General features: G+C 44.7%; 3 protein-coding genes across 7 annotated transcripts in view; 2 read left to right on the top strand and 1 right to left on the bottom strand.

Annotated features, from left to right (window-relative positions):
- TERB2 (telomere repeat binding bouquet formation protein 2) overlaps positions 1-31,762 on the top strand; it is a 38,062-nt gene extending 6,300 nt beyond the window's left edge. The window contains exons 1-7 of one of the 2 annotated variants that reach the window (XM_068272564.1): positions 8,533-8,629; positions 13,328-13,409; positions 16,635-16,774; positions 16,958-17,019; positions 22,320-22,381; positions 25,588-25,676; positions 31,463-31,762. In XM_068272564.1, the coding sequence (XP_068128665.1) occupies positions 8,551-8,629; positions 13,328-13,409; positions 16,635-16,774; positions 16,958-17,019; positions 22,320-22,381; positions 25,588-25,676; positions 31,463-31,614 (666 nt within the window). In that variant the 5' untranslated portion in view covers positions 8,533-8,550 and the 3' untranslated portion in view covers positions 31,615-31,762. Of the gene's footprint in view, positions 1-8,532; positions 8,630-13,327; positions 13,410-16,634; positions 16,775-16,957; positions 17,020-22,319; positions 22,382-25,587; positions 25,677-31,462 lie in introns of those variants that run through there. The other variant, XM_068272565.1, reaches the window with a different exon arrangement.
- Positions 31,763-36,624: 4,862 nt separating this feature from the next.
- Positions 36,625-44,851, bottom strand: LOC137563319 (zinc finger protein 879-like). Of its 2 annotated transcripts, none has more exons than XM_068275624.1 (6): positions 44,749-44,851; positions 42,019-42,147; positions 40,368-40,466; positions 40,166-40,289; positions 38,745-38,849; positions 36,625-37,751 (listed from the first exon to the last, which is right to left on the bottom strand). In XM_068275624.1, the coding sequence occupies exons 3-6, from the start codon at positions 40,461-40,463 to the stop codon at positions 36,805-36,807; spliced, it is 1,272 nt and encodes a 423-aa protein (XP_068131725.1). In that variant the 5' UTR covers positions 40,464-40,466; positions 42,019-42,147; positions 44,749-44,851; the 3' UTR covers positions 36,625-36,804. The 2 variants fall into 2 exon arrangements, with proteins under 2 accessions (XP_068131725.1, XP_068131726.1); XM_068275625.1 differs by having other exon boundaries at positions 36,625-37,748.
- A 25,461-nt stretch (positions 44,852-70,312) lies between these two features.
- Positions 70,313-124,757, top strand: SCAMP5 (secretory carrier membrane protein 5). 3 transcript variants are annotated; one of them, XM_068275622.1, is made up of 7 exons: positions 70,313-70,333; positions 96,605-96,649; positions 106,245-106,373; positions 110,642-110,798; positions 112,314-112,415; positions 113,806-113,923; positions 118,309-124,757. In XM_068275622.1, exons 2-7 carry the CDS (start codon positions 96,643-96,645, stop codon positions 118,501-118,503), a joined length of 708 nt encoding a protein of 235 aa, XP_068131723.1. In that variant the 5' UTR covers positions 70,313-70,333; positions 96,605-96,642; the 3' UTR covers positions 118,504-124,757. The 3 variants fall into 3 exon arrangements, with proteins under 3 accessions (XP_068131723.1, XP_068131724.1, XP_068131722.1); XM_068275623.1 differs by lacking the exon at positions 70,313-70,333 and adding an exon at positions 70,378-70,396; XM_068275621.1 differs by lacking the exon at positions 70,313-70,333 and adding an exon at positions 86,733-86,818.
- The last annotated feature ends 19,422 nt before the right edge of the window (positions 124,758-144,179 follow it).

Raw genomic sequence — 144,179 nt, 5'->3', positions numbered from 1 at the left:
GTGTCTGCTGGGAATAGTAGTACACCGCCCACCCGCCACTGTATAGCATTGTGCTCTGTGTCACTGCTGGGAATAGTGGTACACCGCTCACCCGCCACTGTATAGCATTGTGCTCTGTGTTGCTGCTGGGAATAGTGGTACACCGCTCAGCCACACTATATAGCATTCTGTTTACTGTTCTGTGTCTGCTGGGAATAGTAGTACACCGCTCGCTCAGCCACACTATATAGCATTCTGTTTACTGCCGGAGGCATCGTCACAGATCGGCATATCCGCCTCTCCACAGAAAATGCAGACCGTCTGACTCAAATTAAAATGAATCAATCCTGGATTGGAAACGACTACGCAACACTCCTGGACCCCAACCAAGCAACATGAACAATGACCATCTGTGATGGGTTAGCCTTTTCGGTCCCTGTTTATTGAACCTCTCATCTTTATTACATTTATGACTGCATGGCGGCAAAAAGCATTGCTATATCCGCACGCTATTTGTCCTCATGCAAGGCCTGGGATGCTGTGTCTCAAAAAGCGTGGCCTTCTCCTCCTGCGGCTCCTCCTGTTCCCTCACGTGTGCTGCTGCTGCTGCTGCTGGGTTAGCGTTTCCGGTCCCTGTTTATTGAACCTCTCATCTTTATTACATTTATGACTGCATGGCGGCAAAAAGCTTTGCTATATCCGCACGCTATTTGTCCTCATGCAAGGCCTGGGATGCTGTGTCTCAAGCGTGGCATTCTCCTCCTGCGCCTCCTCCTGTTCCATCACGTGTGCTGCTGCTGCTGGGTTAGCGTTTCCGGTCCCTGTTTATTGAACCTCTCATCTTTATTACATTTATGACTGCATGGCGGCAAAAAGCATTGCTATATCCGCACGCTATTTGTCCTCATGCAAGGCCTGGGATGCTGTGTCTCAAAAAGCGTGGCATTCTCCTCCTGCGCTTCCTCCTGTTCCATCACGTGTGCTGCTGCTGCTGCTGCTGGGTTAGCGTTTCCGGTCCCTGTTTATTGAACCTCTCATCTTTATTACATTTATGACTGCATGGCGGCAAAAAGCATTGCTATATCCGCACGCTATTTGTCCTCATGCAAGGCCTGGGATGTTGTGTCTCAAAAAGCGTGGCCTTCTCCTCCTGCGGCTCCTCCTGTTCCATCACGTGTGCTGCTGCTGCTGCTGCTGGGTTAGCGTTTCCGGTCCCTGTTTATTGAACCTCTCATCTTTATTACATTTATGACTGCATGGCGGCAAAAAGCATTGCTATCCGCACGCTTCTTGTCCTCATGCAAGGCCTGGGTTGTGTCTCAAAGCGTGGCCTTCTCCTCCTGCGCCGCCCTCCTCCTGTTCCATCACGTGTGCTGCTGCTGGGTTAGCGTTACGGTTACCGGTCCCTTTTCCTGGAACCTCTTCTCTGTATTACATTTATGACTGCATGGCGACAAAAAGCATGTTACCTGTGCAAAGAAACATGACATTTTCCGCATATAAAAGACAGTTTTTCCTTTGAAATTTTACAATCAATTTTCTCAAAAACTATAAGCTCTTTTTCAAATATTTTTTTTCCTCTTGTACCCACTCCCAAGGTGCACATACCCTGCAAATTTGGGGTATGTAGCATGTAAGGAAGCTTTACAAAGCACGAAAGTTCGGGTCCCCATTGACTTCCATTATGTTCGGAGTTCGGCGCGAACACCCGAACATCGCGGCGATGTTCGGCGAACGTTCGCGAACCCGAACATCTAGGTGTTCGCCCAACACTACTCCCAAGGCATCACTGCTGAATATATTTGCATATATTCAGCAGGATGAGGATGATGGGGGAAGCCTTTGGACTATCCAGAGGCTTTCCACTACTGAGGTAAGTATTCAATTTTACTTCTTTTTTTCCCTTCAGGTACCCTTTAACACATTCTGTTTTTACTAAATCCAAGCCTCTGTGATCTGTTTATACTAGTGTAATTAAGGGTATTTTCAAAGTGAGGCGTTGCAGTGCGCTGGACAATATAATCGCATCGGTAGCACGATGCAATTATGTTGTGATGGTATATTCACATCACCATGGTGCAATGTGATTGATTCATTGGCATAACGTGAGGCATGACGGTGGCGTAGTGGTTAGCGCTCTCGCCTTGCAGCGCTGGGTCCCTGGTTCGAATCCCAGCCAGAGCACTATCTGCAAAGAGTTTGTATGTTCTCTCTGTGTCTGCGTGGGTTTCCTCCGGGCACTCTGGTTTCCTCCCACACTCCAAAAACATACGGATAAGTTAATTGGCTACCCCTAAAATTGGCCCTAGACTACAGTACTTACACTACATAATATAGACATATGGCAATGGTAGGGATTAGATTGTGAGCTCCTTTGAGGGACAGTTAGTGACAAGATCTATATATATATACACTGTACAGCGCTGCGTAATATGTCAGCGCTATATAAATACTAAATAATAATAATAATGATGTGTGGTAACGCATAACGCATGTATGTTCAGTTGCAGTTAAGGTGAACCAAGCACCATTTTAGTACCCAGGGTATCTCTCAATAGCACATTAAACATGCATGCCAACAAAATGGCTCGTTACTAAAAAAAATAATTAAATTTAGCCTCTTAATTTTACACTTAAAAGTTTAGCAGAGTTCTTTATTATCCTACATCCTCCTATCTCCCAGCCCTGTCTGACCTCAGAAATTTCAGACAAATAAGGACTGCTGTAATTATTTTATTGCACACATTATCAATGGGGGAGAGGTAGATTTTCTCGTACTGCGCATACACAGGATGCTCCTGGCAACGGGAGCATGATCGAGGATGCGCCTGGCCATGGGTGCGCAGGCACAGTAGCCATTGACTGGCCGAGTCACCAAAAACAAAACTTCATTGGTGTGAGGGACTGGAGGACTGGTTTGTCCCGGCACGGGCACAGGAGGGCTGCAGAGGGGCAGTAGAAGCTCCAGGTAAGTTAAATTGGCTTTTTTTATTTACTTCAGGTGTCCTTTAAAGAGAATCTGTACTGTGAAAATCTTACATAAATAAAAGTACCAGCCTGTTTGTAGTCTTCTCCTATCCCCCTCTGTGACATTTTCGCTGCTCCTGCTGCTTTCTTGGTGATAAAATCACTGTTTTATTCATCATTTTGTAAACAATGAAGATGGCTGCCAAACAGGAAATACATCATCAGAGCAGGTGCTTGCAGAGGCTCCTCTCAAACGTGACTTCACTGCTGTAATATTTCTCCCACTTGTTGCCAGCACACACACACACAGAGCCTGCAGGGGGCGTGGGGGAGGTGTTCATAACTTCTCCCTATCGCAGCACATTCCTCTCTGGGCTGACAAGGCTCGACAAACGAAAGAAGATTAGCTATATTACAGAGACAGTGCAACTAGAAAAGGCTGCAGTAAGCCAGACCACATTAGAACAGGTATAGGAACTTATAGGATAAAAGAAATAAGGCTAAACATTTTGTTACAGAGTCTCTTTAAAGGGAACCTGGACAGAATAAAATTATTTAAAATAAACACATGATGTACCTGCAGATTAACCTGCTGAGCGGTCTGGACGAGCTCAGCTCGTCCAACACCGCCAGAGGCTGCCGCTCAGGCCCTGCTGGGCCGATTTTAATGAAATAAAAAGCAGCACACGCAGCCGGCACTTTGCCAGCCGCGTGTGCTGCCTGATCGCCGCTGCAGCGCGGCGATCCGCCGCGTGCAGCGGCGAAAGAGGGTCCCCCCAGCTGCCCGAGCCCAGCGTAGCCGGAACAAACAGTTCCGGCCAGCGCTAAGGGCTGGATCGGAGGCGGCTGACGTCAGGATGTCGGCTGACGTCCATGACATCACTCCGCTCGTCGCCATGGCGACGAGGTAAGTGAAACATGGAAGGCCGCTTATTGCGGCCTTCCGTGTTACTTCTGGCCGCCGGAAGCGATCGGAAGAACGCCTCCGGAGCGCCCTCTAGTGGGCTTTCATGCAGCCAACTTTCAGTTGGCTGCATGAAATAGTTTTTTTTTTATTTAAAAAAAACCCTCCCGCAGCCACCCTGGCGATTTAATCAGAACGCCAGGGTGGTTAATATTACATACTTACCTTGGCATCATTTTCTCTCAAAAGCTCACCATTTACTTCTAACAATGATTCCTTTCAGTTCTGACATTGCCATTTTTAAAAAATAGAGGACAGAGAATTCCATCCATCACAGTGGGCAAACAGGACGTGGGAGAGCAGAAAGAGATTGAGGAGCAGACTACACGGGAGGTACGTATGACCTGTGTATGTTTACTTTGATGCCTAATTTTCAGTTCAGGTTTGCTTTAGGGCAAAATGGTGAGGGGGTCTGTAGCATGCAAATTTCCCATATCTCAGTCCAGTGGAGCATCAATGAGATGTGCTGGAGAAACAAGTGTGATTCATGAAAGCTTTGCATACAGGACTAAAGGGGATGCTGACATCTTGGTGCCAGAAACCACAGGCCATTCTCAGACCTCTTAGAAATTCTATGCATCAACAGTTCAGAGATGTTGTGGGCGAACACGGTAAATCCAGCGCTGGACACTTGGGCGCAGCAGCGCAGGAGACTTGCGCGCAGCCGGCGCCACCATAGGCCATAATAGGAACTACGGCTATCGCAGGCACAGGGAGTAACTTCAGCGCCGTCAGAAGACGGACCTGAAGTTGCTTTTAAAACAATAATTCGGCTTCCAGCAATTGCTGGAAGCTGAATTATTTCATTCCCCCACTATCCATGTCGGCTTGGAGGGGGAATAGTAATTAACACGGCTGGGACTTGTGCGGCAGCAGGATCAGCCATATACTGGCTGTGGCCTGCGCCGTTCTCTCTCGTACGCGTTGTGGGAGCACAAGGGGACTTACACAGGTGGATTTCATTGATTAGTGAATGAAGAATAAGGCAGGAAGCAGAATTGTCTGTCAGTTTTCTGTGTGTGTGTGTTTTTTTTTTTTTGTATGTGTTTTCTGCACACCATGCACATTTGCATATGGGGAAACGCACACTTTTTTTTTTTGTTACAGAAGTTAGTATAATTGTTAGAGAAAATGCACACAGGGCTGCACTGCTGTCATTTTTCTTCTGTATGCAAATAACACATAGAAGTGTGAACCAGTCCACTGATTCATATGGGTTTTCAGATTTTCTGTGCAGAAAACGAGCACAAAAACAGACAAACTTGTTCCCTGCCTCGAATTCCAAGAAAGGCCAGGTTCAGATTGGGAGCTGCCGCTTTGCATTCCTTGTAAAAACAGGAACATGACACAACAGAACAAAACAAGTCCCATTTCACGTTATGTGACAATGCTTTACATTCGGTGAAGCATGCAGTCAATATAAAGTATGCTTCACTGCCACTAATAATGCAGTCGTTAAGCCATAATACTGTGTTGGAATACCGTAGTTTGTTAGATGGCATCTCACACTCTTTGAATGTCGCACTAATGCTATGCACCTTTCTGTGTTAAGATGCCTCAATCAATGCCCCTCTGTGAATGGGGCCTAAGACAACAACAACAACAACAACAAATAACATTTGTAAAGCGCTTTTCTCCCGTGGGACTCAAAGCGCATAAGCATGGCTCCGACCATCGTGGTACAGAGGAAGAATTTTATAAATCTGGAAATGCCAGGCTAAACAGGTGGCTTTTCAGTCTGGATTTGAATAGCTCCAGGGATGGTGCTGTCTTTACTGGGTGTGGTAGGGAGTTCCAAAGAGTAGGGGCAGCATGACAGAAGGCTCTGTCTCCAGATTTTTTGAGGTGCACTCTGGGAGTGACCAAGTTTATAGAACTTGCTGATCTGAGGTTGTGAGAGGTGTGGTGCAGCTTCAGCAAGTCCTTCATGTATCCAGGGCCCAGATTATGCAGGGATTTGAATGTCAGCAGTCCAATCTTGAAGAGTATTCTCCATTCTACTGGTAGCCAGTGCAGTGAGCGAAGGATCGGTGTAATGTGACAGTGGCGAGGCTGGTTTGTTAGCAATCTGGCAGCAGCATTCTGCACTAATTGCAGGCGACGCAGGTCCTTTTTGGGGAGGCCAGCATAAAGGGCATTGCAGTAGTCCAGCCGTGATGTGATGAAGGCGTGGACTAGGGTTTGAAGATCCTCTGGGGGAATCAGATGTTTAATCTTTGCAATGTTCTTCAGATGAAAGAAGGAAGATTTAACTACAGATGAAATTTGGTTTCTGAAACTCAATTCCCCATCGATTAGTACGCCAAGGCTGCGCACAAGGTTGGAGCTGTTTATGTCTGAATTCCCAATCCTGATTGGTGTTGCTTTAGGATAGAGCTGTTTTGATGGCGAGCACTGGCTTTGGACAAACAGGACCTCAGTTTTGTCAGCATTCAGTTTCAACCAGTTATCATTCATCCATGCCTGAAGCTCAGCTAAGCAAGAGTTTATTTTTGGGGTAGGGTCTGTTCCACCAGGTTTAAAGGACAGGTATAGCTGTGTGTCATCGGCGTAGCAGTGGTACGTCAGGCCATGTCGTTGGATAAGTGTACCGATTGGCAACATGTAGATTGCAAACAGCAGAGGGGATAGGATTGATCCTTGTGGCACTCCGAATTGTAGAGGTGCAGGTTTGGACATTATAGGTCCTAGGGATACTCTCTGTGTTCTGTCAGTCAGGAATGATCTGAACCACTGGAGGACTGATCCACTGATGCCACAGTACTCCTGCAGTCTGTTAAGCAGGATTTTATGGTCAGCTGTATCAAAAGCAGCTGAGAGATCCAACAGGATTAGGATGGAGCATTCCCCTCTGTCCCTTGCCATGAGCAGATCGTTGCAGACTTGGATGAGGGCTGTTTCACAGCTGTGGTGTTTCTTAAAGCCAGATTGTAGAGGGTCCAGGATGTTGTTTACTGACAGCCTGGTTTCAAGTTGCAGATAGACAGCCTTTTCAATAACTTTACCTAAGAAGGGGAGGCTGGAGACAGGTCTGTAGCTGCTAATAGCATCTGGATCCATGGAAGGTTTTTTAAGAAGGGGCTTGATGATTCCTTCTTTTAGAGAGGTAGGAAACCTCCCTGCTTGCAGAGAGCAATTTACTATTTTGTGAAATGCTGGACCAAGCAGGTCAGGGCATTTCAGCATATGTTTAGTTGGTCCAGGGTCCAGGTCGCAGGTTGTCTGGCGGAGACGACAGAGGATGTCTGAGATCTCTTCCTCACTAATACTTTTGAAGTCAGTCCAGGGTGTTAGGTTGTTTTTGCAGCTATTTCCATTAGTTGCATGAGTCTTGGGTGCTGTGGACTGAATGAGAGACCGAATAGAAGATACTTTGTCAGCAAAGTAGCAAGCAAATTTCTCACATAGCTCCTTTGAGGGAGTTATAGTGGGTTTTAGACAGGATGGATTACATAGTCTATCAACTGTGCGGAATAGTTGGGCTGGTCTGTTGGCGGCCTTTGCGATCTCCTGTGATAGGTAGGAGGATTTTTTCTTGGTGATCGCATTTTGGTAGCTTTCCAGGTGAGAGACAAGGGTGTGTTTATCTTTTGAATTCTGAGATTTTCGCCACTTCCTTTCTAGTCTGCGCACTTCTTTCTTTATGTCCTTTAGTGAGCTGTCAAACCACCGTGCATGGTGAAGTGGTGTAGACATTCACCAAAAGAACACTAGGGAAATATACAATGTGTTGTGGGAAGAAAGAACATAAGAGAAGCCGGCACTACTGCAAAAACGCTGGTTCAGCTGGTGCAGTCTCTGTAGATGCACAGACGTGAGCAAAATGGCCGTCAGGCTTAACGCACCCAGCACCCACTGCACCAACTATAGCCCTATGTCTTTCATTCAGCATCATGATTTTTTATGTGTGTTTTGCAATGGCACTCGCATTCAATTTCTGAACACAATAAACCAGCGTTTTTTTTCAGTAGTGCCGGCTTCTCTTTTGCTCTTTCTTCCCACAATATATCTATAAGCTGTGTATCAGAGCACACTGCAGCTGAGGCTTGAATGGGCTATGTGAGCACACTGCGCACCACAACACAGCTGGATGAGGGTCTATCAGCTGTAGTGCCAGCCTACTACACTTCTTCCTTTGAAATATACAATGCGCATGCCTTTTTTAGCCACTAGATGGTGCTGTGTATAGCAATTATGTAAAGTACCAATACATGTACTGTGTCTGCAAAAAAAAAAAAAAAAATAGTGGATACAGTTATTTATAATAGACTGCTGTGGTAGGCTTTATTTGTCAGTGAGCTCATTTGATCAACAACAAACTGTTAGGTTAATTGGTTTCAATGCAAAATTGCATCTAAGTTGCAAATGAATTATTTTTTATATTCAGAACTTGTGTATTTTTTTTTTTTATGAAATGCCTGTGCAGTTACTACTGTCCTACAAATACAATATACATACACAAGGTCTCCGCTAGATATATCTTTTAGCATTACTTCAGATATCTGCATAGAATTTCTTTACATTACATTATGGGCTGCTTCTTACAGACAGCTGGACATAGTTCATCCATTGTCAGACTCCGCCTCCACTCATTCACCCTAATCACATGACTGACTTCCTGCTTCATCACACTCCTCCTTATGCCAACCTGTAGCATGTTCAAGCACCTGAAGGCCTGGTTCTCCCAGAGTGTGGACAGCAGCCTGGTCAACTTCTGGGGTTAGAAATCACACATCTAATCTTGTGAACACGCTTATTATGTGCTATGTGTAGTCTTGTTAAAACATGATATTATATGGAGGGAGTGGAAAATGGAATGTGGAGTGGAAATGTTATTAATGACTTGTTTGCATATATTTTAAATAATAGAAAGGCCATATTCACTGCAATGAAGTTTATTTAAAGGACAACTGAAGTGAGAAGTATATGGAGACTGCAATATGTATTTCCTTTGAAACAATACCAGTTGCCTGGCAGTCCTGATCTATTTGCAGTAGTGTTTGAATAACACCAGAAACAAGCATGCAGCTAATCTTGTCAGCTCTGACAATAAAGTCAGAGACACCTGATCTGCTTAATGCTTATTCGTGGTCTATGGCTAATTGTATTAAGGGGCACATACACCTAACTATTTTTCCGCCGATATACAGCAGTTTTGATCACTGTGGTCGAATATGCTGTGAAATCGTTGCACAAATGCTGACAGAATGATCGATTTCCGTCCGAAATTATTATTATTATTATTTATTGTATTTATAAAGCGCCAACATATTACACTAATTTAGGTTACAGACAATATTTAGGGGTGACATACAGCAATATGACAATACAGAAATACAAGAAAACCACATCACACAGCACAGTATGAGTACAAGGTAATGCTTAGTCAGTCACTGGATGGGAGCATGGAGATTAGGAAAGTTAGGTTCACTCAACTGCATGGGTTTACAGTAATGGAGGTGCATGATCAGGTAGGACACAAAAGGAGGAGGACCCTGCCCAAAGGCTTACAATCTAGAGGGAGAGGTAGGGACACGAGAGGTAGGGGACCAGAGTTCAGCTGTGGGTTTAGAGCAATTGTGAGGGGTGGTAGGCCAGAGTGAAAATGTGAGTTTTGAGGGCCTTCTTGCAGGTGTTGAAGGAGGGGGCTGCCCTAATTGGTGGAGGTAGGGAGTTCCATAGTGTTGGAGCGGCTCTTGAGAAGTCCTGGAGGCGTGCATGGGACTGGGTGATGCGGAGGACGGTCAGGCGAAGTTCATTGGAGGAGCGGAGTGAGCAGCTTGGTGTGTATCTCTGAGTAAGATCAGAAATGTAGGTTGGACAGGTTTTGTGGATGGATTTGTAGGTCAGACACAATATTTTGAATCTGATTCTGGACTGGATAGGAAGCCAGTGGAGGGATTCACGGAGGGGAGCCACCCTCGTGGAGCGATGGGAGGAGTGGATAATTATGGCTGCCGCATTCATGATGGACTGCAGTGGGGCTATTCGGGTCATAGGGAGACCAGACAGAAGGGCATTGCAGTAGTCGAGGTGGGAAATTATGAGGGCATGGATGAGGAGTTTGGTGGTGGCAGAGGTTAGGAAAGGGCGAATCTTACAGATGTTACGAAGGTGGAAGTTGCAGGACTTTGTGAGGTTTTGGACGTGGGAAGTGAAGGAGAGTGCGGAGTCCAGGGTGACACCCAGACAGCGGGCTTGAGAGGTAGGGAGAATGGTAGCGGGGTTAACAGTGACCTGCACATCTGGGAGGTCCAGGGATGACCAGGGTGGGAAGATCATAAATTCCGTTTTGTCTAGATTTAGTTTCAGGAACCTAGCGGACATCCAGGAGGAGATGGCAGATAGGCAGAAGGAGACCTTGTCCATGGTAGTGGTGGATATGTCAGGGGTGTGGAGGTAGATTTGGGTGTCATCTGCATACAGATGATAGTTAAAACCCATGGAGGAGATAACCTTGCCAATGGAGGATGTGTATAGGGAGAACAGGAGGGGGCCAAGGACCCCAAGCCTTTGGGGGACTCCCACTGAGAGGTGGTTGGAGGTGGACAAGGACTCATTGAAGGAGGTCGTGAAGGAGCGGTTGGAGAGGTTGGATGAAAGCCAGGTCAGGGCGAGATCGTGAATGCCCATGGACTGGAGGGACTGGAGGAGTAGGGAATGATCTACTGTATCAAAAGCTGCTGAAAGGTCAAGGAGGAGGAGAATGGAGTATTTACCTTCAGCTTTAGCTAAGGCAAGGTCATTGACCATTTTGGTGAGAGCCGTTTCGGTTGAGTGGGCAGGCCGAAATTCAGATTGCAGTGGGTCTAGTAGTGAGTTGGCATTGAGGTACTGGGTCAGGCGTTTGTGAACCAGACGCTCAAGGAGTTTTGAGGCAAAGGGGAGGAGGGAAATCGGGTGGTAGTTGGAGCGTCGCGAGGGGTCGAGGGAGGGTTTCTTGAGCAGAGGTAGTACAGTGGCCTGCTTAAAGTCTGAGGGGATTTGAATGCCCGACGACCGACGCTAGCGGCAATACATTACCTGCTCTGGCCGGCGCGTGTCCCCTGGTCTGCGCTGTCATTTCTCCGTGCTCGGCTCCTCCAGCTTCACTGAACTTCCTGTCCTAGAGCACCCTCTACTGTTTAAACTTCCCCGGCAGGAAGTTCAGTGAAGCTGGAGGAGCCGAGCACGGAGAAGTGAAAGCGGAGACCAGGGGGCACACACCGGCCAGAGCAGGTAATGTATGCGAGGGCCCGGGGGGAGGCGGCAGCAGCAGCTTCACAGATTGTGATCGGTTTCATGCTGAAATCGATTCACCATCTGTTTGCAGTAAAGGCAGCCATACGATCCCTCTCTGATCAGATTCGATCAGAGAGGGGTCTACTGTTGGTTGAATCTGATGGCAAATCGACCAGTGTATGGCTACCTTTAGAGGCAGAGGATCAGCAGGATAGCCACTTAGCCAGGCAATTGGTATTGCAAATGAATATGGCAGCCTCCATATCCCTCTTGTTACAGTTGTCCTTTAATAAGGCTTGTTGACATTAGTGTCCCCTCCTACGGTATCTTGTCACCACCCCCTCCTTTTAGATTGTAAGCCTTGGGCAGAGCTCTCCCTCCTTGTGTTTCCTATCTCATCATGCATCCTGCTCATGGAATAACGTGAACTTGAATTACTACTACTCCAGTGTATGATCTGGCTTTGGTGTGTCATACTCCTTATTACCTGTCTTGTTTTGTTGGTCACCCCTGTTATCATTGTTTGTAACCTTATTTATTGTCCAGCGCTTTGTAATATGTTAGCGCTATATAAATCCAATAAATAAGAATAATGAGTGGAATGCTGGTGACTGTGTGGGTTATACCAGAATGGGCATGGCACCGCAAGTTATTTGGTGTCAGGTTGTCTATGGCCTTTTTCATGTCTATGCACATTGAACTGCATGATGTACAGTGCACTTTATGGTACATTGCTGCACATAGTGTGAATGATTCCTGAGGCAATGTAAAGCTGATCTTGAAACTTCAGTTTCATTCATAAAGTAATGTCCATATCAGTTTCAAATAACGTCAAATTTGAATCATTTTATGGTCTCTTGGTGGCAGTGGCTTAGGGACCATGGCTACAGTGGTCGCCTCTGTGACTGGGCTACTTATCCACCCCACTTGCTGCGTGGGGACCGCAGTGGCGCAACAAACAGCTAAAGGGTAATCAGATACTCACATTGCTGGGATCCAGCGCAGCATGTACTAGTAACAGCGCCCCCTAGTGGGGGAACACAGGAACAAGAAGAAGTAAGTACATGCGGCGTGTGGATACCAACAATTTAAGTATCTAATAAGCCCCACAGCCGATGTTCATGCACCCGCCGCTGCTTCCCCCCTCTGCCTGGCTACCTATTTCTGACCTATACCTATACTGGGGCACCTATACCTGGCTACCTATACTGGGGGCACCTATACCTGGCTATCTATATTGGAGGCACCTAAACCTGGCTAGCATATGCGGTGGGGGAGTGGGGCACATCATCTGGCCACCATACTGGGGTGGGGGGCACATTATTTAATGTGGGTGGTTCCAAATTCTGTATCGCGGAGCAGAGCTTTTTCAGCGCTGCTAGATTTGGGCGCAGCCAGCGCCGCCATAGACTGTAAAGGGAATCAGTATATAGCGGCGCTCAATGAGTAACGTCGGCGCCGTCAGAAGACGGAGCCGAAGTTGCTTAAAAAACAGAATAATTCGGCCTCCAGCAATCGCTGGAAGCCAAATTATTTCATTCCCCCACTATCCATGGCGGCCTGGAGCGGGAATATTAATTAATTCGGCCCGGACTTGTGCAGAAGCAGGACCAGCCTTATACCAGCTGTATCCTGCGCCCAAGTCTACCGGCGCCGATTTCAAATGTACTCCTGTATCGGGGACCTGAGGTCTGTAGCTACGCCACTACTTGGTGGCTGCATAAACTTCAAAACCTGGCTTTAAGGGAACCTAATAGGAGAGGGATATGGTGGCTGTGATATTTATTTCCTTTTAAACAATACCAGTTGCCTGGAAATCCTGTAGATCTTTATGGCATCATTGTCTGAATCACACACCTAAAATAACATCCAGTTAATCTACTCACAACATGTGTGCTGCAGGACCTATGTCTAAAACTATTAGAGGCAGAGGATCAGCAGGACAGCCAGGCAATTTGCATTGTTTAAAAGGACATAAATATGTCAGCCTCCACATCCCTGTCACTTCAGGTTCCCCTTAAATCAAGTATGTGTTTAATTTACAGGACTGAGGGTTTTGTTTCATTCTATTTTATGCTTTCTTGCAAAGCTAGAGCCACACACTGTGCCCAAATCTGAGTGGGTTGCAAATATGTAGTACTGTATGCAATGAGTTATATCTATGCAGTAATTCACTTGTTTTGGTTTAACCCCCAGAGTCTGAGGGTGGTGTTATTACATCTTCCCACCATGCCTCTTACCTCTTCAGCAGTGATGCAGACCATCGTGATACCCAGAGGTAGGAAGCAACAAAAATAAAATCATTATTTTAAAAATTGCAGTTCATCCCCAATTTCCAGAAAGATTGCTGTCCATCTATTTGTCTGCCGTGTGGTAGACCATCATTACATTTGCAGTTCTGTAGAGTCACCACTGGAGCATATCAACAGCCATCGAAGCCAACTGTAGCAACAGCCCAGATTGTATTTAGAGCTACATTCACCCCATACAATATTTAGTGAACAATTTAGGTAATATTATGGTAGCAGCTGTACAGACATGCTTGCTTGTTTCAGATGTAAAAAGTCTACATTACGTTTATATTTTAACACAATCATATTTAAAAAATGTTGTATCTCTCCACCCTGTAACCACAAAACTGTTCTATGACATACACTGATCAGCCACACTGATAAAACCACTGACAGATAAATTGAATAACAGTGATTACACTGGCACATGGGAAGGGGTGAGATATATTAGACAGCGTGAACAGTGAACAGTCAGTTCTTCAAGGTAATGTGTTGCAATGGAAAGGAGAAAGAGGCAAATATAAGGATCTGAACACCTCCAGAACAGCAGGTATTTTCTGTTGTTCCTACTCTGAGGTCACTGAGCCCCCTTACCCCGCCATGGAGGATGCCAAAAGAATAATCATTAAGCTGCCAAAGCAGTGGTACACATATCCTGTGTTTTTCAATAGGATAAGATTATTGGATAGAGATCACGATTATTGCTACATTACAGTCACTGCACAGAGGAAGGAGCCTCGAGCAGGGTCACCCTGATAAAATCTTTTCAGAATCAGCAGGAATGGCCAGAGTCTAAGTACTGTGGCCCCATCAGCATGTAATTTGGCCCTGGTATCCTAGCCGCTGGCTCGTCACTCTCCCTGCGCTCCACCACCATAGCCTCCTTTCTGCAATACTCACATGGCTCTGATCCAATGCCAAACCTTGCAGCTCTGTTGCAGGCCGCTCAGCTCTGATCATCACAGTTTCTTCCATCCAGTGCCTCGGACGTTATGAGAGGCCCAAGCCGGCAGTAACCACAGTGATGGAACGCTAAGCTCTCCTGCTTAGCATCCCATCACCATGGGTACTACTGGCCTGCGCCTGATGTCATTGGACAGAGGTAACTGTGGTGATCGGAGCTGAGCAGCCTTAAAGAGAACCTGAACTGAAAATAAAAAGTCAAAATAAACATACACAGGTCATACATACCTCCCATGTAGTCTGGTCATCAATCTCTTTCTCCTCTCCTGCATCCTGTTTGTTCACCGTGATCATTGAATACTCTGTCCTCCATTTTGAAAATGGCCATTACCACATAACAGCTTCTTGGTCAGCACATTGCTAAACTGTAATATTGCCCACTTGAGCCATAGGGAAACATAGACATTACCTTGAATATTCAGTTGTAACTGGCAGCTGCTGATATAAAAAAGACAGCAACTGGTATATTTCATTTCTGACAAAATATTGTCAGAACTGGAAGGGGTCACTGTAAGAAGAAAATGGTGAGCTTCTGAGAGGAACTGACAGAGAGGTAAGTATGTAATATTAATTTGCAGCTAAATCATGTGTTTATTTTAAATACGGTACTTTTACTCAGTTCAGGTTCCCTTTAAGGAGAGCAGCGAGGTTCGGCATTGGATCAGGGCCATGTGAGTTATGGCAGAAGGGGGCCTGAGAGGCAGAGCACAGAGAGAGTGGCACAGGGGGAATAGAGGGGACACGGGAACTATGAGGTGGCCCAGGGGCTACAGAAGGGACAAGAAGTGGCACACAGGGAATATAGTAGCACAGGCGGAACAGAGGGGCACAAGAGGTGGCACAGGGGTAATCAGATGGGGACAAGAGGTGGCTTGATGGAGGGGGGCCCAGATCTGCAATTTTGCTTTGGGCCACATTTGGCCTCAATCCGGCTCTGATTGCCAACAAAGGCAAGAATGAACCAGGGGGTCTAAGGTACAGTGTAAAATTTTTTTTGCTTTTTTTTGCAATTGAACAATTAAAGAACATGATTGTAAGGCAGGGTTATATATATATATATATATATATATATATATATATATATATATATATATATATATATATATATATATATTATATCATTTAATTAAGATTTTCATTTGTAAGAGTTGTAGCTGAGATTAGGCCCCCGCAATAAAATATACATACCTGGGGCTTTCTCCAGCCACCTCTGCCTGATCGCTCCCATGGCGTTCTCTTCTCCCTCTCCATTTGCCCGCAACTGGTCCTGGAAAATCCTCTAGTTGGGGCCCCTCGGCGCATGCCAAGTCCAGCCAGGCGTGCTCCCATTTCGCTCCTGTTGCCTACAGTGTTCTGTGCCTGCGCAGTAGTACTCTGGAGGCACAGAACACCCGAGGCGATGTGAACATGACGGGAGCATGCGGCTGGGCTGCGTATACGCAGGTGGCCCCAAACCGGAACTCTTTCCGGGGCCAAATGCAGCCAAACTGAGAGAAGAGGATGCCGTGGGAGCGATCAGGCGAAGGTGGCTGGAGGAAGCCCCAGGTATGTATATTTTATTGCTTATCCCCCATCTCAGATTCCCTTTAATAATACTTTAAAGAGAAATGTTTAATAAATCAGGGTCCTTTTAACAAGTCAAAATGTTGTTTTGCAGCACGGTGGCGTAGTGGTTAGCTCTCTCGCCTTGCAGCGCTGGGTCCCTGGTTCGAATCCCAGCCAGGGCACTATCTGCAAAGAGTTTGTATGTTCTCTCCGTGTCTGCGTGGGTTTCCTCCGGGCACTCCGGTTTCCTCCCACAGTCCAAAAACATACGGATAAGTTAATTGGCTCCCCCTAAAAATTGGCCCTAGACTACAGTACTTACACTACATAATATAGACATATGGCAATGGTAGGGATTAGATTGTGAGCTTCTTTGAGGGACAGTTAGTGACAAGATATATATATATTTACAATGTACAGCGCTGCGTAATATGTTGGCGCTATATAAATACTAAATAATAATAATAATAATAATAATAATAATAATAATAATAATGTAAGTTGTCTTACATTTACAGCTTGGTATTAATTTCAACATCTTATTTTTAGTACACTGCAGTGCTGAAAAGGTGTAAAACACATACTGAGAAGACTCATGAGAAAAGTATAATAAATCAGTGTGAAAAATTGTGTGTGTGCAATGCTATGAGGTACTTTATTCCTTTCACTTAACAATGTGATATAAATGTACACATATTTTTTAGAATATACAACAGTTTGGATTATGTTGAAAACAAAGCCACCATCTTCCATGCTAACTTCCTGAAAACAAGTGCTAGATCTAAGACAAGTAATCTGATGTCTCTTGGCCAGTTCATTCTCCCTCCAGCCTGCCTTCATAAAGGTTGGTATCCATATTACTAATGGTTATGAGTGCTGAGACCTGCTATTGACAGCCATGGAGCCCTATGATAATAACATTGGTGCAGAATGACAAAGTTCACCTGCCAAACATAGCATTTGTATAATTTATGTGCTCTAGTGTCTTCATACAGCACTTGTTTGAAATGTGTTTATTTTCCACCAGAAATCAGAAGAACAATTGGCAGCTTCATTTGGGAGCAGGGTGACACACTATATGAGAAACAGGTAAGTAACTGTGGTCTGGCTCACAAAGACAGTTGTGGAGCGGTGTAGTTAGTGCTTGTCAACTACCTCAGCTAACTGCCTTCAGCTGAGTAGTATTTGTATGACTGTCCCAGGCAGTTGGCGATATACTAGAGCAGGGATGTCAAACTGGTCCTACGAGGGCCGAGATACTCACACATTTTTGATACAGCTCAAATAAATTGATGGGTCTGAATCAGGAAAGGTGTGGTCCATCAGGTAGAACACATTATTTTCTTTCTCAGTCCATCCTAAACACGGGCATGGATCTGGCCCATGTGTACTAGAGCAGTGTTTCTCAACATTTTATAAGTGTGTACCCCTTTTAAAACCCTGTACTCATCGAGTACCCCCTAGCATAGTAAACATTATCACAAGTACCCCTTGACAAATATATATTTAATCGTAGTACATGATAATTGCTTCTAAACAATGTGCAAGCATTTATTATTGCTTTTAATTAGCTAAAATACTAATTTGATGTTGTTTAAATAAGAATTATAATTTTCTAAATCTCTAAATTTGTTATTCTTGGTTAAGTATATCAAGCCTGAGTACCCCCTGGACCCATCAGAAGTACCCGCTGGGGTACGCGTACCGCATGTTGAGAACCTAGGTACTAGAGTACCATAGTTTGGTTGTTAAGACGTCATTAAAGATCCATTCTGACACTTCTTTTATTATTTGGCACCATTGCCTGTGCTCGCCATTCCTCCTACATACCCATCATTCACTTGCTATGGCATTCAGGGCACTTGCATTCAAGTTTATTGCAGCAGTAGAGCTGAATATCCTCGTGTCAAGCATATTGCATGTGGGGTTTTTGAACCATGCTTCAACAAGGCCGGATTCATACTTTTTCTGCCCCTAGGCCAAATGTGTTGTTACTCCCCTTGCTTGTGCAGCAATGCCCCTCCCATTCCATGTGCAGCCCCCTCTTCCATATGAATCCATGTACTGCAGCCCCCTCTCTTTCATGAACATCTCACATGGACAGTAGCTTCCCTTTCTACTGTGTTGCTCCCCATTTGCATCCGCCTCTTTCATATGTATCAACCTCTTTTTTTATGACCAGGTGACCCCTTAGGCTGCAGCTACCTAAGGCCTGGGCCTTTGTGGCCTTTCCAGAAATCCGGCCCTGTGCTTCAACTACATTGAGGTGATCTAGGCCTTAGAATTTTTAAAGTCGGGAGTATTGTAGAAGAGAGTGTAAGCACTTTAGATGAACAATGACTGGAGAGAGCTCCCAAAGGCTGACTTCCATGGACCCTTTGCATACATTTGCCTGCCCCAGGCTTATTACATTCAATCTTCATTGTGAAACCATATTTGTTATGAGATCAAACAGGGTAAAATGTTGTGCATAAAACTATTGTTCACATGCAGGCCCGGATTTACACCACAGGAGCCCATAGGTACAGATGGTCTTGCACCCTAGATTTCACCCTCCACCAACCCACAAACCCCAGCTGAACCACACTGAAAGTGTGCTGGCTGACCCAGCTTTCACCTCCCTACTACTTCCCCTGCCCGGCGTAGGTAGCCACAGGTGCCCCTTAGTATTAGGTAACAAGAAGTACCCTCAATATCAAAGGGAACCAGAGACGAAGCATCCTCATATATTTTACTACATTTATCAGTGGGAACATGACAGTAAACACCTACCATGCTTTTAGTTTCATTCTTATCTGCTTAATTAGTCTATTACCAGCTGTGATAAGAATCCCCGACTGGCTCAGTCTAGGTTTGACCTGGAATCATTATAGCTGAGTCACTCTTCTGTGGAGTCTTTTCAAACCCAAGCCTGCCCCCTCCTGGCTCAGCTTTCCTGCTTTGCATACTGAGAGCTCTGATGACATGGAAGGGGCTGCTGAGAGAGAATCTCTGAAACAGACAAGTGTGGCTGCAATATGATCTGTGTGCTCTGTGTGCACTCTGCATAGATAATGATGATGACTGCAGTTTAATTCCTATGAGAGAGACTTCCTACAGGCAGCTGCACATCATACCAAAATGAAAGCACACAGATGAAAGGCTGCAGCAGCCTTTATCATATAGCCTAGACAGCAGCCTTTCTCATATAGCCTAAACAGCAGCCTAGTCTCATATAGCCTAGACAGCACATCCAGAACAACTCATAACCCGGAAGCAGAAGGGATATGAGCCGGCAGCCATATTTGATTTTTCCTGGAGCAATAATGGATAAAAACACTAAAAAAAGGCACACCAGAGCGGCGAAATTATCAGGTAGAGCATTTATTCTTTACAAGCTATCGACTGATATGTTTATTTTGTGTGAAATGTTCATCTCTGGTTCCCTTTAAGTAGCTTGAGCTGCCCCCCAAGTATTAGGTTTCTAGAGATTCCCCAGGCTGAAGGGAGATCTCGTCAGGGGAATGCAGAGAGCCGGATGATTAACCTGTCATTTACGCTCTGCTCAGGACTCTGCATAGGGAAGGAGGCAGGAAGGCAATGGGGAGGAGAGTGAGCAACCTTTCCATCATCAGCTGCCTGAGGCATGTGCCTACAGTGCCTTATGGAAAATCCGGCCCTGCTTTTATGCATTTCTGAGGACCTCTGTTATGTATATTCTTATTAAATCCATTATTTTGTTGTCCTGAGGTTTCTGATTGCATCACATAAAAGAAAACACACTGTAATAGTTCTACATAAAGATATTGTTTGCATAATGGAACTAAGTTTCTAGTGTTTACATTATTCCAGAGCTCATGCAGTAGATTTTCCACTTATGTAGCAGGCTATCTCAGTGCTTATTTTCACATTGCACAAGGCGGCACAGATTTTCTTCTTATAAACAGTAGGTTCAGTAGTTCAGCACCAAAGGACGCTTTGCATGTAAATAAGTCACGCTATTATTATTGATTTCTTTCAGAGAATGTTCTCTTCTGCCACATTCATTTTTGTGACACAAACTAAATAAATGTGCATTACTATATTTGTTATAGTTCCGTATTCTGTACCTCTCCAATGGAAGAGTGCTTTTCTTTCTTTACTTGCGTCCCTGAGTACTTCTGAAGATGAGCAGGTCTGTAATGTACACATGCGAGTGCGCGCTCACACATGCGCAGTACAAATGGAAGCACTCAGGCAGGTGAGGTCTGTACTGTACACATGCGAGTGTGCGCTCGCACATGCGCAGTACAAATGCGCCCAGCTTTGGAAGCACTCAAGGACGAGAGAGCTTCTGAATCCTTCAGAGGACTCCCACAGATATGGACTTTCACACATGGTCAGTAGTAGACCAAGGGTAGTGTGTGTGTGTGTGTGTGTGTGTGTGTGTGTGTGTGTGTGTGTGTGTGTGTGTGTGTGTGTGTGTGTGCGTGCGTGCGTGCGTGCGTGCGTGCGTGCGTGCGTGCGTGCGTGCGTGCGTGCGTGCGTGCGCGCGCGCGCGTGTGTGTGTGTGTGTGTATACACACAGTGTATAATATATATATATATATCTGGTGAGTTGGGCACAGGACAAGCCAAATGACTGCTCACCTCACTGCCGCTCAAATCCCCAGCGGTGTTAAATACTATTCCCCCTCCGAGGCATAGCAACTTGGAGAGAGAGAGGTATTTCAGGGTCGGGCGGTCACTGGACAACCGAATTATCCTTGTGCTCCCTGGGGCGCATAGTATAGCACTAGTGCTCTAGCGCAGGTATGTCAAACTGGTCATACGAGGGCGGAGATCCTCACACATCTTTGACACAGCTCAAATTCATTGATGAGTCTGAATCAGGAAAGGTGTGGTCCATCAGGTAGAACATATTCCTCTCTTTCTCAGTCCATCCTAAACACTGGCATGGATCTGGCCCTCCAGGCCTGGAGTTGGACACCTGTGCTCTAGCGGCACCCAGTTTCAGGGCCCGGTGCCAGAACAACTTGCTTCGCAGAGCCTTCCCTCTCCATAGATGAGTATTTCACTTTTTTTTCAGGCTTGCTTTACTATCACTAAAAACAATCTAACTACTTTTACGTTAATTTTAGATTTTCTTTAAAGGAATCATAAAGCAAATTGGGGTTGATTCACTTTAACAAATAGTGTGCCTTATCAGTTAACACGCCTTATCACAGTAGCATAGTGAGCGCTACGAACTTATGCCTGTTAATTGGCAATGACGAGAGCTCCACTAGTTCTGCCCTGACCCCCTGCAGGTTCAATCAATTTAAAGAACATTATCCTCGCACTTTGATTGGCCCAATTGGCAACCTGTCACTTGAAAGGAAACTTGACAGGCAGCCTATTGGGCCAATCAAAGTGCGGAGATAATGTCCTTTAAAGGGACTCAGGGCAGGACGAGTGGAGCTCTCGTCATTGCCAATTAGCAGGCATAAGTTCGTAGCGCTCGCTATGCTACTCTAATAAGGCATGCTATCTCTGATAAGGCATGTTAACCCTGATAAGGTATGTTAACTCTGATAAGGCATGTTAACTCTGATAAGGCACGCTATTTGTTATAGTGAATCAAGCCCATTGTGCTGTCCCATGATATACTTACCGGGGGCTTCCTCCAGCCCCTTGAAGCTGACATGTCCCACGCAGCGTCTCCGCTCGCAGCCGTCGGCCCGGGGTCCCCACCGATGCAGAGGCCAACCTCATCTACTACGGCATCTGCATGAGCGCAGCTGTCAATCAAGTATACTGACACCAGAATACCTTGCAGGGAGCAGACTGAAAAAGAGAAAAGAGATTCAGTCATCCAAAGTTTAGATAGTGAGGTGAATGCAGACAACAGAGCAGCTTGGTTTAGCAAGGTACTACTAGTGGTGGCAGTGACAGCAATTACACTCTCTACTTTTGTTGAAGTAAGGCAGATGAGGATGGACTAGGGGCTCCTGTTGCTGTAACAGCAGCTTGTAGTGGGTCTGTGTTGCAGAAGCTCAGGATCATGTGATGGCGATGATTTAGTATGGGCAGGGTGGAGAGCAGAATTACTGCATATGGTGAATGTCCCTAAATAAATACAATACTCTGACATAGTATAATATCAGAAAGGGATAATCTGCAGAAAGGGATATATAATAATAATAATATCCCTTTCTGCAGTGGAAGTCCTCAATTGTAGATTATATGAACAATCGAATATCCATTTGTTTGTGTGTAGAGTCGACTGAAAGCTTATTTGGCTACTAATTAAGACATTAAAAGATGCAGCTGTACTGGAAATTCATGAATTCCATCCAGTGACTGAGCATGCTGCACCCTAATGTAATGAGATTAGCTGCCATGTGGTAGAATTTATATGTGGCGCAGCTAAGATAATGTAATGGTTTTAGGACACGGAAATGCCTTGTGACCCTGAAGAGAATCACCACAGCAGTCCAGAAGGTGAAGTAAGGTAAGAAGCAGCAGGAGGCTTTTCACATACTTTAACATTTTTGGTAACCACTTGCTCTGCAATTTTACATAAAGATTTTTCTCCTAAGTATCATTTGGAAACATAAGTAAGGTCTGGAACCGACTAGCAGTGTTTTTCTAAGCTCTTATGCTTTGAAAAGCTCTTGCTAATGTAATGCTATGTGTATGACCCTACTTGAGTGATGTGTTTTTTTTTTAAAACTCACGCATAGCATTGTATTGGTAGCAGGTTTTCAAATCACCAGCACTTAGAAAGCGCTGCTAGTTGGTTCCAGGCCTAAGGGCTGGTTCACACTGTGAGCGATTGTGTCAGCGATTTGCAAAGTGCTACAGCAGTGTCACACTATGAGGGTGTTCTCCCTACAGCGTTTTGATTTTGAGAAAATTGAAAACATGCTGCATGTACTATTTTTACAGCGATTATTTTAAGGAATGTGTAAAAGTACACATTCCTTTAAAAATTGTTCTGAAAATCGCTTTGCAAAATAACTAAAGTGATTGTATTTTGTAGTGTGAACTAGGCCTAAGGCTGAGTTCATACTGCACTAGATACACAATGGTACATTCAGTGTATCCGCTTTGGATACACTGTGGTCTGTTGACTTATACATACCACTGTGAATCCAGTCCACCTTCCGCCATCAGATTCAATGCCACCGACGCTAATGTCCACTGCAGGGGACAGGCGCTGGTATACAGCCTTGGCAGATACATTATGGGGCTTCTCTGAGCGAGGATTCCCATAGGTCTGTTGCAATCCAATGGGGGAGCCCCATGCTTGCCACGGCCTCAATCTGTATACCAGCAGCTGTCCCCTGCATAGACCCGAATGACGGCAGTGGCGATGGACCCAAGGTAACAGAGTAAAGTGCAGAAACACATGCTACTACCAGATTAGTGAGAACGGACACTGTCCATTCTCATAGGTTTTCCATTTATTTCACCAGCATCCACAATCCTTATCCGTAATGATTGTGTACCGCAGAGCCTTCAGTTCCACTCATCATAAATGAAGTAACGGATCTGTTCAGAATGGATCCTACTGACTTGCATAGGATGCGTGCAAAGGTCTGTTGATCCTTTCAGATAAACGGAAGGATTTCTATGCCAGTGTGAACCCAGCTAAGGCACTACCTTACTCTAAAGCTTTCAGTTGGAGTTGCTCAGACCAAGATGTTAGACTACACCTATATCTTCAGAATTATAAAGAAGAATGGGCACTTAAATATCTGTAATATTTTAAGAGTTGCTAAAGTTTCAATGTTTTGAGACAATTAGTGCCTCTTTATCAAGGACAGGTTGAAAAAGAAAAAAAAATTCTGCAAGATAAAACAAAACAATGCCATAAGTGTATGCGTAAAATAAACAAAATTAATAAGCATATAAACAGGTGTGGGGGTGTCAGCCACCTCCACACAGGTGGGTCCTACTGTCACCATGTCTATGCAGAGCCATTTTAGGGAAGGACCCCAGGAGGTGCTAAACTAGATTAAAGGTGGGTTACACACATCAGATAAAAGTCTTTGGAAAATGAAACATCACAGACCAATTTTACCCCATCCATTTAGTTTGAGAGCATTCCTACAGTCTATTCTATTGAGCTGAACTCCCCATCAGAATAAAATATTTGCAAGATGCTGTACACATGCAAAATATCAGTATCTGCAAAAGATCAGTTCCTCGAAATTGCATTCATAGTCTATGATATCTGCTGACCTCATACACACCTTGTTTAACAGACATTCATCTGCAGATCAGACAACCATCCTCAGATCCATCCTGGTGGATCTGATCTGCAGATGAATGTCTGTGAAACAAGGTGTGTATGAGATCTTCAGATATCATAGACTATGCATGCAATTTGCAGATACTGATCTGTTGCATGTGTACAGTATCTTTGTGTGCAGCATCTTGCAAAGATTTTTATCTGATGGGGAGTTCAGCTCCATAGAATAGACTGTGTAGATATGGCTCTCATACTACATGGAAGGGGGTAAATTTGTCTGTGATCTTTAATTTTCCAAAGACTTTTGACTGATGTGTGTACCCACCTTTAGAGTAGTCAGAGAACCTTGACAGCTTGCACTCAGTGCCTAAGCTCACAGATTTGTTTTTTAACATTTTTATATATAATAAAAAATACTTTTATTTTATGGTTGGCAAGGGGATCATTAACACCTTTTCTCTGGCAGTGCTGCTGCTGACATGTCACCTACTGTATTAACTGCTCTTTACAACTGGCAGCTCCCACGCCTGTAAACGGAGGTCCTGTAGAATTTATGGATGAAATGTTTTCTCTGAGGGGCTGTTCAAACATGTCAAAATTGCACATCTTTTTTCCACATGTAAATTTGCATTACAACTTAAAACCAGTGTAAGTTGATGGGATAGTTTACATTGCAAACCAGGTGGTGAATAAAGAAAAATTAGATACTTACCTCAGTAGAGCAAGTTTCTTCAGGTCTCTCTTTAGTTCCAGGAAAGTGCGGTACATTGCGATATCTTCAAGCATAGTAGTAGCAATAGGGTATTGTACTGTGTTAACCATCAGTCAAAGCAAGAAGTTTTAAATCAGGATGATACCATTTATCCAACCACGGCCTGCCAAGACCCTTTTGTTCTCCATGGCTGCGCTCCCATCCCATGTATAAGTGCGGACGCACTACACAGGCACAAGTACGGCCCACACTTGCACAGTAACACAAACACCCTTTTTTATGTGGCCAGAGTTGTACTTTAATATTGAGTAACAGGATTTTTGTAACAGGCTTTTTCTTTATCAAAATACTGAATTATGCCAATCCATAGATAAAAAATGCCAGCCTGCTTTAAACCTCCATAATGCCAGAAAACTAATAAAGACAAAAGGTTTAATGAAAGAACAACAAACAAAAAAATAAAATTGTAAGTACCGGTAAACAGCTGTGAACTAAGAATTTCAAACACTGTTTTTTCCATCAAAAGTGGATTTATAAATATAGTGAAATTAAATTGACGAGTTCTTAGATTTATAAATCTGCCCTACAGATACCATAATATTCAGGAATAATAATCAGGAATAATCTGCACTGTTAGTTCTGTTACGCAGCAGCAAGCTTCTTCATTTTGCATAACCATTTGTAAGATACAGTAGTCATAGTAACCCCATTATATTTGATAACATTGCCATTTTCTGTTGTCGTGCAGGAATGATGTCTTTATGTCTGACAGTGAAACCTCAGAGGAAGGAATGTGTCACACTTTACAGAACTATCCGGTTAACAATATGTGCACAGGTAACCTACTGTGAACCTTCCATTTCACTATGTAATGCACATAGGATAGGAGGCAGCAATGCTGGGTAAGGAGAGTGCTGGCTCCTTTGATTTGACAGATGTAAAGTAAGAGATTCACAAACTAGCTGAAGAGAATACAGAGTTATACCTCTTTTGCATGTCATAACCGCTCATATTTATGTTGTTCAGGGCTTCACACACCGTACAGGAAATAAAGGCGCCTAAGAAATTGGGTGCTGGGTAATGCCGATAGTAGAATATCGCTAATGTTATCCATATTCTACTATTACCTTAAATTGCCTCTCACACTAACCTCCCCCCAGCTACTCCGAACACTAGCCTCCCCCATGCTTACTTAACACTAAGTTGCTGTCACGTACCATAGGTAGTAGAAATCTGACAGAACCGACAGGTTTTGGATTAGCCCATCTCCTCCTGGGAGATTTTCAGGGTTTTGTTTTGTTTCAAAAGCACTTAGTGAATGGCAGTTACTCCACCCATCTGCCAAAAAAGTGTGCAGTGAGTAGGGAGGCTGGCCAGCATTATTGTACAAATCCTTTTCAGGAAATGTCTTTATAAGGAATAAAGGCCTTGCTGAGAATTGAGAAAGTCAACCACCTACTGCAGACTTCCCATACCACTACCTCCCCCCTTGACCCTATCCCTTCTGATCTACTTCAGCCTCACTTCACGGATTTGGCCCCAGTCCTCACTACCCTGTTTAACCTCTCCCTATCCACAGGCACCTTCCCCTCAGACTTCAAGCAGGCCACAGTACTGCCCCTGCTCAAGAAACCCTCCCTCGACCCCTCGCTACCCTCCAACTACCGCCCGACCTCCTTCCTCCCCTTTGCCTCAAAACTCCTTGAGCGTCTGGTTCACAAACGCCTGACCCAGTACCTCAATGCCAACTCACTACTAGACCCACTGCAATCTGGATTTCGGTAGTAGCGAACGGTTCGCCGGCGAACGGTTCCAGGCGAACTTTGGGGGTTCGCGTTCGCCTGGACCAAGCGAGCTTTTGTGGAAGTTCGATTCGCCCCATAATGCACTATGAGGGTCAACTTTGACCCTCTGCATCACAGTCAGCAGGCACATTGTAGCCATTCAGGCTACACTAAGCCCTGGAGCCTCACCCCCCCTTATATAAGGCAGGTTTGCCAGCCATTACACTCACTCGTGTGCCTGCTAGAGACAGACTAGGGACAGCTGCTGCAGACTTGTTCTCCTAGGGAAAGATTAGTTAGGCTCTTGGTCTTGGCTTGCTCCTGGCTGATTGTTATTGCTAAAATAGCACCCCTCAACAGCTCTTTTGAGAAATAATGTTTTCCAGATGTGTTTTTGTTTGTGTGTGTTGCTCACTGACATTATACAGCCCTATCTGTTGCAGCTGGACCTTGGTAATTGTTATTACTGTGCCAGCCAGGCCCTGCCTAACTATCTATACTGGGACACCTACCTATGCCTACCTAACTACTGGGGCACCTACTTACCTATACGGGGACACTTACCTACCTATCTATACTAGGGGACCTACCTATGCCTACCTACCTATACTGGGTCTCCTACCTATGCCTAGCTAACTACTGGGTCTTCTACCTATATCTAGCTAACTACTGAGGCACCTACCTATGCCTACCTACCTATACTGGGACTCCTCTCTATGCCTACCTACCTATACTGGGACTCCTACCTATGCCTAGCTAACTACTGGGACACCTACATACAAGAAGATAATAAGGTCGTTGCTTCATTGTGGACAGACCAAATTTGATCAGCTGGACAGTCACTGTTGTTATATCATTGAGCTACCACATATGGGCTTGACAACCGCCACGGCCTACACTCTCGCCACAGTGCGCACCAGTCCAGCATGGCTGTCACTACGCAAACAGCTGTTTGCTGTGCATTACACAGCGAGTTTGGTGCGTCAGTGTGAAGCAGAACTCTAATTACACTCCCTGATTGATGTATACACATACAAGATGTTTGAAAGCACTTTAGACCTGAAATTTAGCATTCAATGTCATTTCTGCCCTTAAAACGCTGCTTTGCGTCACATCCAGATTTTTCCCCGGGTCTTTGGGCATGTATCCCACTCCGCCATGCCCCCCTCCAGGTGTTAGACCCCTTGAAACATGTTTTCCATCACTTTTGTGGCCAGCATAAATTTTTCTATTTTTCAAAGTTCGCATCCCCATTGAAGTCTATTGCGGTTCGCGAACTTTTCCGCGAACCGAACCTTTCGCGAAGGTTCGCGAACAGAAAATCGGAGGTTCGCGACATCTCTACATTTCGGCCTGCCCACTCAGCCGAAACGGCTCTCACCAAAGTGGTCAATGACTTAGCTAAAGCTGAAGGTAAATACTCCATTCTCCTCCTCCTTGACCTTTCAGCAGCTTTTGATACAGATCATCCCCTACTCCTCCAGTCCATGGGCATTCACGATCTCGCCCTGACCTGGCTTTCATCCTACCTCTCCAACGGCTCCTTCACGACCTCCTTCAATGAGTCCTCGTCCAACTCCAACCACCTCTCAGTGGGAGTCCCCCAAGGCTCGGTCCTTGGCCCCCTACTGTTCTCCCTATACACATCCTCCATTGGCAAGGTTATCTCCTCCATGGGTTTTCACTATCATCTGTATGCAGATGGCACCCAAATCTACCTCCACACCCCTGACATATACTACCATGGACAAGGTCTCCTCCTGCCTATCTGCCATCTCCTCCTGGATGTCTGCTAGGTTCCTGAAACTAAATCTAGACAAAACAGAATTTATGATCTTCCCACCCCGGTCATCCCTGGACCTCCCAGATGTGCAGGTCACTGTTAACCACACTACCATTCGCCCTACCTCTCAAGCTCGCTGTCTGGGTGTCACCCTGGACTCCGCACTCTCCTTCACTTCCCATATCCAAAACCTCACAAAGTCCTGCAACTTCCACCTTTGTAACATCCAGAATCAGATTCAAGATATTGGCTATCATTCATAAACTTGCTGGCGGTAAGGAGAACCCGTGCGGGAGAATACTGCCGTCGGTAGTTTAGCCTTCTGGGTGGTTATTCATAAAAATTGTGCCTGGTGCTATAGCAGTGCGGAGGTTTTCTGGAGAATGGTGTCGGCAGGCGGGCGGTAGGCATGCAGAAACAGAAAAGCTGCCCGATTCCCTCCATGCGCTGCTCTCTCTTCTGCTGCTTGGGAGGTCCATCCCATTCACTTACAAGTACTCCGCAAGCTTCCCGCTACATCCAGGGGATCGGTAATCCCCTTCCGCATACCGCTATGCGGAAATGTTTATGAATGGACATTTTGCTACTTTTTCTGGATAACTGCGTATCAACACCGCACAAGGCGGTAAGTTATCACTCTGCACAGGAATGTCGGCTCCGCATGCGGAAAGAGCCTTTATGAATCGACATTTTGCAATGTGGTCGGTAAAGTCAGCGGTATTAAGCATTTCCGCATGCGGGAATGCTTTATGAATGATAGCCATTGTGTCTGACCTACAAATCCGTCCACAAAACCTGTCCAACCTACATTTCTGATCTTACTCAGAGATAAACACCAAGCCGCTTACTCCGCTCCTCCAATGAACTTCGCCTGACCGTCCCCCGCATCACCCAGTCCCATGCACACCTCCAAGACTTCTCAAGAGCCGCTCCAACACTATGGAACTCCCTACCTCTACCCATTAGGGCAGCCCCCTCCTTGACCACCATCAAGAAGGCCCTCAAAACTCACCTTTTCACTCTGGCCTACCACCCCTCACAACTGCTCTAAACCCACAGCTGAACTCTGGTCCCCTACCTCTCGTGTCCCTACCTCTCCCTCTAGATTGTAAGCCTTTGGGAAGGGTCCTCCTCCTTTTGTGTCCTACCTGATCATGCACCTCTATTACTGTAAACCCATGCTATGCATTTGAGTGAACCTAACTTGCCTAATCTCCATGCTCCATCCAGTGACTGACTAAGCATTACCTTGTACTCATACTGTGCTGCATGATCTGGTTTTCTTGTATTCCTGTATTGTCATATTGCTGTAGGTGACCCTGTTGGCGCTTTATAAATACAATAAATAATAATAATCCCCCATGAAGAGATGGACTAGTTCAAAACTTCGTCAGTTCTGTCAGATTTCTACTGCCTACTGTAAGTGACAGCCACATAGGAGAAAAGTAATGTATGGCTCATTTTACTCTGGAAGAAACATACTTTTTAGTTGTATGCGTTTACATGTATTTTAAATTTTACAATTGTTCGCAATAGCGGTCATTTAAGTAAGAAGCTTCTTTTATTTAATGTTTTTCTTTTGATAATATTAACTGATCTAACTTAAACATATGATGAATCTAGGCATTGGCATCCTACAAACCTGGATTTTGGCCAAGTATTTTGTTTCTGAGCAAACAAAAGAAACTTAGAAATCATACATCTAAAAGGTGATAAAGTGATACTTTAAATAGAGTTTAACCCCCTATGTTGCACTTCCTATGAGGATGACACTGCATCTGTTTACCTGCTGGGCATTCTGATTCCCGCGGCCATGGGAGGGTTTTTTTCGCCCAATTTGTTTTTAAAATCCTGTAGCTAGCCTAGCGCTAGCTACATGATTCTCCCCGTTCAGCTCCTTCCCTCCCACCCTTCTGATCGCCGCCGGCGATCACGCCCATAAGAAAATCCCGTTCTGAACGGGATTTCCTTGAGGGCTTCCCCCGTCACAGGGACTCCCGATCCACCCCAAAGTGCAGCCTGGTGGCGTTTGGCCAGGCTGTGCACGGGGTCTGCGGGGGGGGGCCCTCGTTCGCAGCGGGTAGCGGCGTGTCAGCGCGATTGGGTAGGACACGCAGCAAGCAAAGTGCTTGCTGCGTGTTTAAAAAAAAAATTATTCAAATCGGCCCAGCGGGGCCTGAACGGTGCCCTCTAGCGTCTCTGGACGAGCACAACTCATCCAGAACGCTAGGGAGGTTATTAATAACTGCACAGGTGATGCACGTGGAATAAGAAAAAAGATTATCCTCAGCGCTCTATTGCACTCCTGCACACTGAAGCCTGCAGACACCTTGTGCTAAATATTGGAGACAGTGACAGTCACCAAAACACATATATGCAATAGTCAGGGCTTAGTTAATACACTGGGGTTGGGGGGGGGGGGGGTGGTACACTTTATTGCAACAACTCAAAATCATTAAAAGAAAACACAAACTTACATTGTGGGTCCATGCACACTGGACCCGCATCAATTGCACAATAACCAGTAAGGTGCTAAGAAATTCACCAGACTGTTGATGGCGGCAAGCCGAAACCTGGTCAAGAAGAACGGCCATTCTATTTAATGAACTACAGTATGGTGACTTGCTTAGCACTTTATTGGTTATTGTACAATAGTGTATTCTATTTTAAAGCAAAATGGTCCAGTGTGCATGGACCCACGATGTGAGTTTGTGTTTTCTTAATTCTTCTTTTAATGATTTTGAGTTGTTGCAATAAAGTGTACCCCCCTGTGTATAAACTAAGCCCTGACTCCTGCATATGTGTTTTTGGTGATGGTCACGGTCTCCAGTATTGAGCACAAGGTGTATGCAGGCTTCACAGTGTGCAGTAGAGAGCACTGTGGATTATCTTTGACATACTGTTCAATTGTGGAGTGCTGCTGATTATGAATAAATCTGTGCTTATATTACATCTACATACTACCAGACACACATGGAATAACGTTTGTTATATTCTTGTAATGCATAGAGGTATTTTTTCTCCTCCTTACAAGAGACTGGTTTTGTTTGTCATAGGTTATATTTCCATTGATCTTCTAAAGAAATTCCCAGGAGAGCTGCATGATTTCACCCCCGACTCCTCAGGATATAATGTCTGTTATATGCGAGCCACTGTAGACAACCTGCATGGGATAAAACATGAGAAAAACAAAATAGACATATTGTAATGTTACAGGCCATTTTCTAGGTGTCAGGTTGTGCGGTGGAATTCTGATTTGTTGTCCTTGGTTTCTGTTTTACAAGGATAAATGAAATAAATTGAAATGTGAAAGAAAAAAAAACTTTGGGAAACATTAAAGGCAATCTTGCAGGAGAGATTAGCCACATGTCCGAATAATAACTTTTTCCAGTTAATGCATTATAGTGTTCTTTTTAAATTAGGTCTCAATCTTTTGTGGTCACTGCAGAACGCAGTCACATACTTTGTAAGAAATGAGGATTGGATTCTAATCTCCACCGTCATTGGTTGCTGAGGGTGACAGTGTTACCTACCCCACCTGGTTGTCAGTAACCAGTACGATAATTTTAAAGTTTCAGTAGCTGGAACTAGTGCGCCTTTATTTTAGAATACTGTACACTACAACACATCAGATATGCAAGCAATCGGTTTCCCCTATATGGCGTAAGACAAAAGAGGATGACCGGAACAACCACCTGACTCCCTAAGTTTCCCTATAATCTGCACGAACATCCAATTTTGGGATGTACAGTACTGGAGGGAAAAAAACAAAAGACAAACGGGAGCCCAAATGGTGCAGTATGTCACAAGCATTGGGTATAAAAAAGTACTTTATAGAAGGGTACTCCCAAAGGTGGGTTGCAAAGGGGGCAACCGACCACTTCAGGCAGGTGGAGTGCTTTAAACCTGACTCCACTCAGGTCTACCAGCAGTCCTGGACTCGGTCGCTCTCTTAGCAAAAAAAAACCTACGCCCCTTGGATAGGTGCGCAAGGCTCCCCTCCCAGAAGGGTGGGGGGAGTAAGGTACAGTAGAGGGTAAAAAGGCGCCCAATGTATATAAAACACTTTAAAAATCAAAATGAAAAAAAAGGATGAGGTGGCTTAACTCACTTTAAGTAAGGAAGTTTAATTGAATATTAAGCACAGGCAACGTGTTTCGTGGGACTATGCCCACTTCCTCAGGCCAAATAAAAGTGCCCTAGCAGTCTGTATGCCGCATTCGGGGCGCCTCTCTACTACCCTCTACTATCCAATTTTGGGATTTGTGAATTTGGAATCGGACCCTGGCCTTATGATTCAACCTTAAGTGTTCAATTAGGAAAACCAATGTGCCACAGAGGAAAGTGCTAGTGCAAAAGCATATGCTCATGGACAATCAAAGCTGGATACGCTTATGTATGGTACTGTACCATTAATAAACAGACCAGCATCTAAATGCAAGAAAAGGGCGATTGCACTTATAAATAAATACTGATGGCGCATACCCAGGTTTGGATGGAAAGGTTCACTGCAAGATATAAATTCAGACTGGGAAAGGGTGGTGGGATGCTCTATTTGCGGCCTGGTCCGTATGACCACTTCGTCTGGAGCCGAGGTGGACGTCATGACAGTAGCACTGCTGTTAGATTTAGGTATCAACAGTCAACCCCTTCCTCTCTCTAAAGGTTATCACTACCTAGTAACAGAGGCTAAAGGTGGGTACACGTCAGATAAGTCTTTGGAAAATGAAAGATCACAGACCAATTTTACCCCCTTTCATGTAGTATGAGAGCCATACCTTCACAGTCTATTCTATGGAGCTGAACTCCCCATCAGATAAAAATCTTTGCTAGATGCTGCACACACAGATGCTGTACAGACACAAAAGATCAGTATCTGCAAAAGATCAATTCCTGCAAAATGCATTCATAGTCTATGACATCTGCAGATCCCATACACACCTTGTTTAATGGACATTCATCTGCAGATCAGACAATTATCTGCCGATCTGAAGATCCAACCTGGTGGATCTGATCTACAGATAATTGTCCGTTAAACAAGGTGTGTATGAGATCTGCAGATATCAGACTATGAATGCCTCTTGCAGGAATGGATCTTTTGCAGGAACAGATCTTTTGCAGATACTGATCTGTTGAATGTGTACAGCATCTGTGTGTGCAGCATCTTGCAAAGATTTCTGTCTGATGAGAAGTTCAGCTCCATAGAATAGACTGTGTAGAGTATGGCTCTCATACTACATGGAAGGGGGTAAAATTGGTCTGTGATCTTTCATTTTCCAAAGACTTTTATCTGACGTGTGTGCCCACCTTCAGAGGGACCAGCAAAGGACCACAGAGGCAAGGGGCAGGAGGAGGTGTTGTAAAATAGTTTAGGGAAATGGTTGGGCTTCTCCTTCTGAACAAGTGAAACCTCATTTTCTTCAAAATGCAATCTATATCCTATTGACCTTTTGCAAATCTAGGGATATAAAACTAATTTTGTCTAGTATTTATATTGAGAGATTATGGGAGATTGACCAATGTTAGGCAAGATAGGGTCCAGTTGATGGGCTGACAGCAGAGCCATCAGCCTCAGGTGTAGAAACAGTGGGGCTGGGGGGTCAAAGCTGCATCTTCCTGGGTTAGGTCACCAATTATTAAAGGATACCCGAAGTGACATGATGAGATAGGCATGTATGTACAGTGCCTAGCACACAAATAACTATGCTGTGTTCCTTTTTTTCTTTCTCTGCCTGAAATAGTTAAATATCAGGTATGTAAGTGGCTGGACTCAGTCCTGACTTAGACAGGAAGTGACTAGTGTGACCCTCACTGATAAGAAATTCCCCTTTTTATCTCTTTTTTGTTCTCTGAAGCTAATTTATGCTAGGAGAGCATTTTATAGTTGGAATTTCTTATCAGTGAGGGTCACACTGTAGTCACTTCCTATCTGAGTCAGGAATGAGTCAGCCACTTACATACCTGATATTTAACGCTTTCAGACAGAGAAAGAAAAAAAAGGAGCACAGCATAGTTATTTGTGTGCTAAGCACTGTAAATACACATGTCTATCTCATCATGTCACTTTGGGTATCCTTTAAATCTTCCACTAACAAATCAATTCTGAAAGGGTTTTGCAACATAGTGGCTTTTGCTGCATCAGTCATCGCTGAATCTTTAACTGTGATTCATCAGCATCTTTCAGTAACAGGTCATTAGTTATTGGGTGTTCCTGTAAGATGGCAGTGGTCATTGTGGCAGTGGTAACTCAGTTTCCTTTAATGGGTCATTGCCACTTTTCACATGGATCCAGATGCAATTAACATTTCTCCAGAGTTTTCTCACAGGGGAGGTTTCCTCACCTTACCAATAAAATATATATATTTGCCATCAGCAAACAAAATATGCTGTCTCCAGTTTAATATTACTTTTCCTAAAAGCCCCTACCAGCTGGTTGTTGAAAAGGTTTTCGTCATTTACAAAATATATCTCCCATAAGGAAACCAAGAAGTCAGCGAGGTTGGGAGCACACTTGTCTGTTTTCTGCATAGGAAAACTGAGAACCAATGTTAATCCATAAGGGCTCAGACACTAAGTGCTTTTATGAGCGCTTGCAATTGATTAGCCCTTTCTGAGCACTTTAAAAAAAAGTTCCCTTTCATTAACCACTTAAGTCTATCTGGACGGATATATCCATCCAGATAGACTGTGCTGCTGCCAATTTGCTGGGCGCGCGGGCTCCCGCCGCCCTCAGTTAGCCCCAAGATCAATGAATGGGAACATAGTTCCCAATCATTGATCTGAGTCTCTGGCAGAAAAAAATCGACAGTCTCTTATCAGAGGCCGTGGTCTTTCTGCACAGAATTTTTTTTTCCAGTAATTGTAGTTCCTGGAAGCAAGATCGTTCACTTCCAGGACTTTGACTGTGGCCAAATAGTAAAACTACACCCACATGCATTTTTTATTAAACAAACCCACAATATTACATTTAAAATTAACCGTTTACCTCCCACACCTAAAATTACCCAAATAAAAGTTTTAATTAAAAAACAAAACAAAAACACAACATAGTTACCTGAGGGTCTAAACGTTTTGAATATGCATGTCGAGAGTATATTACTATAATTTTTTAAATCATAAGCTTGTAAATAGTGATGGACACAAATTGAAAAAAATGCACGTTTATATCCAAATAAAATATCGGCGCCATAAATTGTGATAGGGACATAAATTTAAACGGTGTAATAACCGGGACAAATAAAATACATGGGTTTTAATTACGGTAGCATGTATTAATTTCAAACTATAATGGCCATAATGAGAAAATGATTTTTTCCATTTCTTTCTTAATCTCCCTATTAAAATGGATTTAGAATAAAATAATTCTTAGCAAAATGTATCACCCAATGAAAGCCTAAATGGTGGTGGAAAAAACTAGATATAGATCACTTCAATGTGATAATTAGTGATAAAGTTATTGGTGAATGGGAGGTGAACGTTGCTCGGATGCATAAAGTAAAACGACACTGAAGGCGGAAGTGGTTCAAATCGCTAATCAATCGCAAGGACTCAGAAAAGCGCTTATATAGTGTGTCTGAGCCCTTAAATGCGTTTTTTTCCCATGCAGAAAAAAACCCCAAGAGCAGCGAATCACTGTGTGCATTTTCTTTTAGCAATGTCATTAGTTTCTGTGAAAAAAAAAAAAAAAAAAAAAAAAAAAAGGGTTTTCCAACATACAGACACACATGGGGCTCGATTCACTAAACCGTGATAACTGATATCGCGGTTGCGCTACCATTTTGGGTTAACGCATGTCACATTTTGCGTGCACTAACGCAAAATTTCACGTGCAAAATGATCATTTTCGCAGGATAACGCCCAAGTTTTTGAACGCGTGTGTGTAAAACCTGAGCGCAACCGTGATAACAGTTATCACGGTTTAGTGAATCAAGCCCATGGTGGGCAGAAAACACATGCAGAAAAACATGCATAGAAAACTGATAAACAGGTGTGCTCCCAGCCTAAAATGAATCAGGATTCTAGTCCAGCAACACAAACTGAGCACTCAGTAATACATCCCATAATCGTCACACATATCACAAACATACAGTTTCACATTCCTAGGCTGTGCTCACAATGATGCACACATTAAGATTGTTCAATAGTAAATATCAGTTGAACAATACAACAGCCATGCACTACTCATTGTCTCCAAAAAACAATTAGAAAGAGCCCCACATAGATTTTGCAGATTTTACTTTGGGAAAGTTAAAGATCACTCACAACAAAATGAATCTGCAGTTGAGGAAAAAAAAAAATACACAAAAATCTGGCATAGCAGTGAAGTATAAGAAAATAATGGTTGACGAGTTTAGCAGGTTGTCACCTGTCCCACTGACCATCTTCCACTGTGCTGTTATCATGAGTGATAGATTGCTCGGTGTCTGCCAAGCTGAGACTTTTGGTTGAATCTTCTGCTGCAGTCCTTACAGCTGTATGGTTTTTCACCAGTGTGTGTCCTCCGGTGAACATTCAGGTAGGAGCTGTGCTTAAATTTTTTCCCGCAGTCACTGCAAGCAAATGGCCGCTGGCCAGTGTGAAATCTCTGGTGTGACACAAGCTGTGAAGTGGTAATAAAGCCTTTGCCACACTCGGCACAATAGTGAGGCGTCTCACCAGTGTGTGACCTCTGGTGGACGAGCAGGGCAGAGTACTGTCTGAATGCCTTACCACACTCATTACAACTAAACGGTTTTTCTCCTGTGTGGACTCTTTTATGCACAGTCAGGTAATTGGAGATGCTAAAGCGCTTGCCACATTCTTCACATTTATAGGGCTTTTCCCCTGTATGAATTCTATGGTGTTTTGACAGTGAAGACATGTGTGAGAAGCTTTTTCCACACTCACTGCAGTTATAAGGCCTTTCCCCAGTATGTGTAAGCTGGTGTCTTAGTAGAAGGGAGTTCTTTCTGAAGCACTTCCCACATTCACAACATTCATAAGGAGCTTCTCCAGTGTGCAGCTTCTGATGACTGGCCAAGTAAGAGGGGAAGAGAAAACTTTTCCCACATTCACCACAGCTATAGGGAGTCCTTTTACTGCAGATGTTTGAGGACTTGGTCCTCCTGTGACTGAGCTTCCCAGGAGTGTGGAGAAGAGGGTCCAGTATCTTCTCATTGTCACACGATCTGTATGTCTTTACACGTTGCCGGAGATTATAACCTGAGCTCTTAGGAAACAAATGATTTTTCACATTTCCCCATTCCTTGGGGTTCCTCTTCAGCTTTAAGGTTTTATGGTTTCTCCTGCCATTGATGCACTGGTTTTCTGTCTGGTCCCGTGAATAATGGTCCTCTTTAGAATCTGCTGGGGCATAATGGGGAAGCAGAAGTTAGCAAACAAGTAGTGGCAGGACAAAATTTGCCAAAAGCATAAGTAAAAGCATTGAAGTTTAAAGGACCACTATTGCAAAAATTTTGAATACATGTAAACACATACACATAAGAAGTATGTTTCTTCCAGAGTAAAATGAGCCATAAATTACTTCTCTCCTATATTGCTGTCACTTACTGTAAGCAGTAGAAATCTGACATTACCAACAGGTTTTGGGCTAGTCCATCTCTTCATGGGGGATTCTTTGCAAGGCTTTTATTCTTTATATATAAAAAAAAAAAAAAAAAAAAAAAAATACCCTGAAAAGGATTTATACAATGATGCTGGCCAGCCTCCCTGCACACTTTTTGGGGCGGTTAGGCAGGGCAACAGAATAGCCACACTGTTTATTGTTTAGTGGCCTATATATATATATATATATATATATATTTATATATATATATATATATATATATATATAATGAATGAATGAATGAATGAATGAATGAATTAGAGAGTGAGAGTGTGAGTGTGTGGTGAGTGAGTGAGTGAGTGAGTGAGTGAGTGAGTGAGTGAGTGAGTGATGTGAGTGAGATGAGTGAGTGAGTGAGTGAGTGAGTGAGTGGAGTGAGTGAGTGAGTGAGAGAGAGAGAGAGAGAGAGAGAGAAAACAGGTGCAGGGAGTTAGGGACAGCATTATTGCTTCATAGGACTTTACCACATCCTTATTCCACAAAGGGGATATTTGTCCCTGTTGGAAATATTTGCTTCCTGTTAGTACAGGAAGTGAAAAATATATTTCTACACAGAGAAACGACATGAAATTTGAAAACAAGATTTAACTCCTTTCTACTGTGACCAAAACTCAAACATAATTCTTCAGATTTGGACTTTAAAGTGAGAATATTTTCATCTTACAGCGCTACGGAACAGGATTGTGCTATATAAAATCATTTTAAGGGGTGCACCTCACTAATATGTCACTTACCTGTTTCATAATGTTTGCTATTACTCTGTTCTGTCTTAATTCCCAGACAAGGCTTTAATCCCTGAAGAAGTTTTGATATTATATTTGGCTCTCCATTTACATAACCTGGAAAATAAACAAATGATTTTAATTCTAATGCAAAACCGCATTACAATAGACTGTTTACCATCCATACGAATCAATTAACCAACACCAAAACTGTCAACAGTTTGCCATACATAAACAGATGCTTATTAGTAATGATCAAAGCCCAACAACTAAAACTAACTATCTCTTAGGCTGCCATTTCACTTGTGCGGTGTGGAATCGCCGGGAAATCACCGCAGACGAAATTGCATGCGGGTGCGATTTTGCATGCGTTTTTTCCCGCGATTTCGCATAGGGTAGTAGGTGGGCGATTTTAACCATGTCACTGCCTGTGTAAATTAACATTACCTCCTATGCGAAATCGCGGGGAAAACGCATGCCAAAACCGCATGCGATTTCCCTATTAGATACATTGTATGCGATTCGCTTAGCGGTGTGCGCACACAAAAACGCTCTTCACAACGCACAAGTGGAAATAGGCCCATCCACTTGTATTGGCTGTGCGAATCCGCATGATATAGTGGAAATGAGCCCTTATGCTAGCCATACTAAAATGTGCCTAACCCTAAATTATACTCACCTCCTGTCCTATTCAGTGCCTGGTGTTCAAGCTATATGATTGCTGAGCGCTGGCACCAAAGTAATGCTGGGAATACACGGGTCGTTTTTTTCCGCTACATTCTCCGCTCAATCGATTTTGCCATTCGATAGCAAGGTATTTTTATTAAGGATCATCAAAGGGTTTTGACATTTTCAAGAAAATGGATACAAATCTGGGAACAATTTCACATCTGTTTTATGTTTATTAAATGTGTGGTTGCTTGTACCACTCTGACTACAGATAGTCATTTACATTCCAAGCCACTGCTAAAATATCTATTCCAGCAAATCACAAAACTGAGTGAATGTAAAGATGAAAAGGTTTAACTTGAAATTCAATTCATTACTTTAATGTTTGGAAGTACATGGCAGACACGCCTGTCACCTTTGCATACCTAGCAGAAGCAGTGGCGTAGCTAAGGATCTATGGGCCCCAGTGCAAGTTTTACATGCCCCCCCCCCCCCCCCCCCCCCCAAGCACTCTATAAATTGCAATTGATACGGCACACCAAAACCTGCCAAGGATTTCCACAGCGTAAGGTGCAAGTAGGGGGATGGGAAACTGTTATTGTTTACTACTATTTAAAGCATCTATAGAAGTGATCATTACCAGAACAGGGACAATAGAGAGCTAAAACTGTGCTTTAGGGAGAGCCCCTCTGACCCAAGGGCCCCGATGCAGTCGCTACCTCTGCAACCCCTATTGCTACGCCACTGAGCAGGAGGTTACTCACCAAGGGACTGCAGAACACTGTAGTTGTCTAGCATTACATGCCTGTATAGATCCTGCTGCCCTTTATTAAGCCAGTCCCATTCCTCTTCAGAAAAATAGATGGCTACATCATCAAACTGGACTGGCTGAAATGGAGGAGAAAGGTGTTATTTTCCTGTAGGACCTCAGCCTCCGGATAATCCCTCTATACATCAGCTTATCACCTTCATCAGTTCTTTTGTTCTGTCTACTTTCGTAGCTTTCTTGTTGGGTCCCTTCCATCTTTTCAGACATTTCCTCTTGCGCCCAGGTTGAGGCATGTCCTGTAGACAGCAAGTTTCAAAAATATCCTTTAATCATGAAAATATTAACCTAAGCCAAATATTTGTTAAGAGTAATAAAACAACATATTAAATGACACCTGAAGTGAGAGCAATATGGAGGCTGCCATATTTATTGCTATTTAAACAATGCAGATCACCTGACTGCAGTAGTGTCTGAACCACACACCTGATACAAGCAAGCAGCTAATCTAGTCAAACATGATATGCATGCTGTATTAGGCCTGGAACCCACTAGTGCAATTGCATTTCCTGTCGCTTAAATCGCTGTACAGTAAACTGTACAGCGCTTCTGATTAGCATTTTTTAATTTAAATAAACGTTATTATACTTACTGGCTGTTGGATGTCCGGCTTCCATCCATAGCCCCCCCCCCCACCCCTAAAGGAAAAGGTCATAAGAGTTTCTCTAGGACCAATCAGAGAAGCGCCTGTGACCTCTTCTGCTAGAGGCAAGGCACACGGAAAGTATGATTACATTTATTTAAATTCCAAATTGTTGCAAAGCGATTTTGCAGCGCTACTATACACAGCATTGAGCGCAAACATGCTGAAAATGCTGCATGTCCTGCAATTGGGATTACCCCCAATTAAAAATCGCACTAGTGAGATCGCCACAACTCATTTCAATTGGCAAAGCGTTTGCAATTGTCGGTGGTCAATTGGCAAACGCTTTGCCAATTGTCGGTGGTCCCAAAACACTGCCAAAATAGTGCTAGTGGGTCCCAACTCTTGGGGCTAGTTGACACCAAAATCGCTAAGCATAATCGCAAATGCTTGGCGCTTTTTGAAGTGATTTGCAGTAGTGATTTCCAGCATGTGTCTAGCAATTCTTTCATTCATGCCTAGCGATTTTGGAGTGTTTACGTTTAGTGATTTTTGTAATTCTTGTGGCTAAACAGGAGGTAACAAAACATAATGGGCTTCATTCACTAAGACAAATAACATTCCTTATCCGAGTTAACATGCCTTAGCAGAGTAGCATAGTGAGCGCTACAAATTCGCAGGGGCTCAGTGCAGGACAAGTGGAGCGCTCGTCATTGCCAATTAGCAGGCATAAGTTTGTAGTGCTCGCTATGCTACTCAGATAAGGCGTGTTAACTCTGATAAGGAGTTTTAATTCGGATAAGGCATGCTATTTGTCTTAGTGAATCAAGCCCAATATTTTTTTTTTCAAATTGGACTTGTAGTTTGAGAAAATAGATTTTTAAAAAATTCAAAGAAAAAATTGCTTTTAAACTTGTATAAACAGGTACAGAGGGAAGAGGTGACACAGAGGGGGATACTGGAGGCACATGGGAACACAGGAGCTACAGGGGACAGAGATAGCACATTGTTTCGACTTAACAGATTCAGGTTGAGAACGAACCTACAGTCCCCATCTCGTTCGTTAACCAGGGACTACCTGTAATAGCAAACAAAAGTCCCATACATTCCACAACATGAAGTCCTTTTCCTCCGCTGCCAGTGTTTCAAGGTCCCTCTTCTTGCATATCACAGTACACCTCTACCACACCCAATCAGAAGATACTCACCAGATGTGATGACCAGCAGGGTCTACAGTAGAAGCACTTTAGGGATATTCCCAGGTCATCTCTTGACTTGCACAGTATCTGACTGTAGGAGGAACTGTAGGAAGTATACTTTGACCTGGAAATGAACAGCTTTTGGCAAAGAAAAAGCTTTGAAAATTTTAAACAGAGCTTACAGTTTTCCTATAATTCACATTTAGGTGTAATCGCCTCCAAAATGCTGCAGGGACTGCGTTTGGGGGAATAAATAAATAAATCACATCGCTGTGGTGTAAACAAGCCCATAGAAACACATTAGCCAAGCGGTTTTTGAAATGTTGGCACTTTTTAAAGCGCTCAAAAGCAGGGGCGTATCTGGGTAACATGGAGCCTATGGCAAACACTGAAATTGAGCCCCCTTATCCACGGTCAGCGCCCCTTTCCTTGTAAGAACTGCACCCCTTCTTGCATACATGTTATGGTTGCTTGTGTTTTTGGGTGCAGAATATTGCTGAAGTTACTTTTTTGGAAATATCTCTTCTTATTCCCTCTTTGTTCTCTTTTCTAACACTAAGCTAAGTGCGCACTACATGCATAAGTTAAGTAGCCATGTTCCCCAGATAACAGACTAAAATTGATCTGTGGTCTGAGAGATGAGGAAGGCACTGGAGTAGGCACAGGGGCACAGCACAGGGGCAGTCATGGCACCCATGGTGCTGTGGAGCCTATGGCATGAGCCATGCCTGCACCCCTCTAGATACGCCTCTGCTCAAAAGTGCTCCTGGTGTGAACCAGCCCTTAGAGACAGAGGATCAGCGGGACAGCCAGGCAATTTGCATAGTTTAACCGCTTGCCGACCGCATCACGCCAATGAGCGTGGCTGCGGCAGCAGCCCCAGGACCGCCTAACGCCGATCGGCATAAGGTCCTTGAGGCGTGATGTACGGGAGATTGCGCACACATCCCTGCTCTGACGATGGAGCTCCGCTCCACCTTCAGTCTCCCTGCGGTAATTGCTGGACAGGGTTGCGTATAGAGGACTAAGCAGGAAAGCCAGGCAGAGATTGGCAGATTGAAGCAAATCTGGTTAAATATCCTCTCTCCTCTGCTCCAATAACCATTGCAGATCTGCCCTGTCCTGTACTGCAGCTTGTCTCCTCTGGCTGCACAGGTCAGGACATGGTACATGTGCTTGGGTGTGGCAACTGGAGTGCAGTAAGGAGAGAACCATGATCCATTCTAGAATGGGAAAGGCAAGAACAATCATACTGGACATGCTTCCAACTGCTGTTCTCTGTGTGATAGAAGGTAGGATGGATCACTAGACCAGCAGGTAAAATCGTGAGGGGTGGAGACGGGGTCCACTAAACCACCAGAGAAACTATACCGGGAGTAAGAGAACTACTAGATCACCACAGAAAACTACAGTGTGGACGGGAAAAAAAAAAAAAAAAAAAAAAAAAAAAAAACACAAAATAAAAATTATAAGGTGGAGGGGGAAATCACCAGACAGAACTATAAAGGGCCCATTTCTACTGGCTGTGTTTGCATTTTTAAAACGCATTCTGGAAAGATTCTTATTCACTTGAATGAGAATTGCTGCAAGTTTTTGTGGCAAACTCAACTGAAGTGAATTAGAATCACTCCAGAATGCATTTTTAAAAGGAGGCAAGAGGACAGTCCCGTGGCCCAACTGCAAACGTCCCACGGACCAGCAGTGGGCTGCGGACCACAGGTTGGGGACCCCTGCTTCAAAGGACAACTGTAGTGAGAGTGATATGGAGGCTGACATATTTAATTCCTCTTAAACAATACCAATTGCCTGGCAGCCCTGCTGATCTATTTGGCTGCAGTAGTGTCTATAGCACACCAGAAACAAGCATGCAGCTAATCTTGACAGATCTGGCAATAACATCAGAAACACCTGATCTGCTGCATGCTTGTTCAGGGTCTATGGCTAAAGGTATTAAGCCTCCTCTACACGGTACAATTTTCTATCAGATCCATTACTCCAGGTATGTCAAACCAGTCCTACGAGGGCCACACATTTTTGATACAGCTGAAATGAATTGAAGGGTCTGAATCAGGAAAGGTGTGGTCCATCAGGTAGAACACATTCCTCTCTTTCTTAATCCATCCTAAACACTGGCATGGATCTAGCCCCTCCAGGGCTGGAGTTCGACTCGTGTATTAGACGGATCTATAGAGGCAAAAGATCAGCAGTATAGCCGGACAACTAGTATAGCTGTAAGGGAATAAATATAGCAGCCTCAATGCCCATCTCGTTCAGTTGTCTTTTATGTACTATAATTGGCCAAATAATGTGGCTGGAATAACCTACCATTATGTTTTTGGAATGTGGGAGCTAACTGGAGTGTCTAATAGACACCTCGGAACAAACAACCCTTCATGTACACATGTCCTAGCCAGGAAGTTGGATTCTGACATGGCATGTTTTTTTCTTGCTCTACACAAAATATAAAGTGCTGTGAGCTGAATCAGAACTTTGCATTAAGAAAACAAATGATTGACTACAAACCATTCAAACAATCAATTATCTATCAGGTAGTTAATAAACAGTATCTGAACCTATAGAAAATAAATAAGTACAATAGTTACTGGATACTTTTTTCTAACCACAACATTCTAATGTCATCTCATTTGTTTCACACATGCATAAAAGCACTCATCCAGGAGACAATGCAGCACAGCACACAATAAATATCTGTGATATTACACAATCATTTGCTCATACCTCTTTTATGGAAAAGATTCCCTAATCTGCAACAGCCAAAAGGACCACAGCAAACCTGATGAGACCTGAACTCTGTAAGTGCAAACAAGCATGTAACAGGAAGGGGTTGACAGCACTTCTGCCTTGTGCATCATGGGAAATGTAGTTTCAACTGCAATCAATAATACACAGGGTCATTCAGAGATCAGTCATATGATTATCTCTGTGTCAGCCAAACGCCTTGTGCAGAGAAGGATGATGTGTAGCACAGGTGACAGAATTTTCCATGTTTCCATATGGATCAGTTGTTGTGGTTTAAGGCTTTGTTCACATCTAAGATCGAAATAGCTGACACCAGCGATTTAACATTTTTTGGGTAATCCCCCCCCCCCCCCCCCTCCTGGCACGCAAGTGGGTGGTGCTATATTTTTAAAGCGCTTTTCTAAGCGTTTTTGCGGAGCTATTTGTATTTTTTCACTTCCTGACGCAAGTCAGGAAGTGAAGGCTTTGATCCAGAAATGAATAAATACAATGTATTTATTCATCAAAGCGCTGGGGAAATTGCTATACAAAGTGTTTTTTCAAACGCTCTGCGATTTCCCTATACCTTGTATTGAGCAAAAATGCTCAGAAAATGGTACAGGCAGGGCAGATCGGAAACGAACCGCACAGATGAGAACACTCTCATAGGGAATCATTGCACAAGCTTTTTAGGGCGATTTTCCAAATCGCCGGTGCTTGAAAAAAGGGCAAAAACGCCCTAGAAGTGAACAAGCCCTAACTGAAAGTTTGTTCATAGTGCACTGTTGAATGAATTTTCTTGTGTGTTGTGAACCCAATACATACAAAAGCGCATGAACATACATAAAGCTCTATTCACAATCATTTTCTGCATGCGGAAATGCACTTGCGGTAAATTCCCGACTGAAAAAAGACCATCTTGACATTCACAAATTTTTAAGCAGGATTATTTACCACATGTGTAAAATTGTACGTATTGTTTACCCGCATGCGTAAAAAATGCGGTAAAAATCCGTAAAAGTTGGTAAATCCCGCAAAAAAAATTAAAATTCTTAATTTCTGACTTAACTACTGTTTTTTTTTATCACCTACTAGTACTTGGTGATATATTTTGCTTCCCATTGTCTGGAGCCTTGAGTACTGTGTTTGCTGAACTTACATTTTGTATTTTTATGCCACTTTTTTTCCGCACGGTTTCAGCATGTTCACAATGTAATTACGCATGTTTCCCAAATTTTTTTACGCATTGTTCCCGCATGCGGGAAACGTGGAACATTTTTAGTGAATGTGGAAAAAAAATGCGGAAATTATCACTGTCGGTAATATAGCGGTAAAAAATCTCTTACCGCAAGTAGAGTTGGGCCGAACGGTTCGCCTGCGAACGGTTCCATGCGAACTTCAGTGGTTCGCGTTCGCGTCCCGCAGGCGAACCTTTGCGGAAGTTCGGTTCGCCCCATAATGCACATGGAGGGTCAACTTTGACCCTCTACATCACAGTCAGCAGGCCCAGTGTAGCCAATTAGGCTACACTAGCCCCTGGAGCCCCACCCCCCCCTTATATAAGGCAGGCAGCGGCGGCCATTACGGCCACTCGTGTGCCTGCATTAGTCAGAGTAGGGCGAGCTGCTGCAGACTGTCTCTCAGGGAAAGATTAGTTAGGCTTAGCTTGTTCCTGTCTGGCTGCATACCTGTTCTGTGAACCCACCACTGCATACCTGTGCTGTGAACCCACCACTGCATACCTGTGCTGTGAACCCACCACTGCATACCTGTTCTGTTCAGTGGACCCGCCACTGCATACCTGTTCTGTTTAGTGAACCCACCACTGCATACCTGTTCTGTTCAGTGGACCCGCCACTGTATACCTGTTCATTGAACCCACCACTGCATACCTGTGCTGTGAACCCACCACTGCATACCTGTGCTGTGAACCCACCACTGCATACCTGTGCTGTGAACCCACCACTGCATACCTGTTCTGTTCAGTGGACCCGCCACTGCATACCTGTTCTGTTTAGTGAACCGCCACTGTATACCTGTTCTGTTTAGTGAACCCGCCACTGCATACCTGTTCTGTTCAGTGGACCCACCGCATCAGTGCGCATACCTGTGCAGTTAAGTGAACCCGCCACTGCATACCTGTTCTGTTCAGTGGACCCGCCACTGCATACCTGTTCTGTTTAGTGAACCCGCCACTGCATACCTGTTCTGTTCAGTGAACCCACCGCATCAGTGCGCATACCTGTGCAGTTAAGTGAACCCGCCACTGCATACCTGTTCTGTTCAGTGAACCGCCACTGTATACCTGTTCTGTTTAGTGAACCCGCCACTGCATACCTGTTCTGTTCAGTGGACCCGCCACTGCATACCTGTTCTGTTCAGTGAACCCACCGCATCAGTGCGCATACCTGTGCAGTTAAGTGAACCCGCCACTGCATACCTGTTCTGTTCAGTGGACCCGCCACTGCATACCTGTTCTATTTAGTGAACCGCCACTGTATACCTGTTCTGTTTAGTGAACCCGCCACTGCATACCTGTTCTGTTCAGTGGACCCGCCACTGCATACCTGTTCTGTTTAGTGAACCCGCCACTGCATACCTGTTCTGTTCAGTGGACCCGCCACTGCATACCTGTTCTGTTTAGTGAACCCACCACTGCATACCTGTTCTGTTCAGTGGACCCGCCACTGTATACCTGTTCATTGAACCCACCACTGCATACCTGTGCTGTGAACCCACCACTGCATACCTGTGCTGTGAACCCACCACTGCATACCTGTGCTGTGAACCCACCACTGCATACCTGTTCTGTTCAGTGGACCCGCCACTGCATACCTGTTCTGTTTAGTGAACCGCCACTGTATACCTGTTCTGTTTAGTGAACCCGCCACTGCATACCTGTTCTGTTCAGTGGACCCACCGCATCAGTGCGCATACCTGTGCAGTTAAGTGAACCCGCCACTGCATACCTGTTCTGTTCAGTGGACCCGCCACTGCATACCTGTTCTGTTTAGTGAACCCGCCACTGCATACCTGTTCTGTTCAGTGAACCCACCGCATCAGTGCGCATACCTGTGCAGTTAAGTGAACCCGCCACTGCATACCTGTTCTGTTCAGTGAACCGCCACTGTATACCTGTTCTGTTTAGTGAACCCGCCACTGCATACCTGTTCTGTTCAGTGGACCCGCCACTGCATACCTGTTCTGTTCAGTGAACCCACCGCATCAGTGCGCATACCTGTGCAGTTAAGTGAACCCGCCACTGCATACCTGTTCTGTTCAGTGGACCCGCCACTGCATACCTGTTCTATTTAGTGAACCGCCACTGTATACCTGTTCTGTTTAGTGAACCCGCCACTGCATACCTGTTCTGTTCAGTGGACCCGCCACTGCATACCTGTTCTGTTTAGTAAACCCGCCACTGCATACCTGTTCTGTTCAGTGGACCCGCCACTGCATACCTGTTCTGTTTAGTGAACCCACCACTGCATACCTGTTCTGTTCAGTGGACCCGCCACTGTATACCTGTTCATTGAACCCACCACTGCATACCTGTGCTGTGAACCCACCACTGCATACCTGTGCTGTGAACCCACCACTGCATACCTGTGCTGTGAACCCACCACTGCATACCTGTTCTGTTCAGTGGACCCGCCACTGCATACCTGTTCTGTTTAGTGAACCGCCACTGTATACCTGTTCTGTTTAGTGAACCCGCCACTGCATACCTGTTCTGTTCAGTGGACCCACCGCATCAGTGCGCATACCTGTGCAGTTAAGTGAACCCGCCACTGCATACCTGTTCTGTTCAGTGGACCCGCCACTGCATACCTGTTCTGTTTAGTGAACCCGCCACTGCATACCTGTTCTGTTCAGTGAACCCACCGCATCAGTGCGCATACCTGTGCAGTTAAGTGAACCCGCCACTGCATACCTGTTCTGTTCAGTGGACCCGCCACTGCATACCTGTTCTGTTTAGTGAACCCGCCACTGCATACCTGTTCTGTTCAGTGAACCCACCGCATCAGTGCGCATACCTGTGCAGTTAAGTGAACCCGCCACTGCATACCTGTTCTGTTCAGTGAACCGCCACTGTATACCTGTTCTGTTTAGTGAACCCGCCACTGCATACCTGTTCTGTTCAGTGGACCCGCCACTGCATACCTGTTCTGTTCAGTGAACCCACCGCATCAGTGCGCATACCTGTGCAGTTAAGTGAACCCGCCACTGCATACCTGTTCTGTTCAGTGGACCCGCCACTGCATACCTGTTCTGTTTAGTGAACCGCCACTGTATACCTGTTCTGTTTAGTGAACCCGCCACTGCATACCTGTTCTGTTCAGTGAACCCACCGCATCAGTGCGCATACCTGTGCAGTTAAGTGAACCCGCCACTGCATACCTGTTCTGTTCAGTGGACCCGCCACTGCATACCTGTTCTGTTTAGTGAACCCGCCACTGCATACCTGTTCTGTTCAGTGGACCCGCCACTGCATACCTGTTCTGTTCAGTGAACCCACCGCATCAGTGCGCATACCTGTGCAGTTAAGTGAACCCGCCACTGCATACCTGTTCTGTTCAGTGGACCCGCCACTGCATACCTGTTCTGTTTAGTGAACCGCCACTGTATACCTGTTCTGTTTAGTGAACCCGCCACTGCATACCTGTTCTGTTCAGTGGACCCACCGCATCAGTGCGCATACCTGTGCAGTTAAGTGAACCCGCCACTGCATACCTGTTCTGTTCAGTGGACCCGCCACTGCATACCTGTTCTGTTTAGTGAACCCGCCACTGCATACCTGTTCTGTTCAGTGAACCCACCGCATCAGTGCGCATACCTGTGCAGTTAAGTGAACCCGCCACTGCATACCTGTTCTGTTCAGTGAACCGCCACTGTATACCTGTTCTGTTTAGTGAACCCGCCACTGCATACCTGTTCTGTTCAGTGGACCCGCCACTGCATACCTGTTCTGTTCAGTGAACCCACCGCATCAGTGCGCATACCTGTGCAGTTAAGTGAACCCGCCACTGCATACCTGTTCTGTTCAGTGGACCCGCCACTGCATACCTGTTCTGTTTAGTGAACCGCCACTGTATACCTGTTCTGTTTAGTGAACCCGCCACTGCATACCTGTTCTGTTCAGTGAACCCACCGCATCAGTGCGCATACCTGTGCAGTTAAGTGAACCCGCCACTGCATACCTGTTCTGTTCAGTGGACCCGCCACTGCATACCTGTTCTGTTTAGTGAACCCGCCACTGTATACCTGTTCAGTGAACCCGCCACTGCATACCTGTTCTGTTCAGTGGACCCGCCACTGCATACCTGTTCTGTGAACCCGCCACTGTATACCTGTTCTGTTCAGTGAACCCACCGCATCAGTGCGCATACCTGTGCAGTTAAGTGAACCCACCTACCTACGTGAGTGCACGCAGTGTGATATACCACTCCGTGCATACCCGATATGGACAAAACAGGTAGAGGAAGAGGTAGTGGCAGAGCCAGAGGAAGGCCACCCGGCAGGTCTGTGCGAGGTCGTGTAAATGTAATTTCGTGTGGACCTGGCCCACAGTACAGTGCTCGGAAGAAGGCACGTCCCATCACCTCCCAAGATTGTCAGGACGTGGTTGAGTATTTAGCGACACAGAACACCTCATCTTGCTCAGCCACCAGTGCTACTACTAGCACCACTTCCGCTGCATTTGACACTTCGCAAGAATTATTTAGTGGTGAAATCACTGATGCACAGCCATTGTTGTTACAGCCAGATGAATTTTCACCAGCTCATATGTCTGAGTTACGCGGCAACATTATGGATGTAACGTGTAAGGAGGATGAAGGACCTACTGATGTTGGTGCATGTTTGGATTTGTCTGAGGCAAGCGAAGCTGGGCAGGATGATTACGATGATGACGATGATAGGGATCCTCTGTATGTACCCAATAGAGGAGATGAAGAGGGGGACAGTTCAGAGGGGGAGTCAGAGAGTAGGAGGAGGAGAGAAGTTTCTGAAAGAAGCTGGGGCAGCTCTTCGTCAGAAACAGCTGGTGGCAGTGTCCGGCACCATGTATTGCCACCTATGTACAGCCAGCCAACTTGCCCTTCAGCATTAGCTGCTGAGGTCCCCATAGTGCCCACATCCCAGGGTGGCTCAGCGGTGTGGAAATTTTTTAATGTGTGTGCCTCAGATCGGACCAAAGCCATCTGTTCGCTCTGCCAACAAAAATTGAGCCGTGGAAAGGCCAACACTCACGTAGGGACAAGTGCCTTACGAAGGCACCTGGAGAAAAGGCACAAACAGCAATGGGATGGCCACCTGAGCAAAAGCAGCAGCAGCACACAAAAGCAAAGCCACCCTCCTTCTCCTCTTCCTCCTCCATCAGGTGCATTATCTGCTTCTGCCGCTTTCTCCCTTCCACCTTCACAGGCACCCTCCTCCACTCCGCCTCTGCCCTTGAGCGGTTCCTGCTCCTCTGCCCACAGCAGCAGTCAGGTGTCCGTGAAGGAAATGTTTGAGCGGAAGAAGCCAATTTCGGCCAGTCACCCCCTTGCCCGGCGTCTGACAGCTGGCGTGGCGGAACTGTTAGCTCGGCAGCTGTTACCATACCGGCTGGTGGACTCTAAGGGCCTTCCGTAAATTTGTGGCCATCGGAACACCGCAGTGGAAGATGCCAGGCCGCACTTATTTTTCGAGAAAGGCCATACCCCAACTGCACCGTGAAGTTGAGAGGCAAGTGGTGTCATCTCTTGCGAAGAGCGTTGGGTCAAGGGTACACCTGACCACGGATGCCTGGTCTGCCAAGCACGGGCAGGGCCGCTACATTACCTACACAGCCCATTGGGTGAACCTGGTGGTGAACGACGGCAAGCAGGGCGCAGCGGACCAAATTGTGACACCTCCACGGCTTGCAGGCAGGCCTCCTGCCACCTCCTCTCCTCCTGCTACATGCTCTTTGCTGTCCTCCTCCTCCTTGGCTGAGTGGCAGTTCTCCTCTCCAGCTACACAGCCCCAGCTCCGCAGGGCCTATGCTGCATGCCAGGTAAGACGGTGTCACGCCATCTTAGACATGGCTTGTCTCAAAGCGGAGAGTCACACTGGAGCAGCTCTCCTGGCTGCTCTTAAGAAACAGGTGGATGAGTGGCTGACCCCGCACCACCTGGAGATAGGCAACGTGGTGTGCGACAACAGCAGCAATCTGCTTGCCGCTTTGCATATGGGGAAGCTGACACACATACCCTGCATGGCACATGTCATGAATCTAGTGGTTCAAAGATTTGTGGCAAAGTACCCTGGCTTAGCGAATGTCCTGAAGCAGGCCAGGAAGTTCTGTGGGCATTTGAGGCGGTCTTACACAGCCATGGCACGCTTTGCGGAAATTCAGCGGAAAAACAACATGCCGGTGAGACGCCTCATTTGCGATAGCCCGACTCGCTGGAACTCGACCCTGCTCATGTTCTCCCGCCTGCTAGAACAGAAGAAAGCCGTGACCCACTACCTCTACAACTACAGTAGAATGAAACAGTCTGGGAAGATGGGGATGTTCTGGCCCGACAACTGGACACTGATGGAGAATGCATGCAGGCTCATGCGGCCGTTTGAGGAGGTGACCAACCTGGTGAGCCGCAGTGAGGGCACCATCAGCGACTTAATTCCCTACGCTTACTTCTTGGAGCGTGCTGTGCGTAGAGTGGCGGATGAAGCTGTGAATGAGCGTGACCAGGAACCGTTACGGCAGGAACAGGCATGGGACCAATTTTCATCAGACCCAGCTGTTTCCTCAACACTTGCGGCAGCACAGAGGGGGGAGGAGGAGGAAGAAGAGAAGTCGTGTGCAGAAGACGAATCAGACTCAGAGGATGATGAGCAAGGTGTTTCTTTGGGGGAGGAGGAGGAGGAGGGGACAGCGGCAGGAGAACAACCTCAGCAGGCATCGCAAGGGGCTTGTGCTGCTCAACCTTCCCGTGGTATTGTTCGCGGCTGGGGGGAGGAGGTTGACTTACCTGACGTCACTGAGGAAGAGCAAGAGGAGATGGAGGGTACTGGATCCGACTTTGTGCAGATGTCGTCTTTTATGCTGTCCTGCCTGTTGAGGGACCCCCGTATAAAAAACCTCAAGGGGTATGAGCTGTACTGGGTGGCCACACTACTAGACCCTCGGTACAGGCACAAAGTGGCGGACCTGTTACCAACTCACCGGAAGGTGGAAAGGATGCAGCACATGCAGAACCAGCTGTCAACTATGCTTTACAATGCCTTTAAGGGTGATGTGACGGCACAACGCCAGCAAGGTACCACTGCCACTAATCCTCCTCCCGTGTCCACGCAGTGAAAGACAGGACGCTCCAGCGATCTCATGGTGATGTCGGACATGCGGACGTTCTTTAGTCCAACACCTCGCCGTAGCCCTTCCGGATCCACCCTCCACCAACGCCTGGAACGGCAGGTAGCCGACTACCTGGCCTTAAGTGTGGATGTAGACACTGCTGTGAACAGTGATGAGGAACCCTTGAACTACTGGGTGCGCAGGCTTGACCTGTGGCCAGAGCTGTCCCAATTTGCCATCCAACTTCTCTCCTGCCCTGCCGCAAGCGTCCTCTCAGAAAGGACCTTCAGCGCAGCTGGAGGCATTGTCACAGAGAAGAGAAGTCGCCTAAGTCACAAAAGTGTTAAGTACCTCACCTTTATCAAAATGAATGAGGCATGGATCCCGGAGGGCTGCTGCCCACCCCAAGACTAAGTTAGGCTGACCATGTGTCCTCTTTTGCCCGGACAGGTCCACTTTTTCAGACCTGTCCGGGCTGTCCTCCCGGATATTTGATCTGTCCGGAGAGCCGAACACACTTGCAGAGATCCATTGAGGCTGAGATGAGCCGAACACTGGGAGTCAGTGGCAGAAGAACAGCTTGCAGAGATCCATTGAGGCTGAGATGAGCCGAACACTGCGAGCCAGAGACAGAAGAACTGCTTGCAGAGATCCACTGAGGCTGAGATGAGCCGAATACAGCGAGCCCAAGGCAGAAGAACCATTTGCAGAGATTCTCTGCAAACGGTTCTTCTGCTGCTTGGGCTCGCAGTGTTCGGCTCATCTCAGCCTCAGTGGATCTCTGCAAGTGGTTCTTCTGTCGCTGGCTCACAGTGTTTGGCTCATCTCAGCCTCAGTGGATTTTCTCTCTCTGCAAGCTGTTCTTCTGCAGCTTGGGCTCCCAGTGTTCGGCTCATCTCATTCAGCTCCTGACTCAAACGGCTCTTCCTCGGGCTAGGCAGTGAGTCAATCCCTTCCTGCTGCTCTCAGTGCTCTGCTCCACCTCCAGCCGCCCCCATCCACTGAGACAGAGCAAATTGCAGAGCAGAGGGGTGGAGACAGCCAGAGACAGCCTGAGTTCAGTGGGACTCACACTGGGCTGATCACTGGTGCTGTTTGTGTGTGACCTGTGGGAGCAGCTCAGCAGCACAGCCTGAGCCCTGAGTTCAGTCTGTCAGTGTCAGTGAATTGATTCAAGTCACGCTGGTGCTGTGTGGGCAGCCTGTGGGAGCATAAGGGCCTGAGTTGTTAGCAGTGAAGTCACTGCTGTGTGGCCAGCCTGTGGGAGCATAAGGGCCTGAGTTAGCAGTGAAGTCACTCTGCTGTGTGGGCGGCCTGTGGGAGCATAAGGGCCTGAGTTAGCAGTGAAGTCACTCTGCTGTGTGGGCGGCCTGTGGGAGCATAAAGGCCTGAGTTAGCAGTGAAGTCACTCTGCTGTGTGGCCAGCCTGTGGGAGCATAAAGGCCTGAGATTCTAAGCTATACTGGGGCCATATTCCTATCTAACCTATACTGGGGCCATATTCCTATCTAACCTATACTGCGGACATATACCTTGTCCGCACATTTGTGGGGAAATCTGCTGCCAATCTCATTGCATTTTGTGGGAAATTCTTCTGTGAATCTGATTGCATTTTGTGGTTGGCCGGCCCTCCACCATGTGGTCTGGAAAAAAAAAACCATCCCTCCATGCCCACGAAGTTGAACAGCACACTGCTAAGGTCTTGTATATTTGGCCCCACCCATGACCACGCCCACATGCTGTTGTGATCGTCCTATTTTTTGGAAATCAAAATATGGTCACCCTAACTAAGTCAGTCCCCGCACATACAGCATCTCTGCCTGCACGCCGTGTGACTAGCTGCCTGGCCTGCCCCAAGAAGACTAAGTCGCTCCCAGTCCCTCCACACAGCATGTCTGCCTGCAGGCCGCTTGACTACCTTCTCCGCCACCACCAACAGGGTCCGGGACTCCAGGCGGATTGCTGAATTTTTTAGGCCGCTGCTAGCAGCGGCCGCTGTAATAATTTTTCGGGTGCGTGTACATGACTGCCTAATTTTTCTGGCTGCACTGCGGGCAGCTGCAACAACAAAAGAAAAGGCATGTACATGCGCCCATTCCCCTTCGTGATCATTACCTTGCCGTGGTGAAGGGGCTTGCGTATCACAATGGAGCAATGACCGGCGCCTAGATGAGTGTCTCGGGGGGCACACCCACGATAATAAGGTCGTTGCCTCATTGTGGTCAGACCAAATTTGATCAGCTGGACAGTCACTGTTCTGTCATTCAGCTACATCAGCCAGGTGACCATATGGGCTGTAAAGCCACCAAAACCTGCACTCTCGCCATGGTGCGCACCAGTAAAGCACGGCCGTCACTACACAAACAGCTGTTTGCGGTGCGTTACACGATGAGTTTGGTGTGTCAGTGTGAAGCAGTACCTTAATTACACTACCTGATTGATGTATACACATGCAAGATGTTTGAAAGCACTTTAGGCCTGTCATTTAGCATTCAATGTGATTTCTGCCCTTAAAACGCTGCTTTGCGTCAAATCCAGATTTTTCCCGGGGACTTTTGGCATGTATCCCACTCCGCCATCCCCCCCTCCAGGTGTTAGACCCCTTGAAACATCTTTTCCATCACTTTTGTGGCCAGCATAATTATTTTTTTTTTCAAAGTTCGCATCCCCATTGAAGTCTATTGCTGTTCGCGAACTTTAACGCGAACCGAACCTTTCGCGAAAGTTCGCGAACCCGGTTCGCGAACCGAAAATCGGAGGTTCGGCCCAACTCTAACCGCAAGTGTAATTGTGAATAGAGCCCATAGTAGCCGATAGAGCAAGTTCAGAATAACTGATAAGTTAGGCCTTGTTCACATTGCGTTGCGCTCTCGCCTGCACTGAGCGATTCATTTTTATTTCTAATAGCTCTGCTATGCGTATTATGAGCGCTTTAGCAGAGCAATTATTTAAATCACTTCCTGACGTCAGTCAGGAAGTGATTACTTTGCCCCCGGAAATGAATAAATACAATGTATTTATTTATTAAAGCGCTGGGGAAATCTCTACACAAAGCGCTTTTTCAAGCGCTTTGCAATTTCTTTATACCTTCCATTCAGGGCAAATTGCCCTGAAAATGGTACATGCAGCGCTTTTGTCTGCGATAAGCAAGCGGAACGGCCCAAGGAGAACTCTCATTGGAAAGCATAGTGTAAGCGCCTTTAGAGCGATTTGTGCAACTCACCTGTGCTTAAAAGTTCCAAAAAAGGCCTCTAGTGTGAACGAGCCCTCTAGTTGTACCGCAATGCACCTGGTGCACTCTGAACATCACATAGGTGGGGCACTACAGTGCAGTAAGCCACGTTACAAAACGGCCATTATACCACACCGCAGTGCATCACCGTGAACATGGCCTCAGAGCTCGTTCACACTGCAGCCGTATTCGGCCTCTTTTTTTTAAATGCCCCCCGACCGCGTGGCCAATGAATGTCTATGAGAAGGTTCATATCAGCGCGGGTCGTGCGCGGTGCGACTAGGAAAGCGTTGCATATTCCATTTTCGGGGCGATTCCGCCTTAATGAAATGTATAGGAAAATCAGCATACATGTACAAAAACATTAAGGCGATTGCATTCGCGTTTTTAAGAATAAATACATTGTATTTATTATTTTTTGGGTGAAAGAGTTCACTTCCTGACTTGCGTCAGGAAGTGAATTACAAAACTACTCCTAAAAAAGGCTTAGAAAACCGCTAAGCATAAAAACGAATTGCCCACACAAGCGCCCGGGAATCGAAAAAAAAGACGCCTCAAAAAAAAAAAAAACCCAGTGCGGACGGACACGCCAACGGAACCCAATGTGAACAAGGCCTCATAGTTTTAAAGCGAATCTGAAGCTACAAAAAATAATGCATTGGTTAGGGTCCGTTCACATCTGAGCGGGAATCGCAAGATTCCTGCTCAAGGCAAACCGCTAGCACATGTAACACTATGGCAATGTTCTCATTGCCGCGTATGCGGTTAGCATTAACCACAAACGTGTAACATGCAGTGGTTTGCCGGCGATTCGCGATTAGCATGCATAGCACTGCTTAATCGCGATCGCTCCCAAAACGCTGCAGTGTCCAGTGATTTTTCCACGGAAAAATCACTCCCGCAAAACGCTAGCGTTAATCGCTGGCGTTTTGCAGTTTTAAGTGTGAACGGAACCTAAAGGGAAGCCTCTGGATGTACCTTGATCCCTCTCGACCGCTCAGCTGCTGGCTGGCACCCTCTGCTTCTTCACGGCTTCGCTCTTCTCCATGTACGAAGATGGCCGCTCTGCACAAGTGCTAGAAGGGTTTGCGCCAGAACAGGAGCAGAAAGCCGCTTGTTCACAGATGAAAAATATATGCACAAGCTGCTCCGTGCTACTGTGCAGGAGTGGGCCATACTGTGTGCCTGTGGTTTGGCCGCGCCAGTACATGCAGGGGAGTGCAGGTGCAAGCACTATATTATACGGTATTGTGGAATATCTCCAGAGGGTCAAAGCTCAGGAACAGAGGAGCGTAAGAAGATTGAGGAAGCCTCTAGAGTATCTAGAGGTTTTCCTCTACTTGGGCCTGTGAGGGACATATCTCCAAGACACTCCAAAAAACAATGTGAAGGAAGTAGTATGGTATAATGAGGCATCAGCTACAGTGTTAAAAAACAAAATTAGGTTGGTAAAATACCACATTCGGTATTTTACACTTTTTTTTCTCAAATTCACTAAGATTTTCTCACATGCTGTAAGAGTTTGGTAATTTTCCGAAAAATGTTGCTTCAACTTACTCACCAGCTGTAGAGTAGGCAGTGGCGGCTCCAGCTTCAGATTTTTTGGAGGCTCAAAAGGCGCACAATGGTTGGCAGGCGGGGCTCACAGGGCCCAAAAAAAGGAAAGGAGCGAGTGCGGCATACTATCCACTTGAAGACCGTTGGCTTTACCCCCCCTTAAAGAGACACTGAAGCAAAAAAAAATATATGATATAGTGAATTGGTTGCGTACTATGAATAATTACTAGAAGATTAGCAGCAAAGAATATATCCTCATATTTTTATTTTCAGGTATACAGTGTTTTTTCTAACATTGCATCATTCTCTAATATGTGCAGATTACACAACACTCAGCATTCAAAATGATTCTTTCAGAGCAGTCTGTGAACTAATGACCTCTCCTCTGGCAGAGAAAAAGTAATTAGTTCACTTACAGTTGAGATAATAAAAGTCAGATAACAGCCCTCTCCACGACTTGACTTTGAAAGTCATAGAGATTTATGGCTTTTTTTGCATAGAGATAACAACTAGAGTTTCTTAACTCTTCCTGTACTGGAAACAATTAGACTGATATATCTGATCTTAATGTTTTATTTCTTAGCTGTACTACACATACAACTCATAATATCATTTTTTTTTCGCTTCGGTGTCTCTTTAAGGACCAGACCCTTTTTTTCCATTCAGACCACTGCAGCTTTCACGGTTTATTTCTCGCTCATACAACCTACCACCTAAATGAATTTTGGCTCCTTTTCTTGTCACTAATAAAGCTTTCTTTTTGGTGCTATTTGATTGCTGCTGCGATTTTTACTTTTTATTATATTCATCAAAAAAGACATGAATTTTGTCAAAAAAATGATTTTTTTTAACTTTCTGTGCTGACATTTTTCAAATAAAGTAAAATTTCTGTATACATGCAGCACGAAAAATGTGGACAAACATGTTTTTAATTAAAAAAAACCATTCAGCCTATATTGATTCGTTTGGGTAAAAGTTATAGCGTTTACAAACTATGGTGCAAAAAGTGATTTTTCCCATTTTGAAGCATCTATGACTTTTCTGACCACCTGTCATGTTTCATGAGGGGCTAGAATTCCAGGATAGTATAAATACCCCCCAAATTACCCCATTTTGGAAAGAAGATATCCCAAAGTTTCACTGAGAGGCATGGTGAGTTCATAGAAGATTTTATTTTTTGTCACAAGTTAGTGGAAAATGACACTTTGAGACAAAAAAGAAAAAAAAAAAAGTTTCCATTTCTGCTAACTTGCGACAAAAAAAAAAAATGAAATCTGCCACGGACTCACTATGCTCCTCTCTGAATACCTTGAAGTGTCTACTTTCCAAAATGCGGTAATTTGTGGGGTGTGTTTACTGTCCTGGCATTTTGGGGGGTGCCTAATTGTAAGCACCCCTGTAAAGCCTAAAGGTGCTCATTGGACTTTGGGCCCTTTAGCGCAGTTAGGGTGCAAAAAAGTGCCACACATGTGGTATTGCCGTACTCAGGAGAAGTAGTATAATGTGTTTTGGGGTGTATTTTTACACATACCCATGCTGGGTGGGAGAAATATCTCTGTAAATTGTTTGAATTTTTTTTTACACACAATTGTCCATTTACAGAGAGATTTCTCCCACTCAGCATGGGTATGTGTAAAAATACACCCCAAAACACATTATACTACTTCTCCTGAGTACGGCGATACCACATGTGTGGCAATTTTTTGCACCCTAACTGCGCTAAAGGGCCCAAAGTCCAATGAGTACCTTTAGGATTTCACAGGTCATTTTTGTTTAAAGACTACTCCTCACGGTTTAGGGCCCCTAAAATGCCAGGGCAGTATAGGAACCCCACTAATGACCCCATTTTAGAAAGAAGACACCCCAAGGTATTCCGTTAGGAGTATGGTGAGTTCATAGAAGATTTTATTTTTTTGTCACAAGTTAGCGGAAATTGATTTTAATTGTTTTTTTTTCACAAAGTGTCATTTTCCGCTAACTTGTGACAAAAAATAAAATCTTCTATGAACTCACCATACTCCTAACGGAATACCTTTGGGTGTCTTCTTTCTAGAATGGGGTCATTTGTGGGGTTCCTATACTGCCCTGGCATTTTAGGGGCCCTAAACCGTGAGGAGTAGTCTTGAAACCAAATGTCGCAAAATGACCTGTGAAATCCTAAAGGTACTCATTGGACTTTGGGCCCCTTAGCGTACTTAGGGTGTAAAAAAGTGCCACACATGTGGTACCGCCGTACTCAGGAGAAGTAGTATAATGTGTTTTGGGGTGTATTTTTACACATACCCATGCTGGGTGGGAGAAATATCTCTGTAAATGACAATTGTTTGATTTTTTTTACACACAATTGTCCATTTACAGAGAGATTTCTCTCACCCAGCATGGGTATGTGTAAAAATACACCCCAAAACACATTATAATACTTTTCCTGAGTACGGCGGTACCACATGTGTGACACTTTTTTGCAGCCTAGGTGCGCTAAGGGGCCCAACATCCTATTCACAGGTCATTTTGAGGCATTTGTTGAGGCATTTGTTTTCTAGACTACTCCTCACGGTTTAGGGCCCCTAAAATGCCAGGGCAGTATAGGAACCCCACAAGTGACCCCATTTTATAAAGAAGACACCCCAAGGTATTCTGTTAGGTGTATGGCGAGTTCATAGAAGATTTTATTTTTTGTCACAAGTTAATGAAAAATGACACTTTGTGAAAAAAAAACAATAAAAATCAATTTCCGCTAACTTTTGACAAAAAATAAATTCTATGAACTCGTCATACACCTAACAGAATACCTTGGGGTGTCTTTTTACTAAAATGGGGTCACTTGTGGGGTTCCTATACCGCCCTGGCATTTTACGGGCCCAAAACCGTGAGTAGTATGGAAACAAAATGTCTCAAAATGACTGTTCAGGGGTATAAGCATCTGCAAATTTTGATGACAGGTGGTTTATGAGGGGGCGAATTTTGTGGAACCGGTTATAAGCAGGGTGGCCTTTTAGATGACAGGTTGTATTGGGCCTGATCTGATGGATAGGAGTGCTAGGGGGGTGACAGGAGGTGATTGATGGGTGTCTCAGGGGGTGGTTAGAGGGGAAAATAGATGCAATCAATGCACTGGGGAGGTGATCGGAAGGGGGTCTGGGGGGGATCTGAGGGTTTGGCCGAGTGATCAGGAGCCCACACGGGGCAAATTAGGGCCTGATCTGATGGGTAGGTGTGCTAGGGGGTGACAGCAGGTGATTGATGGGTGTCTCAAGGTGTGATTAGAGGGGGGAATAGATGCAAGCAATGCACTGGTGAGGTGATCAGGGCTGGGGTCTAAGGGCGTTCTGAGGGTGTGGGCGGGTGATTGAGTGCCCTAGGGGCAGATAGGGGTCTAATCTGATAGGTAGCAGTGACAGGGGGTGATTGATGGGTAATTAGTGGGTGTTTAGGGTAGAGAACAGATGTAAACAATGCACTTGGGAGGTGATCTGACGTCGGATCTGCGGGCGATCTATTGGTGTGGGTGGGTGATCAGATTGCCCGCAAGGGGCAGGTTAGGGGCTAATTGATGGGTGGCAGTGACAGGGGTTGATTGATGGGTGGCAGTGACAGGGGGTGATTAATGGGTGATTGACAGGTGATCAGTGGGTTATTACAGGGAAGAACAGATGTAAATATTGCACTGGCGAATTGATAAGAGGGGGTCTGAGGGCAATCTGAGCGTGTAGGCGGGTGATTGGGTGCCCGCAAGGGGCAGATTAGGGTCTGATCTGATGGGTAACAGTGACAGGTGGTGATAGGGGGTGATTGATGGGTGATTGATGGGTAATTAGTGGGTGTTTAGGGTAGAGAACAGATGTAAACACTGCACTTGGGAGGTGATCTGACGTCGGATCTGCGGGCGATCTATTGGTGTGGGTGGGTGATCAGATTGCCCGCAAGGGGCAGGTTAGGGGCTGATTGATGGGTGGCAGTGACAGGGGGTGATTGATGGGTGGCAGTGACAGGGGGTGATTGATGGGTGATTGACAGGTGATTGACAGGTGATCAGTGGGTTATTACAGGGAAGAACAGATGTAAATATTGCACTGGCGAATTGATAAAGGGGGGTCTGACGGCAATCTGAGCGTGTAGGCGGGTGATTGGGTGCCCGCAAGGGGCAGATTAGGGTCTGATCTGATGGGTAACAGTGACAGGTGGTGACAGGGGGTGATTGATGGGTGATTGATGGGTAATTAGTGGGTGTTTAGGGTAGAGAACAGATGTAAACACTGCACTTGGGAGGTGATCTGATGTCGGATCTGCGGGCGATCTATTGGTGTGGGTGGGTGATCAGATTGCCCGCAAGGGGCAGGTTAGGGGCTAATTGATGGGTGGCAGTGACAGGGGGTGATTGACAGGTGATTGACAGGTGATCAGGGGGATAGATGCATACAGTACACGGGGGGGGGGGTCTCTGGAGAATCTGAGGGGTGGGGGGTGATCAGGAGGGAGCAGGGGGCAGTTTAGGGCATAAAAAAAAAATAGCGTTGACAGATAGTGACAGGGAGTGATTGATGGGTGACTAGGGGGGTGATTGGGTGCAAACAGTGGTCTGGGGAGTGGGCAGGGGGGGGTCTGAGGGGTGCTGTGGGCGATCAGGGGGCAGGGGTGGGAAATCAGTGTGCTTAGATGCAGACTAGGGTGGCTGCAGCCTGCCCTGGTGGTCCCTCGGACACTGGGACCACCAGGGCAGGAGGCAGCCTGTATAATACACTTTGTATACATTACAATACACTTTGTATGCGGCGATCCGGGTGCTAGTAACCCGCCGGCGCTTCCGAACGGCCGGCGGGTTACAGCGCGAGGGGGGCGGAGCCAGTCCCCGGCGGAGGATCGCGTCACGAATGACGCGTTCGCTCCGCCCATGCCCGTACAAGGACCGCCGCCATTTGTACATGCGGCGGTCCTTGCAGGGTCCACTTCCCGGCCGCCATTTGTACATGCGGCGGTCGGGAAGTGGCTAAGCGCGCCACATCAGTTAATGCCAGGTATAGGTGCCACCAGTATAGGTGATATAGCTGTTCCAGTATAAGTAGTATAGTTGCCCTAGAATATGTATAACGTTGACCCCAGTGTAGGTAGCTAGTATAGTTGCCCCCAGTATAGGTAGTATAGTTGCCCCAGTATAGCTAGTATGGTTGCCCCCAGTGTAGGTAGTATAGTTGCCCCCAGTGTAGGTAGTATAGTTTCCCTCAGTAAAGGTAGTATAGCTTCCTCAGGAGAGGGAAGCAGCGCAAGAAGGAGGGGCAGCAGGAACAGCAGTGGGGAGGGAGGCCAGAACCCCCTCCCTCACCTGGGTCCCCTCCTTCTTCTCTTCCCTTCCATACATGAGGTGGCAAGCAGACGGGCGCTAATCAGGAAGCACAGTGGGCAGTATTGAAGGCGTAGACCTGTGGCGACGGTGACGCTGCGCTCCAGCGCTTGGAGCGCAGAAGTGAGGTGAGCAATTCTCTGCCTGCCTGCTTGCCGCCGATATTTGTGATATCCCTCTTCCCAGTGTAGTGTCTCAAATGGGTAAGAAGCAGGGACCAGGAGACTCTTCCTATTGGCTGTCTTCTGCCTGCATTGGGCTCTATTCACAATCATTTTCCGCATGCACAAATGCACTTGCGGTAAATTCCCGACTGATATAAGACCATGCCATTCACAAAATTGTACGTATGATTATTTACCGCATGTGTAAAATTGTTTCTGACTTAACTACTGATTTTATATCACCTACTAGTACTTGGTGATATATTATGCTTCCCATTGACGGACTCCGAGCACCTCTCATGGGCATGCCTTTAAGACAGACGACTTCCAACAAAGTCGTGCTATGACCCCTCTGGAGGAGCCTCTTGCAATGGCCATGCGTGTCACTTCCTCTTCCTGCTTCATTCAGTGAAGCACTTCTCTAACAGAGAAGGCAGGGGTGACCCGGAAGTTATAACATAGCCAAGATGGCAGCCGTGATTTTTAAATTGAAATCGAACAAAAACAATTTGGTGTAGAACAGCAACTCAGGCATCAAATGAAAAAGGAGAGCACGAGCTACAGAAAGGTATGCATATTTAAGTACTTTGCAGAAGTAGTCAGAGTCTTAAAGGCATGCCCATGAGAGGTGCTCGGAGTCCCTTAGTCTGGAGCCTTGAGCACTGTGTTTGCTGGACTTTATTTGGTACTTATCCTTCAGCCGGGCGCATCCAGCAGGTGGCGACAAAACTCCACCAGAGTTACATCTTTCCCTACTATCCATGTCGGCGTGGAGGGGGAATAGTAATTAGCGCCAGTGGCGTAGCTAAGGAGCTGTGGGCCCCGATGCAAGTTTTACATGGGCCCCCCAAGCACACTATACATAACAATTGATACGGCGCACCAAAATCTGCCAATGGCAACTACAGTGTCAGAGGTGCAAGAAGGGGATGGAGAACAGCTTGTTAATGATTACTAGTATTCAAAGTATCTATAGAAGTTATTATTTTGAGCACAGGACCAATAGAGAGCTAATACTGTAGTTGAGGAAGGGCCTTTCAGGGCCCCTCTGGCCCAAGGGCCCCGATGCGGTCGCTACCTCTGCACCCCCTATTGCTACGCCCCTGATTAGCGCCACCTGCCGGATGCGTCCGGCTAACGGACAAGTACCCTTTATTTATTTATTTATTTGACAAGTTTTTTTATGCCACTTTTTTACGCATGGTTTCCGCATGTTTACTGTGTAATTACGCATGTTTCCCCAATTTGTTACGCATTGGTCCCGCATTCGGAAATTTTTTAGTGAATGTGGAAAACTTGTGGAAATGATCACTGGCGGTAATATAGTGGTAAAAAATCTCTTAGGCCAGAAACCCACTAGGAGCGATTTTCTGAGCGATTTGCGATTTGCTAATGTAATGCTATGGGTGTGATCCCACTTGAGCGATGTGATTTTATAAAAATCCCCCATAGCATTGCATTAGCAAGAGCTTTTTCAAATCACTAGCAAATAGAAATCACTCCTAATGGGTTTCTGGCCTTACCGCATGTGTGATTGTGAATAGAGCCCATTGTCTATCAGTGTTGTAGTTTGTTAACAGCTAGTCCAGATAGGTCTTAAAGAGAACCCGAGGTGGGTTCTAAGAACGCTAATTGTACACAGAGGCTGTATCTGCATATACTGCCCAGCCTCTGTTGCTATACTGATCCCCCCCACAGGCCCCCCTCTGTGCTCTGCTATGCCCCCCATAAATCATATGCCGAGCTGTCGACACACAGCCGGCTATTTTCCTTGCATCTGTCACTCTCACCACTCTCCCGCCTCCTCCATAGCGCCGGTCCTCGCCCGCGTCCCTTCCCTCCCCGCTGATTGGCGGGAAGGGATGCGGGCGGGGACCGGAGCTATGGAAGAGGCGGGGGAGCGGCAGGAGTGACAGGAGCAAGGTAAACAGCCGGCTGCGACACACTGCGTGTCGACAGCTCGGCATATGATTTATGGGGGGTAAAAAGAGTGCAGGGGGGCCTGTGGGGTGATCAGAATAGCAACAGAGGCTGGGCAGTATATGCAGACCCAGCCTCTGTGTGCAATTAGCGTTCTTAGAACACACCTCGAGTTGTCTTTAAAATACTGAAGATTTTACTTGCTTTAGCGAATGCTCTGATCTTTGTGAATTGACATTAGAAATGTGCTGTGTGAGGTATTTAGTGCACGAGACTGTAATTTACCTCGCTAGTTTGTAATTTTTATTTTCAGTGCGGTAATAACTTTAGTGAATTGTTTGAGAAGATGTTCCGTAAAATCTCTGCATTACCGAATGTGTTAAAGGTTGGTGAATCGAGCCCAAAGTATGTGTGACTAAACAGAAATGCATTGGACCATCCCAGCATTATATTCAGTCTGGTGCATGTAATACTAATTTTGTAAATTCTGCAGCTGACTGTATGAGGAGAACACATAAAGAACAGAAATACAGTTACTTGTTATTCTCTGCATGACTGTTAACCCTTAGGGCCTGTTTTCACTACACGCAGATTGGATGCAGAAAAACGGACTCCAATGAATGCCTATGGGCATGTTTCCACCAAACGCAATTTTTCTGATGCAGATTTTCCCATAGGCATTCATTGGAGTCAGTTTTTCTGCATCCAATCTGCGTGTAGTGGAAAAAGGCCTTTAGGTTAAGGTTCCCTGTAACAGCATGGGAATGTAGTCAATACCTTGAAATAAATACATCAATACTTAAGATATAATAAACTATATATATATATATAGTGCACACCAAAACCGCTAGCAGATCCGCAATACGCTAGCGGTTTTGGGAGCTGATTTCAGAGCGATTCTAGGTATGTTTAGAGAGGTTTTCTAAACATGCCTAGCGGTTTTGGGTGCGTTTTTGTGTAGCAGATTACACATATTGTTACAGTAAAAGCTGTTACAGAACAGCTACTGTAACAAAAATGCCTGGCAAACCGTTCTGAAGTAGCGTTTTTCAGAGCGGTTGCGTTTTTCCTATACCTTACATTGAGGACGAAACGCTTCCGAAATCCACAAACGCGCCTCCAGCAGGAGGCGCGTTTGCGGCTTGGCAAAAACCTCAAACCGCCGGTGTGCACCATCCCATTGCAATACATTAGCCAAGCGTTTTTCCAGGCAGATGCGGCCGGCGGATCGCTCCAAAAACCGCTCGGTGTGCACTAGGCTTTAGGCCTGGTGCACACCAGAGGAGTTTTTCTGAGCGTTTTGAGTTTTTAAATCTGCTGCTAATGTTATCCTACGTGTCTGTGCACACTGGAGCAATGAGGTTTTGTAAAAAAACCCATAGCATTACATTGGGAAGAGCTTTTAGAGGTTTCAAAAGCTCTTCCCAGTGTAGTGCTATGGGGTTTTTTACAAAACCTCATTGCTCCAGTGTGCACAGACACATAGGATAACATTAGCAGCAGATTTAAAAACTCAAAACGCTCAGAAAAACTCCTCTGGTGTGCACCAGGCGAAAGAGGTCCAAATAACTTTATTAAATATACTGTATATAACTTTTTTACAAAACATCATAACACATAAAAGCACTTTATTGCGATTCACCACTACGGTTCGGACCACTTATCATACTCAAACTTTCCGAGGATTGGTTTATTTTCTGCGCACATAACAATTATGTGAATTCTCCCCACATAGCGACTATTTTCTGGTGGCTGCTCCCCACATAACGATTATGTTCTGGTAATTGCTCCCCACATAACGATTATTTTCTGGTGATTGCTCCCCACATAACGATTATTGTCTGGTGACTGCTCCCCACATAGCGATTATTGTCTGGTGACTGCTCCCCACATAGCGATTATTGTCTGGTGACTGCTCCCCATATAATGATTTTTGTCTGGTGAATGCTCCCCCCACATAGCGATTATTGTCTGGTGACTGCTGCTCCCCACATAGCTTTTATTGTCTGGTGACTGCTCCCCCCCACATAGCGATTATTGTCTGGTGGATGCTCCCCCACATAGCGATTATTGTCTGGTGATAGCTCCCCATATAACGATTATTGTCTGGTGAATGCTCCCCCACATAGCGATTATTTTCTGGTGAAATGCTGCTCTCTTTACAAATATTTTCTGGTGAAATGCTGCTCTCTTTACAATTAATTTATTGTGAAATGCTGCTCTCTTTACGATTAATTCAGGGCTGAGGAGTCGGGGCAATTTTGGGCACTCGGAGTTGGAGTCGGAGTCGTTGATTTCATAAACGTCGGAGTCGGATGATTTCTGTACAAAATCTACAGCCCTGTTAAGTATTAGACTAAGGAGTTGGAGTCGAGGAGTCGGAGCCATTTTGGGTATCTGGAGTCGGAGTTGGAATCATGGTTTCATAAACTGAGGAGTTGGAGTCGGAAGATTTTTGTACCGACTCCACAGCCCTGAATTATTTATGGTGAAACGCTGCCCACTTTACAATTCATTTCTGGTGAAATGCTGCTCACTTTACAATTATTTTCTGGTGAAATGGGGGGAGGGGGTGGCGGCGGGGGGGGGGGGGGGGGCCCATACAAAAAATTTGCTATGGGGCCCAGTCATTTCTAGCTACGCCCCTGTCACCTGCCGACCAATCCTAACCTTAGCTACGTTTTCTTACCCCGCAACCGGTACCTAAGGGAGGAACCAATCAGCAGCACAGGTACCTCATGCATGTTAAACTTCTGACAGGGATATATAACACTAAAATAACACCCTTCTGATTGACACAATCCCATGTAGGGCTTATTCTTATTTATTTAATAGCCCTTCTCAGGAATGCAGCAGAATAGGAAAGTCATGCAACATTGTTATCCACACGTTGTGTTGCATACAGTGAAGCATGCAGTCAATGAAAAGTATGCTTCACTTTCACTGTTAACGCCTGTTTTGTGGTAACGCACTGCGGGACGCATTAAAGAGGACGGCTCCTGAGTAACTTAACCCCCGCTCAGCTGCACAAATTATCTGGATGAAATCCAAATGAAACCCATTCGGATTTCATCTTGAGCTCATCCATGGTGCCAGGCAGGGATTGCATTATAGATTCCTACTGATCAGCAATAAAATATTTTATTAATGTGCTTCAAATCTATTCTTTTCATTCTTAAAACTAAAGGGAACCTATACCGAGAGGGATATGAATGTTTCCTTTTAAACAGTACCAGTTGCCTGGCAGTCCTGCTGATCTCTTTGGCTGCAGTAGTGGCTGAATCACACACCTGAAACAAGCATGCAGCTAATCCAGTCTGACTTCAGTCAGAGCACCTGATCTGCATGCTTGTTGAGGGGCTGTGGCTAAAGTGTTAGAGACACAGGATAAGCAGGAGAGTCAGGCAACTGGTATTCTTTTAAAAGGAAAAATCCATATCCTTCTCAGTTTACGTTCCCTTTAAATAAGAAAACCGCCAAAGATTATTTCTCTTCTCCAATTCATGGCCACTCACACTAACGTATTTTAGGCATCCTTTCCATGGGCGGCTGAACTTCTCATTTGTCAGGCAGGTTAGCCTGCAGGCCACAAGTGCCATTCGACTGCAATTACATGCAGAGTTTGGTAACACCGCGCTTGCCACGTTTTTGACACGTGATGGCATTACTCTGTGGCAGTTAGATTTACTTATTGGATGAAGAAGCAGTTTCCTAAGTATGGGTACAGGTAAGAATTTCACACAATAATAATATGACTTGACATGGAAAAAAATGAATCAACAGATGAAAAGTGCAAAGATTGCAACCGCATCACAGTGCGTTTGCATTTTGGGAATTCATCGATGTTTCTCACTCAATAATGTGTGCAAAGGTGTGTTGACAAGTGTTATTATATACACACTGAGGCCCAGTGCACACTGAGCGGTTTTAGGTGCGATCCGCCGGCCGCATCCGCCTGTGAATATGCTTGGCTAATGTATTTCAATGGGATGGTGCACACCAGCGGTTTGAGGTTTTTTCCAAACCGCAAACGTGCCTCCTGCTGCACATTTGCAGTTTTCTGAAGCGTTTCGTCCTCAATGTTTAAAGTATAGGAAAACCGCAAACCGCTTTGAAAAACGCTAGATGGGCCCTTTTCCACTAGAGCGATTGCTGAATCGCAAATCGCTAGTGATTTTTAAATCGCTAGGGTTGTTACTTTATCATAGAAATCACGAGAAGTATTTTCCGCTACAGTGATTCGATTTGGAAATCGCATTCTGGAGCGATTTTTACAATGATAATGCAATGCAAATGAAAATAACAGAATTTAATGAAAAATCGCAATCACTGGCGTTTGTGATTTGTGATTGCGATTGCTAGTGGAAAAGGGCCCGATCAGAGCGGTTTGCCAGGCATTTTTGTTATAGAAGCTGTTCAGTAAGGGCCCGTTCACACCTGAGCGGGAATCGCACGATTCCCGCTCACGGCAAACCGCTAGCGGTTCTGCAAGAACCGCTACACATTGTAGCTAGTGGCCGTGTTCTTACTGCCGCGGTTGCGGTTAGCGATAACCGCAACCGCGCTGCATGCAGCGGTTTGCCGGCGACGAGCGTTCCGCGATTTGCGATCGTGATTAGCGTGCATAGCACGCTAATCGCGATCTCTCCAAAACCGCCGCAGTGTCCAGTGATTTTTCCACGCTAATCGCGGGAAAATCACTCCTGCAGAACGCCAGCGTTCTGCGATCGTAAGTGTGAACGGGCCCTAAGCTGTAACAATATGTGTAATCTGCTACACAAAAAGGCACCCAAAACCGCTACATGCCTAGAATCGCTCTGGTGTGACCACCACAAATCATACTTCTCTGCACAAGTCGTTTAGAGCTAATCACATGACTGATCTGAGACTGAGTGACCCTGTGGTCGAAACTACAACTCCCATGGTGCCCCTGGCAAGAGCTGGCAACCCCTTCCTGTTACATGCTAGATTACAGGAGGGGTGGTCGTAACGTCATCAGGTTTGTTGTAGTCCTTTTGGCTGTTGCAGAGAAGGGAATCTTTTCCATAAAAGAGGTATGAGCAAATGAATGTGTAATATCACAGATATACTGTGTGCTGTCCTGCATTGTCTGCTGGGTGAGTGCATTTATTTATGCATGTGTGATGGACTCGCTGGAAAACAAATGAGATGACATTCGATCTCTGTGGCTGGAAAGGAAATGAGCATCCAGATATTGTACTTATTTATTTTATCTTTCATTTATGAAGCACCGGTGTTGGAGCACCGGCCTATTACATTGATGTTGTGCAATAAGTAGAGGGTGCAGATGACACTTACATCTGCATCTAAATCCGAGCCAGAATACAAGAGAAAAAAGACCAAGCTCAATTCAGCTTACATTGTAGAGGTCAGTGGCAAAGCAATTGGGGATGCAGAGCTTGCATGCTTTAGGGCCCACCAGGGTCCCTTCTTCAAAAAACATATTAGATTTTCATTCATTCTGTACGGGTAATAATCAGTTCTATATGTGCTATAAATGGTGGTAATTGTTCCACCTTCAACAAATACAGGTCTCTAATACTGCAGCTGTCCTTGGCAGGTTTTGGTTCTGCACATCAAATGTCTTGTATCCAGTGCTTGAGGAGGCCCCATATAAAACTAGCATTGGGGCTGGTTCACACTACGAGTGACTTAAAAATGTAATGCTATGTTTGTGTTCTCACTTGTGAGATGTGAGTTTTTTTTAAGCATAGGTTCCCAGTGCCGCATGTTATCTGTGCGTTGTATTGCATACAGTCAATGAAAAGTAGGCTTCACGGTCACTGTTAATGCACACGTTTTGTGTTAACGCACTGCATGCAGTGTGTTGGGATGCCATATGACATACTGCACTGTAAACATTGCCTAAATGGCGCATCGCAGTGCGACGTTCCGGGTTGATGGTTGCACCACAACGCCACAACCACTGTGAACGCAGCCTTAAAGAGACACTGAAGCGAAAAAAAAATGATGATATTATGATTTGTATGTGTAGTACAGCTAAGAAAAAAAACATTAAGATCAGATACATCAGTCTAATTGTTTCCAGTGCAGGAAGAGTTGAGAAACTCCAGTTGTTATCTCTATGCAAAAAAGCTATTAAGCTCTCCAACCAACTTAGTCTTGGAGAGGGCTGTTATCTGACTTTTATTATCTGAACTGTAATTGAATTGTTTACTTTTCCTCTAGCAGAGAAGAGTTTATTACTTCACAGACTGCTCTGAAAGACTCATTTTGAATGCTGAGTGTTGTGTAATCTGGACATATTATAGAGTGATGCAATGTTAGAAAAAACACTATATACCTGAAAATAAAAATATGAGAATATTTTCTTTGCTGCTAATCTTCTAGTAATTATTCATAGTACACAACCAATTCATTATATCATATATTTTTTTTCGCTTCAGTGTCTCTTTAAAAATCATTCTTTGCATTACATTAACAAGTGCTTTTCAAATCACTGGTGCTTAGATAAGTGTCCCTAGTGTGAACAAAAGGTCTCGTTTACACTAAGGACGTTTTTGCCCTTTTTCCAAGAGCAGACAATTTTCAAAATCGCCCTAAAAACGCTTGTACAATGATTCCCTATGAGAGAGTTTTTGCCTTAATGGAAGGTATGGGAAAAACTCAAACGCTCACAAAATCGCTTTGTGCAGTGATTGCATTTGTTTTTTAAGAATAAATGCATTGTATTTATTCTTTTCCAGGTCAAAGAGTTCACTTCCTGACGTGCGTCAGGGAGTGAATTTAAAAACTGCTCCGGAAAAGTACTCAGAAAAGTGCTTTTAACAAAAATGCAGCGCGCAGTAGAGCGCTCGGGGGGGGGGGGGGGCTACAAAAAAAACCGCACAAAAACGCAAAACGCTTGAGTTTGGGTTTCGTTTTTAGATGTGAACAAAGCCTTAGGGCTGGAACCCACAGGAGCGCTTTTGGCAGCGTTTTGGCAGCACTGTGATACGCTAGCAGTTTGCCAAAACGCTGGGCTAATGTTAATGGATGGGGCAACTTCCACAGGAGCGTTTGCGTTTCCCAGAAACGCAAACGCAGGACCTGCAGCATTTTGGGAGCGTTAGCGCTTCAATGTAAAGTATTGAAACGCTAGCAGAAACGCTCAGCAAAACCTAAACTGAGCGGTTTTGCTAGCGTTTTGCGGTTCAGCACACTGTAACAAAATTAAAAATAATTCACAGGACCAATCAGGATAAAAACGCAAAACGCTACGCACCCGCTGGGCAAAAAAATACAATGTTGCAAAACACGACCAAAAACGCGCATGAATCCGCTTGCAAACCGCTCAGACAAAACGCTAGCGGTTGCGTTTTGCGTTTGCTGATTTCAGTGGGTTCCAGGCCTTAGGGCTGTTTCACACCAAGAGCATTTTAAAGACCATTTGTGATCACCAGGGTTTTCCAGAGTTTTAAGAACAGCTTGGGCAATAAAATTCAGGGCTGTGGAGTCGGAGTCGTGGAGTCGGGCAATTTTGGGTGCCTGGAGTCGGAGTCGGGAAAAAATGCACCGACTCCGACTCCTAATGAATTTGTAACTGTAATTAAAATAGAAAATATGATAAAATGTTCTATTTCTCAGATAATAGTCATTAAAAATAATGTATATATACAGTATATATACAGTAATAGCTGTGCTTAGTCTACAAAAATGAAATAAACCAATCAAAATTAGTTACTTGTGCTGCTTCAATAAAGCAGTCCCTGTATTTTTAAAGTCAGATATACATATCTGATTGTGACTGTATATATGATGTGTACACAGGAATCTCTTATATACACTAAATAACATCTATGCTGTAAGTATAAAGCCTGATGTGTAGCCGTGTCACTAATAGAGATGGTCAACGAGATGGAAATAATTCTGCATTGATGCTGATTTATGCAAATGTATGCACTCCCTTTGCTGATGAAATCAAATAATTTGATATGTTATTAAAATTTGGTTTGGTGACTACAAATTAAAGGTAAACTGAGACGGGTGAAAAGTAAAGTTTTATACATACCTGGGGCTTCCTCCAGCCCCCTTCAGGCTAATCAGTCCCTCACTGTCTTCCACCACCCGGATCTTCTGCTATGAGTCCTGGTAATTTAGCCAGTCAGCGCTGTCCGGCCGCATGCCGCTCCCACAGCCAGGAACATTCTGCACCTGCGCAATAGTGCTGCACAGGTGTAGTATGCTCCTGGCGGCGCAGTGTGTGCATGTGCACTACGCCTGACTGGCTCAAGTACCTGGACTCATAGCAGAAGATCCAGGTGGTGGAGGAGGACAACGAGGGACTGATTATCCTGAAGGCGGCTGGAGGAAGCCCCAGTTATGTATAAAACTTTAATTTCATCTGTCTCAGGTTTACTTTGTTACACAGTAGTACTATACTCTACATATGCACTCCCCACAGAGCTGCAGGGAATCCACTGCGAATGCTGTGCACATTGAACACAGAGGTGTTGTCTGTTTACAATCCCCTCATTCCCCTGCAGAATACCTGCACATCATTCTTACATGTACCCTTACTTACATTGCCTAGGGCCTGATAGATGTTCTTTGTTCCGGTTTGTACCTTTTACAAGTACTCTTACCAAGGACTAGTTTTAGTCTAAAGGGAATAAATATAGTAGTCTACATATCCTTCTCACTTCAGTTGTCTTGTAAAATTCCTAAGCGTTGGCAGTTAAGAGACGAATTTCATGTTACATACTTTTAATCAACAAAATTGTAATATGCAAATTAGAGGAGTCGGAGTCGTGGAGTCGGAGTCGGTGGAATCCTAAACTGAGGAGTCGGAGTCGGTGGATTTTTGGACCGACTCCACAGCCCTGATAAAATTCCATGCGCAGGACTCTTACAGAGACGGGCACAATGACGCACTGGGTGCCTGCGCATGCTTAACTTCAGCCGAGGACACCGAAGAACCTTGCGGGCTATGGGGGGCTGGTGGAAGCCCCAGGTAAGTCCAGATTTGCTTAAGAGAGATATGGACGCTACCATATTTATTTCCTTTTAAGCAATAACAGTTGTCTGGCTGCACTGCTGATCCTCTGCCTCTAATACTTTTAGCCATAAACCCTGAACAAGCATGTGCAGTTAAGGTGTTTCTGACATTATTGTCAGATCTGAAAGATTAACTTCATGCTTGTTTCTGCCATTATTCAGACACTACTGCATCCTAATAAACCAACAGGACTGCCAGGCAACAGGTATTGTATAAAAGGAAATAAATATGGCAGCCTCCATATATTTCTCACTTCAGTTGTCCTTTAGTTTTACCGCTGCTCAGTGTCCCTTTAGGCTACTTACACACTAAGATGTTGCGTTAGGTGCTACGTTAAGGTCGCATAACGTGCACCTAACGCAACGCATGGTGGTGGTGGCAGAGGACGTTAGCAAAGAGCGTTAAGCGGCCCTTTGATGCGTCCGTGATGTGTACTATAGTACGCATGCGCTGGTGGAAACCACGTGAGCGGAACACTCCGCATCACGTGGTCCCGCCAGTGACGTCAGCACAGTGCAGTGAATATTAATTAGCCACGTGGCTAATCACTGCGCCTGTGCAAGCAGGCTAACGCGGCAAAGCCGCTCTAACGCTATAGCATGCTGCACTCTAGATTGACGTGCAGCGTTACAATTTAACGCAACGTGGGCACTGTGAACAGCCCATTGCAGTTACATTGCTGTGCGTTGGGGAGCGTTACAGGCTGCACTAACGTGCGCCTGTAACGTCTTACTGTGAAAGCAGCCTTAGGCCTTGTTCACACTGCAGGCGTTTTCGGCTTTTTTTTTCACCCGCATGTGGTTTTTAAAATTGCCGATTCCGCCTCAATGGAAAGTATAGGAGAAACGCAAAACGCTCACAAAATTGCTTTGTGTAGCGATTGCGTTCACGTTTTTAAGAATAAATACATTGGGCCTGATTCACAAAGCGGTGCAAACACTTTGCACGCCTGTGAAAAGCCCTTTATCACGCCTAAACTTGGTTTAGGCGTGATCTGAAGAAATTTGCGCGAACTCCCGCACGCAAAGTTTTGCGCGCGTAGCGCACCGCGAAGTGCCCATTAAGCCCTATGGGACTTTGCGCGCGGGAGCTTCGCGCGAGTTAGAGCACAAAGAGGTGATAACTTTGCTAGTGCAAAGCTTATCACGCCTAAAGTCTTTTAGGCGTGATAACTGGGTTATCACCGCTTTGTGAATCGAGCCCATTGTATTTATTCTTTTTCGGGGTCAAAGAGTTCGCTTCCTAACTTGCATCAGGGAGTGAATTACAAAACCGCTTGGAAAAAACGCTTAGAAAACCGCTAAGCACAAAAACGAATCGCCCACCCAAGTGCCAGGAATCGGGGGGAAAAAGACGCCTCTAAAACAGCCCAACGCGGACGGACCCGAAAACGGAACGCAATGTGGACAAGGCCTTGTCCACATCAGCAGTTTGAAAGGGCCCCTTTTCCACTGCTGATGTTTTATGATCCGAATGCCAGGTACAACAAACCTGCCAGAAACCACAGTAACGGTTTCTATAAGTGTGTGCAATAGTCATCCTGCCACGTTTTGTGTGTGATTCAGCTCCTGTATTTTGTATAGGAGAGCAGGAAAACCACATAGCAATCACACCGCTATGCAATTTTTGCTTTTCACTGGGACTCAGTGATTCCCGGCATTTTTTTTTATTTTTTTTTGCCTGGTGCAAATGCAAAAGCACCATAGTCCCATCATACACCCGGAATATCAATGCAGTGTAAATTAGAAAAGGGCCCCAAGGCCTGGGACTCACTAGCAGTGCTTATCTAAGCACTTGTGATTTGAAAAGCTCTTGCTAATGCAATGCTATGGGAGATTAAAAAAAAAAAAAAAATCACATCCCTCAAGATTGGGATCACACACATAGGATAACATTATCAAGAGCTTTTCAAATTACAAGCGGTTAGAAAAGGTCGCTAGTACAACCGTACAGTGTTTCCGATTAGCAATATGGTTTTTTGTTTGGTTGTTTTTTTATTGTTTAAACCAGCTTTATTATACTCCCCAGATGTCCGGCTTCCTTCTGTAGCCCCAGCCCCTAAAGGGAGAGGCCATTGGCGCTTCTCTAGGACCAATCAGAGAAGCGCCTGTGACCTCTTCCTTTAGGGAGCGGGGCTACGGATGGAAGCCGGAAATTCAGACACCTGGTGAGCAGGGCTGTGGAGTCGGGGTCAGGGCAATTTTGGGTGCCTGGAGTCGGAGTCGGGAAAAAAATGCACCGACTCCTAATGAATTTGTAACTGTAATTAAAATAGAAAATATGATAAAATGTTCTATTTCTCAGATAATAGTCATTAAAAATAATGTATATATACAGTATATATACAGTAATAGCTGTGCTTAGTCCACAAAAATGAAATAAACCAATCAAAATTAGTTACTTGTGCTGCTTCAATAAAGCAGTCCCCGTATTTTTAAGGTCAAATATACACATCTGATTGTGACTGTATATATGATGTGTACACAGGAATCTCTTATATGTACTAAATAACATCTATGCTGTAAGAATAAAGCCTGATGTGTAGCCGTGTCACTAATAGAGATGGTCAATGAGATGGAAATAATTCTGCATTGATGCTGATTTATGCAAATGTATGCACTCCCTTTGCTCATGAAATCAAATAATTTGATATGTTATTAAAATTTGGTTTGGTGACTACAGATTAAAGGGTACCTGAGACGGATGAAAAGTAGTTTTATACATACCTGGGGCTTCCTCCAGCCCCCTTCAGGCCAATCAGTCCCTTGCTGTCCTCCACCACCTGGATCTTCTGCTATGAGTCCTGTTAATTCAGCCAGTCAGCGCAGTCCAGCTACGTGCCGCTCCCACAGCCAGGAACATTCTGCACCTGCGCAATAGTGCTGCACAGGTGTAGTATGCTCCTGGCGGCGGAGTGTGTGCATGCGCACTACGCCTGACTGGCTCAAGTACCTGGACTCCTACCAGAAGATCCAGGTGGTGGAGGAGGACAACGAGGGACTGATTATCCTGAAGGCGGCTGGAGGAAGCCCCAGGTATGTATAAAACTTTAATTTCATCTGTCTCAGGTTTACTTTGTTACACAGTAGTACTATACTCTACATATGCACTCCCCACAGAGCTGCAGGGAATCCACTGAGAATGTTGTGCACATTGAACACAGAGGTGTTGTCTATCACCCATAAACCTGGTTCAAATTGTGCATGAAGAATGTGTAATAGAGGAAGAATCTCCTCATTCCCCTGCAGAGTACCTGCACATCATTCTTAAGGCTCATACACACATCAGACCATAGTCTGATCATAGTGAAAGATCACAGACCAATTTTACCCCCTTCCATGTAGTATGAGAACCATACCTACACAGTCTATTCTATGGAACTGAACTCCCCATCAGACAGAAATCTTTGCAAGATGCTGCACACACAGATGCTGTAGACATTCAACAGATCTGTTCCTGCAAAAGATCAGTTCCTGCAAAATGCATTCATAGTCTATGATATCTGCAGATCATCATACACACCTTGTTTAACAGACATTCATCTGCAGATCAGATCCACCAGGATGGATTTTCAGATCTGCAGATGATTGTCTGATCTGCAGATGAATGTCAGTTAAACAAGGTGTGTATGGTGATCTGCAGATATCATAGACTATGAATGCAATTTGCAGGAACTGATCTTTAGCAGGAACAGATCTTTTGCAGGAACTGATCTGTTGCATATGTACAGCATCTGTGTGTGCAGCATCTTGCAAAGATTTTTTTCTGATGGGGAGTTCAGCTCCATAGAATAGACTGTGTAGAGTATGGCTCTCATACTACATGAAGGGGATAAAATTGGTCTGTGATCTTTCATTTTCCAAAGACTATGGTCTGATGTGTGTATGTGGCCTTACATGCACACACACTTACATTGCCTAGGGCCTGATAGATGTTCTTTGTTCCGGTCTGTACCTTTTACAAGTACTCTTACCAAGGACTAGTTTTAGTCTAAAGGGAATAAATATAGTAGTCTACATATCCTTCTCACTTCAGTTGTCTTGTAAAATTCCTAAGCGTTGGCAGTTAGAGACGAATTTCACGTTACATACTTTTAATCAACAAAATTGTAATATGCAAATTAGAGGAGTTGGAGTCGGTGGAATCCTAAACTGAGGAGTCGGTGAATTTTTGGACCGACTCCACAGCCCTGCTGGTGAGTATAGTAACGTTTTTATTTAAAATTTAATCGCTCGGCCCCTCAAATTGCTGCAAAAGTGATTTTGCAGTGCTTCTATACTTAGCCCTGAGTGCAAATACGCTTAAAATGCTACATGTACTGCAATTACTCATACAGTAAACTATACAGCGCTTCCGATTAGTGATTCAAGCTTTGTTTTTTTCCAATAAACTCTACTATACTTACCAGATGTCCAGCAACCGCCCCCCCCCCCACCTAAATAAAGTGGTTTTTAGTGCTTCTCTAGGACCAATCAGAGAAGCGCCTGTGACCTCTTCTGCTAGGGGGTGGGGCTACGGACAGAAGCTGGAAAAAAGGACACCCGGTAAGTATAATTAACTTTATTTAAATTCCTAATCACTCGCATGTAAAATCACTTTTCAAATCGATTTTGCAGCGCTACTATACACAGCATTGAGCGCAAACAAGCTTAAAATGCTGCATGTCTTGCGATTACCCCTAATCGCAATTGCACTAGTGAGTTCCCCACAGCTCACTTTCATTGGAATTGCCAGCAATTGTCGGCCATCACAAAATGCTGCCAAAATCGGAATCTTTTTCAGAATCAGAATCTTTTATTTCGCCAAGCACGACTGGGTCGTGCCCGGAATTGGGTTTTGGCATGTACAGGGCTAGGTGTGGAACAAGCAGGGCTGTGGAGTCGGTACAAAAATCCACCGACTCCGACTCTCCGACTCCTCTAATTTGCATATTACAATCTTGTTGATTTGAAAGTATGTAACATGAAATTCGTATCTTAACTGCCAACGCTTAGGAATTTCAAGAGACAACTGAAGTGAGAAGGATATGGAGACTGCCATATTTATTCCCTTTAGTCATAGACTAAAACTAGTCCTTGGTAAGAGTACTTGTAAAAGGTACAGACCGGAACAAAGAACATCTTATCAGGCCGCCTGTGGGTACATGTAAGAGTGATGTGCAGGTACTCTGCAGGGGAATGAGGAGATTCTTCCTCTATTACACATTCTTCATACACAATCTGAACCAGATTTATGGGTGATAGACAACACCTCTGTGTTCAATGTGCACAACATTCTCAGTGGATTCCCTGCAGCTCTGTGGGGCGTGTATATGTAGAGTATAGTACTACTGTGTAACAAAGTAAACCTGAGACAGATGAAATTAAAGTTTTTATACATACCTGGGGCTTCCTCCAGCCCCCTTCAGGCTAATTAGTCCCTCGCTGTCCTCCTCCGCCACCTGGATCTTGTGCTATGAATCCAGGTACTTGAGTTAGTCTGGCGTAGTGCGCATGCACACACTCCGCCGCCGGGAGCGTACTACACATGCACAGCACTATTGCGCAGGTGCAGAATGCTCCTGGCTGTAGGAGCGGCACCTGGCCGGACTGCGATGACTGGCCTAATTACCGGGACTCATAGCAGAAGATCCAGGTGGTGGAGGTGGACAGCGATGGACTAATTGGCCTGAAGGGGGCTGAAGGAATCCACAGGTATTTATAAAACTTTTCTTTTCATCCGTCTCAGGTACCATTTAATTCGTAGTCACCAAACCAAATTTTAACAACATATCAAATTATTTGATTTCATGAGCAAAGAGAGTGCATACATTTGCATAAATCAGCATCAACGCAGAAGTATTTCCATCTCATTGACCATCTCTATTAGTGACACGGCTATACATCAGGCTTTATTCTTACAGCATAGATATTATTTAGTATATATAAGAGATTCCTGTGTACACATCATATATACTATACAGTCACAATCAGATATGTATATCTGAATTTAAAAATACGGGGACTGCTTTATTGAAGCAGCACAAGTAACTAATTTTGATTGGTTTATTTCATTTTTGTGGACTAAGCACAGCTATTACTGTATATATAAATTATTTATGATAACTATTATCTGAGAAATAAAATATTTTATCATATTTTCTATTTTAATTACAGTTTAAATTTATTAGGAGTCGGAGTCGGTGCATTTTTTTCCGACTCCAGGCACCCAAAATTGCCCCGACTCCACGACTTCGACTCCACGACTTCGACTCCACAGCCCTGGGAACAAGACATACAATACGATAAGAGAACAATTACAGCAGTTTATCCAAAAAACCTTAAAGGGGAACTGAAGTAAGAGGTATACGGAGGCTGCTATATTTATTTCCTTTTAATCAATACCAGTTGCCTGGCAGCCCTGCTGGTCTATTTCCCTGCAGTAGTATCTGAATAAGACCAGAAACAAGCATGCAGCTAGTCTTGTCAGATCTGACATTAATGTCAGAAACACCTGATCTGCTGCATGCTTGTTCAGGGGCTATGGCTAATAGTATTAGAGGCAGAGGATCAGCAGGAGGGCCTGGCAACTGGCATTGCTTAGATGGAAATAAATATGGCAGCCTCCATTTCCCTCTCACTTCAGTTGTCCTTGAAGGGGGCGGATAAGGGAGTTCAAAGAGTTGACAGCTGAGGGAAAGAAGCTATTCCTGTGTCTTGCAGTCCTGGTGTAGATGGGCCAGAATCTCCGGCCCAAGGGGAGCCGCTGGAAGAAGCGGAAGCCTGGGTGAGACGGGTCATTGAGGATCCTCAGGGGTCTGGAGTTGTAGAGTTGATCTAGTGAGTGGAGTGATTTCCCGATGATTTTCTCTGCTGATCTTATGACCATCTGTAGTTTGTGTCTGTCACTGGCGGAGGAGCCAGCGTACCAGACCAGGATGGAGGAGCAGAGGACAGATTCAATTGTGACTGTGTAGAAGCTCATCGGAATCTCCCTCGCGGCGCGCCATCCCGAACTTCTTCAGTTGGTGTAGGAAAAATGGCCTCTGCTGGGCTTTCCTCTGAGTGGTGGACGTGTTGGCTCTCCAGGTTAGGTCCTTGGAGATTGTAGTGCCTAGAAGACATGCGCAGGGAACCCTTACCACTTCTGTACCATCAGTGCAGATTGGAGGTGGGGTGACAGCGTGTTTTCTAAAGTCAACAATCAACTCTACTATTTTAGTGGTATGGAGGACTAGGCCGTTCTCCCTGCACCAGATGCAGATTCTGTCAACCTGGTTGCGGTATTCCTGCTCATCATCCCCGGAGATGAGGCCAACTATGGTTGTATCATCAGCAAACTTGATGACTTTGACAGAGTTCGCCGTGGAACTGAGTTGTTTAAGAATGGAGATAGAACACATCCTTGAGGGGCCCCTATATTGGTAGTCCTTGATTGCGAGATAATAGTGTCCGGCTTGATGGCCTGGGATCTGTTGCTCAAAAAGTCTGTGATCCACTGGCATAGGGTGGGGTGGACCCCAAGGGCTGCAAGGTTCTCCTGTAGTATTTGGGGGCTGATGGTGTTAAACGGCAAGCTAAAGTCGAGTAGGAGGATCCTGGCGTAGGAGTTTGGCCTGTCTAGGTGTTCATTGATGAGCTCCAGGCAGATGTATATGGCATCATCAGTGGACCTGTTCGCTCTGTATGCAAACTGGAACGGGTCCAGCAGGGCCTCAGTGGAACGTTTTAGGAGGGGCAGAACTATGCTTTCAAAGGTTTTCATCATGACAGATGTGAGAGCTGCCGGCCTGAAGTTGTTGAGGTCAGGGACACCCTGCTTTTTGGGGACAGGAATGATGGTGGATCTCTTGAAGCATGCTGGAACTTTGCCTTCCTGGATGGATTTGTTGAAGATGGAGGAGAGAACAGGAGCTAGCTGCCATGCACAAGTTCTTACACAGGCTGGTGACACTCCATCCGGGCCTGAAGCTTTCCTCGCATTCATCCTTGACAGGTGCTTGCGAATGTCATCCTCATTTACACCCAGGGGAGGTAGGCTTTGGTGCACCCCGGTGGGTCCCAACCCTTAGGCTCCTTTCACATTGTGTCTATTGTGTCACAACATAACAAGCCTTTGCAATAATATTCCTATGGGGTTATTACATTGATTGGGGTGCGACCTGTTCTGTCAGGAGTATGCAGTGCATTTTATAGAGCAGCATGCGTGTTTACAGGTGCAGTGAGGCATACTTTCATTATACTGTATGCCTTACTGTATGGTTGCACCACTGTGTTCCATTGTGATTGTTTTGGAATGCAATTTGCAAAGGAGCAAGGAGCCTTAGAACCCATAGCTTCTTTGCTACACCACTGCTAGAGCCTTTCAAGTCATTGTGTAAAAGTAAAGTAACCCTGTAATAGCAGGAATTTTAGTGACTAGGATAGAATAAATAAATATATTAAGAGATAACTAATGGATGGTCATTGAGATGCAAATTATTAGTTGATGCAAGATTATGCAAATTTTCAATGCAAATGTATGCAGCTTGAAAGTGGACCAATCAGTTACTGCCTAGGTGGAACTTGATTGGCTCATTTTCAAACTGCATACATCTGTATGTTCCGATCTGTTTAAACCTGTGTCAATGCAGAATTTGAAAGCTGAGTGTAGCTTTATCTCGTCGTACTTTTCTGAGGCGCTCTGTGCTTATTTTTTTTTACATCTGTGATGCTGTTTGATTTTACACACTCTGCACACATGGTATGTGATCTTCATGGACATAGGAATGTGAACTGCAATGAAGACTGGCCATAGACTTTAATACAAAGCCTGTATGCAGCAAGTTAGAATAATGCTGTCAGTTAAAACGCAGTACTGTGAACAGGCCCATAGAATTGTATGGACAGTAAGTTGACATGCAGAATTATCCTGCAAATCAACTGATGCACTGTGAGCTAGCCCTTAATTGTTTTTGACATGATCATTTCAAAATTGAATATACGCTTGGTACATTGGTTCCTTGAGGCCTCATTCACAGTGGGACGTTGCGTTGTAATGCAACATTAAAGTCACAATGCAGTATTGCAATGCAAAAAAAAAGGTGGTAACGCACATGAACGCCGCATACAGTAGGTAAAGTAAAGCATACAGGCAATGAAAAATATGCTTTTCTGTACCTGGTAACGTGGGTTTAAAGGTAATGCACTGCAAGCAGTGTGTTACCATAACGCTACATGTTACAATGTGACGCTAACGTCGCACTGCGAACGTCCCATAGGGTTATTGCAGTGCAGTAAGATGCGTTATAAGAGTTTATAACGCAGCTCTGCAACGTCCCACTGTGAATGAGGCCTCAGTCTAATTTTTCATTCGGATGGGAAAAGTGAAGAAAAAGTAAAAAAAAAATTGTAATGTGTAATTGTAAAATGTAATTCCACCTTGAAGATGCATGCACAAATCCAAATTTGATTGGACAATCCGTGACCAATTTATCACCTCGGTGTAGTATGAGGGCCAGTTATTATTTAGTCGGGATCAACCCTTTCAAGGGAAAAGGTGAAAAAAACCATACAGTCCTTTAATGGGTGATCCACTTCACCCTAGTAACACTTTGTTAGAGAGGACTATAAAAAAATTGGTAACACAGTCTTGCAGTACAAAAACTTGACACAACTTTATTGATACAAATCCCAAAAATTGTTAAAATCTTATAATCCATGAAAAATGGTCTCCATAAAATTAATAGAAAGATGTCATGAGACAAGTGCTGTAATCTGGCTTGACATGATAGATAATTTATTCAGGCAACAACGCATGTTTGTTTCAGGCTTGTAGTATGCCCTTCATCAGGCCGATATGTATATGAATAACTCTCACAGCCAAGTCAGCAACCAAAGCCAGAACACAGAACAAATTGGCGTGTGAACCAACCAGACACTCTTGGATGGCAGCATGGCAATGCTCTGGCGGCCTGCCATAAGGATTGTATAAAGTGTGTCTGGTTGGTTCAGACGCCAATTTTTTCAGTATTCTGGCTTTGGTTGCTGACTTGGCTGTGAAAGTTATGCATATACATTTTGGCCTGATGAAGGGCATACTACAAGCCCGAAACGAACATGTGTCGTTGCCTGAATATATAATTGCCTGAATAAATTATCTATCATGTCAAGTCAGTTTATGGAGACCATTTTTCACGGATTATAAGATTTTAAAAGTTTTTTTTTTTTTTTTTTTTGGATTTGTATCAATAAAGTTGTGTCAAGTTTTTGTACTGTAAGACTGTGCTACCAATTTTTTTATAGTCCACTCTATAAAAAAAACAGATTTTGAATATTTCTATGGGAAATGCATTTTCTATCCACAAATTTGCGTTGCGTTTTTACCGTAGCAAATCAAACGGCTCCGCTAAAGGTGGCCATACACTCGTCAGATTAGCAGCGGATAGATCATCAGATAGATTTCTTATCTATCTGATGTGTTTTAGGAACATTTTTTACTAGGATAGAATTCCAATAGATTTCAGTTTGAAATCTATAGAAAATCGATCTGATGGCATTTTTTTGTCATCAGATTTCCATTAGGGCCAATGGAAAATGATAAGCAATCTCAACAGATCGACCTAGATTTTCCACCCTGCTAGTTCAATGGAAATCAATCGAAATCGGCCACCAATCGGTCGATCGGTCAACCAATTTGCGATCGATATTGATCGGCCAGAAAATCGGCTGAGTGTATGGAGTACATTTGAAATCGGCGCCGGTAGACTTGGGCGCAGGATACAGCGGTATATAGCTGATCCTGCTTCTGCACAAGTCCGGGCCGATTTAATTACTATTCCCCCTTCAGGCCGACATGGATAGTGGGGGAATGAAATAATTCGGCTTCCAGCGATTGCTGGAGGCCGAATTATTATCTTTTTAAGCAACCTCGGCTCCGTCTTCGGACGGAGTCGACGTTACTCACTGAGCGCTTCAATAGGAATGATTCCTATTGAAGTCTATGGAGGCACCGGCTGCGCCCAAATCTAGCAGCGCTGAAAAGCACTGCTCTGGAGTGTATGGGCCCCTTAAGGACTGAAAGCAAGTCTATACAGAACTCAGCCCCAACTATTGCCCCGGGAGATTTAATTTTGATCTCTGCAGAGACTTTACAACTAAACTACGGTATATTTCTGTTCTTTATCTGTTCCATTCAAACATCCAGTCAGCTGCAGAATATGAAATATTAGCAAGTTCTATGCACCAGACTGGATGTTTTGTATAGTATTTGCAATGGGCTGGTCCACTGCATTTGGCTTTAGTAACCCTATTACAGTCACACATACTTTGTAGTTAAGGCCTCATTATACCATGCTACTTTACCTTCTTTCCCTCTACTGGGATGGGAATAGCTTGTCTGGATGTTTCTAAGTTCACATGTTGCGATGCGTTCTGTTTTTTTGCTTGGCGCGGTAGAGAATCGATCTGCCTGGCTGATTGTACACACACTAGACTCCTGGCAGAGGCGGTAGTTATCGGATGCATTTCATCTGCCATATGTATGAGGGCTCGTTTCCACTATCGCGAATCCGCATGCGTCCAACGCATGCGGATTCGCACGTGGTATGCAAGTGGATGGGCCTGTTTCCACTGTTGCGTTGGTGATGTGCGTTTTTTTTGAGCAGTGAAAAAACGCACAAAAGAGCCAACGAATTCGCCTGAGAGTGGAATGCATGCGAATCGCATGCAATGTATTTAATAGGGAAATCGCATGCGTTTTCCCCATGCGTTTTTTGCCACAAATTCGCATAGGTACGATGTAAATTCACACAGGCAGTGACATGGTTAAAATCGCATATACCCTCACCAATGCGAATTCGCGGCAAAAATGCATAGGGAATCGCATCCGCATGCGATTTCATAAGCGGTGGAATCCAGGCGATTGCGCACCGCAATAGTGGAAACGAGTCCTGAGGTTTCAGTGGAAGACTATTCCTATAGACTCTTCAAACAAGCTAGTAATATGGCAATGAGTAGGACAGGAAACCAGCTGCAATAAGACAAGAAAGCAGACTTGCTGTAATAGAGATTTAAAAACTGGATTCATTGCATAATCTCCTTTTTTGTATGGGATAATTGCTATGTTTTGTGATCCATGGCCTATCCTTATTTTTCTATCATTTTAAATGATAGAAATAACATTTAGAGCTCAGACACCCTATACGTGCTTTTTAGCCATCAGCGCTTCCTGAGAGCTTTTTAAAAAACGCCCCCTTTGACTTGCATTAACATCATGGTAAAATCAGAGGGACTTTCCCTCTGAAAAAGGGACAGATATGCATCAGCATCCTCCTCCGCACAAGGCGTTTGTTTGGCTGATACAGAGCTAATCACATGACTGATCTTAGTGACCCTGTGTATGCTGCTTGCAGTTGAAACTACATTTCCCATGGTGCACAAGGCAAGAGCTGGCAACCCCTTCCTGTTACATGCTAGATTACAGGAGGGGTGGTCGTAACATCATCAGGTTTGCTGTAGTCCTTTTGGCTGTTGCAGAGAAGGGAATCTTTTCCATAAAAGAGGTATGAGCAAATTATTGTTTATTATCACAGATATACTGTGTGCTGTCCTGCATTGTCTCCTGGGTGAGTGCATTTATGCATGTTTGAAGGGCTGTCAGGGAAACAAATGAGATGACATTGTAGAGGTGAATTGAGCCTTTCACATCATTGGGTAACAGTAACCCTTTTGTAGCAGGAATTTTAATGGCTAGTATTACCGATAATATATCAAAGATAACCTGTTCATTCTGAATGTGGCTGAGTATTTTGATATGCAAATCCTGATTCTCCTTTGATAGCTGTGTAGCATTATCTCATCCTGCTTGCTGAGCCTGTCTGTGCTTATTATGGTTTATACTGTACTAGGTTTCATGTCTGATTTTACACACTGAGCTCTGCACATGGTGTGTGTGATTTGCAGGGACATTATCATACACCAATAGCATAATGTAACTTTAATGCACAACTCAGGCAAACTCTCACCTCATGTAATGAAAGGTGGTTTACTGTGCATTTTGTATCTAGTTTAGGAGACCCAGCAGTAAACCTGATAGAGAACAGTTCTCCAGTCACAGCACCCTCTACAGCACAAAGCATTGTGATTGGCCTAATAGTGTGGGCGTAGTTTACTACAGCCTATCTGAAACCTAGCAGTTGGAGAAGGTGCTGTCCACCCAACCACATTAGCAGATTTTCCCTATAAGGTTTCCTGCTGGGTCCCCTAAATTAGACTAGCGCCCTTTTTGTTTATGCTGTGGTATTTCTCTGTAATACACGGTAAACCACATAGAAATCCAAAATATGTGCATGTAAATGCAGTGCAGCGCATGGTAAAATGTAAAAATGCAGGTGCTAAGATGGTTGAAGTGAGCCATTGTGAAAGTCCATAGGGATCAGTTCTCCGTTCACAGCAACGTCTACAACTTGAAGCATTCTAAGTGGCTAAATTGTATGAGCATATTATTACTACAACCTATCTGAAACCTAGCAGAGAGTGCTTCCCACCCAATCACATTAGCTGAATTTCCTAATGGACTTTCTCGCTGGCTCACCTCAACCACATTAGTGCCAAAATGCATGTAGTTTTACAGCTGTTTTATTAAGAATTGGGTATGTTGGCCTAGTTGTTGGCAGTAATGCAAAAAGCTCCTGCTAAAGCCATGCTATGGGTGATTTTTTTTTATAAAATCACATCCCTCTAGTGGGATCACACCTGTAGCATTACATTAGGAAGAGGTTTTCAAATCGCAAGCGCTTATAAATTGCCTAGTAGTGCACCTCTAGTGGGTTCCAGGCCTTTCACACAGGGTCCATTGCGTTCTGTTTTAACGGGCAATGCGTTTGCTCTACTGAGCATATACAATCAGTACTGGGTTTCTGGACTCAGTCCTCAATTACCCCCAACAGTGCATACACAGAGGAATCCTGCTGAGACACTAATTACTTCACCTTTGAATTTTTTTTTTCTCTTGCAAAACAAACATGCACTGTTGGGGTTATATGAGGACTGAGTTGAGAAAACCTGTTTTTAAAAGACACTTTACAGCACTGATTCTATATGCTCAGTAGAGGTATCTGGAATTTATGGTGAATGGAATGTGGGTTAATAACCCAGGGCAATGACAAATTAACAAAAGTAATTCAAGCAAGGCCAGCTGTGTTTTGTTTTGATGCATTCCAGTCTGGTCTACCTGACAATCTACTGGTGGATAAGTGAGGCATTAACTCAAGGCTTAACCAGGAAACCTGTGAGGTTTGCAAATGCAACAATTAGATACTTACCTTGGTAGGATCCTAAAGCGGCTTCAGCCATCCTTCTTCATCAGCTCATTCCAGCTCACTAGCACTGTCCCGCTTGGGCTCTGGCAGAAATAGCCAAGCTCTTTCTCAGGGGTGTCAATGCCGGAACGGGCCTGCAGAGGAAAACATGGGAAGCTTCTTTAGGATGCAGAGGCTTCCCCTTCCTGAGATAAGTACCCCCTAGGGTCACTTTTCTGCATTTCAGGTTCCCTTTTAGACTAATCTCACACATGGGCCTTGATTCACTAAAGGGTGCTAAGTGTTAGCACACCAGTGAAAAGGCACTTAGGACACGCAAACTAGGGTGCTAAGTAGTTTGCACGTCTAAAACCTGTTACTGATCGTGCGCAAACTTTAAGCGGTGCTCACGAAACGACCCACCGTTCGTGTGCTAAGTACGCTTAACAGGTTATTTAGCATGTGAGCGATGTTTCGCACCCACTGCGCAGCGCTAAATTTTGCGCACGCAAACTTTTGGGAATCGAGCCCATGGTGTGGAGTAATTGTCCTGCGGCAGGAAAGCTCGGGGCAGGACAATCGCACTGCACCATTTTCCCTTTGCACATTACCTGCGGCAGCCTGCAGGCATACATATAAAATCGGCGCAGGAGACTTAGGCGCAGGATACAGCCTGTATATGGATGATCCTGCTTCTGCACAAGTCCGGGCCGTGGTAATTACTAATCCCCCTCCAGGCCGCCATGGATAGTGGGAGAATTATATAATTTGGCTTCCAGCGATTGCTGGAGGCCGAATTGTGTTTTTTAAGCAACTTCGGCTCCGTCTTCTGATGAAGCCGACGTTACTCACTGAGCGCGCTATAGAAGTAATTCCCTTTATAGTCTATGGTGGCGCCTGCTGCTCCCAAATCTTCCTGCGCTGAAAAGGACTGCTCCGGCCTGCAGAGACAGGGTAATATGCATAGCTCCACAATGACTGACTATTGTAGGGATTAGATTGTGACCTCCTCTGTGGGACAGTCAGTGACACAACTAATGTCACCTTGTAAAAGTATAAATACACAGATAGGGGTTGATTCATTAGCTTGCGCTGCTCTAACAGCACGAGTTAAATACAGCATGCGCACGCTACATTAGTTATGAGTGCTCCTTACAAGGTACACGTGCTCCTTCATCTAGTGGGAGATGTGAAGTATCGCGGTCGTGCTGCTATAACAGTGAAGTTAATGAATCAACCCCATCGATGGATAGGATATTCTGTTTTTAGAGCATGACCGTTTTTTAAATGTTAACATCTTTTAGTCTAACCCAATTCCAAAAAGTTTGGGTGGCCATACATCTAGAGATTTGGCTGTATGATCGACCATTTAAATGAGTCATTTTATTGAATTAATATCGAATGGAGTGCATTCCACTACGCCTTATTGATGAAAAGTGGCTGATATCATGTCAAATCGACCAACCTAGTTGATTGAGCAGGATGAAAGATATCGGTCAATCAAACAGGTATCAGCTACTGTTCACAGATCATCAAATCTACACTGAATCAATTTTTGCATTCAGAGCATGGAGGCACAACATCGTAAAATCAATTAGTGAAGGCGAATGGCTTCTAGTGTGTGGGCCACTAGTCGAATGATTTTCGATGAACCACGCTGAAGTTGATTGCTCAATAAAGTTGATCGCTTAGTCAATTGAATCACATTGCTAGATGTATGGCTACCTTAAGAACCTAGACCCACATAGCCTTAACTTAAAGGATACATGGAACTATGCTAAGGGTCACAGATATATTAAATATATTTACTGCAAAAAGTACAGACCTGCAGCGCAACAAAACTTTGTGTGTTGCTGACTAATACAAATGTATTATCTGAACTAGGGATTTACACCAGTTACTATTGATTTTTACAGTATAGGTCATCTCAGTGTTGACTCCATCCTGAATTATTGCCAATACTTTCTGTTTTAAGAAAGCAAACCTTTGTTTTCCATAGCATTTTAGTAAGGAGGCTTTTAGGACCATTGCAGCCCCCAATGCGTTCTGGTTCACCATGAGCTTGCTGGTTAGTTTGTACCTCTGGGTGTTTCAAGTCCTACTTCATAGAGCCACATTAATCTATGCCATGCACTGATGAAGACCAACCAGTCTGAAACAGTTTGTATGCATGTTGGATTATTGTGGCTCTGTACAATTAACAGCTAAAACATCATTGCATTCCAGTGGATCTCGAGGTGTGTTTAGCTTCTAAAGCTCAATCTACACGATACGATTCTTTGTGCGATTCTATTTACGATCCAATTAAATCCGAATTGAATCGAATCCCGATCGGACATGTCAGATTTAATCAGACCGTAAATAGAATCGTAATCGAATCGCACAAAGAATCTTATTGTGTAGATGGGGCATAAAGGGAACCTAAACTGAGAAGGTTATGGATTTTTCATTTTAAAATAATACCAGTTGCCTGATTCTCCTACTGATCCTGTGTCTCTAATACTTTTAGCCACAGCCCCTGAACAAGCATGCAGATTAGGTGCTCTGACTGAAGTCAGACTGGATTAGCTGCATGCTTGTTTCAGGTGTCTGATTTAGCCACTACTGCAGCCAAAGAGATCAGCAAGACTGCCAAGCAACTGGTATTGTTTGAGGCCTCTTTCACAGTGTGACGTTAAAGTCGCATGTTAGAAAATGTTTTAACGTGGACTAACGCACAGCAATATTAAGTCTGTGCAACATTCACAGTGCTCACATTGTATGTAACGTGTAGCAATATTTAGAAGGTGCTTCATGCTGTGTGTTTAGCAATAAATCTGCTGAGTTGTGTGTGTTGCACATGCTCAGAAATGTTTTTGTTTTTTTCTAAATGTAACGCATGCGCCGTTTTTGTTCCATCACTGTGCAACGAAAAGTGTGCACCAAGCGCAGGGCTAAAGAATGTACTATAACGTCCAAGTTATAGTTTTCCAATGCGTTGCATTAGGGGCACGTTATGCGACCTTAACGTCGCATTAAACGCACCGTCCCACTGTGAAAGAGGCCTAAAAGGAAACATCCATATCCCTCTCAGTTAAGGTTCCCTTTAAGGATGACAATTGTTAATTTACATATTTCAGCAGTGATGCACTGGTAGACATCTCAGAGCTCACTTCAACCTGAATTATTGCAAATACTTTCTGTTTTCAAGAAAGCAAACTTTTGCTTTCCATAGCATTTTAGTAAGGGGGCTTTTAGGACCATTGTAGCCCCTTACACACTGAATGAGTTCTTGTTCGCCATGAGCTTGCAGTCTGTACCTGTATGTATTGAGAAGAACTGGTTCTGAGAATGCATGGTACTTGAAGCCGCCTGTTAGTTTTTTTTTTTTTTTTTTTTATATGAATCATAATATCCTTTTGAGCATAAGGAGATCTTTTGCCATTCATGCCTAGCATGTAAATACGAGCCAGCAGGATTTATCGATATCCGGTCATAATTCAGAGTTTTTATCTGGGGTTAGATACAATCTGCTAAAGTGGGTTGGTAAGGTCTAGAATCAGACTTCCTGGAACAGGCTGTGTCTGAGCAGCCTTGCTGTCCCTAAATCACTGTCCCCTGGGATTCCTACTTGTGAGTGCGTTGATTCACGGTCCCCTCTATTTCCTACATGCCCGTGTTGATGTTATCTCACATGGCGAATAAAGACTTCAATGTTGTCCCCAGAAATTTTATTCCAGCCGGGTGGCATGAAAAAGTATCCGGGTGGGGCGAGATCAGATAATGCAGGGCCGGTGCACAACTCTGTTTACAGCAGAGAAGAAGGTGAGCCGATGACAGCCGTTCACCAAAACTAGCCGGGTGCAGCACCCAGCTAAAAGAGCCTGGGGAGAACACTGGACTTGCTCACCTGGCACCAGTTGAGTGGTATGGGTGGACTGCAGAGTAGAAGAGAGGGGAACACAGATACTGGATACACAACAAGAAGGTGTAAGAGAGATCAGAGTTGTTTGTAGAAGTTTTAGTAATAAATACCATAATCATCAGGTACAGTTCATTGCTGTAATTATAGTGTTGGTATTTATAGGTCGGTAGAGAGACTGGCGTGGAGGATTTAGGAACACTGATAATCATTTTATAGTAAGAGGTGAGTATAAGGACTTTTTCACATGGATGGCAGTACTGCACATTTATCGAGCAGTTCAGCCTCCTTTCTGCTGGCTAAACGCCTTTAGTCTACACAGTCGATACAGTCGAATGGAAGGATTTGTACAGAGCCACAGAATATGTTGGTGCTTTATAAATCAATAACAACAATTTGTTACCCCCACTCCACCCATCTCCGCTTTTAACATGCGGTATGGTTACCTGGCAGCAACAAACTGCATCATGTTGTGTTTGAGCACAGCCTGCAATACATGTGGGTGCACAGGAGCAGCTGACAGGTGGTGAATGCACTGCCTGCAGCTGCCCCTTAAACGGGCCTTACACTTGCAACACAGTCCTGCTTGTCAACATCTGCAAAGTGGAATGAGGGGAACCACTAATAGAAGTGGGCACTATTTAGAAAGCAAAAGGAACTTGAGTACGAAGTGCTTTTAATTGGGAGACATGTTAAAGGGGGGGGGGGGGGGGGCACTCTAAATGGGGGCAGGACTATTGGACAGGAGGGGGTTACACAATGATGGGAAAACTCAAAGGGAGACACGTGGAACAGGAGATAAACGTGGATGCTATTACAATGAAAATGCAGTTTAGTCACCTCTTATAACCACACCCACTTTTAAAATCAAATTGGGACAAGCGAAAATAGCACATTACCCTCTTCTCCGTTTGTATCATTACATTTTATACTGTATAAGGAAATTGATTACATATGAAAAAAAAAGATGTACACAAAACGATACCTTTATTTCAAAATCCAATATCAACATACAGTTCAATGAGCCGACAACATACTGGAATGTGATACAGAAAAAGAACACCAAGTGCTACGCATGCGTAATGTTCCTCACAATTCCTGAGTGGATAAATGACCCCTTCCTTAGCAGTCTCGGGTTTGGTGGATATTTTCCTTAACAAAACAGTAAAAATATCCCCAAATATGCATACCATGTGACCCTTTATGCATTTTTCATGCATGGCACAATAACTATTCAAGTAGGCTTCAATTTCTTGTATATTTTACTGCTGAATGTCATTTTGTTCTGTGTAGTATTTATGTGAGTGTTCTGCGTGACAGCAAATGTTCTACCAGTCACAAATACCTATCAGTAATATCTGGGCTCTCTACTCAAACTGATGTAACAGAGACTTTACCAGCCTGGAACTTTCTGTTTTTGTGAGGCTGGAAGTCCATATATTCCTGAAAGCTCTCTCTGTTAGGTGACCTTCCTTGAATGCACCAACACCGTTAAGGCCTCTTTCACAGTAGGACGTTGCGTTTTGATGTGACGTTAAAGTCGCAATGCAAATTACAACGCAATGCCCCAAAAAAGACGCAACTTAATGTCCCGTTATCGTCGCATACAGTAGAACATACAGGCAATGAAAAGTATGCTTCCAAGTCATTACTGAGCATGTGCAAACAGTTCAACGCAGCTAATAACGTGTATAACTCACAGCATGCAGCACATTCTAATAACACTACACGTTACACACAAACGCAATGTGTACACTGTGAATGTCGCACAGACTTAGTATTGCTGTGCGACTTATTGGGGGCATTGCGTTGTGCTTTGCGTTGTGACTTTAAAGTCACATCAAAACACAACGCCCTACTGTGAAAGAGGCCTACAACAAACAAAATTACAACAAAATGCAATAATGCAACAACATGGTAACATGAGTTTAATTAGGATATTTTATTGATACACCAAGTTGAAACTAGAAAGGGCAAAAATGAGACATCCAAAATGATTAGCCCCTGACCATTAATAGTCAATAATGTACCCTTTATGAGCCACAACTGACAACAAACTTCTCGAGGGAATTTGGCCTATTCTTCCATTGCAAACTGTTCTAGGTGGTCTATAATTCATGGTTTCTGAGCATGGAATTTGTAGTAGATGATAAATATTACTAATCAGGGAACAGTTAAAGTGATTCTGGCGCTCTGCGCGTTCCTGTTAGTCTTCTATGCTGATCATCTTGTAATTTAAGGATAACATCTGTTCCACATTATTGGTTCTGTTACAGAAAGGCAAATATGCACATTTACAAACAAGTAGATGAGATGTACTTGGATGCAGAGTACACATCAGGAAGTAATGCTGGCTATAAGTTCTCTGCTGCTGTCAAGGTTTGTTTTTTAACCTCCCAGTGACCCTTACTTCCAGGAAGTCACCGGCACTTCCCTTGAGAGATGCCGGGATGGCACACACTATATCACGTTTCCTGCTGTGGTTTCTGTGTGATTTTGTTCAGCCATACAGGAATTCTCTCCCCTCATTAGACTTGGCTTCAGTAAAATCTCTTGACAGCTATAGGGTGGGGAGAAAACATGAATCTATTTTAAAAACCAACATGTTGATATTGTCCTTTGTGATGTGTAGCCCACGTTACCTGCCTTCAAGTGCACAATAAGTAGAGCCCTGCTCGTTGAGGCAGTGGTCACTTATTAAAGGATACTAGAGCCGAAAACCTAAGGAGAAACTGAGGGAGCAGGCATGTCTGGGGGGCTGTGTTGATTGCCACTGTATGGGAAACCTCAGATCTCTCTCTCTGATCTAATCTGATGAAATCTGTCTCTTGGTCAAATCTGCCCATCATTGCCAGATGTATGGGCACCTTTAAACGACAACTGTAGTGAGAGGTATACAGAGGCTGCTATATTTATTCCCCCTTAAAGAGAACCCGAGGTGGGGTTCTGACAATATCTGCACACGGCTGGGTGTGCTTATACTGCCCAGCCTCTGTTGCTATCTCAATCCCCCCTAAGCCCCCCCCCTGCACTCTGCTATGCCCGTGAAATCACAGCCGTGCTGTCGACACACAGCGTGTCGCAGCGGGCTGTGTTTACCTATTCAGTGTCGGTCTTGCCGCTCCGGTCCCCGCCCTTGTCCCGTCCCTACCCGCTAATTGGCGGGGACCAGGGCTATGCGGGGGGCTGCGGCAAGACTGACACTGAATAGGTAAACACAGCTCGCTGCGTGTCGGAAGGCGGGGGGAGCGGCAAGACTGACACTGAATAGGTAAACACAGCCCGCTGCATGTCGATAGCGTGGCTCTGATTTATGGGGGCATAGCAGAGTGCAGGGGGAACTTAGAGGGGATTGAAATAGCAACAGAGGCTGGGCAATATAAGCAGATCCAACCTCTGTGTGCGGATATCATTCTTAGAAACCACCTCAGGTTCTCTTTGAGCAATACCAGTTGCTTGGCAGCCCCGCTGATCTATTTGGCAGCAGTGGAGTCTGAATAACACCAGAAACAAGCATGCAGCTAATCTTGTCAGTTCTGACATTAATGTCGGAAACACCTGATCTGCTGCATGCTTGTTCAGGGTCTATGGCTAATAGTATTAGAGACAGAGGATCAGCAGGACAGCCAGGCAACTGATTTTGCACAAAAGGAAAAAAACCATGGCAGCCTCCCTACAGTTGTCCTTTAAGCAATGTACAAAAACTAGATAATACTTGGCCAAGGTGCCCAGATAAGACCACCTCGGCTGGGAGGTGCTTTTGCTTCAACATTCAAAGCACGACTGACCCCCAAGCGCATTGTTCTCTCTACTCGCCCTTCCCACTTGGAAGCCAATCCATTGTGCACTGTGTCCTCCCTCCATAGCAACAAGAAGGCTGGCCTGAACGGCTACTCACTCGTACACGCCTCACTCACCAACGGTTACTGAGCTTGCTACTTGCCAGTTTTTGCTTCTAGGCACTGCTTCAGTCTGCTGTGATTATGGATCTACAGATAGCCTATCAGATACTGAGCTTTTCCCCATGACTTCCTCCTGTGTCTAGTAAAAATCAGGTCTTGAAGCTTGTGAGCAAACGTTTTATATTCTGCTCTGGGGATTCTAGTGAAATTCACTTTAAAACGTGTAATTTTTTTTTTCTTCTGTAGGGTTGGAAAAAGAAAACTTCTAGAAAGCAGCTCTCACTATGGCTGGTGAGTACAAAAAACCATGCATGCAGATTTTTCCTCATTAGTCTTTTATCTGTATAATGACTTAACTCCTTCCCGGCTGCCTAATGCCGATCGGCGTTGGGAGGGTGGCAGCCCCAGGACCGCCTAACGTCGAAAGGCGTCAAGTCCTGGGGTGGGATTTTGCGGGGGATTGCGTGCACTCCGCTCCGTCATCAGTCTAACAGCGGCTATCACTAGACTCTAATTACATTGTACAGCGCTGCAATCTATGGCAGCGCCATACTGGGGACAGCCATTTCACTCGGCTGTCCCCTGGAGGGGCTCAGGGAGCGATCGGCTGATGCTTATGAGAGCTGATTGCTGTGGTTGGCTGGCGGGGGAGGGAGGGGATTAGTAAAAAAAATAAATATAAAAATAGCAACATTTTATTTAAAAATAAACAAACATTAGCAGCAGCAATCAGAGCCCACCAACAGAAAGCTCTGTGGTCCTTAAGTGGTTAAAGGAGTTGTCAGCCAAATCCTGCTGCCCCATGATATACTTACCCAGGGCTTCCTCCCGTCCCTTGCAGCCAACATGTCTCACACCGGTGCAGAGGCCGACCTCAAGGTCGTCCTTTACTGCGCCTGGGCCGCTGTCAAGTCCACGTTGTCCACAGTGTACTGCGCAGGCACAGAACTACTGCACCTGTGCAGTACACTGCGGATAAGGTGTACTGATCGACAGCGGTGCTCACGCAGGGGTAGTAGAGGAGGTAGTCTCTGCGCCGGCGGGGACCCGGGCTGGCAGCTGCGAGCGAAGATGCTGCGAGGGACATGTCTACTGGAAGGGGCTGGAGGAAGACTCGGGTAAGTATATCATGGGGAAGCATGATTTGGCTGACGATACTTTTTTAAAGCGGACCTGAACTCAGAACTTCCTCTCTGCTCTAAAAGATGCACAACAGCATAATAACCTTTCAAGAAAAAACATTTCTTTGTTACCGCTGATACAAATCCTACAATACATCTGCAGTGTTTCAACTTTCGTGGAAGCAGACATATTGTTAACATCCTGTGCTTTTAAATGAGCTTATCTGCCATGGCAGTCAGCTGACACTGGAGAGGTCAAATTACAACTTGTAATTGCACACAAACGAGGGGGAATTAGACAGGCTAAACTCTCTAAATACATACAGGGTGCATTTCTCTGTTTTCCTTCTGTCCTGTACAAGAGTTTTGGTCCACTTTAAGCCTTGTACACACCGAGTTATTGCTTTCACCCAGCAGGGATCGGGACTTGATCCCTTAGGTGACTGTGCATTGCCGATGTTGTACAGATGCGTCACTAACCTCAAGGCTAGCAATGCATCTGTTGCTGAAGAGGGGAGGTGGAGGGACAATGAGCAGCGCATGATGCTGCAGTTTCCTGTGGGTGGGGTGAGTTTGGGAGACCATCACTGTCATATCTTACTCTGGACCCGAGGATCGCTAAAGATCCAACTTGCCAGATTTTTAGCAGACGTCGGGTGGCTGCCTTCATCCTCCACCACAGCCGCGTTCAATCCAGTGTGTGTTCATAGCTTTACGTTGTGTGTAATTACAACTTTTCAATAAAGTGGAAAAGGCCAGTAAAATGGTGAAGACATCTGTCAGGGGCTTATTTATAAAGCTGCACCTGCCTAATTTTGTTTAAACAATTATTGCACACCTTCTGTAAATCCAATAAACTTCATTTCACATCTCAAATATCACTGCGTGTGTCTCCTATATGATATATTTAACTAACATTTTTTTATCGTAACAACCAACGATTTATACAAATAAATCATGATGATTAACAGGGTTGCTCAAACTTTCGCATCCCACTGTAAAGGGTGAGAACAGACTACTGGTAAAACTGTGCCTCTCGGTTAAAAAAAACCCCAAACCTTTATATATGTCTATATTAAATTCAATTAGAATTAAAAAAAAAAATTAAAAAAAATGAAGCAGATAATTGCCAAAGGGAAGGCTCTGGGTCCTATAGAACCTTCTCGCTCCTCTCCTGGTCCCCTCCGTTAAAGAACAAGCGACACCCATGCTGACCTATAAATAAAAAACACATATATAAGTAGATAAATACTACTTCTACTTACATAACAGATGTATTGTGCTATCCACGTAATGATTCCTGTGAATTTTATAAAAGAAAAGCAGAAAATCCTATTCTAGGCAGTGGCCATCTTGCCAAGCTAATGCTGACATCATATCCTCCCTTCTCTTGCTCATTGTGTATTAATTAGCTGCCCTCCTCCCAGAGTCTTCAGACACTCCCACTGAGGTGTATACTAACTGCACTGTTTTTTTTTTTTTTTTTTTTTTTTTATTTACACATCCAATCACTGAGTCACCTCAGCCTTGCTTGTAAACACAAGTAATCAGAGGGTGTTTCTGACAAGCAGCTAGGAAGGGAAATAAATGGAAGAGGAGAAATATATTATAGATAAAAAAACTCCCAGCATTCAACTCTTTGGCACTGTTTGGCACTAGGGCCAGTGCTCCTAAAGTATGTGATAACTACAAACCATAACAGCAGAAAAAGTTTTGCACGTTTTAAATGCAGAATTAGCATCTTTATCGCTTAATACACTCAGACCAGTTGCTGTTGAAATTTGATTTTTATGGTGACAATACCGCTTTAAGAGCTGGGTCCCCTGTTTGAATACCCCTGCCGCAGAGGACTACGGGAGCGGAGTCCTCCCGAAGACAGGAGGCTCCGTACTGCGCATGTGAGAGAGGGTGCCCGCATGTGCAGTATGGAGTGGCCTGTTTTCAGGAGGACTCAGCTCCCGAAGACTTCTGAAGTCTCCTTCAGCGGCAGAGAGAGCAGTATTTGACCAAATTGGTTGAATACCGCTACAGGGGAACTTGCACTCCAACAGGGACCGGGAGAGGAAAGGGAAGGCTCTAAAGGACGCAGAACTTTCCCTCTCCCTTGATTAATATCTGGCTGATTATTTGTATTATTTATTTTTAATCGATTCCCATTGACTTTAATGACATTAAAAATTACTCTGCTTCGTTATTTAATATTAGATTGATACAGTAGTAAATGTGTCCATAATACAGCATTCCTATTATTATTATTATTATTATTATTATACACATAAGAGTAGTTTTTGTCTCCTCAAAATATTTTCTTTATTTACGGGGGTACATCTTTATGTGGTAAGAATGCATTGTCTATCCTTCAAAACTGATACTAAAGGTAATCGGGGAAGCTATGAAACTTGTGATTGGAAAATGTGTCACACCAATACAAACAATACTAAGAGGTGTTTGCAGTGCAGGAGTGGCTAGCACTATTTTCCAACATTTTACAAATGAAATGATGTCCTGCATTTTCCTCCTAACACGTCATGATATGGCAGTGCACATACAGTATACAGCAGCACAATCTAGTAAATATTACATGGCTCTTTGCGTATCTAACTGTCCTTACTGAAACTTCAACTCTTGCTGATTTTTTTTTTTTCTAACCTGGACCACTACCGATGCTGGGCCTTCACCTTTTGCTCCCAGTATACATATAGTACTTAAATATTGGGAAAATTGAGTTAGTTAAATAGAATCCTAATGATCCCACCCTATGTATATACTTTGCAGTCTGTTGGAATCGGTCATTTTGAGTGCCGGGGACAGCACAGTCTCTGTTAAAGGAGTTTTGTGGATTAAAACAAAAGCGGACACTTACCTGGGGCTTCTATCGGCTCCCTGTAGCTGTCATGTCCCGCGCCGTCCTCTACGATCCGCCGTTCCCGGTCTAATTATCCCTACAGCGAGACTGCGGCTGCGTGGCCGCTCCCGAGAAAACCTCATACAGCGCCTGCTCAGTAAGCTCCCAGGGACGCGAGCAAGAGCGCGCACTATTCATCATGTTAGAAAAATAATTGACCGGTGGCGGAGGCTGGGAACAAAGGATCGTAGGAGGATGGCGCGGGACATGACAGCTACAGGGGGCCAAAAGAAGCCCCAGGTAAGAGTCTGCTTTTTGTTTTGTTTTTTAAACTCCACAGAACCCCTTTAACTAAAGTCTTGCAACCATTACCTACACTCAGGAGTTTGCACAGTAAGGGCTCTTTTCCACTATGAAATGCGATTGCGAACGCGATTCCGATCGCAATCGCGTTTCAATTTCCACCATGCGATTGCGATTGAGCTACTATACTCATTATAGTACAGCTCAATCGCATACAAAACGCGGCAGAACTATGATTGCGATTTGACCAAAATCGCAATCGGATCGCACTAATGGAAATTGCTGCTGCAGTTTCCATTACCTTGCGATTTGCGATCAGAAGCAAATCGCAGGCTAGTGGAAAAGAGCCCTAAGGCCTTGTTCACATCAGGGACGTTTTTGTGTGCTTTTCACAGCGCATTGCCCTGTGCGTTCTGCAAGGTATTGATTTTCCCATGTAATTAAATGTACCTGGTTCACATCTATGCGCTGTGCATTTCTGTGCGTTGAGTTGTAAAGCGCAAGTGAATGGATGCGCTTTTTTAGTGCATAGAATCGTGTAGAAGCGAATCTGTTTTTACCCCAAATTGGGGGAAAAAATACATTTACATATAAAGACAAAGCTTTATTGACAACTGCTACCATAATCAGAACATGCTTAAAAAAAGCACAGATCAACTAACTGAAGTGCGCACTAAAGCATGCACAAGAGCATGCGGTTTTTGCCATGCGCTTTAACACGTTTTTCACCGCAGCAGATTTGAACCTAAGACCCTAAAGGGATGAGAGTGCCAGATATTTACGGCAACCCTAGAGAAGTCATGGAAATGGGCATGAGTAAGTCATTAGTAGAGATAGTCCAAGATATGAGTTGATGTAGATTTCTTGCTAATTTTTGAAACTGAACCATTCAAATCCATTAGTCGTCAAAAGGCTAGATAAACGCATACAAATGCAGGAAGTACTTTATCAATTTTTTTTTTCTTGTTATTGCCTAAAAGTTTTTAAATGACAAGTTAATTGTTTCTATTTTTGCCACATAGAACTATATATATATATATATGTATGTATGTATGTATGTATGTATGTATGTATGTATATGTGTGTGTGTGTGTGTGTATATTATCCAGTGCTGATTCACATGATTTACTCTCAAAAACAAATTCTAAATCGGTTTGTATCAGCGCAAACCGAGCACTAGACAGTCAACTTTATGTATTTAAATACAGTACTACACACAGAGTGGGGACCTAATTTCCCCAGCAGGGGGTTGTAGGAGACTGAGAAGGGGGGGGAGGGGGGGGGGGGGGGTCTGCTACTTCCTGAAACATGAGGAGGCGAAGTCCAGTCTGAAAGTTTTTCTATTAGACAACCCAGGCTTTGCATTCTGTTACAAATGGTGTCTGCGTTTGTTGAAGCTGAGGTGTATTACTTTAAGAAAAGTGCTCTTTTGTTCTAAGCAAGGTTAATGAATTATAGTCAGATGTAAAATAGATTCTCATCTTTATTAAGATGCTGTAAACCAGGTATTGCAGATTACCACATTGGCACAGTATGACCTTTTTCCTATAGTTACTATCAAACAATATTCTGGGGAAAACTTAAAAAAAATAAAAATGAAGCCATTGAAAAGATCTATATTGGCCATGTTTTTGTGACATGCGGGTAGCTCCCTGGATGTCTGAACATGTCACACAGCTCCTGGAAGGCCATGCTAACAGCTGCAGACTCCAATACAATGCTCTTTGTCAGAGATGACCACTGCAAGCCTGCCTCCCAATCACTGGCCTTTCCACTAAGGAGTCTACAGCTGTGCTAACAGTCTATTGATCGGGTGACAGGTCTATAGTATTTACTTCAGTGAATAATGCAAAACAAACAAAACAGACATATGATTACTTTCTCATTCCGATTCTGATGAAATATAATTTAATGCAGCTATGAGGTGCATTGATCTCTGATCTGCAGTTAATTTTTTTTTTGGTCCTGGCGTATTATAAACAGTTTATGTAACTAGGCTACAAGCAACCCCCCCCTTCCTGCAAACGTCTAAGCCAGTAACTTCAGGCATCAGAAACCTCTGACCCCCTCAGTTACATGCACACTTTCGGACAGGAAGTGTGTTGAGTGATTTTGTCCATATGCGCACTGCAGATTGACTTCTATTGCATCGTTTACCATGCACACAGTGCGGCATCGCACTGCAGGCTCTGCATCAGCTGGATCACTTCCATCGCACAATGGATAGCGTAGCATGGCTCAGACATTAATGGCCACTGAGACAAGCTGTAGTGGGGAGAGTATCATGATGCAGGGAAGTATGAAAGGGGCCTTACTTTCCACTATTTCCACTTGCTTATATATCTTCATCTTCTCCTCATGGCCCTCTCATATAGTGTGTCCACCACCATGTTTTGCAAGATGAACATGCTGCTTACTTACCAAGAAAGGCATGTAAGCAGGGTGAGTATAAATACTGTTGTCATTCTGATTTGGAGGACTGCTGCTCACTCTATTTGGCTAGGACTGCAGAGTGAAGAGTGGGCGGCTGGAAGAAGTGCTGCCATGTTTGACCAGGATTGCGGTGTTTATGAGCTGAATATTCCAGCTGAGATGAGTAATGCTGGATCAGATCAAGGTATTGTGCAGTCTGGGAAACCGTGTTAAAGCCCTCACCAGGCAGAGAGGAAAAATGAAGGCAGTCCTGGTCCTCAGCAGAGTATTTTTACAAGTTTCATGCTGTAATCCAGTGCAGAATGCAGAATAATTCTTTGCTGTGTCTTTCCTGGAAGAGGCTTGTTTTATCTCATTCTTGTCTATGGAAAGTGGGGGGGGAGGAGGGGTAATTAACATAGTGCTATGCAAAGTATTTTATCCATGACATTTCAAGAGTGGGGCTGGCCAGTCACATTCCCCCTCATCCAGTGTTTGGGATATAGCACATGTCTTTCTGTAAGTTGAAAGGACCAAAAAAAATGGTAACATTTTAAAATGCATGTAAACTATAAATAAGAAGTAAATCTTTCCCAGAGAAAAGTGTGCTACAAATTACTTTTCTCCTATGTTGCTGTCACTTATACTAGTTAGTAGAAATCTATTGGAATTGACAGATTTTTTTTTAAACTAGACCATCTTTTCTTGGTGGATTCTCAATATCTGATGTATTTTTTACATAAGCACTGACGGACTGATTAAATGCCGTTCGCTAAGTACTTTTGAAAATAAAGAAAACCTGAGAATCCCCCATGAGGAGATTGGTTAGTCCAAAACCTGTCAGTTTTGTCAAAGCTACTGTAAGTGACAGCAACATAGGAGAAGAGTAATTTATTGCACAGAGAGGCACTTTTTATTTATGTGTTGAGATAGATATATATGTATATGTGTGTGTGTATATGTATGTATGTATGTATGTATGTATGTATGTATGTATGTGTGTGTGTGTGTGTATATATTAAAATTATTATTTTTTTTTTTCCGTGGTGGTCCCTTAATTATCAGTTCTAGTATAGACCAGAAGTTGGGTTGCCTATTATACCGGAGCCACACATTTGGATTATTGCAGCAGTCTAGTAGCCAAAGCACAGCAATTCCCAGCAAAACACATTAGCTGAGTGTATATACTAGGGGGTGTTCCAGTATGCCTTGTACACTGATGTAGTCTCAAGTGAGCTGCTAAGCTTCCATCACAGTCCTTCACGGATTACACCCGCAGACCAATCACAGGACTTTTTTGCAGAAGAAGCGATAAACTAAAGGAAACGTTTCTCTATTATAAGACATAAAGGCACAAGTTGTTTACAGAGACAAAAAGACAGTGACCCTAAACAGGAAGAGAACGTCAGAACTTTCCTAGTTTACAGGAAACCGCTGAATCTGATCCAAACTTATTAACTAGTTGTTACATTGTAACTTTTCACAATCTATGTATAGGAGCATGAATGTATTTAACGTGAACCCGAGGTGAAAATAAACTGATGAAATAAACAATTGTTTATCTTCCAACTCCTAAAAATGTCTTTTTAACGGAAACCTAAATCAATTCCTCTTACTAAAATACACATAAAATGTATCTTTTTACAGTTAAGCAGACACTTACATTAGTGTCTGCTCTTATACTTATCCTCCGTCCTTGCTGTCCCTGATGTTGTGCCCCCTCAGCATTTGCCATCGACTGGCCAGTCAATGAGCTCCCAGACCTCCCCGGGTCCAAGTGCCATTGATTTTTTTTAAATAGCAGGCGCGCGGCAAATCATATGTGCGCACATCACCTCGTGATTCATGTGCGCGTGATCACGTCAGTGTGGTGACAGCGCACGGGCATCTCTGCACCCTGTAGGACGGACGCGAGCAGGAGTACAAGACGCTCGTGCGCTGATAACTGTGCACGGGTGGGGGAGAGGGAATTCACGCGCTGTCAGCCGCTCTGAACATGAAAGCAGAGCAGCTGCAGCGCCATATTTACGAACCGTTAGAAAATAGACCACCAGCCGGACAGCATAAAGAAAAGCAGAGGAAAACTGCAAAGTAGCTAATTTTGATCAAAAAATGATTTCAGACTCAAAGGTAATTACTTAACCACTTAAGGACTGCAGTCTAAAAACACTTTTTTTTTCCATTCAGACCACTGCAGCTTTAACGGTTTATTGCTCGGTCATACAACCTACCACCTAAATGAATTTTACCTCCTTTTCTTGTCACTAATACAGCTTTCTTTTGGTGCTATTTGATTGCTGCTGTGATTTTTAGTTTTTATTATAGTCATCAAAAAACACATGAATTTTATCAAAAAAATGATATTTTTAACTTTCTGTGCTGACATTTTTCATATAAAGTAAAATTTCTAAATACATTTTTGTCCAAATTTATTGTGCTACATGTCTTTGATAAAAAAAAATCCAATAAGTGTATATTTATTGGTTTGGGTAAAAGTTATAGCGTTTACAAACTATGGTGCAAAAAGTGAATTTTCCCATTTTGAAGCATGTCTGACTTTTCTGAGCACCTGTCATGTTTCATGAGGTGCTAGAATTCCTGGATAGTATAAATACCCCCCAAATGACCCCATTTTGGAAAGAAGACATCCCAAAGTATTCACTAAGAGGCATGGTGAGTTCATAGAAGATTTAATTTTTTGTCACAAGTTAGCAGAAAATGACGCAAAAAATGTAAATAAAGTTTCCATTTATGCTAACTTGTGACAAAAAAAAAGAAATCTGCCATTGACTCACCATGCCCCTCTCTGAATACTTTGGGGTGTCTACTTTCCAAAATGGGGTCATTTGTGTTTACTGTCCTGGTATTTTGGGGGGTGCTAAATTGTAAGCACCCCTGTAAAGCCTAAAGGTGCTCATAGGACTTTGGGCCCCTTAGCGCACCTAGGCTGCAAAAAAGTGCCACACATGTGGTATTGCTGTACTCAGGAGAAGTAGTATAATGTGTTTTGAGGTGTATTTTTACAAATACCCATGCTGGGTGGGATAAATATCTGAAATATGCAGCAGCTTAAATTTTTAGCAACTTCTTAAATATGTTAAGTTTACAACTCTGAAATGCTACTTTAGGGTAAGGTTACTGGTAAGTGAAGAACTGGTAAGCATAACCTGTACTTTAACATCCATACATTTTGCTTCCCTGGCAGAAAAACAGAATAACTTCCCTCCTCTACCTCGATTCATACCTCTGAAGCCATGCTTCTATCAAGATTTTGAAACTGATATTCCAGACCAACATCGGCTTACAGCCAAACGTCTTTACTATTTATGGATGTGTGAGTATGGATCCCATATTACCAGGGCCGGCCCGCTCATGAGGCGGGGTGAAACATTTGCCTCAGGCGGCAAACTTCTAGGGGGGGGGGGGGGCGGCCGCCGAGCCAGAGGGGTAGCAGGCAGGTCAGGGGTATTGGGCCGCTTGCAGATCGTAAGAGGCAACGGGCGGGGAGGACTCACCTTTTCCGCGTTCCAGCGAGCGCTCCACTGACGTCACTTCCTGCATCGCCGCCCACTGTATTGTAAGTGGACGGCGATGCAAGAAGTGACGTCAGTGGAGCGCACGATGGAACGCGGATAAGGTGAGTCCTCCCCGCCCGTGCCTCTTACGATCTGCAAGCGGCCGCTTCCTAATTACAGCTGGAGGGGAGCGCAGATCGGGGGACCCTGGCGAGGGAGGGGGGTCCGACCCCCTCCCCACCGCTAGGCCCAATACCCCCGACCTGCCCGCTACCCCTCCGGCTCGGCGGCCGGCCCCCCTGCACCCACGGGGGGGGGGGGGGGGGGGGGGGGGGCGCAGCAATTTTCTCCTAAATTTGCCTCAGGCGGCAAAAAGTCTAGGGCCGGCCCTGCATATTACACGTATTGTCATTCACATGCTTTCCCTAGAATAGGACTGCTAAAATGGCATGATAAGCAAAGACTTTATTTATTCTGCTTAACCAGTTCAGGTTCCTGGCCATTATTGTCATTTCAGCACTGTTACTATTGATATAGCAATACATTTTTCATTACTTATGACATCTAAGTAATACACATATGGTTTCTAGGTGTTCTCTGGGTAATATTTGTTTTCTGGAAATTATTTTATTTTATAGGGAAATTACTGGAAAAATAGATATACCATATGTGGACTTTGGGGACCCCATAATTCCACCAGATGAATGTTGCACTTCACATCCAATTCCTACTTCTTCTATCAAAAATCTTAGGATGGCATATAGACAGAAAGCTGGCACCACACCCAAGTGAGTAGCACTCACCGTGTGTTGCGACCTATTAGCAGATGTGAAGTGCAACATTCATCTGCTGGAATTATGTGGACTTTGAGGACCTATGGGGGATGTGTCTAACATGTTTGTGACATATAACTAACGTATATGAGTTATTATTGTGCAAAGCTGTGAGCGCCTGCCTCTTGTTTGTCTTATTTCACTTATTAATAGAGGTGGCGATCTAGTGTGTGCCATTTCTTGTTCTCTCTGGACATTATAACTAGCCTATGCCAGCACGAAGTGTGTTTTGTTTATAAAGGACAAGAGGATTTCCTGGGAGGCATGAAGGTTCCGGGCGGGATGATATCTGGAGATTAGGAAATACATGGAGGCAACAACTTGTGTTGAGCTTAGTGTAATAGCGTGAGGAGTTTAAACTGGACCCTTTGGGTAACCAATGGAGGGATTGGCAGAGATGGACTGCCTTAGAGGAGTGGGAGGAGAGGTGGATGAGACGGGCAGCTGAGTTTAGTAGGTACTGGAGAGGTGCCCGTTTAGGAAGGACTGGAGAGGTGCCAGTCTGCTTTTTGGTGAACTACAGAATAAGGTGTTACAATAGTCCAGATGGGATATGATTAGCCATCACACTGCTTGAAGTGAACCTGAGGTGAAAATAAACTGATGAGATAAACAATTGTATTTATGCTCCTACTCCTAAAAATGATTTTTTTTTTTTTTTTATCTCCTGGTTTTATTTTATATATACACATTTACAAACTAGATTGAATGTTTTGTTGCCTCTGCTCAATGCCAGCCTAATAAGTGTCCCAGAGTTAGGAAAAGGTCAATAGCTTATGTATTTTATATCTCCCTGCCCTCAGAAGCTGTATTCTCCTAGGAAACCTTTATTGCTGTAATTTGCTTATCAGTGACGTTTACCTTGTGTACACGAGGAGACGTGTGACATGATTATATGTATGTACACTCGTGTACACTTTAAGCACACAAGATCAGTGACCGGCTGCTTGGGGGACTTCTCTGCTGGGCAATACTCAAGCTCCATCTTGGCTGCTTTTCCTCCCTCCTACTCAACTGCTGTTGCCAGATGCTCCTGCACCCATTTCCCCACCACAGACAGTACAGAAGTTTAGTGACAGGCAGATCTGCATCTCCCCCCTTCTGCACCCAATTTGCAATCCTCTGTCTTGGTCTTCCTGCTTCTCTGAAGTCAAGATAGACCCGTCTGCACCACAGCAGGCCAGCCAGAGGATTGCAGAGGGACTGCAGGAAAGAGGAGAGATGCAGATGTTCCTGTCACTGAAGTTCTATGCTGTTGGTGGTGGGTAAATGGCTGGTGGAACGCCAGGTACATGTAATACAGCCACAGCAGTTGAGGAATGAAGGAAAGAAGTTGCAAGGCAGTAAACTTATCTGGTAGGTTGGGTTTTCATTCTGCTGGACACAGGGCTGGTTCTAACACGGTGAGAACATTTCACAGTCTTAGTGAATTGAGCCCTATGAGTTTTACCTGCAGTCAACAACTATATTGACATGGTAACATCTTGGAGGTGATGTGAAAGTTTCACAGACCGCCATAAAATAATGGTTTCAGTTGTTTCCCTATGGCACAAAATGTAAATAGAGGAATGAAAGCTGGAGTTGCACTTTAAATCTGCTCATGGTAGATATGCTAAACACAAGAATGTCACAATCCCACAGTATACACGTATTGCAATGGTTTGTATCCATGAAGGCAGCACACCATTTGGTGCACAGAATACCGCTGAATTTCCAAGCTTCTGTATGGGTAGTGTCCCCAGGCATATTCTGAGGTGTACTGAGATGGGGTTCTTGCTCTGCTTTCCACTTGTGATCCATATACTCTATTTCAATGTTATAAAACTGTTAAACTGATCAAGTTATTTCAGACACTTTGCGGTTTGGAAATTTTCTTGATGGAAGGTGTTTGAATGACAACAAGGTAGGGCACCAAAATAATGTTTGCTGAATTCTTGCAGTGCAGTGTTGACATGAAAAAACGAATCCTCCTTTGCTTACCATTCTGTTCATGTTCTTCCTTTTATTTCCATCCTATGCATGCTCATTGTTTTTATAGTAATGGAACTGGACTTATGAACATTAAATGAAGTATATGGAACGTTTGGTCTGCCCTTATTTTCATCATTACCTTCATGACAAACTATGAGGTATTCAGGTTGATTCTGCCACAGTCAGCACAATACTCTTCAGATGCAGACTCCTTGCCAAGGTGAATCTGCCTTTGTCTGCACCAGCTCTCCTATAGGGTTACACTCTATCCACACGCTAACTGCAGTGCTTGCTTCACAGACATGTTCTCTGGCTTGTTTATTTCCATAATGATGGTGATTAACATGTTCAAGCACAGAAATGACCTTGTGATTTACAGCTAATCTGGGTTTTTCTTGTTGGTTTTATATTCTGGGCTGCTTCCTAAAGCTGGAGCGATGTTTATGCTTCATGTGATAGTATTCTCTGAACGTAATATGGAGTTCCTAGAGGTGGAAGCGCTAGATCTAAAGTGAACCTGTGTCCAGCCGTGGCTTAGATCTGTGTCTTGTATTATATAAACCCTTCCTCCTTCACTGAGCTGCTTCTAATGGCCAATTGTCACTAAACTGGTGTGCCCACTAATCATGTCACCATGTTGTCACCATAGGTATCTTATATTCTTTATTTAAGCTTATAAATCACATGCATTGTATTGTAAGCTTTCAATAAAACATTCTTGTAAAATAAATAAAAATCCTGTCACCAATATTGCATGACTATAGATGGAATCCACTGGCCACTGGAAGTATATTTAGTGAGGGAGGAGGGGGAAGGCTGACTGTAGCACTCAGGCCACAAATGGTAGGACAAATGTCCACTTTGAAGCATACCTGAAGTGACAGCAATATGGAGACTGATATGTTTATTTCCTTTTAAACAATGCATATTGCCTGGCTGTCTTGCTGATCCTCTTGTCTCTAATACTTTTAGCCATAAATCCCGAGCAAACATGCAGATCAGGTGCTCTGACTGAAGTGTAACTGGATTTGCCACATGCTTTTTTCACATGTGTGATTCAAATGCTACTGATGCCAGAAACTTCAGCAGGACTGTCGGTCATTTGGTATCGTTCAAAAGAAAATAAATATGGCCGCCTCCACATCCCTCTCACTTCAGGTTTCCTTTAAGTATTTTGGATCCTGACTCCTTTGCTGTGACTTTACCCCAACCATATTCTGATCTTTGGCTCTCTTTCCTTGCTGCATGTGTGTGCCTTTGCCTGACCCGGTGTGTGCGTGCAGTGAACAGCATCACGCTGGCGGTGAATCTGATTGGCTGCCTGGCGTGGCTGATTGGAGGAGGTGGAGCTATTAATTTCGGCCTGGCGTTTCTATGGCTCATCCTTTTCACTCCCTGCTCCTATGTGTGCTGGTTCAGACCTATTTACAAAGCGTTCAAGTAAGTATAACTGCTCATTTACATGAAATAATCTGTCCCCCTCTCTATTCTATTTCAAGCCTGTCACCTTTAATCATGACTGTTTTCTAACACCAGTTTAGGCTAGGGCTACACTTTCAGAATAAATGAATGTGACAGATCTCTGTGTGTAGGCTGTAGATGAGTGGTAGGATTTGCATATAGTATATGTAGCCGATCTGTCATTAAAAGAATAGAAATGACTGTGTAGCTCTAGCCTGTCTGTCTACAACTCTCCCGCATAGATGTCTGTGTGTTACTCCATCCCCCATGTTTACAGTACACGTCAAGCAACGCCAAGGCATTTTGTCTAATGTAATGGCTTATGAAATGTCAGTACATTACTAAATACTGTTAAAGCGGAACTAAAGGTTTTTTTTTTGTTTTTTTTCTACTTAAAAATTTTTTTTTAAAAATGGGGGAGGGAGATTTTAGCACCAGTTCTGTCACAGACCTTTATCTTTCTACCACAAACTGCAGTGTTTGTGCTTAAAGGACAACTGTAGTAAGAAGAATATGGAGGCTGCCATATTTATTTCACTTTAAACCATACCAGTTGCCTGACAGCCCTGCTGGTCTATTTGACTGCAATAGTGTCTGAATAACACCAGAAACAAGCATGCAGTTAATCTTGTCACATCTGCCAATAATGTCAGTAACACCTGATCTGCTGCATGCTTGTTCAGGGTCTGATTGAAAGTATTAGAGGCAGAAGATCAGCAGGGCTGCCGGGCAACTAGTATTGCTTAAAACGAAATAAAGATGGCAGCCTCCGTATCCCTCTCTATTCAGTTGTCCTTTAAATATGGCCATACGCTTATCGATTTTCTGGTTTGATTTCTGGCAGATTCAATGTCTTTGATTGAATCCCCCAGCAATCTATTACCCTGACATGTCTGGATTGATTGAAGTCTGATCGATTTTCACGATGGCACAGAACGTATTGGGGGCGAGGCAGAAGTGGTTATCGCCTGGCGAACCATAGCATTGCATCGAACACTGGAACGCTGCAGTTCAATTGATTTTTCAATAGAAGAAAATTGATGTGCCTTGTGTAGTGGGAATGGATTCCTCTCTGCTTAGATGCAGGTCAGAGAGGAATCGATGGCTTTGACATATCAGTAGGCAATCTATAAGTGTATGGCTACCTCCACTTATCCTAATTAGCCATACACGCCTGCAAGGTTTGGATTTACCGTACTATATGTGAACAGAAAATCTGTCAATGGCAAGTCCTGCAGATCCATTACCTCCCACAGATATGGATGGTATGTTTTATTTTCAGTCTCATGACTTTAGTTCTGCATTAATGTTATGTGTAATAAACGCATTTATGTCCATACTATGTGTGCAGCCGTCAGTAACCGCTATGCATTATGCTAACACTGGCTTGTTTGCATGGTGTGAAGGTTTTCGTGTGCTTCACTTGCAGCAGTTGTGTTCAGCCTTTATGTGAACAGGTTCTGTGTCTGACTTGTGCTTTTTCTCCCATGACAGGACAGACAGCTCCTTTAATTTCATGGCTTTCTTCTTCACGTTCATGGCCCAGCTGGTTATCAGCATAATCCAAGCCGTTGGAATTCCTGGATGGGGAGTCTGGTGAGACGTTGTATATTTCCTCACATCAGCCATCTCATGTCACCTGCAGGATGATTCTATCAAATCATTACCGTTTCTCCTTGCAGTCATTGGGAACGTTCCAGCACCAAATATGTAGCGGTTAATGATCTTTCTTTTAAGCAATGCAACGTGTACATGCAAAATGTGTGGTGGGAAAATGTGGGCGCCAGAAATAGCTGCTAGTAGAACATCAGTAAAATGGTGGATATTTTACTATTGTGCATGGGGTTTTTTTTTCTTCAAGAGTTCCTCCTGAAAAATAGCTTTAAAAATGCTGCCCAACCTGCCTACTTACTTTAAACTTTTCTGGCAGTTGGACTGCCATCTAGTTAGTGCTTTTGCAAAATAAAGGAATTCCAGAGAATGCCCCATGTGGAGATGGCTACTGTGGCAGCTCATATGGGAAAAAACTGTGTCCCTAGAAAATGAAAGCACTGTCTGGTACACCATTGTGGGTGCATAAATGGGGGGTGCTGAACAGCTTGATTTGGATGTTAAGTGCCTCTACACAATTCCATTGGGGACACGTTTCCATGACCACGAGGGCCAGCCCATTATGGGAACAGAGCTTGGCCAGAGAAGCTGCATTCAGACACAGCACTAACCTTGGAAGCTGAAAATGGCTAACCCATCCGGCACACCACCTTGGAGGCGCTTAACACCTGAAACGGTCGTCAGCTTCTTCAGTGCCCAGCACCCACCATTTATGCACCCACAATAGTATATTCCATCTTTATTATACTGAACTTTCATCTCTATGGAATATCACCGGTAGAGTTGACATTAAATGTTTTCTACAACAAGTGCTCTCTCTATCCCTCTTTACATAATAAAAAAGTAATGGTGCATTTTACTCTTGGACAAATGTAATCTTTTATGTATGCATACACATGGATTTTACATTTTTTACAATCTTTAATAGTGGTCCTTATATAACAGAGTGGGGTATAGCTACACTTCCCCAACACTGGAATCAGGATGTATGGAAAATCCCAATTCTAATGGTGCCCATACATGGTACAATTTTTTTTTTCATCCAATCTTACCATTTCTATGTAATATAAGGGAACTGCCCAAATTATCCTTTCAGTATATTCACTTAATTTACTCTTATACTACATAGAAATGGTAAGATAGGATGAAAACAATTGTACCATGTATGGGCACCATAAGAGCTTTTGCTAGCTTGACTGTTGGCCAGTGAGTGTGTTCTTTTTAGCTGACAATTGTGCAGCAATGTACTGCAGAAAAACCACTGCTTATCATGAAGCAAACAATGTACCAGGGTTAAGAAAGGGTTAACGATGTTTAAAGTGAGGTAATAAGTTCCCCATCACATAACTCTCTTTTGTTTCTCTTTTCTTTGCAGTGGATGGATTGCAGCCATTTCCTTCTTTGGAACAAATGTGGGAGCTGCAGTGGTGATGCTGATACCTACCATTATGTTCACAGCTGTGGCCGTACTCTCATTTATAGCTTTGACTAAGGTATGATGCCAGTATCAGTAAAAATAGTAGGTTTTTTATTTTTTATTTTTTTTACACAAATGTTTCCAGCAGGTTGCCTATTAACCTTTTCCAGAAGTAAGCAGTTGAAATCTACTGTTTAATGCCTCTTATCCCTGCCAGGGCATAGATGTAAATTTACTTTGTAGTCTGTTTGCTAAGCTGCCTGACAGCTGGGCTCCCATACACTGGTCAGAGGCCGATTTTCATTGGCTCCTGACAATGTGATCACTGTGAACCAATGGCAGGAGTCATAGCGCAAAATCCAGCAAACCCACGGTGAAAATAAACTGATGAGATAAACCATTCTATTTATCCTCTTACTCCTAAAAATGACTTTAAGTATACCATGGTTTTCTTTTATATTTAAATATTTACAAAGTAGGTTGAATGTTTTCTAATCAGTAGGGATGATCACAGATATGCAAATTCTGAGTTGATGTAAATGTATGCAGCTTGAAAATGAACCAATCAATCTAAACCTAGGTTTACTGCATACATTTGCATAAAAAAAAAATTGAATAATTTTGGAAGAATTTGCATCTCATTGATCATCCCTACTATCAGTGTCAGCCTGTTAAGTGTCCCAGAGTTAGAAGAAGTTCAATAGTTCATGTATTTTATCTCTCCCTGCCCTCAGAAGTTGTATTCTGCCAGGAAAACTTTTATGGCTGTAATTAGCTTATCAAAGATGTTCAGTATATTCCCGACTAGTTACTGACAAGTCAAAAGCTGTCACTTCCATGCCTAGATCTTAAAGGAGTTATCAGGCAAATGTAACAAAATAAGCGCTACTTACCCGGGGCGTCCTCCAGCCCCAAGCTCCCAGCATGTCCTTTGCCGCAGCTCTCCCCGCAGCCGTTCGCTGCAGCTCCGTCCTGGTCCCCGGCGATGACGTCAGGCCGACCTCCAGATCGGCCTATACTGCGCCTGCGTGAGCGGCACTGTCAATCACCGCCACGTGGACAGGAGTGGGCTGCGCAAGCCTGCGCAGTCCGCTCCAGTCCACGTGGCGGTGGTTGGGGACTGGGACGGAGCTGCGGCGAACACCTGCGTGCAGAGCTGCGGCGAGGGACATGCTTGGGGCTGGAGGAAGCCCCGGGTAAGTAGCGCTTATTTTGTTAGATTTATGACCATCACCTGTCCCCTCAGAAAAGGACAGGAATACTGTGTAATAATAATAATACCAATGTTTTAGTTTCAGAAAATATTTTAGCATTGGACAGAGTGAAAAGGGGTTAGAAACTGTTTTGGGTTTTATTGTTGTTTGTCGTCTCATCTGGGAGAGTTCTAATCTCACCATGTCCTAACAGGAAGTGCTAGGAACACAGACAACAATCATTCAATTTTCTATTCTGTGTCCTCTCAGGATCGTATAGGTAGAATTAGATTTGGTTGTCACCAATGGGATTTTGAAGTGCAGGTTCTCCCTTGGAGCCACTGAGGGTGGGGTGGTGGGAGGGGACTTGTCAATTCTTGTAGAAATTATCCGCACCATCTAAAAATCCTTGATTTCATCAAGATACAAGATTAAAATCCATGCATGGTATAGCGTTCCAGGTCAGAGCGACACATGGCGTTTTGAACCACAGTCCTTTATCAAGATCAGGATAGAGTATAGTCACCATGTAGGCCATCGCCTTATTTCTCTCTCTGGTGGCCGACCTCTTCAGTTTTTCCTATGGTTCTCCAGACCTGATGGGGAATGTCGGAGCACTAAAATCTGCATAAAAAGGAGTGGAGTGGGCTATCTTCTGAATAACCTCCCACGTCTGCATTGTGGCCAATGTACAATAAGAATGAGGACAGACCCATGGGTCTAAATGGAGATTATGTTTTGCGTTGTATGTGATAGAATGTACCAATAGGATGTCTTTATGATCTTTCTTCTGCATAACGGAGATATGTGGTGGAACTGTGGGTACGTCTACAGTGTTCTCCTCAGAATTGTTTTCTAGCCGGGTGGCATGAAAAAGTAGCCGGGTGGCATGAAAAAATAGCCAGGTGGGGCGAGATGAGAGAAAGCAGGGCTGGCGCTTTTCTGCTTACATCAGAGGAGGAGGTGAGCAGATAACAGCCGGGTGGTCACCAAAAATAGCCGTGTGGAGCACCCACCTAAAAGAGCCTGGGGAGAACACTGGTCTATATAGGAGGGATGAGAGTATAATAATCTGACTATAAGAAGGTTATGTATTTTGTTTGGAGGTGTTTTGCAAATTAGATGTGGTCCCCCTCTCCTGTTGGTACTATGGCCTCTTTGTAACAGTATAGGACTGACACACCGTGATTATTCCATCTACACCAGGGGATTATTCTTTGCCATTTGGTGTGGCTGTGTGTATGTGTGGTAGCTTGTTTGCCTCCGCTATACACTGGTAGCTAATCGTACTTAGAGGAAATTCATTCAGTGGGAAACCTATTATTCGCCACCGAGTATACTATGAGTTGGGCTCTCACTAACCTATAACTGATTGGTCATTCATACGTCTTTTTGCCAGATGCTGTTGGCATGGTGATGATTGGTGTGTTCATTGTGTGAATATTTATTGGGAGGTGTATATCTCTCTCTCTCTCTCTCTCTCTCTCTCTCTCTCTCTCTCTCTCTCTCCCCTTTCCCCCTTTTTTTCAGTGGCTCTTTTTGATTGGCTGAGCCTTCTGTCATATAGTGTAGGCTTCATAATGATTGGTGGCTCAGACCTTTACACTGTTCCCATCAGATCTGCCTTTCTTCATGCTTGTTGTATATTGACCTCTGTGCAGATATGGGAGGTTATACCAAAGATAGATCACTCCACCACTTTTACGCAGAATTTAGTGCCTTGGAAGTTTTCCATCAGGACCATAGTACAGCAGTCTACACTGATTGGTGGAAAGCTGAAGAGGTTGGCCACCAGAGATAGAAATAAGGCCTACATGGTGATTCTCATGTGTCCTGAGCTTGAAAAAGGATGGTGCTCTGACCTAGTATGCTATACTGTGCGTGGATTTTAATCTTGTATCTTGAAGAAATATTGATATATATGGCTTGTTTTAAGAAGATTAAACAAAAAATGATTTTAGACAATGTGGATACTCTCTAAACAGCATGCCTGCACGATGATTCTCAGTCAACATCCATACCAAAATGTAAAATTGTCATTAATGAAGCCACACTCGCACACTGGTGCCACTGTGCAAAGTCTTGTACAAATGCTAAATGGTTTTCGGCTGAGGCAGCCAGCTGGGAAAGTCTGCAGAGAATATCATATGTATACAGTGGCCCTGATACATCGGCAAGAGATCCGGACTGCTGGGTCATCTCGTCCAAGTTTTGTCGATTCCATTTTATGTTAGTGAATTTTTCTCTGTCCTATGCTAAAAGGTCTATTTGGTTTCCACTGTCAATAGATTTATGCTCCAGGGTGTATTTGCTGGTTTAAAACCCAAGAGCTTTTTTTCACAGTAGTACTTAGTGGGAATTAGTCAGGCTCTATACATAGTGTTGCTACCTGGCATGCTGCCTCACTGATTCCCTGAACAGATATTACCAGTAGGTTGTACGGTGTCCATCAATTATACAGTCTTAAGGTGCCCGTACACTTGCTCGTATAAAAAGCCAAAAGGGGTTCTAAACCCAATCTAAAACTTTTTTTACGTTCTGGAGTGGGTCTGTAAGGGCCCTTTCACACTTACTGTGTTGCATCGAGTTGTGTCGTGGAAAATCACTGCATCCAATTGCAGAAGCAGTGATGGCCTTATGGGGCTATTGCAGAAGCGTTGCACCATAACCGACATTTCAAGTGTGAAAGCGTCTTACAGTGAAAGTCTCAACGTGGCCACACACCATACAATTTTTTAAATATTTGTTCAATTCAAGAATAGCAATCAATTTTTCTGACTGATTGTAACAATTCAAAAATCTGACCAATGTACCACACACACCTATGCGTAATTTTTCCCCAATCATGTATAAAATGAAAACTCAGAAAAAATTGATTGGAACTGTACATCAAGCAATTGAAATTCCATCACACACCATACAATTCTTGATAAAGTTGGTCTGAAATTTACAATATGTTCAATCTCAAAAAAAGGGAAAACTGATCACTTTATCTATCAAAAACAAAGAAAAGCTCTCGATTTTTCAGGACAACCAATCGTAATTATTGAATTGGCGAAAAATTGGATCTTTTAATTGTATGGTGTGTGGCCACCTCCAGTATGGTTGTCATCAGACTTTATACTGCATACCATAATCTTATTATAAGTGTTGTAGCACCCTCTACTGGTTGCAGGGAGTTATGCACAGCCCCTTCACTTAGGAGTAGAACAATGATTGCTGGGAAACAGTACAAAAATAAATCTTTGATTTTTCACCCCCTATGTAGGTACACAAATTTTATCGTGGTGCTGGAGGCAGCCTGAGCAAGGCACAGGAAGAGTGGACTACAGGTGCTTGGAAAAATCCTCATGTCCAGCAAGCAGCTCAGAACGCAGCCATGGGAGCAGCACAAGGTGCCATGACGCAACACGAACCTCAGTACTCTGCCACACCAAACTATGGCTACTCCAATCAAATGTGAGAGATTCTTGGGACTTCAAGATGTACATTCCCTGGGGGTCACTGGAACCTTCATTCCTGCTGTTGTCTAGTAGTTCAGTTGTCTCTTCAATTCTCTACCCATTCCTTTTGACATGGTGCAAAAATTGATAGTGGCGTGTAAATGGTGTCCCAGAGAGAATCCAGCCCTGGTTGCCAGTGGCAAATGTTTGAGTTCCACTTATGTATATACATCACCACATGTGGTGTGTGGGCTAATCGCTTGGAATTATTACACTAACTAGGTTTTATAGTAGGAATAAAGTAACATATTATATATATTTATATAGAGAGCAGGTGGCCACATAGACCATGGCATCAGGTAATCTAAATCGGCCCCCCTGGGCAGTAAACGGGCCACCTGATTCCACAGGATGCAAGGAAATGATAGGGAGTTGCAGTAAGCAATGATGATGTGCTTCCTTTGCACGTTTACAATTTGTTACCTTGCATCTGCTACCAAAGGTGTGGCTGTAGCATCCATATATTTCATTGACAAGCCATCCTGTTCTATACAGAGTGTTAAAACTCCGCCCTTGGCATATTAAAACAAAGTATCAGCTTAATTCTCACTCATTTCTCATATATTTGGCAAAAGAAATGATCAATTTATGCCATTGTATTTCCATCTGTTCTCTGGCCACTTCAAGTTCTTCGTTCTCCTTATAATAGTGGATACATCTGCTTCACCAGCTCTGTTGAGGTTCACCTAAGGGCCTGTTTCCACTATTGCGGAAATTGGGCAGAATCTGCAGTTTCTCCGCAGGCAAATTGCGCAGGGAAACTCTGCCACAGGGAATAATGCTGCCGCCGACCGAATAGCGATTCCGCTGACATTGCAGCATTTTTCCGTGCGGACGCATCGAATCCCTTAGCCACGCATGGCACGGCTTCTGGGCTTCATCTGCATACTCACAGACCAGGAAGTGCTGTCGTGCGTCTCGTAGCCCCGTGCGGTGACTAGTGGAAACGAGCCCTAACACTGCATCTACCCTGCGATGCAGCATCTCGCCCCCAGAGCCTCTACATGTTCACCTTTTCTAGTGGAAAGCCTGGCTGAATTGATTGATGGGTTTCACATTCGATTACACATGTATAGGCAAGTACCTTTTTGATTTGCCCAGAGTTTGACGTTTAATCTCTCTAACACAATAGGTCTGCTGAATTTATTTCACAAAGATATGATGAAGGGCAGTCCAAAAATGTCAGACTTGGCGGCTTGTCATGTTTATTAGACAATGATGATCAGTAATTTTTTCCAGGTTTAGATGCTGCACTACATAATTATGCATAGTATCCCTACTCTGCCGATAGTTTCCATATTGATACTGGGTGTATCTTCCCTGTGCTGTACACTATATAGTGTTTTATGTCAAGTGTGTGACAGTCTTTTCAGTTTTTTACTTTTCTGTTCACCTACATTGTCCTTAGTCTTATACAGAAATAAGGTGATGCAAATTGTGACATATATTGCAGCACAATGTTATGAATGTGGGTTGTACTGTGGTCTGTTTGTGCGGATTAGTTTTATGAAAGCGGACCTATGAGTAAATTACTACCCTCTGTGCTACTTTAAGTACACCCGTCTCTTCCTTCATCATTAAAGAAGAGAGAAGAGGCAGGTCAACTTTATGTAGTTACTCTTCAGTTTATAGTAGTGAGAAATATTTGGAATTATGATCTGCTAGTACTGACATTTTATTTATTTCACTGGTAAATCAGCTATTCCTTTTTGAGATGAAAATCTCGCCCTTTCCCGCTCAGGTTGTCTGTCGCCGGTCAAAGCCAAGAAGAATGACTTTGAAGACAGACATTGAGCAGCTACATAATGATTTCACAGGTTAGGCTAGTGTTGTGTTACAGGATTTGGATACAGATTCACGTAATTCTCTTCCACCTTCTTGCATTGCTGCACTGCACTTACTCGTTACAGTATTATGGAGCCTACAGATCCAGGAAAGGTGACAGACTGGGACATTGGGGAGTGATTATGACAGAGTGGTGATCAGACACACACTTCTCTCTCTAACCTTCCCCGTATGGCAAAGCTCTTTTTTCCAAAACAAATACTGACAAAAATCAGCACTGGTAGGCTAAAAAAAAAATCAATGGTCAGACACATAAATTATCAAATTACTACAGCAAATTTTTGCCAGAATTGCTGTAAATTAATAAATGATGGTGATCTCTGCAGAAACATAAGCTCAGGATTCAGTCAGAACTTGTGTGGCTTGTTTTGTCTGAGCGAAAGTGTGGTTTACTCCATAGATTTGATCACGCCATAGGTGGCATAAAATATGTCATGTGCCCAGTCAGCTTGAGAGCAGGGAACAGGGAATGGTATTTTTTTTTTTTTTATAAAAGGTTTCTGATATATAGTGTAGTTTCAGAACCTAATATTATGAATTAAATGCCCTTATACTTGCAGTTTATACCTTTTTAAAACTGTAGTGTGATATGCATATATACATAATTATTTAAAACCCCCTTCTGCTTATGTTAATCTGAGGCAGCACCTGCTGCTTATGTTAATCTGAGGCAGCACCTGCCTCTCTGGGTATTGATGACATGGTTTCTATATATGTTAGGTACAGTAACAATTTTAGGACCACAATTGACAATAATGAGGTTGAATTGCTGAATGAGCAGCTTAGAAGTCCTGCAATAGTGGCAGTAGTGTGATTTGCTATTGTTGGGGCACACTGGAGAACAACTCCCAACAAACCTCGACTGGAGTTTTTAAAAAGTGTCTGTTGGGTGGTAACTGTTTGCCACGTTCATCTTGGTCATATCAGAATATAGTGAGGATGCTGAAAGGTTAGTGAATAAGAACTTCTCCTTAATGACTCCATAATAGCCTGGATTTATTTAAAATTAAATGAACTCATTGCAATTCCTGGAACTGAGCACAGTGACATAACTGCTAGTTTACTAACCTACAAATAACCCTACTTTGTTTTAATATGACCTAGGTGGTGCTTGCAAACGTTTGACACTATACACTAGACATGTTGAAAAATAATCCAATGTAAGTTTGCTGGACCACTTATGTTATCCAGTGTTTTGCCAGTGGTAATAAATCAGCCCTACAGTATTGAAAATGTGAACGTTTCTGGATATTTGCTTTGCACTTGTCTCCCCATAAAGTAAAGTGGTGGGGTCTGCCACATGTTTACAAAAAACTTACATGGGGAGGAGTATAGCACAAAACCTTTCTTAGAATTATGCCAGACAACAAGAACAAAGTCAAAATGGAAGATAAATACATAGTAAATGAATAAATACATAGTAAATGAAAATAAGTTCTGTTACACTACTTGCTCTACTCTAGGCATGCCTTCTGTATATCAGATGAGGCCTGTAGTCCAAGCAAATCTTTCACTTAGCGGTATGGAAGACCCCCATATATCACTCCCTCACTCTAAGCAACTGCAAGAGCCTTATCAATTTCCAATGTTAATTTGGAGTATGCACCTGTGTGCATTTGCCACAAGCAGCTTGCTTGAAACCATTGTGTGGTTAGTTCTGAAATGAACATAATTCTCTAGCCATGGCATGCTTTCCTAGCCCAATTCCCCATTACCAAACCACTAAAATGTAGCCTTTTGTTTTGGCCTAAATATTTACTCTGACCATGAAGTAAGTACAGTTAGTGGAAAGGATGCCTAATCAGATGTCCACATGAGGGACATAAGGAGAAAGGGCCATGAAATCGCTATATAGTATGGTTTGCTCAGGGTAGTGTCAAGCTATTTGACTAAAAAGGGACCCTTAAACCCAAATTTTCAAGCTTTACCAGAAGTGGCTCTCAGAGGTACTTGTTAGATCGCTGAAGGTGGTGAAATAGGAAGAGAGCTCTTACAGGAAACCCATGTTTCATGGAAGGGTCAAAAGAAGGGATGTATTTTAAGAGTGGGACATTTTTTTGAAGCGTGCAGGCAGCTGTTTTAACCCATTTTTTATTTGTACAGTTGTTCAAAATTGAATATTAACTTTTGTGAAATCAGTTTCACTTTATGATAAATGTGATAAACCAACATGGTACCTCTTGTTCCTTTACATGCAATGAATGCCTCTCTCTCACTATGGTGAGGTTCTTGAAAGTCAATGTTATCCATTATTGACGTGATGTTTTTCTCATTAAATCCTTTTATGTTGTAGTGATCAAGTCAGGAGCATTTTCCCGATACATAGTGATAGAGTTCTGAGAAACTTTGTGAAAGAAGGCTCAAAAGTTTAATAATAAAAGAAAATGTCAATTGTACAACCTGAGGAGACCGAGTAGAAAGCCTTTACAAGATCACTTAAAGTACACCTGAAGTGGTTTTAAATTAAAAAAAAAAAAAGTGAGATACTAACCTAGGTAGCGGGAGACTTCCTGGATCCTCTTACAGCCCACCGTTCCAGAGGGTCCCTCTAATTTTATTAAACTCGTGCCGATCTTATAAGTTTCTTCCGCCCAGACAAGTGCATCCTGGCTGAGCATGTGTGAGTAAGGCCAAGTAGAACTAAACCAGTCGTTACGCCCCCCCCTCCCCCATGCAGGAGCGCTTTATTCTACTGGGCATGTGTGGACCTTACTGCTGTATGCCCAGTCAGGATGCATTTGTCCATGGCCAGTAGTGAATACTGCTGTGAGAGGATTCAGGAAACCTCTGGAGGATTCCCACTACCTAGGTGAGTACCTATCTTTTTTTTTTATTTTAAACCACTTCAGATGTACTCTAATGGTGTTTATATATACAACAGCTAACCCAGGAGGTGCTTCCACACAGAATTAATATTATATATGTTATTGAATGGTTGTCTTATAAATATAATAGTGTTCAGCCATTATTGTTACAGAGGTGTCTTTTTGTTTTTTTATACTAACCATTACTGCTCAAAATCCTATAAATTAGCTATCCAGCAGAACATGCAAGGTACCAGTTCTCATCATAATGGCCCTTCTGGAATCTACTGCAGCACTATGAGTACCAGAAAGTTGGCATATGTGCCTGTAACCTGCCTCTGTTGTGTGTCACAATCCTGGCACAAACCTGGCTTTAGAAAACATTTGTACTTATTGCTATGTTTAACATTATTTCCACCCAGTCTTTTTATACATACATTTGTTTAATTACCTGTTTGATCCGCAAGTGCCAGTCAACGGTACCAGGCAGAAGGTACGTCTTCATGGCGTATTCGCACTGCTCTCTGCTTCCTCCCTCATAGTCACATATTTTCATGGTAATGACTGATGGGTCACACATAAATGGACCTAACCTGACTTTTAAAGTGGAGAAATCTGTTAAATGTATTAGAAATAGGTACAAGTGATTTCTAATATCAGTTTTATGCCACTTTATGGGGCGTAGGTGGGAGAAGTGCCTATGTTTCAACTTTCTGGAGGACTGTGGGGAATGCCAGGCAGTAATGCATAATCTTTGTCCTGGCACATCATGGTCCTCGCTCTTATGTAGACATTAGTGTTGTGAAGAAAATTCCCCAATTAGCTAAAACTGCGCTCAAAAGGGAACTGAAGCTGTCACAGGCAAAATAAATTTAGAGCTGCCGATTTCTTAACCGGCATTTTTGCAAATTTATCAGCTGCTTTTTAATTGATCAACAGCTTGCCACCTTGGTTTGCCTGCAGCCAATTTAATTTTCAGTTTAGTTGAGACTTAAATTTTCAGCCTCTGTTTCCCTCAGCACTACTAGAAGTATCAGCTAATGAGTTAGCGAACATTTACATTAATACTGCATATCATTGCCATCAAGTCTCCTGCCCTTGAAATATCAGTACAGTATTAGAAACATGGCAAATTGGTTGCTGTATAACATTAATGCTGTTTGTCACTTGCCTATTTTCTTTACTGAGAAATGTATTGAGAATTTGTAATACCCAAGACCTTCAACTAGCAATTAATACAAGTATCTTTGTATTGTAATGCCATACTATAGTAACCATTCCCTTAGTAATGTTTACATCTTTTTTTTCAGCAATATCCTCAAAATAAAATAAGGGGAAAGTATACAAGGATATTGGTAATGATTTTTCCCCTTGAGTCTGGCAGTGAACAAGTCACTCCATTCTTAATGGTTCATTGGGGACCTTTGAGAAATTCTGCCAAGATTCAATTAATTTGGTATTTTGTCATGTTATGTGTTGTTTACCTTAACTTATTGACGTTCAGTGAGAAGAGTTGTGGAAAATGTGTGTGATTAAATACAAAAATAAAGAAAGCTTTCAAACTATGGCGTGGTGTGTGCGTGTAATTTAAAGGATTGGAAACTCACAAGTGTACCTACAAGGAGTATATTTGTGGAGCTGCCCTCCAACTGATCAGAGAGCCTAGACACTTCCACTTTTTTCAGGCTAGACTTATGTATTTAGACATTTTTCTCTAATTGTCATCCGGGACAACCTGAGATCCGGTCCCGCCCAGGATCTGGGGAAACACACCAACAAGAAGTTTAAAAGCCCCCGCCCACCCTCCATCCTCAGTTCATCTGTGTTTCCGTGACGGAAACACCTAAAGGAAGCAAGCTCCCGTTTGTTATTTTTCTTGTACTCACCAGAGGGTGAGTCTTTTTCCCAGAGGAGGCAGAGGACGGTGGCGAGGCGTACAGGAGGTAACGCTAGACGCGGACCTCCTCTAAGATACATTTTAGCCAGGTATTTGGTCTCCGTGCGGAGTGTGGCCAGAATACCCTCCCTTCCTCCGTCAGACGCCGGCCCTGCAAGGCGCATCCGGTCTGACAGCCGATCCAGCCAATCCAGAGAGGCGGAAGTGATGCGGCGGAGTAGTCACGCGGCTAGGGGAGGAGGCGGAATTCGGAGAGCCAGGAAGTTGAGTCAGCGTGTTCCTGGCGTCTCCACGAGTGCACCGCTAGCCAGAGAGGATGTCGCAACCTCAGCCGCAGCAGACACAGCGGGAGGCAGATGCGGCGGCCAAATCCTCTTCCCAGGTGCAGCCATCCGGGTCTGGGGTGTGGATGTCTTGTCATATGTTTTTTTTCCAGGCAAAGACTGAGCCCAAAGTTACTGCACCACCTAAATATAAAATATGTGGTTTATGTAACACAAAAATTGCCCTAGAGACCCCTAGGAATATATGTCAGGCCTGCACTGACGCCATTGTGGTTTCAGAGACTTCTAATATTTTGAAGGGAGTAATGGAATCAGTAAATAAAAACATGCAGGAAACTTTGGACACATTTAAAGAAAGTTTTGTGCCACCTGCTATGGATCCTCTTCCAGGTCCTTCCAATATTGCTCCCTCTCAACCTTCCATTATTCCCGACATTTTAGGGGTTGAGGAGGAGGGGGAGGATTTATCAGAGAATATGTCACAGGAGGAAGGAGAGCAGCCCAGATCAGAGGGAGAGGAAACAGTTAAAACTCCCAGATTTTTATTTTCTCCCGATGAGTCTTCTGAATTGCTTAAAGCTGTGTATGTTACAGAGCAAATTAAGGAGGCAGTTCCTGAACTTACCCCTCAGGATCAGGTGTATTCAGGTCTGGGTCAGGCCACGGGCAGGGTATTTCCTATCCATAAAACTCTGCAGGAAATTATTACATCCCAGTGGCAAAATCCAGAGAGACCCTTGTTTATCCCAAAATCGGCAAAAAGAAAGTTCCCTTTTTCACAGTCAGAAATTGATAAATGGACTAAATGTCCTAAATTAGATGCGTCCCTATCCAAATATTCCAAGGATTCGGACTTATCCTTTGAGGATGCTGGAGTCCTTAAGGATGTGATGGATAAGAAAGTAGATTCACTTCTCAGGAAAGCATGGGAATCTGCTGCGTTTGGCTTCATCCCAGGTATTTTGGCCACCTGCATTTCCCGTAATCTTAGAATATGGATGGACAATTTGATTGAACAAATTTCTAAAGGAGTTCCACTAAAAAATTATGCAGCCTCTCTTCCAGTAGTTCTTAAGGCGGTAGCCTTTTTAGCCGACGCAGTTACAGAACTTATTCGTGTATCAGCCCGTACGACAGCACTTATTAATTCGGCTAGGAGAGCAGTGTGGTTGAAAACCTGGGAAGGAGACCAGACATCCAAAAACAAATTATGTGCCATTCCATTCGAAGGTAATCTTCTTTTTGGCACAGGTTTAGAGGAAGTACTTTCCCGGTCAGCCGAAAAGGGGAAACAATTCCCAAATAAGAAGAAAAGCTTTAAGGGTAAAAGGCCTTTTGTCCCTAAAAGACAAGAGCCAGAGCTAACCAAAAACAGGAATGTGCAGAGGAAATGGTCCTTTCCGAAGGGGAGAGGTAGAGGGGGATTCACTCTCGGGAGGACTGATCCCCCCAAACCAGGTAAATGACTCTCTTCCAGTAGGGGGCAGACTTCTTTATTTTCGGTTAGAATGGGAGAAATTGAATCCCAATCCGTTTGTTTTTCAGATTATAAGTCAGGGTTATCGCCTGCAGTATTCTGTCAAGCCCCCTCAGAGGAGGTTTGTGAATCCAATTCCGAAAGATCTGGCGAAAGCCAGGGGTTTGGAATTGGAAATTCAGAGACTTCTAGAGAAAAGAGTGATTATTTATGTTCCCCAGGAAGAAGTATTCCAGGGATACTACTCCCACGTATTTCTGGTAAAGAAAGCCAACGGGGAGTTCAGGTTTATTTTAAACCTAAAGTCTCTCAATCCGTTTCTGACGTACAAGAAATTCAGGATGGAGAGTATATATTCAGTAAGGTCCCTATTGCAAGGCAAGGAATTTTTTGTCTCAATAGACCTTCAAGACGCCTACCTGCACATTCCGATTTTTGCGGCACATCAAAAATTTTTGAGATTCGCAATCAGAGCTCCCTCCCACATTCGTCACTTTCAATTTCAGGCTCTTCCATTTGGAATAGCGTCAGCTCCGCGAGTATTCACCAAGGTGCTAGCAGAGGTGATGAAGGGATTAAGGCTTCAGGGAATTTCGATTGTCCCTTACCTGGACGATTTTTTTGATATTTGCGGAGACAGAGGATCTAGTCAAATCCCACAGGGGTATTGTGATCCACACACTGGGTCAGGTGGGCTGGATTGTGAATTACGCCAAGTCGTCTCTAAATCCGACCCAGGAAATTACTTTTCTAGGCTACAGAATAAATTCTTTAGAAAAGAAGATCTTCCTGCCGACAGAAAAGATTGTAAAGATACAGTCAGAGATAAACATTTTGATCAGCCAAGAGATTTCGTCTCTCAGGCAGATTATGAGAGTGTTGGGTCTATTTTCAACAGCAATCCCGGCAGTCACTTGGGCCCAATCGCACGGGAGAGAGCTTCAGTCTCTCCTTCTTTCAAATTGGGACAGATGCAGGGAGTCCTTGGATCTACGAATTCTGATTCCAGACTCAGTCAAAATCGACTTAAGATGGTGGCTGAGCCGACAGAACTTGGAGAGGGGGAGATTCTGGAGGCAAAACGATCCAGTAAAGATTTTTACGGACGCAAGTTCTTGGGGCTGGGGAGCAACGGCATTGGGCAATTATGCCCAAGGAAGTTGGTCCCAGGCTATCAGCAGGAAGTCATCTAACTTCAGAGAGCTTCTGGCAGTTCAGAGAGCTCTTCTATTTTTTCAGTCCCTAATAGAAGGGAATCACGTTCAGATCTTTTCGGACAATATCACGACGGTGGCGTATCTCTCAAAGCAGGGGGGTACGAGATCAAGCGAGCTCATGTCTCTCTGCGCGGAGATTCTCGTATGGATAGAACCTCGGGTTCTATCGCTGTCGGCAGTCCACATAAGGGGGATCCTCAATGTGGAAGCGGACTTCTTGAGTCGTCCTGAGGTGAATCAATCAGAATGGGAACTTCATCCAGAAGTTTTTCAACTGATAACAGAAAGATTCGGGATCCCGGAGATAGACCTCTTCGCATCCCCAAAGAACGCAAAATTAGCAAATTTCTTCTCGCTACACAGATGCCAGAAGTCTCTGGGGTTGGATGCACTCAGTCTCCCATGGAAGTTCAAGCTTTGCTATGCTTTCCCTCCAACTCTGCTTCTTCCTCGGGTACTGGGAAAGCTTCAAAAAGAAAAAGTGAAATTGATTCTAATAGCTCCCCAAAGGCCAAAAAGACCATGGTATGCAACAATGTTGAAGATGTCAGTGGAACCTCAATTTCCTCTGCCACTTCGTCCAGATCTTTTGATTCAGGGGCCGCTCTCGCACCCCAAGCCACAATTATTCAATCTGGCAGCCTGGATCCTGAAAGGGTAATTCTTAGGCAAAAAGGTCTTTCAGAGAAAGTGATCGAGACATTGATGAAATGCAGAAAGCCGATAACTCCAAAGATTTACCGTAAGGTTTGGAAAGTTTATTTATCATGGTGTGATGCTCATAACAAGAACCATACGCTATCGAGCTCAGTTCTGGATTTCCTCCAGGACGGGTTTGACATGAAGCTGGCACCAAGTACTCTCAAGGTACAGTGTTCAGCTCTATCCATTCTGCTAGACAGGCATTTAGCTCAGGAAGAATTGTTCAGAAATTTCTTTAAAGCTTTACAGAGATCAACTCCGGTGAAGCAAAAGATTTTTCCACAATGGGATTTATCTCTAGTCCTGAATAGTCTTATGAAAAGCCCTTTTGAGCCCAATGAAGATATTGATATTAAATTTTTGACGCTTAAAATAACTTTTCTCATTGCAATCACATCAGCTAGGCGCTTAGGTGACTTACAAGCTCTTTCCATTAAAGATCCTTTCCTAATTATCTGTCCTGACAGTATTAGACTCAGGTTAGACCCGGCCTATCTGCCAAAAATGTCTTCAAAGTTCCATAGGTCTCAAGAAATTGTCCTTCCCTCTTTTTGTGCTAAACCTGCGGGGTCCAGAGAGGAGGGGTTCCATTGTTTAGACGTCAGACGTTCCTTACTAACCTATCTTGCCAGATCAAGAGAATTTAGGAAGTCTAGCAACCTGTTGGTTTTATTTGCAGGGAAGAATAGGGGCTAGCAGGCATCCAGACAAACCATCGCAAGATGGATTAGACAGATGATAGCTTTGGCCTATGAGGGTAGTGATTGTCCCTTACCTCCTAACATTAAAACCCACTCAACCCGATCTTTATCCACATCATGGGCAGAAAGGGCAGGAGCTACCATTCAACAGATTTGTCAAGCGGCAACTTGGTCGAGTGCATCTACTTTCATCAAACACTACAGAGTGGATGTGTTATCTCAGCAGGATCAGTCGTTTGGCAGAAAGGTGCTCCAGGCAGTGGTCCCTCCCTAGGTGAGATGTTTGTCTTGTTAAGACTTCTTGTCTATCTCTCAGGTTGTCCCGGATGACAATTAGAGAAAGACTCCTATTAGACCTACCGGTAATGGAGTTTCTGATTGTCATCCGGGACAAACATCTATAACCCTTCCCTTCTCCTGTCTCGCACCTTTCTCTGTTAATTTCAGGAGCACAGGGTATTATCCTAATAGTCACCTTTAGGTGTCTAGTTGTTTTCCTTCATCTTGGTGTTTCTAGTCTGTAGTATGTTTACTTTCAGACGCACTGAGGATGGAGGGTGGGCGGGGGCTTTTAAACTTCTTGTTGGTGTGTTTCCCCAGATCCTGGGCGGGACCGGATCTCAGGTTGTCCCGGATGACAATCAGAAACTCCATTACCGGTAGGTCTAATAGGAGTCTTTGACGCTCTTCGTTTGACCAAAATTTCAGAGCAGATCTCTCATAAGGGGGCTTTACTTTCCCCAAGCATTTTTTTTTATTCTTATTTAAATTAACAGATGCAGTCTTTAAAGCAAATGTGAAGCAACTGTAAGGCCTGCAGTGTTCTCCGCAGAATTTTTTTCCAGCCGGGTGGCATGAAATAGTAGCCGGGTGGCATGAAAAAGTAGCCGGGTGGGGCAAGTTGAAAATGCAGGGCAACTGTGCTTACAGCATAGGAGGAGGTGAGCCAATGACAGCCGGGTGGTCACCAAATCTAGCCGGGTGGAGCACCCGGCTAAAAGACCTTGGGGAGAACACTGGCCTGAAACCCACTAACAGAGCTTTTTCTAAACACTTGTTATTTGAAAAGCTCTTGCTTATGCAATGTTGTGTGTGTGATCCCACTTGAGGGAGGTGATTTTTTTTTTTTATTTTTTTTTAAATCCCACATAGCATTGCATTAACAAGAGTTTTACAAATCACCAGCGCTTAGAAAAGCGCTGCTGGTAGGTTCCAGGCTTAACATTAGGTTCACCGTGGTCAGTTGCATAACGCATGCGTTATAATGACTATGAACTGCAATGGAGACTGGACATAGACCTTAAAGGAATACTATCGATACTCCAAGTGTTCTAAAATGACAATGTACAAATAATGTCTAAGTAGCTGTGTAAACATTTTCCTACTTTTCATGTTAAATATAAGAGGCAAAAGCTGTAATTTTATTGAGGGTAGGATTTAGCTATATTGGGACAAATCCATTGCAGAAGGGGTGTCTGCTTCAATGCACAGCTAGCAAATATCAAACATATCAAACTCTGAAAGCAAAAACAATATGAAAAAGCTATGAGAATTAGTTAATTTCCTCTACTCTCTTCAGACACTTCAGTCAGAAACAGAGCTCCCAACAGCTGCAGCTCCTGTGTCCTGTCTCTCTGTCACACACAGAGCTACACATAGAGTTAACTGATCAAGTGTGAGGGGAATTTCCCCTCTCCTCATGGCTCAGTCAGCGTCAGTTTTGGCGTCAGTAAACTTTGAATGTATTTTGCTAACAGTAAACAAAGAAGTTGCTACTAAAATGTATACACCAGTACTTAGCAGCACTTCCCAAACAATTCCTGTGTCAATTGAAAAAAATATGTGAATCGATAGTATTCCTTTAATACAAAAAGTGCACACAGTGAGTTACAATAACGCCATCAGTTACAACGCAGAACTGTGGACAGGCCAATAGAATTGTATGGGCAGTGAGATGACCTGCAGAATTATTCTGCAATGCAACTGACCACTGTGAACAGGGCCTCAAGTGTACCCGAGGCAAGCCTCGAGTCAAAAGTTACAAAACCATTTTTTTTCGCCCTATAGTACACACTTTTTATCACCCAAAAACGGGGAGAAAAAGTCTGTGACTTGTATGGCAAATGCAGGGAATCCCGACTTATGAACGCCCGCCGGTACGAACCGCCGTGATGCTGGGGGCTTCCTGCATTATTCCCTGCGTGTGCTGCTCTGCCCCTCGTGTCTCCTGCATGTTCCTCTGCTCCCCCCAATGAGTATGAACAAGCGGCAGCAGCGTCTAATCTCCTCCACAGGTCCTGAAGTGACAGCAGACCTCTCTTCCTTCCGCAGGGCTCCACCTTGTGGCTACCGCTGTTAATGACGCGATCAGCTGAGGAATATAGGGGAAACACTGGAGCAGCGCAGTATAGCGGGAGAAAAGGGGCAGAGAAGTATAGCAGGAAAAACACGGGGGTGGGGGGGTTAGGTGGAGCAGGGGGCAAATGGGACACACTGGAGGCAGTAGGTGACACACTGGGGACAGAAGGGAGCACATGGGGGATGCAGGAGGACACAATCATTGGGGGAGAACATTTACAGGACGCTCCTGGAATATGGACGCACCAGGTTTAGTATATATTTTTTTTGCCCTCTAAACCTCTTATATTCCGGGGTTGTCTTTTACAGCGGCAAATACTGTACTTAAAGAGACTCTGAAGCGAGAATAAATCTCGCTTCAGAGCTCAAACCGCCGCTATCGCGCCGCACAAAGGGGTCCCTTCACCCCCAAACCCACCCCAGCACGACTTGGTCGTGCATTTGGACGCTCCTGGAGGCAGGGCTAACTGCTGCAGCCCTGCCTCCAGTCGCGTCTGTCAGCGGCGCATCGCCGCCTCTCCCCCTCCCCTCTCAGTGAAGGAAGACTGAGAGGGGCGGGGGAAAGGCGGAGATACGCGCTGACAGACGCGCGTGGGGCAGGGCTGCAGCTGTTAGCCCTGCCCCAACCAGGAAGCGCTCCCCCGCATTACGGAGGGGGATTTGGGGGTGAAGGGACCCCTGTTAATCCGCGCTATAGCGGCGTTTTAGCAGGGGCACACATGCCCCTGCTAACTCTGAGGTCTGAAGCGAGATTTATTCTCGCTTCAGTCTGTCTTTAAAGCTGAGCTGAAGATTCAGTAAAATCGAAGTGTTTAGGTGCGTACACACGCACTACCAGCAGCAACGACGGGTCCACCGGACCCTCCCGCTGGGCGGTCTTTTAGCCAACAGTAGCGCGTGTGTATGGGCTGTCGGCGGACTGATAAGGCTGTTTCTGAACAATCCGCTCAGCGGATCGTTCAGAAACAGCCTTAACAGTCCGCCGACAGCCTTGATAGTCCGCCGACAGCGCGTACCTACTCTCTACTGTCGGCTAAAAGACCGCCCAGCGGGAGGGTCCGGCGGACCTGTCGTTGCTGCTGGTAGTGCGTGTGTGCGCACCCTTTCACTTACCTGGGGCTTCCCCAAGCCCCCTGCAGCCGTCCTGTCCCACGCCAGTCCTCCACGATCCTCCGTTCTCCCTCCGCGGTGCAGTTTCATTACTGCTGACTTGTAAGTCGACTGCAACTGCACCTACACAGCCCTGACCACGCGTATCTCTAGAAGGATATGCAGTTGCCATTGACTTACAAGTCGGTGGTAACGAAACTGCGCTGCAGGAGAACGGAGGATCGTGGAGGACCTTCGCGGGACAGGATGGCTGCAGGCTGCTTGGGGAAGCCCCAGGTAAGCGAAACACTTTGATTTTACTGAATCTTCAGTTCAGCTTTAACTGGGAAGCCCTCTGTATGCTGTAGAGGCTTTCAGCGCTGTCCTCTGGTCCTACGTTGCCAAGCGTAGACCCCAAATGAATCCGACAAGCTCATGTCTGATTCCATGATCACAACCATGCTCCTCTTCAAGCACAAGTGCAGCCGAGCTTTTGTGGGTGAAGTGCAGTCGTGTTGTGCAGAGAGGGTCCCGGGCAGTGGTGGAGGATGGCGTGGAAAGTCTCTGGGAGACCAATAAGCTTCCCTCCCCTTAGGTAAGTATTAAACTTTTGACCTGAATGTCACCTTAGGTTCTCTAAATTTAAAAAAAAAAATAGATAAGGAGCGAGAAGGCTCTGGGTCCCATAGAGCAGTGTTTCTCAACATTTTATTAGTATATACCCCTTTTAAAACTCTGTACTCACCAAGTACCCCCTAGCATGGTAAACATTATCACACGTACCCTTTGACAAAGATATATTTAATCGTAGTACATTATAATTGGTTCTAAACCATTTCCAAGCATTTACTATTGCTTCTAATTAGCTAAAATACTAATTTGGTGCTGTTTAAATAAGATTCATCATTTTCTAAAACTGTAAATGTATTAATTTTTGGTTAAGTATATCAAGCCAAAGTACCCCCTAGAACCCTCAGAAGTACCCCCTGGGGTACGCGTACCACACGTTGAGAACCTATGCCATAGAGGCTTCCTGGTCCTCTCTCCATGCCTCTTGTGTACTGATGTCCCCTAATTAAACGCACTGGAAGTCCCTGGGCCGCATTAAAAAATGCATATAAAAAACGCATTTTGTATGCGTGCGTTTTTAAAACCGCGGGTTTTGTTGCATTATAATTGTTTTGTGATGCATTTCTGCTTCCTTAGGCTTTTTTTCCATGGGCATTTGTTAGGTAGTGAAATGCCTCTCAAACTCTCACCACTGCTCGCTGCTGCCTGGAAACTGCTTGCTTCTGCTTCCTGGTAACTGCTTGCTGAGCACACAGTTCAACTGCCTGTGGAAAAGAGGACTAACTTCCTTCTCACCTGTGTCAAACACTAACCTCCCCATCTTCACTGCCGAACACTAACCTCTACCTCTCATCTACCAAAGGGCTCATTTCCACAGGCAGTTGAACTGTGTGCTCAGCAAGCAGTTACCAGGCAGCAGCAAGCAGTTGTGAGAGTTTGAGAGGCTTCTCACTGCCTTCCAACAGTCCATGGAAAAGGGCCCTTACACTAAGGCTGGGTTCACATATGACCGTGTGAAAAAGCATTTTCAGATGGTGCGTTTGTGATTTGCTATTGCGTTCTTACTGCGTTTTTACTGTGTTTTGTGCTTTCTTTTTTTTAACGCAGATGCATTTTGCATGTGTTTGCGGTTCGCGAATGGAAAACGGATATGCGTTCTCTATGCTTTTTTTTTTTTATATTTATGCAAATCACTAGGAAGACAACAGGAAGCAGAAACAGATCACAGATCTTTACTTTGTAATGAAAAACGCATTAAAAACCGCAATGCATATGCGATACCATAGACTTTCATTATGTGCGTTTTGGCAGTCAGCCTGCTTATTATACAACACTGCCAGCGTCTGCACAACACTTTCTGTAAATTGCAAGTGGAATGCTGGTACTTCTGCATAAAACGCAGCTTTTCCTGCTCTGCAAGCGTTTCTGCCATGTGTGCACCCAGCCTAAGGCCTCTTTTCCATGTGTAGTTGATAGGCAGTGAAATGCCTCTCAGGCCTGGGAGCCACTAGAAAGTGCAAAGCGCTATCGCAATTACTAGCGGTTTGTGATAGCGCTTCAGAAGCAATCTTGGGAGTGATTTCCCTGGTCCTCTACAATTTATTAGAATGTAAACGCTCCCAAAATGCTGGATGTCCTGCGATTACGACTTCCCTAATCGCATTCACTCTAGTGGAATCTGTCCCATCCATTTAAATTGGCAGAGCGTTCAGGGAAATCGCTAGCGATTAAAAGGGCCCGCTAAGGCCTCTTTTCCACGGACAGTTGATAGGCAGTGAAATGCCTCTCAAACTCTCACAACTGCTTGCTGCTGCCTGGCAACTGCTTGCTGCTGCCTGGTAACTGCTCACTGCTGTCTGGTAAGTGTTAGCTGAGCACACAGTTCAACTGAGAGGCCTTACTTCCCTCTCTCCTGTGCCTAACATTAACCTTCCCTCCTCTCCAGATTCTGTCACATCTGAGAAAGTGACATGACACAGGCAAAATGTACACTGAGGCCTCTTTCACAGTGCGACGGGAAAGTCGCACCTTAGAAAATGTTTCAACGCAGACTAATGCACAGCAATACTAAATCTGTGCGACATTCACAGTGCACATGTTGCGTTTGTGTGTAACATTTAGCGTTATTAGAAAGTGCTGCATGCTGTGCGTTATACACGTTATTGGCTGCGTTAGACTGTTTGCACATACTCAGTAATGACTTGGAAGCATACCTTTCATTGCCTGTATGCTCTACTCTATGCGACGATAACCTTAAATTGCGTTGCGACTTTTTGGGGGCGTTGCGTTGTAATTTGCGTTGCGACCTTAACGTCGCATCAAACCGCAACGTCCTACTGTGAAAGAGGCCTGTGTTAGCTCTGTTCTAAATATTGCAATATATGGTGTGTACATGTGCTTTTAGCCACATCCCCCAAATAATTCCACATATTTGAACATACTGTCTTTCCACCACAACTTATAGAATGTATCTGTTCTCTCCTGAACATGTTGCTTCTCTTTTTCTATTTTCGAAAATTAAAGTATGTAAAATGAAATGAAAAAAAATGTATTGAAAGCTACGGGACTCTCGACCAATATACTGTCTGAACATTGCTCAAACAAACACAAGTGGGAGATTGGGCAATCAGCAGCCACCTACCTTTTATAGCAGGTAAAAGGTGACCATCATCTACAGTCTTGATTGTACAATCTTACTAAATCTATGTAGTAAATAGGTAAACTTAGTGAATAGATTGTATTAAAAATGGGCACCTTAAAAGATAGTAGCATTAGATATTAAATCAAATTTATGCTAAAACTTGATTAATATTTAGAGGAGCAGTGATTTGGATTTTTATTTAGGCTTTTTGAATTTTATTTTATATTTTTTCTTTTGTTGTACTGTACTGTAGCTAATATTCCAGCTATCTGTTCCAATACAAGAGAGTTCATTGCCATTTACTCCAAGACTTCCACTGGGACCTTGATTGGGACCAAGAGGGATATGGAGGCTGCCATACTTATTTCAATAATATTTTTTACAATATATTTATTCTTAAAAACGCGGACGCAATTGCTACACAAAGCAATTTTGTGAGCATTTTGCGGTTCTCCTATACTTTCCATTGAGGCGGAAAGCCTCAAAAATGATACATGCACCACTTTGCTAGCCGCACAGCGTACGATCCCCGCGCTGATATCAACTTTCTCATAGACATTCATTTTCCACGCGGGGGGGGGGGGGGGGGGGTTTAAAAAAAAAAAACCGTTTGCAGTGTGAACAAGCCCTCAAAACATTCCAGTTGCCCAGCAGTCTTGCTGATATCTTCAGCTGCAGTAATATCTGGATCACACCTGAAACGAGTGTAAAGCTTGCAACTGATGTGCATGCTTGTTCAGGGTCTATGGCTAAGGCTCGTACACAGTGGAGCAGTGCAATGGCTGCTTTGTAACGTAGCTTACCGCACTGCAATGCATCATGTATATGATGTTCACAGTGCGGCGTTAGCGTTGTGGTATAACGGATTGTGATATGGTAATGCTAAATGTGTGCGTTAATGGGTACAGTGGAGCATGCTTTTTATTGACTGTATGCTTTAGGCTGCCTTCACAGTGGGACGTTACAGGCGCACGTTAGAGCAGCCTGTAACGCACCCCCACCGCACAGCAATGAAAAATCAATGGGCTGTTCACAGTGCCCACGTTGCGTTACTCAGTAACGCTGCGCCATAATATAACGTACTGCATGCAGTACTTTGTAAGCGGCAGAGCCGCGTTAGACTGTTTACACATGCTCAGTAACGTTGGGGAGGAGCGGAGAGCGGTCAGGCACATGGCTAATTAATATTCACTGCACTCAGTGACATTCAGTGTTTACTTCCTGGAGCGGCCGCTCTGTGCGGCGATTGGCCGGCGGGACCACGTGATGCCACATGCGTCCAAGAGTACGCATCACGGCATCACGGACGCCAGAGTGAGCTGCACAACGCGGCTCACTCTGACGTCCAAAGCAGAGAGCACCAGGCGTTGCGTTAGGGGCACGTTATGCGACCATAACGTCCCCTAAAACGCAACGTCTTGGTGTGAAGCCAGCCTTACTATTTGCGATGCAATGCAGCCATAACATGCGGTGCAACTTTTTTGTTCCCTGGCATTCCTAGTATACAGGGAACACAACATCCCACTGTGAATGTGAAGCAGAACAAATAGACGCCTGTAAATTTGGGCACACCCTGAGCATCCACCATATGCAATAAAACCTAACTGTACCCGTGTCATCCACTTTCCATGTCTGTCCGTCCGAAGCTTTTTTGTACTGCGCATGTGCGCGTGCATGGCTGGCGGGCACACGCTGTTAAATAACTACCTAGAGCCCGTTTTTAAACGGGCTTAGGTAGCCTAGTAGTCCATAATGTTAATTACAGCGCCCAGAAGCAGAGCAGTGCTTTTCAGTGCTGTTAGATTTGCCGGCGCCACCATAGACTATAAAGGGAATCACATCTAAAGCGGCGCTCAGTAACGTCGGCGCCGCCAGAAGACTGCGCCGAAGTAGTAAAAACACAATAATCCGGCCTCCAGCAATCACTGGAAGCCGAATTATATAATTCCCCCACTATCCATGGCGGCCTGGAGGGGGAATAGTAATTAACACGGCTTGTGCAGAAGCAGGATCAGCCTTATACCGACTGTATTCTGCACCCAAGTCTACCGGCGCTGATTATAAATGTATGCCCCAGTAGGTAATTTGGATGCTAGCAAAAGATTGAGCCCAAATTACTTTAAAGAAAAATGTAATTTGACCACCAGCAATAGCTGGCAGCTGAACTACGTATTTCCCTGGTGTCCACGGCGGCCTGGAGGGGGAATAGTAATTTCGCTGCCAAGACTTTTGCAGGAGCAGGGTGAGACTTTTTCCAGCTTTACCCTGCACCCAAATTTCCTGAAGGGCTCGTTTCCACTATCGCGAATCTGCATGCGTCCAACGCATGCAGATCCGCACATGTAATACAAGTGGATGGGCCTGTTTCCACTGTAGCGTTGTTGAGGTGCGTTTTTTTCAGCGTGAAAAAAACGCACAAAAGAGCCAACGATTTCGCCTGCGTCGGGAATCCATGCGAATCGCCGCTAATGTATTTAATAGTAAAAACGCATGCGTTTGTTACATGCGTTTTTACCCGCGATTTCGCGTGCGATTTCGCACCTTTTTCAATTTTATTTAGCCCTGGCAGTGTCATGGTTAATTTCGCATGGCACCCTGCCATGCGAAATCGCATGCGAAATCGCGGGTAAAAACGCATGTGGAAACGCATCCGCATGCGTTTTTACAGGCGTCGGAATGCGGCCGAAATCGCGTCGCAACAGTGGAAACAAGCCCGAAAACAAAAATTAAAGGACAAAGTGTCAGATGTCTGAACTCTTAATTTTCATACCCAACGACAAACAATAGTGGGGGGAGCCAAACCCTGTATATTTGTCCATAAATTTTTTTTTTTTCCAGTGTAAATGGGTCATCGGCCACCTTGATATACAAAAGAGCTTTATTGATACAAAACTACAGACATCATAAATCCAGTATATAAATGTACATGGGACATCACAACATAAATTCACTCCTTAAAAGCAAGGAAGCTGAACTTGTAGCCATAAAACAGCTGTTCTAAATAATCAGGGTCACAAATAGAGGTAATGATGATGCATCAGCAATAAACACACCCACATTCTTCTGCGCAAACATACATGTGCCACAAAAATAGCTCAGTGGAGGCCCCTTTAAGAAAATAGTCTAAGCATTGCAGCAAGCCAAAAAACAGTTCCTCTAATGTAATAGTGAAAGCAAGGGCCATATGCCAGCAAAGGTTAGAGGTTAGTGTTCGTAAGCTAAAGCATCAAGTTAGCAAGATAGGCCAGTGCATTAAAGAGAGTCTGAAGCGAGAATAAATCTCGCTTCAGAGCTCATATTCAGCAGGGGCATGTGTGCCCCTGCTAAAACGCCGCTATCACGCGGCTAAACGGGGGTCCCTTACCTCCCAAATCCCCTCCGTTCTTTGCGGGGATCTCTTCTGCATAGAAGCAGGGCTAACCGCCGCAGCCCTGCCTCACGCGCATCTGTCAGCGCGTATCTCCGCCTCTCCCCCGCCCCTCTCAGTCTTCCTTCGCTGAGAGGGGCGGGGGAGAGGCGGCGATGCGACGCTGATAGACGCCGCTGAGAGGCAGGGCTGCAGCTGTTAGCCCTGCCTCAACAGCAGCAAAAACTACGACCAAGTTGGTCGTAGATTTTGCAGGGGGGGATTTGGGGGGGTAAGGGACCCCCGTTTAGCCGCGGGATAGCGGCGGTTTAGCAGGGGCACACATGCCCCTGCTGAATATAAGCACTGAAGCGAGATTTATTCTCGCTTCAGTGTCTCTTTAAGTGCTCTCACCACACGACCCCCGCAGGATCCTCTCCTTCCTCCAGATGTCAGTCTGCAAGCCAAACTATTCAGGGCCCTCCACCGCTCGCCATGAAGTGTGGGTGTAACAGTCTGCGCCCGGAAGCTGGCGGGGAAAACAGCGGGGTAATGGTGTGTAGACGCCGTCAGGGTCGGATTTAGGCCTAGGCCACCTAGGCCATGGCCTAGGGCACCACAGGAGCAAGGGCACCAAAGCAGCAGACTAACCTGATGCAGCATTTGCAAGCTTGCAAATGCTGCAATGGAGGGAGATCAGGTGAGTGCCTGACCGCGAGTACTCTGCTGCCAGCTATCTGGCATTGTGGTGGACAGCTACGGACTTTGGCAGCATTGGAGACGGAGGGGAAGAGGAAGCTTCTACACTGAAGATAAGCAGAGAAGTGAGTGACACTGATGGCTGCTGCGGTGCGGAGGCAAGCTGTACTGAAAGGGGGGAGTGGGAAAGGAAGGGATTCAGGGAGTAATCTGGCTATCTATACTGGAGTGGGAGGAGAAGGGGTCATCAGGCTACCTATACTAGAGGGAAAGAGGGGTGGGGTCATCTAGCTACCGATTCTGGAGGGAAGGGTTATCTTGCTACCTATACTGAAAGGGGGCGGCTGGTGACATTGGCCTTGGGCGGTAAAAAGTACAAATCCGGCCCTGGACGCCGTGGCAGCAAGGCAGCACCTTCCGTGAATGGTTGTTTGCTGGAGGCGCGGTGACGTTACCCCCTCGACCAGCTGTTTAGGCTCCGCCCACCACCTAAATTTCCTGGCCCCATTTTTACATGCATGCCTGTGAATGTACTATAAAAGTGTTAGGGAAATCTGATCAGTGGAACTGCCAGGCAACTTGTATAAGTTTAGGGAAGGCTCTGGGTTCTGTAGAGCCTTCCCGCTCCACTCATGGATCCCTTGTTTCATCGCTGGCTCCCCTGGTAGCGGTATTCGAACAAATTGGTCAAATACTGCTTTCTGCCGCCGAAGGAGGCTTCGAAAGTCTTCAGGCGCCTAAGAGCTCCTGAAGACGGGCAGCTCTGTACTGCGTCTACACAAGCATGCTCTCTCTCACGTGCTCACACAGGCACAGTACTCAGCTCCTGAAGATGGGCAGCTCTGTACTTCATCTACACGAGCATGCTCTCTCTCACGTGCTCACACAGGCACAGTACTCAGCTCCTGAAGATGGGCAGCTCTGTACTTCATCTACACAAGCATGCTCTCTCTCACGTGCTCACACAGGCACAGTACTCCGCTCCTGAAGACGGGCAGCTCTGTACTGCGTCTACACGAGCATGCTCTCTCTCGCGTGCTCACACAGGCACAGTACTCCGCTCCTGAAGCCGGGCAGCTCTGTACTTCATCTACACAAGCATGCTCTCTCTCACGTGCTCACACAGGCACAGTACTCAGCTCCTGAAGATGGGCAGCTCTGTACTTCATCTACACAAGCATGCTCTCTCTCACGTGCTCAGTGCTCACACAGGCACAGTACTCAGCTCCTGAAGATGGGCAGCTCTGTACTTCATCTACACAAGCATGCTCTCTCTCACGTGCTCACACAGGCATAGTACTCCGCTCCTGAAGACGGGCAGCTCTGTACTGTGTCTACACGAGCATGCTCTCTCTCGCGTGCTCACATAGGCACAGTACTCAGCTCCTGAAGATGGGCAGCTCTGTACTTCATCTACACAAGCATGCTCTCTCTCACGTGCTCACACAGGCACAGTACTCCGCTCCTGAAGACGGGCAGCTCTGTACTGCGTCTACACAAGCATGCTCTCTCTCACGTGCTCACACAGGCACAGTACTCAGCTCCTGAAGATGGGCAGCTCTGTACTTCATCTACACAAGCATGCTCTCTCTCACGTGCTCACACAGGCATAGTACTCCGCTCCTGAAGACGGGCAGCTCTGTACTGTGTCTACACGAGCATGCTCTCTCTCGCGTGCTCACACAGGCACAGTACTCAGCTCCTGAAGATGGGCAGCTCTGCACTGCATCTACACAAGCATGCTCTCTCTCGCGTGCTCACACAGGCACAGTACTCAGCTCCTGAAGATGGGCAGCTCTGCACTGCATCTACACAAGCATGCTCTCTCTCGCGTGCTCACACAGGCACAGTACTCAGCTCCTGAAGACGGGCAGCTCTGCACTGCATCTACACAAGCATGCTCTCTCTCGCGTGCTCACACAGGCACAGTACTCAGCTCCTGAAGACGGGCAGCTCTGCACTGCATCTACACAAGCATGCTCTCTCTCGCGTGCTCACACAGGCACAGTACTCAGCTCCTGAAGACGGGCAGCTCTGCACTGCATCTACAGGAGCATGCTCTCTCTCACGTGCTCACACAGGCATAGTACTCCGCTCCTGAAGACGGGCAGCTCTGTACTGTGTCTACACGAGCATGCTCTCTCTCGCGTGCTCACACAGGCACAGTACTCAGCTCCTGAAGACGGGCAGCTCTGCACTGCATCTACACAAGCATGCTCTCTCTCGCGTGCTCACACAGGCACAGTACTCAGCTCCTGAAGACGGGCAGCTCTGCACTGCATCTACACAAGCATGCTCTCTCTCGCGTGCTCACACAGGCACAGTACTCAGCTCCTGAAGACGGGCAGCTCTGCACTGCATCTACACAAGCATGCTCTCTCTCGCGTGCTCACACAGGCACAGTACTCAGCTCCTGAAGACGGGCAGCTCTGCACTGCATCTACAGGAGCATGCTCTCTCTCGCGTGCTCACACAGGCACAGTAGTGATGGGAATTTCGGCTCTTCTGAATCGGCTGCCATGAAAGAGCCGGCTCTTACGGCTCTGAATCGGCTCTTCATTAAATATCACTAGACACCACTCAGAATAGGAGTAAAAGCCCCACCCCCGTCTCCATGACAACACCAGACTGCTTATCTGACTGGGGCAATCCCTCCTGCTACTGCTCTGCTCCGCCCCATACACTCCTACAAGCTGAAAGAGGAGGACTACATCTCCCAGCATGCCTCAGCGCCCTTTATCACAGAGCAAAGCAGAGCTGTGTGGGGCGGCTGAGGCATCGGCTCTTTTAAAACTAAGAACCGGCTCTTGTCATTCGCAGCAAAGAGCCGGCTCTTTGAGCCGGCTCGTTCGCGAACGACCCATCACTAGCACTCAGCTCCTGAAGACGGGCAGCTCTGTACTGCGTCTACACGAGCATGCTCTCTCTTGCGTGCTCACGCAGACACAGTACTCAGCTCCTGAAGAATACTGAAGCCTCCCCTGGTGGGAATTCTAACAGGGAAGCCAAGGCTGCAACAAGGGCACTGTGGGAGGAGTGGGAAGGCTCTAGTCTATAGGCCCCAGAGCCTTCCCTCTCCATATGTATCTGGTTCGGTTTTTTATATATTTCACATTCCCATTAGCTTTAAAGGACAACTGAAGTGAGAAGAATAGGCTGCCATATTTATTTCCTTTTAAATAATACCAGTTGCCTGGCTATCCTGCTGATCTATTTGGTTACAGTAGTATTTGAGTACCACCAGAAACAAGCATGCAGCTAATCTTGTCAGATCTGATAACGTCAGAAACATCTGATATGCTGCATGTTTGTTCAGGGTCTATGGCTACAAGTATTAGAGGTAAATCATCAGCAGGGCTGCCAGCCAACTGGTATTATTTAAAATGAAATAAATATGGCAGCCTCCATATCCCTCTCATTACAGTTATCCTTTAAGTCATCTGTGGCCATCCCCACTTCTGTCGCCTCTGCCTAATCCCAGCTTGGCAGCCATGGCCTCATTGGCAGAGTGCAGAGTTTCAGACTAGTAATTATTTACAGGCAAGCGAGTTATTGCTGCTGATACCCACCAAACCTTGCACAGCTCTAAATAGCTACCACTTAACGACCAGCCAACGCCGATAGGCGGCGGCTGGTCGCAGTGGTGTTTCCATGGAAACGGCCGCTCGTTCCAGCTGCCGTTCCATGTCAGTTCACGGAGGGAGTCTCCGTGAACAGCCTGCGAGCCTCCGATCGCGGCTCGCAGGCGAAATGTAAACACCCGGGGAAGAAATCCCCGGTGTTTACGTCCGCACGGCGCTGCTGTCACAGCAGGAAGGGGGAAGCTAATTAACTTATCTGTATGTTTTTAGGATGTGGGAGGAAACTGGAGTGCCCAGAGGAAACCCACATAGACACGGGGAGAACATACAAACTCCTTGCAGATGTTGACCTGTCTGAGATTCGAACCGGGGACTCAGCACTAACCACTACACCACCATTGCCTAGTTCAATTCAAGAAAATTAA

This window comes from Hyperolius riggenbachi, chromosome 3 (genome assembly GCF_040937935.1).
Source record: "Hyperolius riggenbachi isolate aHypRig1 chromosome 3, aHypRig1.pri, whole genome shotgun sequence".
Classification (NCBI taxonomy): Eukaryota; Metazoa; Chordata; class Amphibia; order Anura; family Hyperoliidae; genus Hyperolius; species Hyperolius riggenbachi.
This window is presented reverse-complemented; position numbering and strand designations above follow the sequence as displayed.

Excerpts from the sequence above, each read along its gene's own strand:
- SCAMP5 (XM_068275622.1), top strand. Across the intron at positions 110,799-112,313 it reads CCTATTTACAAAGCGTTCAA|GACAGACAGCTCCTTTAATT; the intron begins GTAAGTATAACT and ends CTCCCATGACAG. Across the intron at positions 113,924-118,308 it reads CATTTATAGCTTTGACTAAG|GTACACAAATTTTATCGTGG; the intron begins GTATGATGCCAG and ends CCCCCTATGTAG.
- LOC137563319 (XM_068275624.1), bottom strand. The coding sequence starts at position 40,463 with ATGCCTCAACCTGGGCGCAAGAGGAAATGTCTGAAAAGATGGAAGGGA. Across the intron at positions 40,290-40,367 it reads GAACAAAAGAACTGATGAAG|CCAGTCCAGTTTGATGATGT; the intron begins GTGATAAGCTGA and ends CCTCCATTTCAG. Across the intron at positions 37,752-38,744 it reads TAGCAAACATTATGAAACAG|CAGATTCTAAAGAGGACCAT; the intron begins GTAAGTGACATA and ends ATTATGCCCCAG.